This window comes from Somniosus microcephalus, chromosome 10, assembly GCF_052327205.1.
Source record: "Somniosus microcephalus isolate GS21.2 chromosome 10, FLI_Smic_1.0, whole genome shotgun sequence".
Taxonomy (NCBI): Eukaryota; Metazoa; Chordata; class Chondrichthyes; order Squaliformes; family Somniosidae; genus Somniosus; species Somniosus microcephalus.
In genome coordinates this window covers 84,430,385-84,574,563 of record NC_140996.1, presented here as the reverse complement: position 1 = coordinate 84,574,563, position 144,179 = coordinate 84,430,385, and positions in this window count along the sequence as shown.

The following is a 144,179-nucleotide window of genomic DNA, read 5'->3' as shown; positions in this document are numbered from 1 at the left end:
AAAGCTTTGATGCTGGGGATGTTGGCCTGAGCTAGAACACTGACATTGGTGCGCCTATCCTGCCAATGGATTTGCAGGATCTTGCGGAAGCAGCGTTGGTGGTACCTCTCCAGTGCTTTGAGGTGCCTGCTGTCTCTGAGGCATACATCAAGGTATCACTGCTGCTCTGTAGACTCAGTGCTGGATTTGAGGTCCTGATCTTCAAACACTCTCTTCCTCAGGTGACTGAAGGCTGCACTGGCACACTGAAGGCCGCGTTGGACTTCGTCATCGACGTCTGCCCTTGTTGATAGTAGGCTCCTGAGGTATGGAAAGTGGTCCACGTTGTCCAAGGCCTTGTCGTGGATTTTGATAATTGGGGGGCAGTACAGTGTGGCGGGGGCAGATTGGTAGAGGACCTTTGTCTTACGGATATTTAGTGTAAGGCCCATGCTCTCGTATGCTTCGGTGAAGGTGTTGAGTGACATGAGTGTCCTCAACTCCATCCCACAGCATGCTACCCGCCACCATCTCATTACAACCCCAGCCCGGCATGAGGTGGAAAAGGCCTTCCGACAACTGAAAAACAACAAGGCCTCAGGAGCAGATGGAATCCCTGCTGAGGCACTAAAGCATGGTGGAGAAGCATGACTGGCGCGAATTCATGAACTAATTTCTCTTACCTGGAAGGAGGAGAGCCTGCCAAGGCATCTCAGAGATGCCGTAATTGTGACCATCTTCAAGAAAGGTGACAAGTCCGATTGCGGTAATTACAGAGGAGTTTCCCTGCTGTCTGCCACAGGGAAAGTCATCACAAGAATCCTCCTCAATCGCCTTCTCCCAGTGGCCGAAGAGCTCTTCCCAGAGTCACAATGCGGATTCCGCCCACTAAGGGGCGCAATGGACATGATCTTCATCGCACGTCAATTACAAGAGAAATGCAGGGAACAGCACCAACCGCTGTACATGGCCTTCTTTGATCTCACAAAGGCCTTCGACACTGTCAACCATGAGGGATTATGGAGTGTCCTCCTCAAATTCGGCTGCCCTCAAAAGTTTGTCACCATTCCCCACCTGCTTCACAACAACATGCAAGCCGTGATCCTGACCAATGGTTCCACAGACACAATTCACGTACAGACCGGTGTCAAGCAAGGCTGTGTCATCGCACCAATGCTCTTCTCGATCTTCCTTGCTGCAATGCTCTATCTCACATTCAGCAAGCTCCCCGCTGGAGTGGAGCTAATCTACAGAACAAGTGGGAAACTGTTCAACCTCCGTCGCCTCCAGTCCAGATCAAACGTCATCCCATCCTCTGTTGACGAATTATAGTATGCAGACGATGCTTGCATCTGCGCTCACTCGGAGGTCGAACTCCAAACCATCGTCAACACCTTCACCGAAGTGTATATTTATATAGCGCATTTCATGACCTCAAGACCTCCCATAGCACTTCACAGCCAAAATTGTAATTGCAATTTTAAATTGTAGTCACTGTTGTAATGTAGGAAATGCCAAGCTGCACAAAGCAAAGTCTTACAAACAGCAATCAGCTAAATGACCAGCTGATCAGATTTTTAGTGGTGTTGATTGAGAGATCAGTGTTGGCCAGGACACTTGGAGAACTCCCCTGCTCTCTTTCAAATATGGTGTGGAGATGCCGGAGTTGGACTGGGGTGAACAAGTCCAACAAGTGTAAGAAGTCACACAACACCAGGTTATAGTCCAACAGTTTTATTTGAAATCACAAGCTTTCGGAGCACTGTTCCTTCATCAGGTACTCTTTCAAATAATACCATGGGATTTTTATGTCCATTTGAGAAGGCAGATGGGGCCTCAGTTTAACATTTCATTTGAAAGAATGCACCACCAACAGTGCTGCGCTCCCTCAGTATTGAACTGAAGTGTCAGCCTAGATTATCTGCTCAAGTCTCTGGATTGGGTCTAGAAACCACAACCTTCTGCCTCAAAGACATGAATGCTACTACTGAGCCAAGGTTGACACCTAGTAGTGCACATCTGTAAAAGATCTCGACTTTCAACTTTTTCTACATTTATGCAACAAAAAAGAAATGATTGCTATTTTCCGGATTCCCAGATTGCAATGTCAAGATTCACAAAGAATAGAAATACAATTAAAACATAATAAAACTAGCTACATGCTGCTCAATTTAAGTGCCTCAGGAACAATAGCCTCTGACTCTGGCCTAGAAATTCGGTGGAGCCCCAAATGGGGTGCCAAGCTCGCCTGGGCGCCGGAGTTACTGCTGCGAACGGAGCAGTTGCACCCGCCGGAAATTCAGTTGGAGCGACCCAAGAGGGACGCGGGGCGCTGCTCGAGGCGCCCCACGTCCCTCTTGGGGCACTGAAACTGAATATCGCAGCGCAATGTGCCGCAGTGCCACACGCTGTGGCACGGCACGCTGCGGTACTGCAGGCCTTCCTCCCCTTCTTAAGGGGGAGGGGCCTGCACCAGCGCAATGACCGATCGCGAGTGCCGGCAAAAGAGCCCGGCACCGAGGAGAAGTGCCGGGCTTTCGGGACACAGGGGGGGGGGGGATCAGGAGGCCGGGGATGGAGGTGCTGGCAGGCGGCCACCGAAAAAATGGCCGCCCCGCACCTCCACCTTAATTTGCGCCACTACCGCCACAGGTAGACCCCGTGAACTGGGCGCGATTTGCGATCGGCGTTACAGAGGCGGGCGCGAACAAATATCGCGATTGGAGCGGTAGCGGGGCGCTGCGCACACCGATGACGTCATCGGTGGCGGCGCAGCTCAACAGGCTAACGCCGCCATTAGCACCCTGCTAAATATCGCGGGAGGCGCGGCCAGCGGCGCTAAAGCCACTGAGTGCCCTCTTTAGGCGCTAACTGGTGGCACAGCCCACCGAATTTCTAGGCGTCTATCTCATAATCAGCCACAGAACACTTGTTGGGTAATAGCTGGAAGATACTGAGCTGATGGCACATCCTGCCCAATAGGTTGGCATAGCAGCTAGGCAGCTTTGGAACATATCAATGTGTAATGCTCGACTGCCCCTTTCTGTAATTAACTGAATGTCCTCAGATAAATTTCGACCAATGAAATTAAGGCCGCAATTTTATCAGCACTGAGAGGGCAGGTTTGGATGCGGTTCAAGGGTTAAAATCATTTTGATTGATGGTGGGTTGCGATCCCATCATCAACCCGCCTCCACGCCACTTTGCCAAATGCCGGCTCTGGGAGTCCCGATCGGTCCCACCACCAAGCGGTGGGAGAGGCCCTTAAGGCAGTTAACAACTTGTTAACTGCCTGGATAAGCCTATTTTAACAGCGGTTTTCAATTTCTGCACATTTTCTGCGTGTTCCATGCCGTTCTCAAACCACGGCAGCTGATTGTGCCGGGTTCACCAAGTGCCTGACTTCTTGACAGTTGCAGCTCCAGTATAAAAACGGAGCTCTAACAAGGCTCACTTACAGATGACAGAACTTTGTTTTTTCAGGTGTTGGACAACTTTTTGCAGGTCTACTGAGTTTGTAAGTGGTGAAGCTGAGATCCATCTCCACTGTGACCTCCTGGGAAAACCCTCTCCCTACATTGACTGAGTGCTTATAACTGACATATCTACCAGCAGCATGGGAACCATTTATACACTGTCATCCTGGTCCTCAGATTTGGAGGATGAGCAGCCGTGGCAGCAGCAGAGCCAGGAACAACAGCAGCAGCAACAACAGGAGCGCCAACCTCCTCCTCACCCACCTGATGCTGCACAGGGCAGAGGGCATCATTACAGGTGTGCATCACGCCGCAGGAGATACCTCCAACACAGGGTTTACAGGCCGAGCATGAGCTTCCTCAACAGACTGAGCAGCAGTGCCAAAGGAGGCTGAGACTTTCGTGAGAGGTAGTCGCTGAGATCTGCGCAATGCTGCACCAACACCTGGAGCCCAGAGGAGCGGGTGGAAACCCCTTATGAGTGGCTGTCAAAGTCACCACTGCCCTCAATATTTTTGCTTCAGGGTCCTTCCAGGGTTCATCAGCAGACATCAGCGGCATCTGACAGTCGTCCGCACACACTTGCATCACGCAGGTTACTGATGCCCTCTTTGCACAGGCGCACAATTACATCCACTTCTTCACGGATCAAGCAAGTGTAACCGTGCGTGCGGATGGCTTTGCAAAGCTGGCAGGCTTGCCAAGGGTGCAGGGCATTGTAGACTGCACACTTATGGCCATTAGGGCACTCCATCACAACCCAGCTGTATTTGTCAACCGCAAGGGCTTTCACTCCCTCAACGTGCAGCTGGTGTGTAACCACAGGAAGATCATTATGCATGTTTGCACAAAGTACCCTGGCAGTTGCCATGACTCGTTCATCCTGCAGCAGTCTAGTGTGCCTCAGCTCTTCAATCCACCAAGTGTAAGGGGTTTTCTCTCCGAGATCGCAGAGGTTTCTCTCGCCAGAGGCCTCTCTCTCTCTTTTGTACAGTAAAACCTTGAGTGGTTCGACCCACTCGCCCCTTAGGTTCTAGACACTGGACTTAGGTGCAGGAACTAAAATGCAGAGAAGACTCTTATAGACCAAGTTTAATGAATCGAAATGGAAATTTATTGCACGTTGAAAAACAAATCAAATGCAAGCAAATGAGAGGGTACATGGGAGGGAAAAACAGATCATAACAATACAGTACTAGCTAAAATAAATACAGGCATATTATACCTTACAAAAGTCATCATGAAATGGGGAAACACACGGAACATCAAAGGACAACAACTCATGTTAATTATACCCAAAATGACCACCCCCTTTTACCTATCTAGATCCGATTATGAAGGGCCAGAAACATGCTCACCAATCCAACTAGGAATTGTATGGTTTTGAAACAGGTCTGCGTTTTGATCCTTTCAAGCGTCCTGTCTCCTCGTGGTCAGTGCTGCGGGCTGCGAGCTGCGACACACCTTCTCTTCCTCGAGGTGAAGGTCACGGACAGGCTGGATCTCAGCGGGCCTGGATGTCGATGCGGGGGAAGAGATCATCTGCTTGACCACGGTTGGAAGACTCTAGCCGGCTTTCATATAGGTTTCTTCGGTAGTTTTGTCTCATCAAATGGCCCGGGGTTTGTCGACGCTCTCCCGATGGTTATCCCGGGGTGGGATGTCGACTCGAACCGTCTTCTTCTTCTTCAATCGCCACGATCACCACGATGGCGCTCTGTGATGGCTCTGATGGACCCCGATCACTACAATGGCCCCCGATCACTACGATGGCTCTCGATTGCTACGATGGCTCTCTGTGATGGCTCTGATGGCTCTCGATCGCTACGATGGCTCTCCAATTATACTTCTCAATCGAGGTCTTATCTCCCGCCTAATCAAGGTTGGTCTTTGTTTAGCTTTTGGTGGGCTTATAGCACAGCGGGGTAGTTATTATATTTAAACTGCTTTCGGGATGGCCTGTGATGGCCATCTCTGGTCTGGAATGACCTGGTAATGTTTTAATGTCTTCTTGATGTCTTAAACGGGTCCTTGATGCTTTCCTTATGAATATGAAACTGTTCCCCTTTGTCTGGGTAAACATTTAGATGGCCTTTATCTACAGGCAGATCTTGACTGGATCTGCATCCAATCTATATGTCTGGTTTCGTTCTCTCAGAAACGGCTTCCAGAACTTACTCTGGGTTGAATCCACAAAGGCTGTCTGGGGATTGCAGGAACCATTTTAAAGTGTCCCAATAAGTCGGTCACAGGGTCTGGCGGCCATTTTATGTGTCCCTTTTCACAGAATCACAGAATCACAGAAACCCCACAGTGCAGATAGAGGCCATTTCGGCCCATCGAGCCTGCACCGACACATATCCCACCCGATCCCCGTAACCCCTGCACCAACACATATCCCACTCTATCCACGTAACCCCATGTATTTAATCCCCCTAACACTAAGGGTCAATTTATCATAGCCAATCAACCTAACCCGCACATCTTTGGACTGTGGGAGGAAACCGGAGCACCCGGAGGAAACCCACGCAAACACGGGGAGAATGTGCAAACTCCACACAGACAGTCACCCGAGGCCGGATTCGAACCCGGGTCCCTGGCGCTGTGAGGCAACAGTGCTAACCACTATGCCACCGTGCTGCCAGTCTTTTGATGATACTATAACTTGCTTGAAGTATCATAATTCTGGGTGAGCAAAATTTTCTGACTTTCCACAATTAAACCATCCCCTGTAATTACCTATCTATGACCCCACACCACATGTATTTCCCATTTCAGAAAACCTACAGTTTCTGGGCTTCTTTTAAAACAGTCTTTTAAAAATCACGGCCTCTTCTGCCAGAGGACCCTTATAATACAATATTAATTTTGTGAACTCTACAGTCCCCCCTGATGATACTATAACTTGCTTGAAGTATCATAGTTCTGGGTGAGCAAAATTTTCTGACTTTCCATAATTAAACCATCCCCTGTAATTACCTATCTATGACCCCACGCCACATGTATTTCCCATTTCAGTAAACCTACAGTGTACATTGAGCATCTATAGATGGCAATACATTGGATTTAAAAATCTGACACACTCATTTCCAGGCATGGAGGGGGGCCTAATACCCCTACACCACCTGGTCCATACACATTATAATTTATTAACAACAACTCGCTTAACAAGTTTCAAAAATAAAAATAACATACACACACAAAAATTACACATGGCCAAACATTAAACAAAAAGGAGGGAGAGAATCTTTAACTTTATACACAGCAGCAAAAAAATCTAAATGGGTGTCTCTTCTTCTACCCGCACATAATGCTCTCTCCATTCTCCTCTTTTCTCGTACTTCTGCGAAAGTCTGACCCTTTTACAGTGTACAAACAGTAAATAAACCACAATAAAAACTTGACACACTACAAGGGTGTGAGAGGCTATCCTAATCCAGGAAGGGACTTCTATATTAGTGAACAGGTCCCACCATGGTGGGGTTACTATATCCAATATGTTTGCCCCTATCTCTAAAGTCTTCTGCTCCAGTGTGTAAAAATGTTTCTGTGAAACGACAACGGCTTTTAATATCTTGGTGATGTATTCAGGGAGAGGGGGAATGATATATCCAAAATGTGCAACGAATCGTTAGAGATCGGTGAAATTCTCTTTAACAGTGATGTGAACAGTGGAAGGTTCAGGAATGGGGGCAATTCGCTCTTGGGCCACTTGAACTTCTGCCTTGGGCTTGAAGCAGAAACTGCTGTCACTCACCGGACACCAGCTGTGCTGTCCATGTTGGTAGTGGGGCACTGCAGTGGTGACACAGTATATCCCACCTCCTATATATGCCACCTGTGGGGGCACATGGCCTTGTGCCATTGCCTCCATGGTGCAATTTATAGGCTTTGCGCCAGCAGTTCTGAGCCCGCACTGTGGTTTCGAATAGGCATTCAAGTGCTGGGGACACAGGATGATGTGTTCTCCCCGGCTCCGGCACTCCGAGAGGTCGGTACCCGTCATTGCATGCTCCCATCGAATGACGTACGGTGGGACCGCTGTATAGCGAATGTGTGCACCCCCCTGAATGACTCCAATTTTCTCCACCCTGTATACCGGGGCGGGTTTAGCTGTCTTTCCCATCACCAGCATTCTTACCACTATACCCATAATGGTGTGATTAGACCGTCCACAGTCCACTGGGACTGGGTAGGCTTCTGAAGCTAGCCTGAGCTGGCATGGACCCACTACCTTGTTCTCGTCAGTTAGTATCTTTCGTAACTGTGTTTTCAAACCATTAATCTGGGCCTGCAGCTCCACGTCATCCAGAGTGTTGATGACGGAAGTCCCTTTGTTAAAAGCTGTAAAAATATAATTTACTGAACCCCTTCTTTGTCTCCCTACCCTGTCCAAAACCTCATGTGGTGTGGTGTACAATCCGGCTCTGTCTATATCAGCAAAGTCGAATTCATAAAACTGCCTGAACATGTTTATTAACAGGACCTGGTACAATTGCTCTGTTTCCTTGGGGCACCACTCTGGCAATCGTACCTCGGTGATGTTTAAGATCACCGAGGCCACCGCATTGTGCACCCCTTGGTACAGCACCTGACCTGTGGGTACTAATACCAATCCGTTCCGGGTCCCTTTGTAGTGGTGGGGCACCCTTCCTTGCGGACTTTGGCTACCGGAATCGTGGGCAGGGGCTTGCGGGGGCGGGTGATGAGCTCAGTGGCGTTTACTGGGATCTGAGAGTAAGAGACTCCGCACGCCCGTGTGCTGACATCCCACCTCATTCCTTTCCCAGCATCCTGCCACTGCCTTTGGAAAAAGATGGAGATGCCTGTGGGGCAGGCGCGTTCTGAACCCCACATACAGATGTAGATCCCCTTATCTGGTTCCCACCATTTGTCCTAACAGGCACTCAACCTCCCCTGAGTCCCCGTAATAGTCCGATGGGTATTGTTACCCAGTCTCTCCCACTCGACCGTGGAGTTCTTCATGGTTTTGCTCAACTTGCGCAGCCACCACCATCGGTCCAAAGGAACATGTCCGTTACAAATCAAGCAAATCTTCTTCCGACGGTGACGCTGACTCTGGGTGCGATGACCCTCACTCGGGGGCACACCAAAGAAGTCTCTCGGTACGCAAACCCGGACTGGCTGGAGTATTCCGTAGAGTTCGAACCCAACCATCCTGGCCACCTCCCTTCGTGGAAATAGGTGGCTGTCTCCTCAACGCCCTGTGCGCCCGACCCATCGGTCGCGATGGGGGCTGTGTTCCCCGAGCACCCGTAGATCGTGGAGTCCTTGGTGCGGCCCCGATAGGCCCAGCTACACCCGATCACCGCGAACGCGACGAGAATTCCTCTCGTCATCTTTTTGGTTCCTGTAACAAAATTCAACGATACAGCCAGGCTCCCGAGAGATTCTGGCTTAGGTGAAGGCATGATCGGGTCTTTCGACCTCGATCCCAAACAACACACATACTGAAATAACAACAGAAAATGCTGGAAAAACTCAGCAGGTCAGGCAACATCCGTGGAGAGAAATTTGAGTTCGACCCGAAACGTCAACTCAAATTTCTCTCCACGGATGTTGCCTGACCTGCTGAGTTTTTCCAGCATTTTCTGTTGTTATTTCGGATTTCCAACATCTGCAGTATTTTGCTAACACACATACTGGGCAGATTCCAAAACTACTTATAACACTAATCACTTTAATATTTACACACCTTAAACTTAATTAAAATTAACTAACTTATGTACAGCGCTGCCCGTCCCTGGGCGGCTTACCTAATCCCTGATTGTACTGCAGCACGCCGCTCTTTGTGGCGGGGCTGCAATGACCTGTGGCTTGGGTTTCCCGCAGCCTTTTGCTGTCAATTGGGGGCTGCATTTTGCCAGGGATTTCCTAATTCGGCGTTTACTGAAATCGGGGGAATCGGGCCAAGGTTTTACCGGCTGAGGCATTCGAGCCGATCTGCGAAGAGGAACTTTGGGCGTGGCTCCCTTAGCGAGCGGACCTTCGGTTGGGACTTTAGCCCTCACAGCCCGTGGCACCTCCACGGCTGACGGCTTCGGCCCCCTTCCCTCAGGCCCCGCCCCTTTGGGATTTGGGTCTGTGGCAGATGACTCCTCCTCACCTGTCCCTACAAGTGAAGGATCTCCGCCCCCAATTTCTACTTCCCCTAAGCTTGAGTCGAGGGCGGGATCTCCGTCCTCTGACTCCACCTCCTCCAGAATCGTGTCGAGGGCGGGACCTTGCTGTTCGGGCTCCCCCTCATCCGCGTCCCAGGCCAGTGGGGAAACCTCCCAGGTGGGCGGGACAGCTTCTCCCTCTAGGCAGGCTGCGGTTCCAGCCTGTGTGGCCTGTGACTTATTGCATGCCTCAGGCTGAGGATTTTCACCCTCAGACCTGGCCTCAGTTTTTGGCTCTTTTGCACCTGGTTTAAACAGTTTGCACTGATTGATGTGAAACCATTTAGTGCGCCAGGGCAACTTCACTGCATAAACCATGGGGCTGGCTTTGTCTACAAGGCTGTAGGGCCCCATGTACAGTGGTTCTAAACTCCCTACTCTGGCATAGTTTCTCACCATGACCTGATCTCCAATTTCCCATTCCTGTGCCTTACGGGGTTCGAGCAGCAGTCGGTTGCCCTGATGCTGTTTTCCCATGTTCCCAGCTGCTTGCCCATAAACCTGTTTTAGGCGCTCCAAAAGGGTCCGGGCAAACTTGCCCCGATTCACCTCTCGGAGCTGACCCTCAGTGAGCACCGGGGCTAGTACATGGTTGGGGGTTCGCATGACTCTCCCAGTCATTCATTCGTGCGGGGAATACCCCGTACTTTTAGACTGGCTAGCCCGGATCCCCATAAGGACTAGAGGCAAGGCTTCCGCCCATTTCTGGGGCGAGCCCATTGTCTCTTTCCTCAGTTTTTCTTTGAGGGTGCTGTTCATGCGTTCCACAATCCCGGATGACTGAAGATTGTGGGCCACGTGCCACTTCCCTTCGATGCCTAGGAGCATGAGGGTGTTCTGCATCACTTCGCCGGTGAAATGACTCCCTCGGTCGGACTCCACGAATCATCGTAGTCCCCGCCGCGAGAACACCTCCCGGACCAGGATCCTGGCAGTACTAAGTGCCATGGCTGTTCTACATGGGAAGGCTTCTACCCACTTGGTGAACACATCTACCAGGACAAGGCAATAATTATAGCCTCCCTGGGCGGTGGGCAGGGGCCCGATGTAGTCGACCTGTATCGACTGCCATGGTCCCTCTACTCTCCTGATGTGCCCCATGGGCACCTTCCTTTTCTGGGGTCTGGGTTGTTTGCAGCGCACACAACACAATTAGCGCAGAACTCGCGGACATCGTCCCGAAGTCTCGGCCACCATCCCGCCTGTTCTACCCATTGCCAGGTGACCTCAGGCCCGGGGTGTCCTGCTCCTGGACCCTCATGGGCCAGTTGAAGGAATTCCCTCCGGTGCTGCTGCGGCACAACCCACTGTCCCCCTTGGAACAGCATGCCTTCCTTGATGGAGAGGGCTGCTGTACCGTACGGACCCTCTACTTCTTTGCCCTCAGTAATGGCACTGAGGACTGTTTTTAGGGCGGGATCTAGGGTTTGGACGGTCTTGAGGTCTGGGGGCAGTGTTACCCCTGTGGCCCCCTGAGTCCCATTCCTGCCCTGGATTACTGCCACAGGTTTGGACCCATAGGGATCCCAGAAAGTGCCGGTGCGGGCACCTTCTCTGGCTAGTACATCTGCTTGCTGGTTACCCTGGTTGCAGGGTTCCGTGGAGGAATGGGCCTTCAGCTTGTGGATAAAGACTCCCCCTTCCTCCCCCACTGCGGCCAGGATCTTTTCTAACACGGGCTTTACGGTTAAGGGTCGCCCGTCCGCAGTGGTATAACCGCGGTGGGACCAGATGGCTAGGTATTCTGTACATGAGTTGCACATGAACATGCTGTCCGAGCAAATTGTGTATGGGGTGGGGAAGATTTCGGGGTGTGTAACCACGTACACTACCGCGGACAGTTCAGCCTGCTGGGTGCTCATAGTGCTGAGCAGTTTAATCGCCAGGGCAATGTCTGCCATGGGGTCATAAACTCCACACCCCGTGAGTCGTTCGCCAGCGGATACCATGCTGGAACCGTCTACGTAGATCTCGCGGCCTGAGAGATGTATCCCGGCCCGTAATCCTACGTTCACTTCCCATACCCACTCTACAGAACACCGATGGGCTATTCCGGGATATACCATGTTGGCCATGAGCTTGGGCTCGCAGAGACCCTTTACCTTCAGCTCCATCTGTGAACGGAGGAGGGTCCAGCGCACAATGCATGCACTGCTTACTGTCCCATCCTTAATCCTTCCATCCAGAAGCACCCGAGTGGGTGTGTGATAGGTGAGGAGAGTGATGGGAGAGGTGCCTGTGAAGATCAGAGACCTTTTCACAGCCCAATGCGTGGCCAAGAGATGCCGCTCGCAATTGGAAAAGCTCCTTTCCACATCGGTGAGCACCCTGGAGGAATAAACCACCGGCCTCAGCTTGCCGTGTCGCTCTTGAAGCAGTACAGCGCTCAAGCTATCCCCGCTAGCCGCTACCTCCAGGAAGAACTCCTCCCCCCCATCTATGGCCCCCAGAGCTGGCGCGATCTGCAAGTCCCTCTTGAGTTTTTCGAATGCTGCCTGGCAATCCTCATCCCAGGGCCACTCCACTCCCTTGTGTAGGAGTCGGAGCAGCGGGGCTGCTGTGGCTGCATAGTCCTCAATAAAGTCCCTGCAGTACCCGGTCAGTCCCAGAAAGGACCTCACACCCGTTACGGTGGTGGGGATCGGTAGATCTTGTACCGATTCCCATCTGGCCTTATCTATGGCTCTTTCACCGGCACGGGTGGTCAGACCCAGGAACTTCACTTCCTGCTGGCCAATCCGTGCCTTCTTTGGGTTCACTTTGAAACCCTTTCTGCCTAACAGCTCCAATAACTCAGCCAATAGTGGGCCATGCTCCTCTCTGGAATCTGTGAACAGGAGCAAGTCGTCCACATACTGCACTAGCTGATTGGGCTGGCTGAACTCCTTTAAACTCCCTGCCATGCATTGATGGAAAATGCTGGGGCTGTTATGGAAACCCTGTGGCAAGCAGTTCCAGGTGTACTGTTGCCCTCTAAAGGTAAAGGCAAACTTGTACTGATCCTCCCTCCTTAAAGGGATGGACCAAAACCCATTGGAAATATCCAGCACCGTGAACGTGGGCGCGGAGGCTGGAATACTCCCTATCAGGTCGGCAACTGCTGCTACCGTCGGCGCGCAGGCTGGGATGTTGCTATTGAGGACTCTGTAGTCCACCGTGGCTCTCCAGGAATCGTCCAGCTTCCTCACCGGCCATAAAGGAGAGTTTACATGAGTGACTATCGGTCTCAACACGCCCTGCTGCAGCAATGAAGATATTGCTGCCTCCATGTCGGGCTCCGCTTCCCGGGGGAAGTTATACTGTTTTTGGGGTCGGGCCATGGGGTCTCCGTCTACTCTGACCTCAAACCCGGTGACCCTCCCGCAATCGTGTTTGTGAGTGGCAAACGTAGTCAGGTGGTCTGACACGAACGCCTGCAGATCTTGTGGGACGCCTGCGACCATGAGCTCGAGGTCATAGCCCTCTATTGGCTTCACGCTGCACAGGGTCCCTCTTTCTCCTTTCCATGGGATGACGATTACTTCGCCTGTTTACCCTTACCCGCTCCCCAAAGACAATGATTTCTTAGGTCCACGACAATCCCGTGTTCTGCCAAGAAATCAGACCCGAGGATCCCCTTTCCACCCTCCACCTCCCACTTCATCAGTATACACTTCCACTTGGTGCGGAGTGGGCCTAAATGAACGGAGAGGGGAATGGAAAATGCGCCAGCCTGTTCCTTGCCTGTGAAGCCCGATAGAATATATGGAACCCCGGTGGACAGAGGTGAGGTGGCAGGGTCATCTGTGTGGATCACGGTGCATGATGCCCCCGTATCCAGCAAATAGATCCCTTTTACCTCCTCCACCTCCATCTCCACGAGGGGTCGCCTCCATACATCATATCGCAGCGCACACAGGTTGACGGGCTGCGCCGGCTCTAGTCATTTGGGCACAGGAGTCGGGGTTTCGGGAGTGACAAGACCAGTGGTGACGGCTATCCCCTGCACGATCATAAGAGACCGCATTGTCTCTAAAATTGATTCTATCGCAGCGGGATCCATAGCCGCACCGGCTCCCTTTGCTGGGACAGGAGCTGCGGCTTGTGTTTGGGCTGGTGCTGGGGCGGTGGTTCGGGCTTGGGTTTGGGCTGCGGGAGATTTCCCTTTATTATCCTTCCACGGATTTTTACAGTCCTTGCGCCAATGTCCATCCTTCCCACACCCGCAGCAATTAAACTTGGCTTGGGCAGGGCGATTTCCTTCCTGACGCCACTCCTTCTTGCTTGGGGCTGCGGGTTTTGTCTCATGCATTTTCCCTTAGAGGGAGGTGTCTCCAGACCTCTACAATTCTTGTATGCCACGGTGAGCTGGTGGAGCACTGTTTCCTCTGTGACACCGGGACCTTGGGGGTCAAACCAAGATTTGGCTAGGGCCTGTATCTGTGGCAAGCTGTTGGCAACCAAGCAACGGAGCCAATGAACCCGCTGTTTGGCGTTCATTCCAACCCGTTCAGGCACACCCGGACAACTGCGTCGATACACTGGCCACAGCCTTTCTGCGAAAACCCGTGGGGGTTCTCCAGTTAGCTGCACAGTCCCTTCCACCCGTTGGAATGGATTACCATCGTCTACTCCCATAACTTCCAAGACCTCATCCCTGAGATCCGTATACCCTTTTCTTCCCCTCTTACTCTCGCCTGAGAGGCACTGAAGGATTGTGCTATCCAGGGAGAAGAGCAGCATCTTTGCCTGTTCAAGATCATCACAATCATTGATGGCGGCTGTCTCCTCTATCTCCCTGAAATGAACTGAGGGATCTCCCTTTACTGTGAGTCTTGGGAGGTGGCTCACCATGGATCTTAGTTGCTGGGCACCGTAGGGCACCACGAGCTGGTTCAGGTGGGGTCCGTCCATGCCATCGTCGGCGTTGGGACCGAACCTCTGGTGCTGAGTCGGAAACATTGGTGCCGGCTCCAGCTTTGCTACCAGGGGCTGTTCCTCCGCCTGTACCATCTCGGCTACCCTTTCTTCCACCACCTCCTTTTCGGGCCAAGCCTCACTATAGCTCGGCGGGGCTGAGGGTTCAGTGGCTGGTGCTGCAACTACTCCGCAAAGAATTGGATGTTTGGATTCCTGCAAAAAGTCAATTTGACTTGCTTTTGGGCTTACGAGGCATACCACGCTGCCTTGACTTCCACTACTCTCTCCTGCTGCGCTCTTAGCTGTTGTCCGAGGCAGGCGTTTTTCTCCCGTATTCTCGCTTCATTGTTCTTTGCCTCAGTAACCTGGCATTCCAGGTACTCTATTCTAGCCTGATGTTGGCTGGCTACAACTTGGCATTCCTGATTCAGCGCGTGAAGTGCTGTGATGAGTTTTTCCCCACCCATGGCCTTTTCCTCTATCTCTGCTGCCTGGGTTGTGATCTTGGCTGCCAGCGCTGCAACGACTCTGTCCAAAATCTGGACCAGTTTCTTGTAGCACATCAGCCACACTGCCTTTTCCACTGACTTCTTATGCTCTTTGCTCTCTGTCCACCTGATGGCTGCGTCCACCGGACGCCCACCCAGTAAGAGATCGGAAATCCACTGCTTAGTGAGATTTACCTTACCAAAGACATAATCTGCTATCCTCTCATCCATTGCATTTCGACCATTCATAAGAACATAAGAACATAAGAAATAGGAGCAGGAGTAGGCCAATCGGCCCCTCGAGCCTGCTCCGCCATTCAATAAGATCATGGCTGATCTGATCCTAACCGCCAATCCACTATCACAGAACCATCTCCTGAATCTAACAGAATTAGACACACGAAATAGGAGCAGGATCAGGCTACATGGCCCCTGGGCCCGCTCCGCTACCCACAGGGCCATGAGCGATCCGAACCTAGACTCATGTCCAAATTCCTGCCCGCTCCCCATAACCCTTAATTCCCTTTACTTCTAGGAAACTGTCTATTTCTGTTTTAAATTTATGTAATGATGTAGCTTCTACAGCTTTTTGGGGCAGCATATTCCATGGACCTACCACCCTCTGAGTGAAGTAGTTCCTCCTCATCTCAGTTTTGAAAGAGCAGCCCCTTATTCTAAGACTATGCCCCCTAGTTCTAGTTTCACCCATCATCAGGAACATCCTCCCCGCATCCACCCGATCCAACCCCTTCACAATCTTATATGTTTCAATAAGATCGCCTCTCATTCTTCTGAACTCCAATGAGTAGAGTCACAATCTACTCAACCTCTCCTCATATGTCCATCCCCTCATCCCCGGGAATAACCGAGTGAACCTTCTTTGTACTGACTCAAGAGCAAGTATGCCCTTTCTTAAGTATGGACAACAAAACTGTATGCAGTATTCCAGGTGCGGTCTCACCAATACCTTGTACAACTGAAGCAATACCTCCCTATTTTTATATTCTATCCCCCTTGCAATGAAAGCCAACATTCCATTGGCCTTCTCAATCACTTGCTGCACCTGCATACTAACCTTTTGAGTTTCGTGCACCAGGACCCCCAGATCCCTTTGTACTTCAGTACTTTCCAGTTTCTTGCCATTAAGATAATAACTTGCTCTACGATTTTTCCTGCCAAAGTGCATAACCTCACACTTTCCACTATTGTATTCCATCTGCCAAAGCTCTGCCCACTTACTTAGCCTGTCTATGTCCCCTTGCAGGTTTTTTATGTCCTCCTCACTCACTACTTTCCCTCCCATCTTAGTATCATCTGCAAACTTTGATATGTTACACTCGGTCCCCTCCTCCAAATCGTTAATGTAGATTGTAAAGAGTTGGGGACCCAGCACTGACCCCTGCGGAACACCACTAGTTACTGATTGCCAGTCTGAGAATGAAGCATTTGTCCCAACTCTCTGCCTTCTGTTAGATAGCCAATCCTCTATCCATGCCAGAATATTACCCCCAATCCCGTGATTTTTTATCTTAAGCAATAATCTTTTGTGTGGCACCTTGTCAAATGCCTTTTGGAAGTCTAAATACACTACGTCCACTGGTTCCCCTTTATCCACCCTATATGTTACTTCCCAGCAAATTTGTCAAACATGACTTCCCCTTCATAAATCCATGCTGACTTTGTCCTATTAAATTATGATTATCCAAATGTCCTGTTACTGTCTCCTTAATAATGGACACCAAAGTTTTACCTACCACAGATGTTAGGCTAACTGGTCTATAGTTTCCAGCCTTCTGTCCACTGCCCTTTTTAAATAAGGGTGTTACATTAGCAGCTTTCCAGTCTGCCGGGACCTTTGCCGAGTCCAGGGTGTTTTGGAAAATTATTACCAATGCATCCACAATTCCTACCGCCACTTCCCTCAAGACCCTAGGATGTAAGCCATCAGGTCCAGGTGATTTATCCGCCTTGAGTCCCATTATTTTACCGAGTACCACTTCCTTAGTGATTTTGATCGTGTTTAGCTCCTCCCCCCTTTAGCCCCCTGTTTGTCCCGTGTTGGGATATTCTTAATGTCTTCTACTGTAAAGACTGATATAAAATATTCATTCAGTGTTTTTGCCATCTCCATATTTCCCACCATGAATTTCCTGGTCTCATCCTCTAAGGGACCAAAATTTACTTTAGCCACCCTTTTTCTTTTTATATAACTATAAAAACTCTTACTATCTGTTTTTATACTTTTTGGTAATTTACTTTCATAATCTATCTTCCCTTTCTTAACCTGGGTCTAATACATTGCAATCCTGCTGCCAGTGTCCTGCCGTGGTCGCCATTTTCTGTAAGGGGTTTTCTCTCCGAGATAGCAGAGGTTTCTCTCGCCAGAGGCCTCTCTCCCTCTTTTGCACAGTAAAACCTTGAGTGGTTCGACCCACTCGCCCCTTAGGTTCTAGACACTGGACTTAGGTGCAGGACCTACAATACAGAGAAGACTCTTATAGGACAAGTTTAATGAATCGAAATGGAATTTTATTGCATATGGAAAAACAAATCAAATGCAAGCAAATGAGAGGGTACATGGGAGGAAAAACAGATCATAACAATACAGTACTAGCTAAAATAGATACAGGCACATTATACCTTCCAAAAGTCATCATGAAATGGGGAAACACACGGAACATCGAGGGTCAACAACTCATGTTAATTATACCCAAAATGACCACCCCCTTTTACCTATCTAGATCTGATTATGAAGGACCAGAAACATGCTCACCAATCTAACTAGGAATTGCAAGGTTTTGAAACAGGTCTGCGTTTTGATCCTTTCAAGCGTCCTGTCTCCTCGTGGTCCACGCTGCGGGCTGCGAGCTGCGACATGCCTTCTCTTCCTCGAGGTGAAGGTCATGGACAGGCTGGATCTCAGCAGGCCTGGATGTCGATGCAGGGGAAGAGACCATCTGCTTGACCACGGTTGGAAGCCTCTAGTCGGCTTTCATGTAGGTTTCTTTGGTAGTTTTGTCTCATCAAACAGCCTGGGGTTTGGCGACGCTCTCCCGATGGTTACCCCGGGGCGGGATGTTGACTCGAACCATCTTCGTCTTCTTCTAGCGCCACGATCACCACGATGGCGCTCTGTGATGGCTCTGATGGCCCCCGATCGCTACGATGGCCCCCGATCGCTACAATGGCTCTCGATCGCTACGATGGCTCTCGATCGCTACGATGGCTCTCTGTGATGGCTCTGATGGCTCTCGATCACTACGATGGCTCTCCAAATATACTTCTCAATTGAGACCTTATCTCCCGCCTAATCAAGGTTGGTCTTTGTTTAACTTTTGGTGGGCTCATAGCACAGCGGGGTAGTTATTATATTTAAACTGCTTTAGGGATGGCTGGTGATGGCCATCTCTGGTCTGGAATTACCTGGTAATGTTTTAATGTCTTCTTGATGTCTTAAACGGGTCCTTGATGCTTTCCTCATGAATATGAAACTGTTCCCCTTTGTCTGGGTAAGCATTTAGATGGCCTTTATCTACAGGCCGATCATGACTGGATCTGCATCCATAAGAACATAAGAACATAAGAAATAGGAGCAGGAGTAGGCCAATCGGCCCCTCGAGCCTGCTCCGCCATTCAATAAGATCATGGCTGATCTGATCCTAACAGCCAATCCACTAACACAGAACCATCTCCTGAATCTAACAGAATTAGACACATGAAATAGGAGCAGGAGCAGGCTACACGGCCCCTGGGCCCGCTCTGCTACCCACAGGGCCATGACCGATCCGAACCTAGACTCATGTCCAAATTCCTGCCCGCTCCCCATAACCCTTAATTCCCTTTACTTCTAGGAAACTGTCTATTTCTGTTTTAAATTTATGTAATGATGTAGCTTCTACAGCTTTTTGGGGCAGCATATTCCATGGACCTACCACCCTCTGAGTGAAGTAGTTCCTCCTCATCTCAGTTTTGAAAGAGCAGCCCCTTATTCTAAGACTATGCCCCCTAGTTCTAGTTTCACCCATCATCGGGAACATCTTCCCCGCATCCACCCGATCCGACCCCTTCACAATCTTATATGTTTCAATAAGATCGCCTCTCATTCTTCTGAATTCCAATGAGTAGAGTCCCAATCTACTCAACCTCTCCTCATATGTCCATCCCCTCATCCCCGGGATTAACCGAGTGAACCTTCTTTGTACTGACTCGAGAGCAAGTATGTCCTTTCTTAAGTATGGACACCAAAACTGTACGCTGTATTCCAGGTGCGGTCTCACCAATACCTTGTACAACTGAAGCAATACCTCTCTATTTTTATATTCTATCCCCCTCGCAATGAAAGCCAACATTCCATTGGCCGTCTTAATCACTTGCTGCACCTGCATACTAACCTTTTGAGTTTCGTGCACCAGGGCCCCCAGATCCCTTTGTACTACAGTACTTTCCAGTTTCTTGCCATTAAGATAATAACTTGCTCTACGATTTTTCCTGCCAAAGTGCATAACCTCACACTTTCCAGTATTGTATTCCATCTGCCAAATCTCTGCCCACTTACTTAGCCTGTCGGTGTCCCCTTGCAGGTTTTTTATGTCCTCCTCACTCACTATTTTCCCTCCCATCTTAGTATCATCTGCAAACTTTGATATGTTGCACTTGGTCCCCTCCTCCAAATCGTTAATATAGATTGTAAAGAGTTGGGGACCCAGCACTGACCCCTATGGAACACCACTAGTTACTGATTGCCAGTCTGAGAATGAACCATTTATCCCAACTCTCTGCCTTCTGTTAGATAGCCAATCCTCTATCCATGCCAGAATATTACCCCCAATCCCGTGATTTTTTATCTTAAGCAATAATCTTTTGTGTGGCACCTTGTCAAATGCCTTTTGGAAGTCTAAATACACTACGTCCATTGGTTCCCCTTTATCCACCCTATACGTTACTTCCTCAAAGAACTCCAGCAAATTTGTCAAACTGGACTTCCCCTTCATAAAACCATGCTGACTTTGTCCTATTAAATTATGATTATCCAAATGCCCTGTTACTGTCTCCTTATTAATGGACTCCAAAATTTTACCTACCACAGCTGTTAGGCTAACCGGTCTATAGTTTCCAGCCTTCTGTCTACTGCCCTTTTTAAATAAGGGTGTTACATTAGCAGTTTTCCAGTCTGACGGGACCTTTGCCGAGTCCAGGGAGTTTTGGAAAATTATTACCAATGCATCCACAATCCCTACCGCCACTTCCCTCAAGACCCTAGGATGTAAACCATCAGGTCCAGGTGATTTATCCGCCTTGAGTCCCATTATTTTACCGAGTACCACTTCCTTAGTGATTTTGATCATGTTTAGCTCCTCCCCCCCTTTAGCCCCCTGTTTGTCCAGTGTTGGGATATTCTTAGTGCCTTCTACTCCAATCTATATGTATGTGTATGTGTCTGGTTTCATTCTCTCAGAAACGGCTTCCAGAACTTACTGTGGGTTGAATCCACAAAGGCTGTCTGGGGACTGCAGGAACCATTTTAAAGTGTCCCAATAAGTCGGTCACGGGGTCTGGTGGCCATTTTATGTGTCCCTTTTCTTGGCTTCTTTTAAAACAGTCTTTTAAAAATCACGGCCTCTTCTGCCAGAGGACCCTTATAATACAACATTAATTTTGCGAATTCTACACAAGCCAACTTTCCGGATGGCTACTTGGAGACAAGCGCTCTCCCCTGAAGACGTGGCTAATGACGGCGTTGAGGAGGCCATCAAACAAAGCAGAGGAGCGCTACAATGCCAGCCACATTTCCACCAGAGCTATCATCGAGCAAACCATCGGCTTGCTCAAAATGCAACTCAGATTCCTTGACAGATCAGGTGGAACCTTACAGTACTCAGCAGCCAGGGTCTCCAGAATCATCGTGGTCTGCTGTGCCCTGCACAACATCGTACATTAGTGTGGCTTCCAGCTGCCTAAAGAACAAGTGGCTCAATGCATAGCCTCCTCAGATGAGGAGGCGGAGGAGGAAGACCGTGCGAAGGTGGATGCGCCAGCTCCAGCAGCACGTGATCACATTGCTGCCCGTGATGCAAGGGATGCACTAATCTTTGCCAGATTCGCTTAGGTAGATGAATCAAACACATATGGCTGGCACCTTCTTATCTCACCATACACAATGTACAAGAACCTGTGGGTTCCTATCACTATCACCACCATCATTACAAATGCAAGTCGCCCTGAGCCCTCAATGTGCAACTTCCATTTCCCAGAACACATAGGCCAGAACTTCAACTTTTTGCCATCACTTTTGTTTAATACATAAACAAAAGGATGACAATGGAAAATATTAAACAGAACAAAAGACAACAGAGCAGAACACCCAAGTGATTACCCTTGTGACTAATTATGCTTTATCTTTCACTTACTCGTGCTTCTACGTGGTGCTTCCCCTGTGGCTTCAGCAGATGTGCAGGCTCACTTTCATGCTGCTCCTGCTTCGACAACTTTGGCAGGCGTCCTCTAGCTTTGCGAGCCTGTGAGGGCTCAGCAACAGTCTGCTCCTCCTGCAGCTGTGCAGGGGCTGAGACGGCCATCTCAGTTGGGTGAGGACTCTGGTGGGGCTCTGACTGAGGGCTCTGCAGTGGCATGGGAGTGTGAGTGCTTGGAGAGGAGCCCACAACTCCTTGTTGCTTGCCATCAACATCCCTCTCATGGGTCAGCCACACTTCAGTGCTCGCAAGTGGCTGGACAGCACCTTGCTGCACATCAGGGGGGCCATGAGGACCCGTATCTGCACTGGCAGTCCTCCTCAAAAGGACTTCCATGAAGCTCTGGTTTCTCTGCTCAATAACTGCCCATTGCTCCTCCAGAGATGTCAATCTATTCTGGACATTCACCATGTTTTCCTGACTCTGGCAACTTATTTCCTCCATGAACGTAGCCATCCTTTCCACTGATGTAGCCATCCTTTCCACGGAGGTAGCCATCCTTTCCACGGAGGTAGCCATCCTTTCCACAAAGGTAGCCATCCTTTCCACGGTGGTTGCCATCCTATCCATGGTGGTGCGTTCATGCGCCATCGCCTCCACAAAGGCACTGCTCATGTTAGACATGGACTCCTCCATCCTCTCCACACTCGCAGTAACCCTGGATGCAAAACCTGCCAGAGACTCCTGCACCTGTTCCTGGAATTCCAGCACCGCTCTCTTTCTGGATGGCCCCAGAGGCACAGGGTCCACATGCAGCTGAGCAGAGCTGGGAGAGTCCAGTGCCCTCCGATGAGGACTCTCCACTGCTGTCCCTGTCTCCACCGTCTGCTAATGCTCACGTGTGAGATGTGATACACCAGCTGACAACACCAGTCAGTCGCGCGAAGGTCCAACCGAGGTGTGCGTATCTGCGCTGGTGCTGGTTGTGCTTAATTCTGCTGAGCTGCGCCCACAGAGGTTGCAGCTTCCTCTGAGGAGTCTTCAGGCTCTTCCTCCTGGACACCGGGGAGGGGGGCACTCGAAGATCCTGTGGGGGAGTAAAGGCATGAGTTAGACATGTGATATTAACATAGCATGCACATGGAGTAGTGCAGATGACCATAACTCAATTTGTATGAGCATCAGATGCCATATCAATCACTCATGCAATGTAAATGAGAGGGATGCAAATCTATTCTGTCACCAGCTTGACCTGACCGTCGCCCACTTCCAGATCCTCAGCACCTCCGATGATTTCGAGAGCAGCCTCCTCAGCGGTGGTCATATGGGAAATGGAAGGTGGCCCTCCTACTGTCCTGGCCCTCTCCCTCTTATTGTGGGCTCTCTTTTCCTGCAATGATGGACACAAGTGGAGTTTGGGCGAGAATGATGGAGTGAGTGTAAAGAATCCATAGCATAGATGCTTAGTAGGAGACAAAGATGGAGTGAGGTTCCAATACCTCCCTGCGCGTTGTTAGCTGTTGGCATTGCATAACAGTGATAGCGAGTGTGAGGGCTGCATAGTGGATTAGTGAAGTGATTCTGTACATAGAGAGAGAGGGTACAAGGGATGTAAGGGTAAACTGGGATGTACAGGAGTAGGCTGACAATGCAGAGTGCTGGTGATGAGAGGAGATGGGGAGCAGGTTGAAGATAAGTGTGATGTTGTACTCACTTTTCCTGAGCCTACCAGGTCATTGAACCTTTTCCTGCACTGGACCCAGGAGCGTGCACACAAAGATCTGGAGCTGACCTCCTGAGTAATTTGCAACTAGACTGCTTTGCTTTGCTGAGGAAGCTTCCTTTGTCCAGAGGATGGGAAGAGTACCTCCTTGCGCCCTCTCACTCCATCCACAAGAGCATGGAGGGAGTCATCATCAAAGCGGGGAGAGGTCTTGGCTCTTGCAGCAGTCATGGGTGCAACTGCCAAAACGTGAACCAGCAGAAAAGGATGAGAATGAAACAAAGCTGCATGGGTCCCTTAAATGCAGCTGGCTGTCAGACATCAGCAGAGGCGAGCAGCAGATCCAAAACCACTAATTGGGCCGGGTAGCACACACACAGGGATTCAATAGGGCAATTAAGTTAAAATTTAAATTTCTGACCGGCTGAAAGCGGAGGCGGGACCAGAACCCGCCGACCACCTGACCCACACCCAACCCGCCTCCAATGATAAAATCCTGGCCTAAGTGTTTTTGCAGGACCTCATCCAGACTTAATTCTGACCACCATAAAAGGAGCACTGAGCAGGATTGAGGCCAGATTGAGTCAATGTGATGCCACTGTTGGCATCCTATCTCAGATCCAAGCCATTCTAGTATCACTTAGGTGCCAAATTTATGATGAAAAACTCTACAGTAAATTATATACCACAACTTCAAAGCACAGACTTGTTACTAGGCATACTGTAGGAAGGAAGAGTTATAAAATCTACACAATGATGAATTTTGTTACAATTTAGCTGCTTCTTCTTCTTTCTGCAACTTCCATACACTATAGAAGTGCAGTCTAGCTTCATAGATTCTGGGGAAGTCATGCATATGAAATGTCATGATACAGCAGGGATGAGGGACTTCAGTTATGTTCAAAGACTAAAAAAGCTGGGATTGTTCACCTTAGAGCAAAGAAGGTTAAGGGGAGATTTAATAGAGGTCTTCAAAATAATAAAGGGTTTTGATAGAGTAAATAAGGAGAAAATGTTTCCACTGGCAGGGCGGCTAGTAACCAGAGGACACAGATGTAAGATAAATTAGCAAAAGAATCATAGCGGAGACGAGGAGAAATATTGTACGTAGTGAGTTGTAATGATTTGGAATGCACTGCCTGAAAGGTTAGAGGAAGCAGGTTCAATAGCAACTTTTAAATGGGAATTGGATATATACTTGAAAAGGCAAAATTTGTAAAGCTTTGGGGAAAGAGCAGGGGAGGGGAACTAATTGAATAGCTCTTCAAAGAAGTGGTACAGGCATGATGGGCCAAATGGCCTCCATCTGTGCTGTAAGAGTCTGTGATAATAGGATTTACTTCACAAAACTTTAGGCTAAGATGCCTCCTCATGGTTCAAAGGGACTGAAGATAATTCAGCAAGATGGCGGTCTTGTAGATGTAATAAGGGGAAACATAATTTCCATTTGAAAATTCTTAAAGGAAGAGGTATCCCTCTAATTTTTTTCAATTGCAATTTGATCTTGCCCATGTCATGTGGTGTCTAAGCTTCATTCAAGAAGAATGATGATGCACAAAAAAAGGTCATCTCATTCAAGTTGACCACATCCTACTTCAATTTATGCCCTTCTTGTAATCCAGGTTCTCACATAAAGAGCAGAATGTGTAGTTGGAGTGGGCCTGCACTTTATGTTGCGGCCCTCATTAGACTGGCTTCCTCTCTGTTGTATAAGTACAGCTGTTAGTTACTGTGTGTGTGCAGGACTACATGTTGTGTGCATGTATCAAAGAATGTGTGGATGTGTGCAAATGTAATTTCTGGGTTGATTTTCTTTGAGAAGCAGAACTGGATGGGAGGGAGAGAGAGATGCTGCAGTCAGGACATGGGACAGCAAATTAAGTTAATAGTGTCCCTGTAATCCCTATTATCTTCAGTGTGAATCAGCACTGGGAGTGGATTTATGCTACAGGTAAATTTTGTTTAGTCTTGCATCAATTCGGCACTGCAGCAGATTTGTACTGATATTATAGAGTTAAGGGTTTGACTTGACCTCAGAACATCTGTAAAAACCTGGAATAAAGTTATTTGTCTTATATCAGTATAAATACTTTGAGAGCTTTAATTTCTCTACGGAAATGAGAGGCAAATAGAAAAAGACATTTCTGCTTCAATGCACATGTGTCAAAGTAAACCCACAAAGACCTATTGCTTTTGAAACGATGGATTGGAATTCAGGGGCTTACTTAAGCTTATATTTCAGCAATGAAGCTTACAGAAGCTTCGCTGTTCAAAATAATTTAAAGTAAAGACTAAACATTGCGGTTTTAGTGAGCTCCATATTTCAAAGGAAGAACAAAGTTTGGATGGTCTGTAATTGTTATACCTGGAAACTAAATGCTATAGTTAATTTCTTTTTGCCATGATTACAATTCATTTATGACTCCAAAGTTTGGAATAATAATGTCAAAGACTTTCTGCAAATTTGTCTCTCTTTTCTTGGCGTTCCAGTGTGTGTAGACTACACATGTTGCATGAAACCCATGTTTTTCTAACAGGAAAATCTATAAACAACCTGACAACACCAGTGCATATTAAGGTTTGTCTGGGTGGGAGGAGGAAGCAATAATCAGTTTGCATCTCTTTTACCATGTGCTTTTGGAGAGGAGAGTGGAGTTCTTTGTGCTCTAATTTAGGGGGATAATTATAACCTAATCAGCTCGGTGAGAAACTGACAGGATCAGATCGGCTGCCGGTTTTATACCCTGCCCAATATTGTTCTCCACTAACTTCAATGGAGAGTAAAATCGGGCAAGGTGTAAAACTAACATTGCACCCGATCCCTTCAGTTCCTCGATGGGCGGGTTAGGTTAAAAGTGCCTCCAATTATTTCTCTCTGTCTCTGCCCTTTCCCATCCCTGATGTGTAATCAGGTAGATGTAAAAGATCCCATGTCACTATTCGAAAAAGAGCAGAGGAACTTTCCCTGTGTCCTGGCCAATAGTTATCCCTCAACCAACACCAACAAATACATTATCTAATCGTTTATCTCATTACTGTTTGTGGGACTTGCTATGTACACATTGGCTGCTGTGTTTCCCTACATGATAACAGTGAGACACTTCATTGACTGTGAGGTGCTTTGGGTTGTCCTGAGATTGTGAAAGAAACTATATAAATCCAAGTTTGTTCTTGCTATAGCCCTTGGTATGTTCAAAGAGATGCCTCAGAGTGTTTTAGCGAGTAGTTGATAGTGAGTGGACACTGAGCATAGGAGAGGCTGGGTAGGGAAAAAGAGGAAGCAGGTCAAGAGGGGACAAAAGAACAGCCAAACATTAGGTTCTTAAGGATATTTTTGAAGGTAAGGAAAGATGTGACAACAACAACAACAATATGTATTTATATAGCACCTTTAATGTAGTAAAACGTCCCAAGGCGCTGCACAGGAGTATTTTAAGGCAAAAAATTTGACACCGAACCACATTAAGGATATATTAGGGCAGGTGACCAAAAGCTTGGTCAAAGAGGTAGGTTTTAAGGAGCATCTTAAAGGAGGAAAGAGAGGTAGTGAGGCGGAGAGGTTTAGGCAGGAAATTCCAGAGCTTAGGGTCTAGGCAACAGAAGGCATGGTCACCAATGGTTGAGCGATTATAATCAGGGATGCTCAAGAGGGCAGAATTAGAGGAGCGCAGATATCTCGGGGGGATGTGGGGCTGAAGGAGATAACAGAGATAGGAAGGGGTGAGGCCATGGAGGGATTTGAAAACAAGGATGAGAATTTTAGAAATCGAGGTGCTGACAGGGGTGATGGGTGAACGGGACTTGGTGCGAGTTAGGACATGGGCAGCCGAGTTTTGGATGACCTGAAGTATATGTAGGGTGGAATGTGGCAGGCCAGCCAGGAGTGCATTAGAATAGTCAAGTCTCGAGGTAACAAAAGCATGGATGAAGGTTTCAGCAGCAGTTGAGCTGAGGCAAGGGTGGAGACGGGCGATGTTACGGAGGTGGAAGTAGGCGGTCAAGGGCAAAAGGTTGAGGGAGAGGGTACCAGCAAGCAGGGGCAAAGAGGCTGAAGGTGCGTCAACTAATAGTGTAGCACAGGGTGCGCAGAACATGAAGTAGCAAGCACAGACAGACACCACAAAGGAGCAACACACTGTCACAGTGTTATACGTAGAATTAATTTTACCAATAAGTTTACATAAGGAACTGTAAAATATTAGCTGCCCTAAGAGGGTATTGCCTCAGTACAATAACATAGCAGCGATACCAGTGATTACTTCCAAACTACCAAAATCTGGAGGATTGAAAATGTTTCACCATTGTTCGAAAAAGGGGAGAAGGATAAACCTGGCAATTACAGGTCAGTCAGTTTAAAGTTGGTGGCAGGGAAGGTTTTCAAAACAATAATCCAGAAGAGAAATAACAGCCACTTGGACAAGCATGGACTAATAAAGAAAAGCCAGCATGGATTTGCTAAGTGTAAATCATGTTTGACTAACTTGATTGAGTTGTTTGGTGAGGTAACAGAGAGGGTGGCTGAGGGTAGTACAGTTGAAGTTGTGTATATGGACTTTCAAAAGGCGTTTGATAAAGTACCACATATTAGGCTTGGTAACAAAATTGAAGTCCATGGGATAAAAGGGGCAGTAGCAGCATGGATACAAAATTGGCTAAGGGATAGAAAACAGAGAGTTGTGGTGAATGGTTGCTTTATGAACTGGAGGGAGGTATACAGTGGTGTTCCCCAGAGTTCAGCACTAGAACCACTGCTGTTTTTGATATACATAAATGACATAGACTTGGGGGTACAGGGCACAGTTTCAAAATTTGCAGATGACACAAAACTTCAAAGTATAGTAAACAGTGAGGAAGTTAGCAATAGACTTCAAGAAGACATAGACAGGCTGGTGGAATGATCAGACACATGGCAGATGAAATTCAACACAGTGAAGTGTGAGTTGTGGTGCTACATTTTGGTAGGAAGAATGAGGAGTGACCATATATGGTACTAAATGGTACAATTTTTGAAGAGGGTTGAAGAACAAAGAGACCTGAGGGTGCTTGTGCACAAACCTTCGAAGGTGGCAGGGCAGGTTAACAAAGCAGTTAATAAAGCATATGGGATCCTGGGTTTTATAAATAGAGACATAGGCCTACAAATTTGACAGGGACACAAAAGCTGCTGGTGCCACCGCAGCCGTGAGTTAACGGGTGCCGAAAATAGTGGCGCTGGTAGGACTGAAAAATTGGCACTGGGGGCTAATGATTATTCACCCAGCGCTAAACATACCATGTAACTCCCTCCTGGTGGCGTTCGTCCTGGCATCAGGCCCCAATGTGGCGTCTACAAGCAGCGTTGCAGACTTCTGAAAAAAAAATTACGTTAAAAAGAATTCCCAAATGAGAGTCTTCAGCTCTTAAAGATGAATTCCCTTCCACACCTAAAAAATGGGAAAAGTGCTTCAGCACTAACACACATGGCTCAGCAAGCCAGGGTAGGGACACCCAGGGTCTCACACGCAGCACTCCAGCTTTGTGCAGGGGGTCAACACTGCAAGACTGGCCCTCTACCCACAGGGGCCAGGAGGCCCTCCAGAAGGAATGTTATGGGACCACATTACTGAGGCCATCAATGCCAGCAGTGTCACCCACCACCTGGCTCCAGTGCCCAAAGAAGCTTCATGACCTCAGACCAGTGGTTAAGATCACAGAAATCACAGAAACCCCACAGTGCAGATAGAGGCCATTTCGGCCCATCGAGCCTGCACCAACACATATCCCAGTGAATGCATCTTCAAAAGTCATCTCCTACCAACTGCATCACAAGCCTCACACACTCTCAATGTACAACTTTGCCACCCCCGCAATCACACACCTACCAACAATCTCTACCAAACACAAGACACACCTCCCATTCCTAGCTTTACCTCACCCCCTTGGAGGAGACGGTGTAGGCCATTCTTGGCATAGGCATAGCTGAGCACTTGGTCAGCGGCGGAGCTGAAAGGATACAAGATGTTGGTATCCTCATATGTTATCCTCCTTCTGGCATGCATCTCTTGCTTTCCCGCACTCCCCTCACCACAACTCCACCCTTGTGCCTTCCTCATTTCACACACCCAAGAAATGCAGCCTGCCCGGCCAGTGGAGGAAGAAGAAGAAACAAACACACAGCCACTCAATCTGACACTCCCAACCACCAGCTCCTCAAGGTCAACCAGCAAGGATATTTGCAGTATCCCCCACAGAAAGTCAGCAGCCTTCCACCAGCCATGCTGCAGCCACTGGGGTAGCACCGCGTGACATCATTAGGATAGGCAAAGGCACACACAAGACAGTTAATAAGAGAATGCATAAGGATGATGAGTTGATTTCTTGATGTCATATTGGATGGATAGATGTATAAAGTTGGATTGGAAAGTTTACTTTGTGGTGGTTTTTATTTCAGCATTGTGGCCAAGAGGATGCTGTGATGTTCAGTAACAGCGGGAAGGTAAGGTGTGGGACAAATGTTGAAAGGGAAATTGGAGTTGTGGTCACTGGTACCGCAGGCGAATGATTCCATCCTGGATATCCCGGCCAGAAAGGGGCTGTCTGGATTGCATCCTTCCTTCTGCTTCCTCCTCTTCTGCTGATTGACGTCACCCTCTCCCCATTTACATTTCCAGGGCCAGCACTTTTATCGGCAGCACTATTGGCCCTAGCAAAATGCCACCAACTGTCGGAAGTGTGGCAGCAGCGGCGGCCATTTTTCACCATATTATGCCGGTAACGGGTGGTGTTTAACACCCAAATTTTTATCCGATAGAGTACAAAAGCCAGGCAGTTCTGCTAAACCTATATAAAACATTAGTTCGGTCCCAGCTGGAGTATTGTGTCCAATTCTGGGCACCACACTTTAGGAAGGACGTGAAGGCTTTGGAGAGGGTTCAGAAGAGATTTACAAGAATGGTTCCAGGGATGAGGGATTACAGTTACATAGGTAGAATGGAGAAGCTGAGGTTGTTTTCCTTGGAGCAGAGAAGGCTAAGAGGAGATTTGATAGAAGTGTTTTGTGGTAAACCACTGTTATACCTGTCTGTATGTGTATGTGTATTCCACTAGGTACAGGTCTGGACATGCCTCGGCTGACTCCTCCCACTATTCCAGGTATATAAGTGACTACCCCCCAGTCCCTTAGTATTCTGGACGGGTCGACCACTCGAGACTAGACCTTCATTCTTTAGTTAATAAAAGCCTGGTTGTTACTCGCTTAACCTCAGTCTTTTGAGTAATTGATGGCGCATCAATTTTATTAACTAAATTTTTTATAATGGAGAAGATCCTCACACCAGCATGCCTGGACCTGGACAGTCGGGAAGCGGACGCTTCCACCAAGTTTGCTCACTGGCTCATGTGCTTCGAGGCATTCCTGACTGTGGTGATTATTCCTTGATTAGTAAAAGTATTGTGATTCGTTGTTTGTTAACTGCCTTGGGATATGTGTTGTAATCTCATTGGTAGTTGATGATCACATGATGTGTTGTGGCTACCTTAAATTCAGTCCTTTTCTAGCTTAGTTGGGACTGGATGTGGAAAGATATGCTGCTGATTTTAAAGTTAATAAAGCCTAGCTTTGGAAGGCAAACCTATTCTTTATTTCAATTTATTAACTTTATGTTAGAATGGAGCGATATCTTCAACCAGAACGATTCAAGGCTGACCCCAATTCTGCTGGAGTGGATGATAAATGGAAACATTGGTATTGTACATTTAAAAACTTTTTGGGCGTGTTGGATCAAGAGGCTCTAAATAAGCTGAATATGCTGATCAACTACATTGACCCGGATGTATATAAATATATTTTGCACTGTAAAACTTATGAAGAGGCTATTTCTACATTGGAAAAGATTTTTGTTAAACCAAAGAATGAGGTATTTGCACGTCATCTTCTATCTGCCCGTAGGCAGCAGGTGGGAGAATCTTTGGATACTTATTTACAAGCACTTCGGTGCCTTAGTGTTGACTGTAATTATAAGGCTGTGACGGCTGAAGAATATAAGGACGAATCGGTACGGGATGCTTTTATTAATGGATTACTGTCTAGATCAATTCGTCAGCGGTTGTTAGAAAATAAGACTCTGGATCTTAAAAGTGCTTTTGAGCAAGCTTCTACATTGGATGTGGCTCAGAGAAGTTCGGATTCTTATGCTCTTTTTAATCGGCCTGCGACTATGGTTTCGGCAGTTTCGGATGAAAAGGAATTATGTGGACTTAATGGGAGTGGTTTACTAGATTTTGAAACAGTTTCTACTTCGGCGGCCGTTGCCTCTAGGATTCAGAAGTGTTATTTTTGTGGGAATATCCGGCACCCTCGTCTGAAGTGTCCTGCTCGGGAGGCTGTGTATAGTAAATGCGGCAAGAGAGGTCATTATGCATGTGTGTGCAAATCATCAGGTTCAATTACCTTCCCTTCTCCTGGTGTGGGAGGGTCTTCCTCCACTACCTCTTCTGTGACTATTCAGCCTTTAGATAGGGCGTTTATTGCATCAATTTCTGCTGCATTTGCTCATGGCCTAAACAAAGCTATAGATACGGCTCAAGTTAATGGGTTGGAAGTGAAGGCCCTTATAGATACGGGCAGTACTGAGAGTTTTATAAGTCTTCAGTTTGCGAAGGAGAAGCATTTGAAAATTTTGCCTGTCACGTATCAGGTGTGTATGGCTCAGACGACCCTTACTTCACAAATAGCTGGTTGTTGCTTTGTGAAAATGGTTCTTCTAGGTAATACGTATACTGATATACGCCTATCTGTTTTGCCTAATCTCTGTGCGGATATTTTGATTGGACATGATGTGCTTCAGTTACACGAGTCTCTTAGTCTTTCATTTGGAGGGACTAAGCCACCTTTATCTATTTGTGGATTAACCTCTTTATCTATTCCTCCATTATCACTTTTTTCCAATTTGATGTCGGATTGTAAGCCAATTGCTACCAAGTCAAGAAGATATAGTAGTCAGGATAGAGAATTTATTAATTCTGAAGTTCAACGTCTCTTATTGGAAGGAATCGTTGAACCTAGTTGTTCGCCTTGGCGAGCACAGGTAGTTGTCACGACTAACGAGAGACACAAGAAACGAATGGTGATAGACTATTCCCAAACTATTAATAGGTATACTCAATTAGACGCGTACCCTTTGCCTAAGATTGATGAGCTTATCAATAAAGTATCTCAGTATAAAGTTTTTAGCACTATTGATTTAAAGAGTGCTTATCATCAGATTCCTATTGTTAAGAAGGATCAACCATATACGGCCTTTGAGGCTGGTGGAAAGCTGTATCAGTTTTGCCGAATACCATTTGGTGTTACTAATGGTGTTGCTTGTTTTCAACGGGCAATGGATGCTTTTATAAGTGATAACACCCTCTCTGACACCTTTTCATACTTAGGTGACATCACAGTGTGTGGCAAATCAAGGGTGGAGCATGATTCTAAATTTAAAAGATTCCTTCAAGCTGCGGAAAAAGTTGGTTTAACTTTTAACAAAGAGAAATGTATCTTTTCGACTACTGAGGTAAATCTATTGGGGTATATTATTTCAGGAAATAAGATTAAACCAGATCCAGAACGTCTGCGACCATTGATCGATTTACCTTGTCCTACTAATTCAAAGGCTTTGCAACGAGTTGTTGGACTGTTTTCTTATTATTCTAATTGGATTGCAAATTTTTCACAGAAGATCCGGCCTCTTATTCGGGTTACGACATATCCTCTATCATGGGAGGCCAGGACATGTTTTGAGAATTTTAAAAAGGATATTTTAGGAGCAGTTGTGCATTCCATTGATGAGCAGGTTCCCTTTGTGATTGAGACGCATGCTTCGGATTTTGCAATTGGGGCTACTTTGAACCAAAATGGAAGACCTGTGGCCTTTTTCTCACGTACTTTGAATAATAGTGAAAAAAGACATTCCTCAATAGAAAAAGAGGCATACGCAATAGTAGAAGCATTGCGTAAATGGAGACATTATTTATCGGGGCGACATTTCACGTTGGTAACTGATCAAAAATCTGTGTCCTTTATGTTTGATGTTAAACATTTTGGAAAGATTAAAAATGATAAAATAATGAGATGGAGGATTGAGTTGGCATGTTACCATTTTGACATAGTTTATCGTCCGGGGAAGGATAATGTTGCTGCTGATGCACTGTCGAGGGCTTATTGTTCTGTGATTCACGGAGATACGCTTATTAATCTTCACAATGCCTTATGTCATCCTGGGGTTACGAGGATGATACACTTTGTATGCAGTAAGAACTTGCCTTTTTCAGTTGAAGACGTCAAGCGGATGACTTCCTCATGTTCTATCTGTGCTCAGTGTAAACCGAATTTCTTTAAGCCTCAACGAGCTCATCTTATAAAGGCTACTTCTCCTTTTGAACGTTTGAGTGTTGATTTTAAGGGACCTCTTCCTTCAACTACTCAAAACCGATATATATTTACTGTTGTGGACGAGTTTTCAAGGTTCCCTTTTGCTTTTCCTTGTGCAGATGTATCAGCTGCTACAGTTATTAAATGTTTGACTCAACTTTTTGTCATCTTTGGGATGCCTGCGTATATCCATTCGGATCAGGGAAGTTCTTTTATGTCTTCCCAGTTGAAGGAATACCTTCAGAGTCGGGGAATTTCTACTAGTAGAACTACCCCGTATAATCCCCAGGGTAATGGACAGTGTGAACGATACAATGGGTGTGATAAAAATAATAACTTCCGGGAAGTTATGTCATCACTTCCTGTGAACTGTGAACTGTGTACATACCTCACTTCCTGTCATATGTCACTTCCTGTTGGACTGGTATAAATACTGGTCTGTTCAGTATTGTAAGAGGCTTCTACCAGAGGCATGGTAAAGACCTCTCTTGTATATAGTGTGTTTATAAGTTACTTAAAGCTTACTTTAAAGTTACTTGATGGTAAGTCTCCTTTTTCTTACATCAATTTAAGTAACTTAGTATTTACACTGACAAATACTGGACCTTCAGACAAACTCGGAAGTTAAGGATCCAGGGAACCACCCATCATGGAGAAAATCCTTAGACCTATTCGTCTGGACTTGGACCCGAATACACCAGCAGCTGGCAGGGTTTGGAAGCATTGGTATCGTACTTTTGAGAATTTTCTGGATGAATGTAAAGCGGATGCTCCTGCTAAATTGAAGATACTTGTCAATTATGTGACCCCAAAAGTGTTCGAATATGTTGTTGAATGGGATAATTACGAAGAGGTGATTCGGGCACTTAAGAAACTGTATGCGAAGACCCCAAATGAGGTCTATGCTAGACATCTACTGGCCACAGCCCGACAAGGGCCAGGGGAATCAATTGACGAATTCCTGCAAGAACTTCACAGGCTCAGCGTAGATTGTAACTTTCAGGCAGCCTCAGCTGAGCTGTACCACCAAGAAATGATTCGTGATGCTTTCATCTGCGGGATTGCCTCTCCATTTATACGCCAGCGTCTACTAGAAAGTAAAACACTTGAGCTACAAAAGGCTTTTGACCTAGCTTGTTCACTGGATTTGGCAAAGAGAAATGCAGACCTCTATCAGCTGCCCAGATCTCGATCTGCTACTGTAGCTGCAACCAGACAATTCAAGCGGTCTCAGGTGAACCCTATCATGGGGGAATCTAATTCTGATAATTCTGATGAAGAAGAGGAGGACGACCCCACTTTAGCAGCCTCTTGGCAATCTAGGAAGGAATGCTTCTTTTGTGGAGATGCTTTTCACCCTAGGAAAACCTGCCCTGCTCGCAATGCAATCTGCAGTTATTGCGGGAAAAAAGGACACTTTGCTAAAGTTTGCCTATCAAGGGCCTCTACGAGGGCCAATCCAGCTAAGGCCTACCGAACTGCCCCAATTAGGGCCTATCAAGATGCTCCAGCTAGGACCTATCAAGCTTCCTCTCGAGCTCTCTCCCAAAGAAGCACACCGAGAGTTTTAGCCACTCTCTGTGCAACGACACCAATTACAGCTGCTTGCCCACAGAACCTGTCTCATGCAGCCACAAAAATTTCAATTAAAGGGCATACCTTAGATGCCTTAATTGACTCAGGAAGTACTGATAGTTTCATTAAGGAACAGATTGTTGCGAAATTGAAACTACATGTCTTCCCATCGGACCAGGCAATTGCGATGGCCCAGTCATCACTTAATACCAGAATCTCCGGCTTTTGTGTTGTTGATATGACACTTCATGGTCGTATGTATCCCTCCACCCGACTTTCGGTGCTCAAGGACTTATGTAGTGATCTCCTCTTAGGGCTGGACTTCCAAAAACAGCATAAGAAACTCACCATTGAGTTTGGTGGATCCAAACCCGGACTTACTATTTCTAATATACCGTCTAAATTACCATTTTGTGCATTATCAGCAGCTTCACTTGATGAACCCTCCTTATTTGCCAGTATTCCGCCTCAATGCAAACCGATAATAACGAAATCGCGGCGCTTTAATCAGGAAGACCAATCTTTTATTGCGGCTGAAATCTCTCGACTTCTAGCAGAGGATATCATTGAACCATGTTCGTCGCCCTGGCGGGCTCAAGTCGTCATTGTCAAGAACCCTCTAAAACCTCACAAACAGCGACTATGCATCGATTATTCGCAAACCATCAATCAATATACCGACTTGGACGCCTACCCATTGCCACGCATTGATGATATGGTTAATAAACTGGCCGAATACAAAGTGTTCTCAACTTACGATTTAAAAAGTGCCTATCATCAGTTACCCTTGAAGGTCTCAGATAAGCAGTACACAGCCTTTGAGGCTAATGGACGGCTGTACCAATTTCGTCGCCTCCCATTCGGGGTTACTAATGGAGTGGCTGTCTTTCAACGGGCAATGGATGGCCTGGTTAAGCAGGAAAACCTAAGGGACACTTTTCCCTATCTTGGTAACATTACCATTGCAGGTCACGATCAACAGGAACACGACTCCAACCTCCAAAAATTTCGGGATGCCCTCCATCGCCGTAATTTGACCCTGAATGAATCCAAATCTGTTGAGTCGCAACCGACCATCAACATCCTTGGCTACTGCGTAGGCAATGGTATCATTAAGCCAGACCCAGAAAGACTTCGCCCGCTCCAAGAGCTCCCATCACCTAAGAATCCGGCTTCTTTACGTCGGGCTCTCGGTCTGTTTGCATACTACGCTAAATGGATTCCTCATTTTTCGGACAAAATCCAACCCTTGCTGCATGCTAGATCATTTCCACTGGGAACAGCGGCTGTTGCAGCCTTTAAACTTCTCAAAAAAACAGTTGGAGAAAGCGGCTCTTCACTCCATTGATGAGAATCTCCCTTTCGTGGTTGAATGTGATGCCTCGGAGGTGGCGATCTCGGCTACTCTGAATCAGGAAGGTCGTCCTGTAGCATTTATGTCCAGGACCTTACAAGGTGCCGAGCTACATTATCCTCCGGTTGAGAAAGAAGCCACAGCCATCACAGAGGCAGTACGGAAGTGGAACCATTTTCTAGCTCGCCAGCACTTTACATTGATCACGGACCAACGATCAGTCGCCTTCATGCTCGATAATCGAAAACGAACCAAAATTAAGAATAATAAAATACAACTTTGGAGGATGGAACTGGCCTCTTTTGGTTATACCATTCTCTATCGGCCTGGCAAGGAGAATGTGGCCCCGGACACCCTCACACGGGCATTCTGCTCCACTATGTCATCCTCCACTCTCATGGATGTCCACAATGGTTTGTGTCATCCTGGCGTTACGCGCATGCTACATTTCGTACGATCACGGAATCTCCCTTTTTCCACTGGAGATGTAAAGAAAATATGCTCAGAATGCCGGCTTTGTGCGGAATTAAAACCTCAGTTCTTCCGCCCCTCAGATGGTATACTCATACATGCAACCCAACCGATGCAACGACTTAGCATCGATTTTAAGTGCCCTCTTCAACTCGGAACACATATTTGCTCACCATGATCGACGAATATTCACGTTTTCCGTTTGCCTTCCCCTGCTCCAATATGCTGGCGTCCACAGTAATCTGCTGCCTTGAGCAGGTATTTTCTCTCTGTGGCATGCCGGCTTATATTCACTCAGATCGGGGTCCATCCTTTATGTCAAGGGAACTCAAGGACTACCTCTCAGAACGGGGAATTGCTACAAGCAAAACAACACCATACCATCCCATCGGAAATGGGCAGGTAGAGAGGTATAACGGTATCATCTGGAATTCCGTACGTCTCGCTTTAAGATCTCGGGGCCTACCAGACCAGCAATGGGAAACAGTGCTTCCGGATGCATTGCACTCTATACGGTCCCTGCTTTCTACAGCCACAAATACTACACCTCATGAGCGGTTCTTTGGATTCCAGCGTCGCTCATCTCATGGGACATCACTCCCGTCATGGCTAACTACTCCTGGACCTGTATTACTCCGAAGATACGTTCGGACGTCTAAAAATGACCCTCTTGTAGACGAGGTCGAACTAACTGATGCCAACCCCACCTATGCAAACATACGATATTCCGACAGCTGAGAATCTACCGTATCATTACGGGATCTGGCTCCCTGCCCACCAGGACCTAGTGGGACATCGGGTGATGGCATTTCACCAGGAAACTCTTGGGACCTATCGGGTACCCCTCTCCAGGATCCTGATCGGACACCAACTAGCTTGGTGCCGGTAGAACCCCATGCTCAAGGTTGCGACCCTCCCAGTACCGCGCATGAAAGTACTGATCCGCCACAGACCAGCTCTGCACCTCCCTCTGAACAGAGGCAGTCCGACTTTGAACCTATTGGGGCACGTACTCGAAGCCATGATCTCCCCGACCCTTCACAGGGCAATCCAGGCCACACAGACTCTGACCAATGGCCAACCGCATGTAAGCGGACCAGCGACCCTCTACGACGGGAATCCAAACGGGTGCGACTCTTCCTTGTTCGGCGGCTGCGGACCAAAAGGTAGACCACAGCCTCCTAATCCTGCAGGAGGGAAGAATGTGATAAAAATAATAACTTCCGGGAAGTTATGTCATCACTTCCTGTGAACTGTGAACTGTGAACTATGAACTGTGTACATACCTCACTTCCTGTCATATGTCACTTCCTGTTGGACTGGAATAAATACTGGTCTGTTCAGTATTGTAAGAGGCTTCTACCAGAGGCATGGTAAAGACCCCTCTTGTATATAGTGTGTTTATAAGTTACTTAAAGCTTACTTTAAAGTTACTTGATGGTAAGGCTCCTTTTTCTTACATCAATGGGGTGATCTGGAAGGCAGTTATGTTGGCGTTGACATCCCGGAACCTTAAGAATACACAGTGGGAAATGGTGCTGCCTGATGCCCTGCATTCCATTAGATCATTGCTTTCAACGGCTACTAATGTGACCCCTCATGAAAGGCTCTTTAACTATCCGCGGAGATCTACTACGGGATATTCGGTACCTTCATGGCTTACTATGCAGGGACCTGTGTTGCTTCGACGTCATGTTAGATTGTCAAAATATGACCCCTTGGTGGAGGAGGTGGAGCTGTTGGAGGCAAATTCCCAATATGCTCATATTCGATTCCAAGATGGGAAAGAAAGTACTGTTTCAATTAAAGACTTGGCTCCTTGTGGGGGCCAGCCCTCTTCTGAGAATATTAATAATGGTTATGATTCGGATAATGTGGATGCTGTTACAGATACTACGAATATTTCCAATCCGATTGCAGATAATCATACTTCCATTAGTCAGCCTTTGATAGATGTTTATGACCATCCTAGTTCATCTTCTGATGGGATTTCTAATCCGGAAACCGTTGAGAATCGGGATATGGATAGCCTTCCTGTTGAAGATACTTCTGTGCCTTCTGGCGTGGGAGGGCAAGGAATTTCACCAAGGTTAAGAAGGTCGACACGAACAAGATATCCGGTCGACCGATTGAAAATGGACTTTTAAATTGATGGTAATGTTTTAAAAATTGTTGAAATATTATAGTATATTGTTTTAGTTGAGAGATACTTAATACTTATGCGTAATGTTATTATTTGTTGTTGTTCATTTAGTATTGTGTTATGTAAATAGTTTTATTCTCGTGCATAGTTTAGTTGTAAATAATTAATTGTAAATTGTAAAAGTTATTAGGTTGGAGTATATTTTAAAAGGAAGGGTGAATGTGGTGATTATTCCTTGATTAGTAAAAGTATTGTGATTCATTGTTTGTTAACTGCCTTGGGATATGTGTTGTAATCTCATTGGTAGTTGATGATCACATGATGTGTTGTGGCTACCTTAAATTCAGTCCTTTTCTAGCTTAGTTGGGACTGGATGTGGAAAGATATGCTGCTGATTTTAAAGTTAATGAAGCCTAGCTTTGGAAGGCAAATCTATTCTTTATTTCACTGACTGCCTCCACTGCGGTCGTAACGGATGTGAACAAATTGTCTGTCCTGATCTCCAAGGTGAACCACCGAGTGTACTCAGTCATCCGGGACTCGACCTCGTACACAGCCGCCCTCCAGCTCCTCAAGACCCAGTACACGCGCCCTATGAACGAAGTTTACGCCAGGCACCTCCTGGGTAGTCGCAAGCAACAACCTGGGGAATCGACTGAGGAATACCTCCAAGCACTGTCCGTGCTTGGCCGGGCCTGTGGGTGTAAGGCGGTAACGCCCACTAAGTACACGGAGGAACTGATCCGGGATGCCTTCGTAGCGGGCCACAGGTCCAACTACACCCGACAGCGACTGCTGGAGCAGAGTGACCTCACCCTTGACAAAGCCTCCGAAATCGCACTAACGCTGGACGCAGCCTACCGGGGCATGGATGCCTACTCCTCTGCACTGTGGACGCCACGGGGAACGACAACCTGGGACACGGTAGGACAGCCCCATAGCACCGTGCCACCCCAGCCACAGCCCAACAACGGCCCAACCACCGCAGCAGTGTCCCAAAGCCAGACAGCAGTATCCCAAGGCCAGAAATGCTACTTCTGTGGCCAGGCCAAACACCCCAGAGCGCGCTGCCCGGCGAAGAATGCGACCTGCTCGGGCTGCGGGAAAAAGGGACACGACGCTAGCATCTGCAATGCCAAAGCCACCCCGAACGCCAGCAGCGCCGCGTGTGGGCCGTGCGAGCCGCCATCTTGGGCCCCCAACAGCGCCGCGTGTGGGCCGTGCGGGCCGCCATCTTGGGCCTCCCCAGCCATGTGCGAACCACCGCAGCAGCAGCCATCTTGGACGACTCCAGCCACATGGGAATCATGGACGTCGCCATCTTGGACACCAGCCGGGACGCAGCAGGCCGCCAACCCCCCCCCCCATCTGATACCCGCAGCGACACACCGACCCCTATGCTGGCCTCTGTTACGCTGGACCAAACGAGACCGCACCAACTAGCTCAGTCCAAAATGGACGTTAAGGTAAACGGCCATGCAATAAACTGCCTTTTTGACTCTGGGAGCACAGAGAGCTTCATCCACCCCGACACGGTGCGGCGTTGCTCTCTCCCAGTCCTGCCTGCGCACCAGCGGATTTCTATGGCCGCCGAGTCCCAGTCAGCGGACATTGGCGGCTACTGCGTGGTGACACTAGTAGTAGACGGGACTGTGTTCAATAATTTTAAACTCCTGGTCCTGCCCCAACTTTGCGCTGCCGTTCTACTGGGGTTGGATTTCCAGTGCCACCTCAAAAGCGTTACGATGGCATACGGTGGCCCCCTCCCCCCACTCATAGTCCGCAGCCAGCAGCCTCCAAATTGCCCGCCACGCACCAGATGCAACCTCTCCACACTCAGAGTCCCACCCCCCCCACTGTTTGCTAACCTCACCCCCGACTGTAAGCCCATCGCCACAAAGAGCAGGTGATACAGTGCCGGGGACAGGGTTTTCATCAAAACCGAAGTGGAGCGGCTCCTGAAGGAGGGGATTATTGAGGGCAGCTCCAGCCCCTGGCGAGCCCAGGTTGTGGTCGTTAAGACTGGCGAGAAACAACGCCTGGTCATCGACTACAGCCAAACAATAAACCGCTACACCCTGCTGGACGCCTACCCACTCCCCCGCATAGCTGACATGGTCAACCAGATCGCGCAGTACCGAGTCTTTTTGACCATTGACCTGAAATCAGCGTACCACCAGCTCCCCATCCGCCCCGAAGACCGCCAGTATACTGCTTTTGAGGCAAACGGCCGCCTCTATCACTTCCTTAGGGTTCCCTTTGATGTTACCAACGGGTTCTCCGTCTTCCAAAGGGAGATGGACCGGATGGTTGATCAAAACGCGCTGCAGGCCACTTTCCCTTACCTAGACAATGTGACCATCTGCGGCCATGACTTGCAGGACCATGACGCAAACCTCGAGAAATTCCTCTGCACCGCCCAACTCCTGAACCTGACATACAACAAGGAGAAGTGCATATTCCGCACAGACCGCCTCGCCATCCTTGGCTGTGTTGTGGAACACGGGGTCATCGGTCCCGACCCGGACCGGATGCGTCCCCTTATGGAACTCCCACTGCCTAAAAGCTCTGAAGAGGTGCCTAGGGTTTTTTTCCTACTACGCCCAGTGGGTCCCCTACTATGCAGACAAAGCCCGTCCGCTGATCAAATCCACCTCTTTTCCCCTGATGGCAGAGGCCCGCTCGGCCTTCCACCGTATCCAGGAGGACATTGCCAAAGCCACCATGCACGCAGTGGACGAATCCATCCCCTTCCAGGTGGAAAGCGATGCGTCCGACTTCGCTCTGGCCGCCACCCTTAATCAGGCGGGGAGACCTGTGGCATTCTTCTCACGAGCCCTCCAGGGCCCGGAGACCAGACACTCCGCGGTCGAGAAGGAGGCCCAGGCTATTGTGGAGGCTGTGCGTCATTGGAGGCACTACCTGGCCGGAAAACGATTTACCCTGCTCACTGACCAGCGTTCAGTTGCTTTTATGTTCAACAACAAGCAGAGGGGCAAAATCAAAAATGACAAGATCTTGAGGTGGAGAATTGAACTTTCCACCTACAATAACGAGATCTTGTACCGGCCTGGGAAGCTCAATGAACCCCCAGATGCCCTATCGCATGGCACCTGCGCCAGCATGCAGATCGATAGGCTGAGGGCCCTCCACAATGACCTCTGCCACCCGGGGGTCACCAGGTTCTTCCACTTCATTAAGGCCCGCAACCTGCCTTACTCCATTGAGGAGGTCAGGACCATGACCAAGAACTGCCAAGTCTGCGCTGAGTGCAAACCGCACTTTTATAGACCAGACAGAGCCCACCTGATAAAAGCCACTCGGCATTTCGAACGCCTGTGCTTCGATTTTAAAGGGCCTCTCCCCTCCTCCGACCGCAATGTGTACTTCCTCAACATCATTGACGAGTACTCCCATTTCCAGTTCGCTATCCCTTGCCCGGACATGACCAGTGCCACGGTCATTAAATGTCTGAACAGCCTCTTCACCCTGTTCGGTTTCCCCAGCTATATCCATAGCGACCGGGGCTCATCGTTTATGAGCGACGAACTCCGCCAGTACCTGCTCGCTAGGGGTATAGCCACAAGCAGGACCACCAGTTACAACCCCCGGGGGAACGGACAGGTGGAAAGAGAGAATGCAACAGTTTGGAAGGCCACCCTACTAGCCTTAAAGTCTAGGGGCCTTCCGACCTCCCGCTGGCAGGAGGTGCTCCCCGATGCGCTCCACTCGATTCGGTCACTGCTCTGCACTGCCACCAATGCCACCCCTCATGAGAAAATGTTTGTCTTCCCAAGGAAGTCCACATCGGGGACAGCGTTACCGCCATGGCTGACGTCCCCAGGGCCGGTACTACTGAGAAGACACGTGAGGAACAATAAAACGGACCCCCTGGTCGAGAGGGTCGACCTCCTCCATGCCAACCCCCAGTACGCTTACATTGCGTACCCGGACGGGCGGGAGGACACAGTCTCCATACGAGACCTCGCACCCTCGGGGACCGCTGTAACCCACTACCCATTACCACCCCCCCCCACGACACCCTCGGGGACCGCTGTAACTCACTACCCATTACCACCCCCCCCCACGACCCGATATCCAACCCCAGCAGCCGGCTCGCCTTGGACCGTCACCCACGAGGACTACACTCCAGTGCCCCAGCCTACACGGGACGCGACGCCGGAAGCTCCACCACCCCTGCCGTCGCCACGTCGATCACAGCGGCAGACAAGACCTCCGGAGAGACTCCAATACACGAACTTTTAAATACACTTCACCCCGCCGGACTCATTTTTAAACAAGGGGTGAATGTGGTAAACCACTGTTATACCTGTCTGTATGTGTATGTGTATTCCACTAGGTACAGGTCTGGACATGCCTCGGCTGACTCCTCCCACTATTCCAAGTATATAAGTGACTACCCCCCAGTCCCTTAGTATTCTGGACGGGTCGACCACTCGAGACTAGACCTTCATTCTTTAGTTAATAAAAGCCTGGTTGTTACTCGCTTAACCTCAGTCTTTTGAGTAATTGATGGCGCATCATGTTTAAAATCATGAAGGGTTTAGATAGAGTAAATAAAGAGAACCTGTTTCCAGTGGCTGAAGGATCGCTAATGAGGGGGCACAGATTTAAGATGATTGGCAAAAGAACCAGAGGCGAAATGAGGAAAAACAGTTTTACACAATGATTGGTTAGAATTTGGAATGCACTTCCTGATAGTTTGGTCATTACAGATTCAATAGTAGCCTTCAAAATGGAATTGGATAAGTACTTGAAGGAGATAAAATTGCAGGGATATAGGGTGAGAGTGGGAGAGTGAGACTGACTGGATTACTCGTTGGAGGAGCCGGCGCAGACTCAATGGGCCAAATGGCCTCCTTCTGTGCTGTACTATTCCATGATTCTATCTGTTAAAAATTCAGGTGTTTAATGCCACCCGTTACCACCATAATCTGGCAAAAAAATGGTGACCGCCATTCTCCCGCCAGTGTTGGTGAGTCCCGCAGCGGCCGCCATTTTGCGTAGGCAGGCAGCGCTGCGATAATAGTGATCACTGAAGGGATTGAAATTAACCAGATTGTGACGCCAGTGAGTGTGCAATGCTCACTTGACACCCAATCTGCAGCATTGTACTTCAATGCTTCGTTTACCGGCATACCTTAACGACAGGCAGAGCAAGCATTCAAAAGGAGGAAAGCGGCTCAGGCAGCAATATTTAAACGGATCATTTGCAATCAGTTGCATCTGGCATGTTTCTGCGGTTTGAGTGGCTTTGTGCAACTTTCTGCAACTTCGCCAGCTTTATTACCTTCTTTCAAGGTTCTAAGGTAACAGAGAGTGTTGTTGCAAGTGCAGAACTCCTTCACTATTTTTTAAACGCTTCTGCTCACAACACTTGATCTCAGTCATGGGGGCTGTACTGGCAGTCAACCAGGATCCTCGGCAGAGGGAGCGGAGGCAGTGATGAAGACGGGAACAGCATATTAGGAAGTTATGCTTCACCAGTATGCCAGCAATCTTGCAACCACCACAGCAAACTTGAAGGTGGCTGCTCGGAGACAAGGGCTATCCGCTCTCCACCTGGCTCATGATTCCCATCTACAACCCCAACACTCATGCCCAACACTCATATAATCAGAGCCATGCTTCCACCAGCAACATCATCGAGCAGATCATTGGGCTACTGAAGCAACGGTTCCACTGTTTTGACCACTTGGGAGGAGCCCGCCAGTACTCGGCGGACCAGCTGTCCCATTTCGTGGTGGACTGCCGCATGCTGCACAACTTGGCTATCAGGAGGGTGAAGCCCTTGCCACCAGGGATTGCGTCACCACCTCAGGAGGTGGACGAGGGAGAGGAGAAGGAGAAGGTGGACGAGGACGAGGAGCAAGAGGAAATAGAGGGTGGGAGGAGGCAGGCAGCCAATCGTCCAGTGGCTGCATCATGGCTGGTGAAATGCTGCTGAGTTTCCATGCAGGAGATTTCAGATGGCCTTGCAGGATAGCCTCGAGCAGCTCTGGCCCTAGAAGGCCTGGCTGTAGACCTCGGAATGGGCGGCAGCGGTCTGGGCTGCCTGGCAGACAGGCAGCGGTAAGGGCAATGGCAGAGTGGCAGAAGTGGGAACAGGAATACTGTCATCTTGAGAGAGGACAACAGTGCTCTGATCCACTGACACACTGCCACTCCCCCGGGGCGGTGCCTCAGCATTCCTAGCAATCTCTCGGAGCACAGATTGCTGGGCTGCTGTGACACCCTGCAAGCCCCGGTCAACGGTGGTAAACCCACCCATGATGGCAGCAGTCAGAGCTTGGGTGGCTTTGTAGGGGGTGGTGCGGGGTGGCGCGTACGCCCAGTCAGACTGTTTGTGAGTGGTTCGAATTGCTCCCACGCCCCTGGGTTCTAGACACCGGACTTAGGTACAGGCGGCGATACAGAAAAGACTCGAGTAGACAGGTGGTTTGGATGTGAGAAAACCAAAATTAACACAAACTTATGAAAAGTTACTCGTATAAAATTACAGGCAAATACAAAATAACTATACTTATACAGGGAATGGGGAACACACGGCACATCGAGGGAAAACGATTATCTTAACAACCCCCTTATCCTTATCCCACCCCTTATACCTAACTAGATTAAGCTATGAGGGGCCAGGATTCATGCTCACCAATCAAAGATCTGCTGAATTCAAACAGCGGTGGGGCTTGGGTTCGCTCTTTGTGCTCTCTGGGGCCTGCCGTCATCACGTGGTCTTGGGGTGCTGCAAGGGCATCATCCAGGTACAAGTACTCCAAAGTTAAAGTCTCTGCTTGGGTACTTTACCTCGCAGGGATGATGGTTCCTCTTCCTTGGGCGGCAGTTGGAGTTTGCATGAAGATAGTCGAAGATCAGCTGGATTGAAGGCCCGATTATTCGAAGCATTTCTTCAATCGTCTTCCCAATACGTCTTCCTCACCACCTCACCTCGTCTCGTCCCACCTCGCCTGGCCTGGTTTGTCCGTGTCCGCCTGGTGCAATGCCGGGCGTTCCTGATGGGATGGGAAAGGCACGGGCGGTGGCCAGGCGGTAAGCACGGGATGGGGAAAGAGCAGCAGCCACGAGGGCGAGGGGCCGGAGCTGGAGCCAAGAGCAAGGGCAGAGAGCAGGGAGCGTCGGTGACTAGTGGGCCTACAATTATACTCCTTCGGATGGCCCTTATCAGGTTAGTTCATTGTCCCAATCTTGGCGGGCTAGTTTAAATAATTGTAGCCATGGTGCAGAGATGCCGGTGTTGGACTGGGGTGGACAAATGTAAGAAGTCACACAACACCAGGTTATAGTCCAACAGTTTTATTTGAAATCACAAGCTTTCGGAGCGCCTGGCGATTGTTGCACGGTGTCCGTTCATCCGTTGTCGCAGTGTCTGCATGGTCTTGCCGATGTACCATGCTCCGGGGCATCCTTTCCTGCAACGTATGAGGTAGACAATGTTGGCTGAGTCACATGAGTATGTACCATGTACCTGGTGGGTGGTGTCCTCACATGTGATGATGGTATCTGTGTTGATGATCTGGCATGTCTTGCAGAGGTTGCCGTGGCAGGGTTGTGTGGTGTCGTGGTCACTGTTCTCCTGAAAGCTGGGTAATTTGCTGCGAACGATGGTCTGTTTGAGGTTAGGCGGCTGTTTGAAGGTGAGTAGTGGAGGCGTGGGGATGGCCTTAGCAAGGTGTTCGTCATCATCGATGACATGTTGAAGGCTGCGAAGAACATGGCGTAAGTTTCTCCGCTCCGGGGAAGTACTGGACGATGAAGGGTACTCTGTTGGTTGTGTCCCGTGTTTGTCTTCTGAGGAGGTCTATGCGATTTTTTGCTGTGGCCCGTCGGAACTGTCGATCGACAAGTCAAGCGTCATATCCCGTTCTTACGAGGGCGTCTTTCAGCGTCTGTAGGTGTCCATCGCATTCCTCCTTGTCTGAGCAGATCCTGTGTATTCGCAGGGCTTGTCCATAGGGGATGGCTTCTTTAACGTGGTTAGGGTGGAAGCTGGAGAAGTGGAGCATCCTGAGGTTGTCCGTGGGCTTGCGGTAGAGTGAAGTGCTGAGGTGTCCATCTTTGATGGAGATTCGTGTGTCCAAGAATGAAACCGATTCTGTGGCGTAGTCCATGATGAGTTTGATGGTGGGATGGAACTTGTTGATGTTATCGTGTAGTCTTTTCAGTGATTCTTCGCCGTGGGTCCATAGGAAGAAAATGTCGTCGATGTATCTGGTGTATAGCGTTGGTTGGAGGTCCTGTGCAGCGAAGAAGTCTTGCTCGAATTTGTGCATGAAGGGGTTGGCGTATTGGGGTGCGAATTTGGTCCCCATGGCTGTTCCGTGTGTTTGGGTAAAGAACTGGTTGTCGAAGATGAAGACATTGTGGTCAAGGATGAAGCGGATGAGTTGTAGAATGGCGTCTGGAGATTGGCTGTTGTTGGTGTTGAGTACTGAGGCTGTCGCAGTGATGCTGTCATCGTGGGGGATACTGGTGTAGAGTGCCGAGACGTCCATCGTGGCTAGGAGTGTTCCTGGTTCAACTGGTCCATGGGTGCTGAGTTTCTGTAAGAAGACTGTAGTGTCGCGACAGAAGCTGGGGGTTCCCTGTACGATGGGTTTCAGGATGCCCTCGACGTATCCAGAGAGGTTCTCACACTGGGTTCCATTGCCTGATACGATAGGATATCCGGGTGTGTTGGCTTTGTGTATCTTTGGGAAGCAGTAGAAGTCTCCCACATGGGGATTACGTGGGATGAGAGCGCGTAGGATGCTTTGAAGGTCTGGATCGAAGGTCTTGATCAGTCTGTTGAGTTGGCGGGTGTGTTCTTTTGTCGGATCTGCGGGTAACTGTCTGTAGTGTTCCTGGATGTCCAGTTGTCGGTATGCTTCGTTGCAATAGTCCGTTCTGTTCTGTATGACGATGGCTCCTCCTTTGTCTGCTGGTTTGATGACGATGTTGGGATTGGTCTTGAGAGCGTGGATGGCATTGCGTTGTGCTTGGGTGACATTCTGGACTGTCTTGTGAGTGCGGCTGCTGAATCTGGCGTTGATGCATCTCCTGACAGCTTGAGCATACATGTTAAGCTTAGGGCAGCGACCCTCCAGAGGGGTCCAATTTGACTCTTTCTTCTTCGGTTGCTGCACTGCGGATCCCTCTGTCTGCTGTTCCAGATCATTGGTTGTCTCATTGGGTTTGCTGCTGACATCTTGGGATTTGTGGAAGAATTCCCGGAGCCTCATTCTCCTGATGAATTTGTCTATGTCTGCCGCGAGACCGATGGGGTCCATTTTGGTGGTGGGGCTGAAATTGAGCCCTTGGCTGAGAACTTCAATTTTGTCTGGTTGAAGGGTGTGGTCGGACAAGTTGACGATGGACTTCCCTGTGGTATCAACCATGGTACCGGGGAAGGCTTGGTTGCTGCTGGTGGTGAGGCCGAGTTTCTCAAGCTTCCTGTTCTTGGTGTGCATGTAGGCAGTGTAGTTCCGTTGCCTCATCTGTTTGGCGGTGTCTCGTAGCTGGTCTGCTGTGTCCTGAGCACAGGCTGCGAACATGGACTCTATCTCGGTTTCGAGGTTGCGGTGTCTGCTGTAGAGCTGGTGTACGAGATGGTTGAGGAGTGTGCGAGAGGTACGACAGCAGAGTCTCTCAGCGTAGTCTGTGTTGTAGGTCGACCTGAGTGGGTTCGTGATCTGTAGTCCTTTCGGGATCTTGTCTGCTTTCTTGCATCTCTGTAGAAACTTGATGTCTGTGTCGATATGCGCGATCTTCTTGGAGATCCTCTCCACTTTGAGCCGGCAGTTTGTGGTGTCGATAGTAGCCATGATGTAGAGATGCCGGTGTTGGACTGGGGTGGACAAATGTAAGAAGTCACACAACACCAGGTTATAGTCCAACAGCTTTATTTGAAATCACAAGCTTTCGGAGCGCTGCTCCTTCATCAGGTGAAGTGGTGAAATGCATAAAGACACAGCTTATATAGTCAGAGAATAATGCCAGATGATTACAGGTAATCTTTCTAACTGCCATTTATCACACCTCGGCAGAGAGATAATCACAGCAATCAAAGGGGTGAATGGTGTCCAAATAGGTTAGTCAGGAAAACATTACATCAAAGAACAATGAGGTGGGGTCACAAGGGGTCAAATGTTGCAGATGCTGGGGTCTGTATGAAAAACAAAAAACAGACAAAAAAACATTTTTTTTGCTGGAAATCACAGCAGGTCCGGCCGCATCTGTGTAGAGAGAACAAGCCAACGACGACTCAAGTCTGGATGACCCTATATCAGGTGGGGTTACATGTAACGTGACATGAACCCAAGATCCCAGCTGAGGCCGTCCTCATGAGTGCGGAACTTGGCTATCAGTTTCTGCTCTACAATTTTGCGTTGTCGTGTGTCTCGAAGGCCGCTTTGGAGAATGCTTACCCGAAGATCGGAGGCTGAATGTCCTTGACTGCTGAAGTGTTCCCCGACTGGGAGGGAACACTACTGCCTGGCGATTGTTGCGCGGTTTCCGTTCATCCGTTGTCGCAGTGTCTGCATGGTCTCGCCGATGTACCATGCTCCGGGGCATCCTTTCCTGCAACGTATGAGGTAGACAACGTTGGCCGAGTCGCATGAGTATGTACCATGTACTTGGTGGGTGGTGTCCTCACGTGTGATGATGGTATCTGTGTTGATGATCTGGCATGTCTTGCAGAGGTTGCCATGGCAGGGTTGTGTGGTGTCGTGGTCACTGTTCTCCTGAAAGCTGGGTAATTTGCTGCGAACGATGGTCTGTTTGAGGTTAGGCGGCTGTTTGAAGGTGAGTAGTGGAGGCGTGGGGATGGGTTTGGCAAGGTGTTCGTCGTCATCGATGACATGTTGAAGGCTGCGAAGAACATGGCGTAGTTTCTCCGCTCCGGGGAAGTACTGGGCGATGAAGGATACTCTGTTGGTTGTGTCCCGTGTTTGTCTTCTGAGGAGGTCTATGCGATTTTTTGCTGTGGCCCGTCGGAACTGTCGATCGACGAGTCGAGCGTCATATCCCGTTCTTATGAGGGTGTCTTTCAGCGTCTGTAGGTGTCCATCGCGTTCCTCCTCATCTGAGCAGATCTTGTGTATTCACCTACAGATGCTGAAAGACGCCCTCGTAAGAACGGGCTGGGTGAACAGGGCTGCTTCTTCATCCAATCTCCTGCAAAAACTTAAAAGGACATGCAGCCAGGTATCTGACTGACCTGCTGCCTTAGGTGGAGGCGTGGTCAGGTCCCTCGACCTCGGACCAAAAATACAAACATTTCGCACCTTATAAACTTAAACTTAAACTAAACTCAAAACTACCAGTGAATAAAAAAACTTAAAATACACCTTAAAGCAAGCTATATACACATGTAGCTATAATACAAATGCTGCCCATCTCCAGATGGCCAGGCTAATCTCTGGCACTGTCGCAGGTTACTGCTGCCTGAAGCGAAGCTGGACTGCCTCCTGCTTCTGGTCCCTTGCAGTTTATGGCTGCTGGTTGGGGACCTCTGTTCTTTGGCTTCTCCCTGGTTCGGGAGTCCGCCTTACTCCACTGTAAAGTGGGTGACCATCTTGTCTCGGGTTTGCGGACCCGCTGAGACCTTCTGAGGGGCGTCTCTGTGGGGGAAACTTTGGCTGGCGGACCCTGAGCCTGATTCACAGCCCTAGCTGGCTGGGAACCTTCTCCCCCTGATGCAAAGATAACTGGCAGCCTGCCAGTACTCCGGGATTGTCTCCTTTTCCCTACCCACTCCAGTACTGGGGCAGGTATTCCCTCACCACCCACTGCTGGTGGCTGGAAATTTTCCTCCTCATGTCCAAAACCTGTTACCAGCTCCCCTGCAAGAGGAATTGCTATCCCTGCCTCCCCAGGGTTCCACATCATGGGGGGGACCACTCTAGAAGCAGGCTGGGAAGCTGGTCCCTTTAAACAGGCGACTGCGCCTGCGCGAATCTCCTCCCCTGAGTCCCTCGGCAGAGGCTGTGAAGCCTCTGTCTTCAAGCAGACGATTGCGCCTGTGCAAACCTCCACCTCGGAGTCCCTCGGCAGAGGCTGTGAAGCCTCTGTCTTCAAGCAGGTGACTGCACTGCACAAGGAAACCAAAAAAGAGCCGCTGTGGTCCCACTGGCAACTGCGCCTGCGCGAACCTCCTCCTTGGAGTCCCGCGGCAGAGGCTGTGAAGCCTCTGGCTTCAAACAGGCGACTGCGCCTGCGCAAACAATCTCGCTGAAAAGGGTATGGAGAACCGTTGGGTCTTCCAAGCAGGCTACTGCACCTGCGCGTATGTATTGGGAAGCGGGGACCTTTAAATGGCCGACTGCGCCTGCACGCTCGGCCTCACAGTGAGCAAGAGCCGCTGGGGGTTCCAAGTTCGCGACTGCGCCTGCACGAACCTGGTGTTGGCAAACCTCTCCCCTCAGGCGCGCGACCGCGCCTGCACGGGAAAACTGAAGAAGATCCGCTGGGGGTACGGGCTGGGGAACCGCGCTTGCGTGAACCTAATCTTGGGAAACCTCTCCCCTCAGGCGCGTGACTGCGCCTGCGTGAACCTCTTGTTCAGAAGGCTGGGGAATTCCTGCCTCCAGACCAGCGACTGCGCATGCGCAGGCAGTCTTTTCAAAGTGCTGCTCCTCCCTGGAGCCCCCCAGGAGATTTTCTGTGAATGGATTGGCAGCAGCCTGCAGATTTCTAATCTCAGGTTGCTGTTTCTCTGGTTTTGAGCCACATAACTTGTTCAAATTTAAACTTTGGTTTGAATTTAAGCTTTGGCCAAAACTTAGGTTCCACTGGGGCAGGGAAGTGTCCCAATTTGTGGGCTGGACAACTTTTCCCTGGAAACAAGCCACAGCGCCTGTCTTTACAGGCTGTGAACTTGAACTTGTCTGGTCAGCAAACTCATGTTCTCTTACCCGGGTGGCTTTAAATGGGGAATTTTCGACTTGGACCTGCCTTTGGTCTGGGGCCAAAACTATCCCCTGTGTGCCTCCCTTGTCCCGGATTTCTGCTACCGGACCTGCTCTACAGGGGTCCCAGAACTCTCCTTCCCTGTTCCCCTGCTTAAGCAGCTTAGTCCTCCTTAACTCCATACCCAAACTCTCTATCTTTCTGTTACATGGGGTATGAACTGCTCCACTAAACCTTTGGTCGCAGGCCAGCTTATAGGCTGCCTTTACTTCCCTAACCTTCTCCTCCTGCTCTGTTACTTCTGAGGTGAGGCGGGCATTCTCTTCCCGCAGTCTCATCTCGTTCCTCTTTGAACTGTAAATTTGGCACTTTAGGAACGCTATCTTGTCCCTCGCGTGGCTTTTGCCCTCGCTAGCTTCTTGGGTGAGGTGTGCATTTTCCTCCTGGAGCCTCATCTCACTGTCCCTCGTGTCTGTGACTTCCTGCACAAGGCAATCTATAAAGGCCTGGCTTTTCATGACCTCTAGTGTGAGGTGTGCATTTTCTTCCCGCACCTTCATTCCACTAGCTCTGGCCTCATTCTCCTCTTCTTATGAGGTGTTCTACCTCCGCCTGGCATTTTTCAAGCTGGGACTTCCGAGTCTTGGCCTCTTTAACCTGCTCCTGCACCCTCATCTCACCTTCCTTAACCCAGCCACCTATACCATGATAGGTCAGCCTACACGCTGCCGCTAACTTTTGCAGGACTACCCACAGACTGAAAGCAAGAAAAGCAATAGCTGATGCTTTCTCAAGATCCAGACCACTCATCATATCAAGAACTGCCTCCAGTCCTGCCACGGTCGCCAATTTGCAGGGGGCATCTTTTCCGTACTTTACGGTAATTTACCTTGTCAGCAGCCTTTGACTGCACTCTGACCAATTCCAACCTTTTACCTGGTTTACGGTAATTCACCTGGTCAGGCAGCCTTTTGCTGCTACACTGTAAACCAATTTAAACAGCAGTTTCGAATCGCTACCCCACCTTCCAGTTCTCACTGGAGGACTTATAATTAATGATATATTAAAACGGACAACTGGTCTGGGTGTGAGAAAGTCAAACTTTATTATGAAACTATAATCAAATTTAAACTATACCACATGAACACAGTAATTACAGTAAATTGCTTAACAGGGGAAGGCAGACGGCAAAAACAAGGGATAAATGGCTACAATGTTAATTAAACAATCTTAGCAATTTCCCCTAAATTACCACCCCCTAACTCCTTACTAGGTTGCCTTGCTGAGGAGTCAGAAAACCTGCTCACCTGTGGTCCAGCAAAGTAAGAGAGCGAGATAGCTTCTCAGGAGCTATCTTTTATATCCTGCCAACTCCTGCTGTTTGGCACTGAAAAGTCTGTGTGCAAAATTCGCACCCAAAAGTCCGAATACACAAGAGAAAGGCTGTGATTGGCTGATTCAAAGTGGTTGGAGTGGTTTGGATGTGTCTACCTCTGGGGCCAAAGTGTACCCGCCCACATCCGGAGTTCACCTGGGCTAAAACAAAAGGGAATCCAACTGCCCTATTGTTCAATTAATGGGTGATTCAAAACCTCATTCATTCCTTAACTGTTACATATCAAAAGTCATTTCCATGGTTTTGGTGTATCCATTGTGTGTATAAGAGGCTTGAATGAGGCTGGATTTCTGTGTAAACAGAAGCCGATTGTTCTGCGGTTTCTGTTCAAGTGGGTTAATCCTTTAAGTCAATAAACAACTTCTGAGAAGGGAAGCTCCCTTTGATTGGCAGGTATGACTTACACTGCTTGATCCTCCCACTTACACAGACATCCACGAGCTGCGAGCTGCTTTTGTCCTTTGGCCATGCTTTCTGACGGCCATTTTAAAACCCCTTTTGATTCATCAAACTCCAGGGAACAATTTTATTAATAAAATGTACTGTCTTAAGGTGTGCAAATTTTTCCATGAAGTTCCTCGACTCTGGTGTTGTCCACGTGCTGCAATGCAGCCTTTTGCAGTTCTGGGCACATTTTAAAACACTGTCCAACCCAGAGGCAATTCAAATCACGTAATTCTTCGCCCACGATTTGGACCAATATTTTTTGATCTTCAGGGATTATGGGGATTTTACAAACCCCTACATCCCCCCTCGCTCTCTGCGATGCCATCGGGGGCAGGCTGCTCAGGTGCTTGTTGATTATCTGAAAACAGAAAGGCACAAGAGTCGGGTTATGATGAGGGAAGCGGAGTGGGGGGAAAGGTAGAAATGCATGCATACTGCATGAGTCGCTTGAAAGTGAGAAAAGATTGTGGGCTGAGGGGGAAGTGGGATGTGAGAAGAAGGATTAGGAATGAACATTCCATTATTGTCCCCAAGGGGTTCAATCTCGCCGGTTGCCACAGGCTCGACCACGTTCTGCCCATTACCTGGAGTACCCACTCCTCCAGCTGGCTGAAGTCCTGTGTGTCCACCTGGCCCCACCTGTCTGCTGCTGCTCTCTTCGATTATGTGCCAGCTTGGCCTCAAAGAGAAAGAGAAGTGCGTGAGTGAGTTTAGTGCACTGTGTTTGGGTGATGTCATAGTCATAGTCATAACGGCACAGAAGGAGGCCATTCGGCCCATCGAGTCCATGCCGGCTCTCGGCAGAGCAATCCAGTCAGTCCCACTCCCCCGCTCTATCCCCGTAGCCCTGCAAGTTTATTTCCCTCAAGTGCCTATCCAATCTCCCCTTGAAAACATTGGCCCAGAAATTCGGGTTGGGGGCTTCCTGCGGGTGCAAGCCCCCGATCTGCACTTACCTAGCGCGCCAGCCATTGAGCTGTGGGCCCCCTTGGAATTCCGATCCGGGGCCTGGTCCAGCTGCCGGCTCGCAGTGCTTGCGTATCCCAGGGGCGCAGTTAGTTCTAAGCGTCCCCTCGGATCACGTGGGCCATGGGGAGCCAATCGGAGCAGGGAATGCTCCATTCATAAGTCTGACAGGAAGTGCTGTCAAACTTAGAAATACTACGGACCCTTTCTTCTTACAAAACATCACTAAATCTTCAAATAAGTTTTTAAAAAACATCACATTTTTAAAATAAACTATAAATTAAATGAAATAACTATTTTAAACAATAATTTAAATTTTTGAAAAAAATAATTTTATTTTCTAACGGGCCTAGAAATAAACTTACCTTGCTTTAAAGTATTTAAAAATAATAAACCTGTGGAAAAAATGTTTTAATTTTAATTAATTCACCACTTACCTTGCCTTACGCCTGCTTTTTACATTTCTAAATTCTGCAGGCTTACCTTCCCGGGAAAACCTGTAAAGAAAAACGAAGTTCGATGCGCACGCACAGCCTCTCCCATGCACGCGTTCGACCTCTGAACCCCTTTGTTCAGGGGAACGGAAGTGTTGGTTTCCCGCGCATGCGAATTCCATGTCCTCACCACTCGCTGTGTAAAAAGGTTTTTCCTCACATCTCCCCTGTATCTCTTGCTCAAAACCTTAAATCTGTGTCCCCTAGCCCTTGTGCCATCAACTAGTGGGAAGAGCCTTTCCCTGTCTAGTCTATCCAAACCCATCATAATCTTGTACACCTCTATCAAATCACCCCTCAACCTCCTTTGCTCTAATGAAAACAAATCGAGCTTCTCCAACCTGTCCTTATAGCTAAGAGCCCCCATCGCTGGAACCATTCTGGTAAATCTCTGCATCCTCTCAGGGACCTTCACATCCTTCCTAAAGTGTGGTGGCCAGAACTGGACACAATACTCCAGTTGTGACCTAACCAGCACTTTATAAATATTCAGCATAACTTCTCTACTTTTGTACTCAACACCTCTATTTATGAAGCCCAAAATCCCATATGCTTTGTTAACCACTTTCTCAATATGTCCTGCCATCTTCAGGGCCCTATGTACATTAACTCCCAGGTCCCTCTGTCCCTGCACGTGCTTTAAAACTGTGCCATTAAGTGTCTATTGCCTCTCCCTGTTCCTTCTGCCAAAATACATCACCTCACACTTCTCTGTATTAAATTCCATCTGCCACTTGTCTGCCCATTCTGCTAGCCTTTCTATGTCCTGTTGCAGTCGATTGATATCATCATCACTGTTTGCCACTCTCCCAAGTTTGGTGTCATCGGCAACTTTTGAAATTCTACCCTGTATTCCAATATATATCAAAAAAGCAGTGGCCCCAGCACTGACCCTTGAGGAACACCACTGTCTACCACCCTCCTGTCTGAAAAATATCCATTTGCCACAACTTGCTGTTTTCAGTCCTTAAGCCAATTCCTTATCCAAGCTATTAGTGACCCACCTATTCCATGAGCCTCAATTTTGTTAACCAGCCTTCTATGTGGTACTTTGTCAAACGCCTTCCGAAAATCCATGTAGACAACATCCATTGCATTCCCTTCATCAATCCTCGCTGTTACTTCATCAAAAAATTAAATTAGATTAGTCAAACACGATCTTCCTTTTACAAACCCATGTTCGCTTTCCTTAATTAGCTTAAATCTCTCCAAATACCTGTTAAGTTTTTCCTTGATTATTGTTTGTAAAACTTTACCCACCACTGATCTTAAACTGACCGTCCTGTAGTTACTAGTATTGTCCTTACACCCTTTCTTGAACAATGGTGTCATATTTGCCACTTTCCAATCCTCAAGCGCCTCCCCCACATCTAGGGAAGATTGGAAAATTATGGCAAGCCCTTCTGCTATCTCCTCCCCCAATTCCCTTAGCAACCTGGGATGCAAACCACCTGGACCAGGCGACTTGTCCACTCTAAGCATACCCAGCCTTTCTAGTACATCCTGTCTATCAATTTTCACCCCTTCCATTCCTTCTACCTTTTCCACTTCTACCTATAGTTTGTCAGCATCCACCTCCTTAGTAAACACCACCTGCCATGCTTGAATAGCTGTCAGTGTGTGCAATGTGTGAGTTGTGAGTGTTGCAGAAGTGGTAAGGTTGTGAGGGTGAAGTGAAGCCATGATTGTGAGGTGTGAGTGGTGAAATGTAGAGATTGTTGCTTGGTGAGTGCTGGGGTTATGGTGCATTGAGCAGAGTGTGAGGCTTGTGGTGCAGATGGTCATATGTGGCATTTGCTGAAGTCTTCACTCACCTTGACCACCCATGTGAGGTCATTAAACTTCCTCCTGCACTGGGTGCCGGACCGTGGCACCACAGTGCCAGCTATCATATGGTCCGCTATCTCCTGCCAAATGGTGTGGGATGTATTAGGCGAGGGCTTCTTACAACTTTGCGGGTAGATGACAGCCCGCCTCCTCTCCACAGCCACTACGAATGCCTCCAGAGCTTCGTTGGAGAACCTGCTGGCTCTCTCCCTGGTGCGACAATCTGCCATTTGTAAGTATCTTGCTTGTGCTTGTACTTCGGCTTGAGCTGCTCCTTCTGGTTGTTGGGGCAACTGAAAATCCAACTGCCCTGACAATGAAGTGCTGTTGCATCAATGCACCTCCCCTTTAAGTAGTGGAACAAGCCTGTGGCAAACATAACTGTGAATTAGACTGTCCCCGATTTTGGTCCACCTGTTGAGCATTAAACCAGCAAGCAGCAGTTTTAGTGCTGAAATCATAATTATAATCATGTTAATGAAGAGTGAGAATGAATTTTCTGTGCTACTTAGACCATTTTGTGCTGGTGCAGCTTAACATCGTTTGGCCTTAACACTGCCCGTTTCATGGCTATATCCAATTTCTAGGCCTATGAATCTATAAAATCAAATTATGAGTGGGACATGCAGAAAAGCTCAGCAGTGTATTTTTGATACTTTCTTTAAGTAAATTCTATGTAGACTTGCAACCATTTGGAAAAGTGGTGAAAATAAGCTTTTCTATTTGTAAATGCTGAATTTCTTGAACAATTTTGAAGCCATTTTTCAAGCAGATATATCCTAGATCTGGAGACTTGGCACCCTGCAACACTCTAAGGTTGAAAAGTAAATAAGCTTCAGAGAGAAGTGTATAATCTCATGTCATAGTTTTTTTAGTATTCTCTGAGTAAATTAAAATCTGTAGCTTTTCAATATTTAACTTTTACTGAAAAATGCTGTCTAGTATAAGGGACCAACACCAACAAAACCCTTTTATGCATGTGATGTAATGTAAATAAATATTAGCATTTCAGACAGCAGCTTTTCTTCTCATTTTATAGATACATAGAAAAAAAATACTATGACCCAAATGACACGGTCGTCAAGGAAACAGATAAAATGATTCGCATATAGCAGGCCTGTGTTTCAGACAGACCACCTGTTCCTTTTGCAAGAATGTTTTGATTGTTTTCTCAATAATTAAAATGGGGAGGAGTTAAGTAGGCCATAATAAGTATTATATCAAATAAACATGCAATTTAATATTAGTAGTGCTCGTTAAAAATCCATTACTTTTTATGATCCATGGGTGATTGCCCTTCACACATGGTTCAGGTTAAATGATTCATTTCTGAAAACAGCATCGATGCCTCAGTTTTGAAAATTCAAACAACTCCAAAAATGCTCTCACTTCGAGCAAACGTTTGGCTGTGCAGCATGGAGGTGAAAACATTACCCTAAGGAACTCCTCACTCATTAGCACTCAACACTCTGGTTGGATAAGGGTGTTGTTACACCAACATATGTCAGATTGGTACTGGTATAGAACAATGCAGGGTGCAGGTAAGAGTTATAATGGCAGCTCCGTGCTATCCTTTGTGCAGTGAATATGTGCTTGTGCACGTGCATGTATGTGTATTGCTCACCATAGAATCATAGACATTCACGGCACAGAAGGAGACCATTCAGCCCATCATGTCTGTGCCGGACGAAAAAGAGCTATCCAGCCTAATCCCAAACATCTTCACCAACATCTGAATACCAATGCAGATAGTGCTGATATTAAAAAGATTCAAAGTTATGTTTGAAAAGTTACTTGGTGGTTGCTAGATGGTTTCTCACTGCGTCCCTCAACATAACAGTAACTTGCATTTACTAGTGCTCCTCATGTAAAATAAGATCTTAGAGCCCCAAGGAGGTCACTGAACAAGCATTTGAGGCATTTGGTGGGGTGACGAGAGGGAGGAGAATGGTGAGGCATGGATTTTGAAGAGACTTTTGAATGCAGGGAGGGCATTAGCAAGGGAAAGCAGTTTGTGGAGGGAATTGCAGAGGGTAGGGATTGAATAATCAACCTTTCATAGGGGGAGAAAACAACCAGTAATCCAGAATCAAAGGAGCTGAGGATACAGGCAAGGAGTTATGTCTGGAGAGATTGCTCAGTAGGGTCAGAAATACCAATGAGGCATTTGAGGACAAGAACGAGGACTTTGAAATCAATTTTCTGGGGCATATGAAACCAATGGAGCTTATTAATGATGGGAACAAAAAAGGAAGACTTTGGAAACTCCCAGCAGGTTATTCAGCAGCCATGGCATGAATGGACAAGGTGTTTTGAGTGTGGACTCTTTCTCGTGGCCTTTTTGAATGCTGTTTATCTGTAATATTTTACAATTTTGAGCAAGGTACCCAAAACATCTTGTCTGTTCTATCCACTGTTGCTCCTTGACCCGTTGAGTGTTTCCAGCATCTTCTGAACTTTTTCCCTCAGATTTCCAGCATTGGAGTATTTTTACTTATTAAGGATGGTATTTGGTGCAGAAAAGGACAAGCATTGCGGAGTTCTGGATTAACTGAAGTGTCTAAACAGTGGAGGCAGTGATGCAGATTGTTGCAGAAGTCAATCTTGGAGGTGATGAAAGCATTGTTAGATTGTCAACAGCACTGGGAAAGAGAAAGTGGACAATAATCTGTAAGTGGAAAAAAAAGCAGCCTTTGGATGGACTAGATGTTATATAAGAAGCTCAGTTTAGGTTTAAAAAGAATGCCAAGGCTATGTATCCCTGAGTTTGATCTGAGAGAGCAGCTACAGAGGTTGGTAGAATCAAGTCAGAAGCCAAGGAGAATGTCTTTAGTTTTGTTTATATGGTGCTGAAGGAGATTTTGACTCATCCAAGACTTGATGATGGACAAACAGTTCAAAGGGCTAGTAACAGCCTTGGAGTTGAGTTGAATGTCATAGGTTCACATGAGGAGATGTGGTGACTGTGTTGGGACAGATAGGAATGGAATGAGGAAAGAGCATTGCCACAGAGATAATCTGTGGTTAAGAGGTGGTAGAGAAGAATGGTGTGTCAACAGTGTACAGAGGTCAAGAAAAATGAGTAGAGACAGTCAAGCAACTGAACAACCGAGCATAACTGAGCCAAAACACAGATATAAGTAACTGTTTAAGTACCCAGTATCTTGAAGTATTCCTGTCCACACAATCTCTACTGCCAGCTGATCTGTTGGTTTACAGTAACTAATTGTTTTGAACTCATAATTAAAGAAACAACATAATCCTAACAGCAGCCACACCAGAGCTTCAATTAATACAAAAAACATACTAAATGTCCAACCATCGATCTATCCCAATACTCCACTGGCCCCTTTTGCTGCCATCACTCACTGACTACTGACTACTGACCACGTCTACTACAGCCATTCCAACTCAGCAATGAAGGATATCCAGCTACAACCACAGGCTAAACTTCATTCATTAATAAAACACCCCAACAAAGTAAAACTGGAACACAGCCTACTTAAATATTTTACTCTGATATCAATGAAAACTCCACCTGAAAATGAATATAAAGCCTATTCCACAATTCCATTTCAGTGCCATTGATTATCTAAGACTCTAAAACACAAAATAAACAACAAACACTATTACAGCCAAATCCAAAAACATATACACCAGCTTAGAAAACCTAGCAGAAACTGACCAACAGCTTCCAAAAAGCTGGCAGAGCCCATAAAAAGCTTACAACTCACAAACAGCCCTGAATATATGCCTACAGAAATGTGTAAACAAGTAATTACACTGAAATTGCAGTGGGTCATGGACTTTTAACTTAAGCTGCAGCTACACCCAATATTGCTTCACTCATATTGGAGGGGAATCAATAGAACATGGAAGCTTGAATGAAGTAATGAAGGCACAAGATTTATTTCTACATTTGGTTCATCTTCTAGTATTTTGAAATCTACAATGAACAGAGGCAATGCATTTTTTCAGAAAGGAATAGCCATTTGCTTAATTTTATTGAAAACTATCTTCTGCCATTAAGGAAGAATTATTTTTCTTTACATTTTAAATGCCTATCTCCCAGTAACAGCAAACAACTTACGACAGGTGGAAAAGAATTGCTCAAAAGCCAGCCAGCAACCATCTCATCACCAACACAATAATGTTACAATAAACAGTTGCCAACAACCACTTCTAAAGTTCCACTTGCATCACATCCAGCATGGGCTTTAATTTCACAGCTAGACATCCAAACATTAATCTAAAATCTTATCTACTCATGGAAAATGAATATCAACTCCTATCCAGACACACACATCTATCACCCTTCCCCAGGTCACGCTTAAGAGTATCATATGTTTTAGAAATACATAGCCATGTTAAAAAAGTCACTTATTTAATATTCATCATTGACTACCTTAAACTTCCAACCATCTTTCACTCTCCAAATATCCCTCACCTAACAGTAGCTTCAATCTTTGATTAACAATTATATATTTCTCCCATAAATAGACATAATTGCACCTTACCAGCATGATAATACATTCTACATTACAGATTACAACACTCCTCTCATTATAAAACATCCATCAACTCACTGTGAACATTGTCATGGTAGATCTCCTAGTCATAATTAAGAATTGTAACTACTGCCATACTTCCCAAGGCCAGCAGGAGGCATGGGTCAGTCCAATAATGTCAGCAATTTTCACTCCATCCACCACACGAGATAAAACACCTTGGGGTAGATTTTGACTTTGTGCGATAATGTAAAATGGATCATAGCGAAATGGCAGCCTGAACTGAAGTCTTGAAGTCAAACAGAAATAAAAATCGACAGATGTAAAACGGGCTGCCGATTCGCTATGGCCCATTCTACACTATCGCACAATTGAATTCTACCCCCTTACTTCCTGAAGAGGCTGCTTCTAGCACCTGAGCTGAGAACTTACTAGATTCACTCAAGTGAGGCTCGCAAATTCAAATGGCACATAGACCTGGGACTCAAACTCATAATCTGGTTGGATGTCAATTTTAATTATTGTAGGATGCTTTGGAACGGCTTTATTTTTGAGTTTGCTGACACCACTGACTGATTTTCCAACTTCACTTGGAAAGTGAATTTATACATGCTTCAGTTTAAAGTTGGTAATGTTAAACATTTGCTGCTTAATAAACCTTCTAATAGTATAAAGTAATTCTTCTCTGCAAGTCACCCAGAGTTAATTTTCTATGCTAGTTATAAAGGATTGATTGATTCATAATCTTCTTTTCCTGTTCTTAATGACCCCTTCACTCCGGTAATAAATGAAGTGTAGAAGTATTTGAAGTTTTAGTTCTACTCAAGGAACTATGAAGATAGATTAATTAGTCAATAAGAGATTAATGTCCTGATTCATCAAATAATATAGCGGCAAATGTACCATCCCTAGCATTTAAATCGGAACTAGATTACTTACTTTGTGTGAATGGGCTGTACCAAAGAGTGAAATGAAGTAGGGATTGGGGTCAGGTGGGAGGTTAAAGTGTTAAAAAACTGAATCCCGACCCCAAACTGCCTACTTCCGGTTTAAATGGAGGCGGGACGGGGGTCGGGAAGCAAAGCCGCTGCCAGGAGGCGGGTCGACCATTAAAATATTATGAGGCTGGCGTGCCTCAGATTTAACCACCATTACAACTTTAGCTCTGGCTGGTCGGGTTTCTTAGACCTCAGGGAACCCACCAGCCAATGTTCCCCGTAATTTTCTTTGGGCTGCGTGGCCCCTTTAATGGACTGCGCGGCCCGTTCAAATGTCCGCTCTTGTGCGGTTTCGTCAATTTAACAGCCGGCTCACCGGCTGCGCTGGACCCTGAAACAGCTTGAAGGGAACATTGCCGGCAGATAAAGTAAGGCGAAGACTACTGGATCCAGGAGGTAACTGCCATTCCACTCACCTCCTGGATCCAACGACCCTGCCTCACCCATTCCCCGCAATCAGAGACACCCTCGAGGCCTCCGATCCCCCCACGAGGCCTCCTGTTACGTCCGTGTATAAGAAGACACAGACTGCGGAGAACGGTAAAATAGATGTTTACTCAACGTGGCTCACACTGCAACTGAACTGTACAGATTACTACTCAGGGCTATATACAGGTGTGGTCACTGCCGGTACTACAGTATACATGAGCTGTAAAAAGTAGATCCCCCCTTAAAGGTACATACATTACAGTTCCTCCCCTTTTAGATTAACAGTACTATAACACTCATTTAACAATTAAATATCAAACTAATTACAATTAATACTTTTAACATGCAACATTAGCTGAAAATAGTCTATTTATAAATTCAGTCTTTGGGGAGGCTTCCTGATCCTTTCCGGATAGCGCCTTTCCCGAGTGTCTTGCTCTTGGTGCGGAGGCGATTCTGGCCCCCTGTCGTCGGTTGGTTCATCAGCTTCCGATGCTACTGTTTCTGGGGTAGATGCGACCTGTACGTCGGATTCATCACCAGGTACGTATGGGCGAGGCATGGGGTTGACTTGTTCCTGTGACTCTAGGATCTGGTCAGCATGGCGTCTCACGATGCTCTCCCCAACGTCCACTGTGTACATTAGTGGGCCCTGCCGTGTGCATATCGTTCCTGGCTGCCATTTTTCTGTTCGCTAGTCGCGGGCCAAGACTGGTTGCCCTACATTGAAGCTCCTTGTTGGCTTCTCATGGATGTGCTGGAATTGCTTACTCTCAACATCTCTTCGTACATTTGGTCTGAGCAAATCCAGGTGAGATCTTAACCTTCGGTTAAAGAACATCATGGCTGGGGCTTGGATGGTGACTGCATGTGTCGCGAACAGGAAATTGTCCACCTTGTACTACAGTGGAATGTTGTCATTGTACATAGCCTTTATTGCCTTCTTAAAGGTTTGTAAGAACCTCTCAGCCAATCCATTTGTGGCTGGATGATACGGGGCGGATGTGTAATGCCTTACCCCATTCTTTTTCAAGAACCTCCGGAACTCTTGGGACACAAACTGTGATCCGTTGTCGGAGCAAAGCTGTTCTGGCAAGCCATTCCTGGCAAAAATGATCCGTAGGACTGCAATAGTTTTCTCCGTGGTGGTGGAGGACATTTTGATGACCTCAGGCCATTTCGAGTGTGCATCCACGGCTATTAAAAACATTGAGTCCATGAATGGACCAGCAAAATCAATATGCACCCGTTGCCATGGAGATCAGGGCCACTCCCATGGGTGTAGAGGCGCCTGTGGTGGTGCATTTTGGACTTTCTGGCTTCCTGAGCAGCTCTTGGTCAGGTCCTCGATTTGTTTATCAATTCCTGGCCACCACACATAAGCCCTGGCTAGGCTTTTCATTTTTACCCCTCCCAGATGACCCTCATGAAGCTCATTGAGCACTCTATCCCTTAACTTGGGTGGAATTACCAATCGGGATCCACACATCAAGGTTCCCCGGCACACTGACAGCTGTTCTTTCCTTGTCGAGAATGCTGGCAACAGTGAGTCGCCATGTGCTGGCCATCCCTTCACCATCAAATCATATACCCGAGACAGTGTCGGGTCATTTCGGGTTTCCTTTTCGATACAAGCGTTAGTTACCGGTAGGTATTCAACTATAGTCGAATGGAATATTTCGACAGGATCCACTGCTGGTGCTTCCTCCGCAGTAGGCAGAGGCAGGCGTGATAGCCCATCAGCATTTCCATGCTGTTTCGTGCCCTTATATTCAATCTCATAGTGGTGCGCCCCTAGAAAATGTGACCATCTTTGTAGTCGTTGCGCAGTCATCACCGGAACGCCCTTCTTCGGATTAAAAATGGAGACAAGTGGCTGGTGATCAGTCAGCAAGGTGAATTTCTGCCCGTGCAGATAGTGATTGAACTTTTTCACTCCCCACACTAGGCTGAGGGCCTCCCTGTCAATCTGTGCGTAGTTACGCTCGGCTGAGGTTAGGGATCGTGACGCAAAGGTTATTGGCCTCTCTGAGCCGTCCGAGAATTTGTGCGACAGCACCGCTCCAATGGCGTAGGGTGACGCATCACATAAGAACATAAGAACATAAGAAATAGGAGCAGGAGTAGGCCAATCGGCCCCTCGAGCCTGCTCCGCCATTCAATAAGATCATGGCTGATCTGATCTTAACCGCCAATCCACTATCCCAGAACCATCTCCTGAATCTAACAGAATTAGACACACGAAATAGGAGCAGGATCAGGCTACACGGCCCCTGGGCCCGCTCCGCTACACACAGGGCTATGACCGATCCGAACCTAGACTCATGTCCAATTTCCTGCCCGCTCCCCGTAACCTTTAATTCCCTTTACTTCTAGGAAACTGTCTATTTCTGTTCTAAATTTATGTCATGTCAACCGAATTGGTAATGCTGGGTTGTAATGGGCCAATACCTCTTTCGATGTGATTAGTGTTTTGCTCTTCTGGAAAGCTCATCTACATTCGTCACTCCACTTCCATGGCACCCAAGTTTGCAGTAGGGTGTTCAGTGGGTGTAGTATTGTAGACAAATTTGGCAAGAACTTATGGTAGTAGTTTACCAGCCCGAGGAACGACCTCAGTTGTGACACATTTTCCGGTGCTGGAGCCTTGACTACAGCCTCAATCTTCTCTGGGGACTTATGTAACCCCTCTTTATCGATAACGTGGCCACAATACGAGATCTGTTTTCTAAAAAACTCGCATTTGGAGCGGTTAGCTCGGAGCCCATATTCCTGCAATCTAGTGAGCACCTGCTCCAGGTTGGCAAGGTGATCACTGTCATTTTCGCCCGTGACCAGGATGTCGTCCAAATAACACTGGGTCTATGGGACCCCTTGCAGGACTTGTTCCATTGGCCTCTGCCAAATAGCCGGAGCTGATGCTACCCCGAATACCAGCCGGTTGTATTGGAAGAAACCTTTCTGGATGTTGATTGTGAGGTATTTCTTTGATGCTTCTTCTACCTCCATTTGCAGATACGCCTGGGCCAGATCAATCTTAGTGAAGCATTTCCCTCCAGAGAGCGAGGCAAAAATATCTTCAATCCGCAGAAGTGGATATTGTACGGTGTGAAGGACTGGGTTCACTGTTACCTTAAAGTCCCCACTGATGCGAACCTTCTTTGGTTCCCCAGGCATGCTGCTCAATGACTTTTTCATCACAGGGATGATGGGTGTAGCCCACTCGCTCCAGTCTACCTTGGACAGTACACCTGAACGTTCCAGACTCTCCAGCTCTGCTTCGACGGCTGGGCGGATCGCATAAGGTACCGGTCTGGCCTTAAAACATTTTGGGCTTGCGTTTCCTTCAATTTTAATCTTCGCTGTCATGCCTTTTAGTGTTCCAAGTCCTTGCTGGAACACTTCTTTCGCATCAGTTAGGATCTTTGACAGTCGCCCAGGTGTGACGTCATCATCCTTTTTGTCAGCCACAGTCAGTGCCTGTATGGAATGCCAATCCAGTTGTATTTTCCGGATCCATTCACATCCCAGTAATGGTGGTCCTCCATCTTGCAATACATACAGGTCTAGTTTTGGTGTTTCCTTACCATTATATATAACGGTCATCCTTATTTTTCCTTTGGGGTAGACTTTTTGCCCCGTGTACGTCTTCAAAATAATTTTTGTGTCTCTCAAGGGTATGTATGAGAATAGCCGTTCATAGTCCCATCGGTTTATGACTGTTAGGGCTGATCCGGTGTCCAATTCCATCTTTACCTGGACTCCTGTTATCTTGAGAGTGACCAAAATGGTTCGGTGATCCTCCGTTGTGATCACATTATGTAGTTTCAGACAACTCAGTTCCCTGCTTTCGGAGTTGTTATCACTCTTTTGTTTGTCTGAACTATTCTCCGTCATCTTATGTACCTTCTGGTACTTTCCTTTGGTAGGTTTCTTATTGCTGGTTTTCTTTACCGACCTGCAGACTCGTGCTATGTGTCCTACTTTTCCACATTGTCTGCACACTTTGTCTTTGAACCAGCAATCATTCTTGTCGTGTGTTGTTCTGCCGCAGCGATAGCACTTCTCTGTTCCATATGATATTTCGTTTGTGCCATATTCTTGCGGTCTCTGCTGTATCTCTGCAGCGCCCCGTGCTGCTGCTTCATATGATACCGCAATGATGAAAGCCTTTTCCAGCGTAAGGTCTGTGGTGTATGTGCCTTTAAGAGCCCCCTGTGTACTGTAATGGCGGTAATGGCCACTCGGGCTATATAAGCCTGTATAGTATCTTGTATCTGTTAGTTCACCTCCAGACTTTGTTCAGTAAACACCTGTGAAACCAACTCCTGCATTCTGTGTCTCCATTAACACACGGATACAACAGTGGCGATGAATTGGAAACGGACTTACCTGCAATTCGGCAGCACCTCAAGGAGATCGATTCCTCAGACGAAAGTCGACGAAAAACAAGAAAGAAAAAAAAAAAACCTGTGGTTTCACCAGCTAGCCGAGCTGGTGGCAGGTACTGCAATAGTCCTTCCTGGGCGGCAGGCTGGGGCTCCATCGGCTGGCTCTGCAGCGGGGCCGAGCAGCGAAGGCTTAGGCAAACAGAGACAGAGGGTGGAGCACTCGGGAGACAGCCGGCGCTGCAAAGCAGGTCGGCGTTCGGACCAAGCAGAGGGAGGGAAAAGTCCCAGAGAGTCCAGCGGGAACGAATCTCCACCTAATAAAAATACCTAGGTAAATAAAAACCGCGGAGAACAGCGTTGTCAGCAGCAGCGGCGGGAAAGCGCGGGAGGCGCCATTTTTTTCTGCGGGGAAGAAAGGAAAGCGCGGGAGGCGCCATTTTTTTTTCAGGATGCCTAAGACTGGCAATATTACTGCTTTCGATAGTGATATAGAGGATTGGACCACATATGTGGAAAGAGTGGAGGTATATTGCACGGCAAATGAAATAGAGGATGATAAAAAGGCATCATTACTTCTAAATCTAATGGGCGCAAGGACATACGGGCTGTTACGAAACTTAATCACTCCAGCCAAACCGAAGGACAAGAATTTTAAGGAGATTGTTGATACCCTACAGGAGCACTTAAACCCAACACCGCTGCTGATAGCGGAACAATTCAAATTCTTCAGGAGGAATCAGCACAAGAATGAAAGTAACGCTGATTACCTCACCGAATTAAGGAAGCTGTCAAAGCACTGCCAATTCGGGGCAGGACTGGCAGATTCTCTTCGAGACAAATTCGTCTGCGGTCTCCTAAGTGAAGGAACACAGAAAAGGCTACTTTCTGAGAAAGATTTGACACTGGACAAGGCTTGCAGTGTGGCTGTATCATACGAAGCAGCCGCAAGAGGAGCTGCCGAGATACAGCAAAAGCCACAGGACTTCGGCACCCATGAAATGACACAGGGTTTCGAGAGATGTTATCGCTGCGGCAGATCCGCCCATGACCAGAGGGACTGCTGGTTCAAGGACAAAGCATGCAGGCAATGTGGAAAGATTGGACAGATTGCACGTGTATGCCGATCTGGAAACAAAAAATCCACGGACAGGAAAAAAATCAATAAGGAAAAGTACAGAAAGGTACAAATGATGACGGACATTAACTCCGAAGACCAGAAGAGCGATAGCGACTCCGGAAACAAGAGACTAAGCTGTCTCAAATTATATAATGTAATTGCCAAAGAAGATTACCAGACCATTTGGGTTACCCTCATGATAGCGGGGTCCTCAGTTAAAATGGAGCTAGATACAGGATCAGCTCTGACCGTCATAAGTCAATGGGATTACGAGCGGCTATTTCCGCATATACCTTTGAAAGACACATCCATTATCTTGAAAACATATACGGGGCAGAAAGTATACCCCAAAGGGAAAATAAGGGTGCCTGTTGTATACAACGGCAAGGAAATACAGAAGTTGTATTTATACGTTCTGCAAGATGGTGGTCCACCGCTGTTGGGACGTGAATGGATCAGGAAGATACGTTTAGACTGGCACTCCATTCAGACACTGACGGTGACCAGTAAGAAAAAAATGATGATGACTTCATACCTGAACGATTAAAAGACATCTTGGCCAATGCCAAGGAAGTGTTTCAACAGGAACTAGGAAACTTGAAAGGCGTCACCACCTCAATAAAAGTGGAAGATGCGGCAATTCCCAAGTTTTTTAAGGCAAGGCCGGTGCCATACGCAATTCATCCAGCAGTCGAGGCAGAGCTGGAGAATTTGGAAAAGGCAGGCGTATTATCCAAGATAGATTGGAGCGAGTGGGCAACACCCATCGTCCCGGTCATGAAGAAAACGTTGAATAATGATAAATTTGAAGAACAGAGAAAAATTTGCATCTGTGGGGACTTCAAGGCGACTGTAAACCCGATCCTTCACATGGTACAGTATCCTCTTCCGAGGATAGAAGATATTTTCGCCTCACTATCCGGAGGGAAACGTTTCACCAAAATTGACTTGGCACAGGCATATCTACAGATGGAGGTTGAAGAGGCCTCTAAAAAGTATCTCACGATAAATACACACAAAGTCCTGTACCAGTACAATCGACTGGTTTTCGGAGTAGCATCAGCTCCAGCTATCTGGCAAAGAGCTATGGAGCAAGTCCTCCAAGGGATTCCGGGGACTCAATGCTACCTAGATGACATCCTTGTAACAGGAGAAAACGACAACGAGCACCTTGCCAATTTGGAGCAGGTGCTCAATAGGCTGAGAGAATGGGGCCTATGAGCAAATCGCCCCAAGTGCGAATTTTTCCAGAAAAAAATATCATATTGTGGCCACATAATTAACGAGGAAGGGTTGCATAAGTCACCTGAAAATATTGAAGCGGTCATGAAAGCCCCAGCAGCTGAAAATGTCTCACAATTAAGGTCGTTCCTGGGATTGATAAATTACTATCATAAATTTTTACCGAACTTGTCAACTCTTCTGCACCCTCTTAATGAACTGCTACAAACGGGAGTAATTTGGAAATGGAGCAAAGACTGTAAACGTGCCTTCCATAAATGCAAAGGCTTGATCACGTCCAAGGAAGTTTTGGCTCATTACAACCCATCACTGCCAATCAGAATGGCGTGCGATGCACCCCCTTATGGCGTAGGAGCGGTATTATCGCATAGATTCCCTGATGGCTCGGAGCGGACGATAGCTTTTGCGTCACGCTCATTGAACTCAGCTGAGCGTAACTATGCCCAGATTGACAGGGAAGCACTCAGCCTGGTATGGGGAGTGAAGAAATTCAACCATTACCTACACGGACAAAAATTTACCTTGTTGACTGACCATCAACTCCTCGTCTCCATATTCAACCCTAAAAAGGGTGTTCCCATTATGACAGCGCAAAGGCTACAGAGGTGGTCCCTTTTCCTAGGGGCACACCAATATGACATAGAATACAAAGGATCAAAACAGCATGGGAATGCTGACGGTTTATCGCGCCTACCATTGCCAACGGTAGAAGAGGCACCTACAGTGGACCCAGTGGAGATGTTCCACTCAACAATAGTGGAATGTCTACCAGTAACAAATTCTGCCATTGAAAAGGAAACGAGAAATGACCCGACTCTCTCACGAGTCTACGATTTAACGGTGAAGGGATGGCCAGCACATGGCGAACCACTGTTGCCAACATTCTCGCAAAGAAGAGAACAGCTGTCAGTGTGCCGAGGAACCTTGATGTGTGGATCCAGAGTGGTGATTCCACCCAAACTCCAGCATAAAGTGCTAAAGGAGCTTCACGAGGGGCATCTGGGTGGAGTGAAAATGAAGAACCTAGCCAGAGCGTTTGTGTGGTGGCCAGGTATCGATGGAGACATCGGAGAAATGATCAAGAGCTGCCTAGGATGCCAGAAGGTCCAAAACGCCCCACCACAAGCCCCTCTACATCCATGGGAGTGGCCCTCATCTCCATGGCAAAGGGTACATATCGACTTTGCTGGTCCATTTATGGACTCAATGTTCTTAATCGCGGTTGATGCACACTCCAAGTGGCTGGAGGTAATAAAGATGCCCCCCACCACCACGGAAAAAACCATCACAGTATTAAGGACCATATTTGCCAGGAATGGGCTGCCTGAACAGATCTGTTCTGATAATGGACTGCAATTTGTGTCGGAAGAATTCAGGAAGTTCTTAAAAAACAATGGGGTTAAGCACTACACGTCCGCGCCATACCATCCCGCCACCAATGGATTGGCTGAAAGGTTTGTCCAGACCTTCAAGAAGACCATAAAGGCCATGGGTAATGAAGACATAAATCTACAGCATAAGGTAGATAACTTCTTGTTTGCATACAGGAATGCAACACATGTGGTTAGAAACCAAACTCCCACCATGATGTTCTTCAATAGAAGCCTAAGATGCCAGCTGGATTTGATCAAGCCAAACATCAGAAGGGACGTGGAGAACCGGCAATTTCAAGGCATGAATGAAAGGCCAACTAGAACCTTCCAGATAGGTCAACAAGTTTTGGCCCGGGACTACCGTACCGAGAAATGGCAGCCTGGAACTATTTGCACACGACTAGGACCGCTGATGTATACCGTGGACATTGGAGAAAGCATAATAAGGCGCCATGCTGACCAGATCATAGAGTCATCCAAAAAGAGACAACCTACACCACAACTCTATACGCCTAATGATGAAGCAGAGATACCCATAGTATCTACCTCCGATCCGATGATACTGGAACGAGATGAACCCGACACTGGCATTCAAGCCGAATCGACCTTGCCAAAAGAACCTACTACACCACCAAAAACTACTACACCACCGAGGCGTTATCCGGACCGAGTCAGGAAGCCTCCAGAGAGACTGACTTATAATTGATTAACTGTAGCAAATGTGTAGATTATTGTTCTTGTAACATGTTAATTAATGATTACTTAAAATGTTATGTACTGGTTGTCTAAAAGGGGAGGAATTGTGGTGTATGTGCCTTTAAGAGCCCCCTGTGCACTGTAATGCCGGTAATGGCCACTCGGGCTATATAAGCCTGTATAGTGTCTTGTATCTGTTAGTTCACCTCCAGACTTTGTTGAGTAAACACCTGTGAAACCAACTCCTGCATTCCGTGTCTCCATTAACACACGGATACAACAAGGTCCTTTTCAGATAAAAGCCGTTTCTGGGGTCCTTCACTTTGAAGCCCACACACAAACTTGTCCCTTAAGGTATCTGCCAGTCCCGCTCCAAACTGGCAGTGTTTCGATAGTTTGCGCAGTTCTGTTAAATAATCAGCATTGCTTTCATCCTTATGCTGGTTCCTTTTGTGAAACTTGAATCTTTCTGCTATCAGCAGCGGTGTGGGGTTTAAATGTTCCTTTAGTACCGTTACTATGTCTTCAAAACTCTTTTCCATTGGCATCGTTGGGGTTACTAGATTTCGTAATAAACCATACGTCTTTGCACCCATTAAATTTAACAATACCGACGCTTTCTTGTCATCTGACACCTCATTTGCCTTGCAGTACACCTCTATTTGTTTGACATATGTAGTCCAATCTTCGACTTCATTGTCAAATGCGGTGATGCAGCCACTCTTTGGCATTTTGGGTGTAGTTTAAAATGGCGTCTCCCAATGGCTTAAAATGGCATCTCCCGTGCTTTCCTTCCTCCCCCGCTGCTGCCGACGCCGCTCTCGGCGGTTCTCGTGGCAATGGCGGCGCCTGGTGGGTTTCTGCACATCTCTCTCTCCCTCTGTCCGACGCTGCTCGGCCCCTGAACACCGGCTGCGCCCTGTGCGCTCTGCCCTCTCTCTCTCTCTCCCATCGACGCTGCTCGGCCCTTTGCTGTGCCGCTCGGTCGGGCTCTAGCCCGCCGCTGTCCGGGAAGGGTCTGCGCACTACCTGTTGCCAGCCCGTTTCGCTGGACCACCTCGACTGGAAAGCCATGCCTGGCTCTCGACAGCCTCCCCCACAATTCTCGAGTCTCTGCTGGATGACTGGGCGGTTGCCCGTGGTCGACGCCCGAGTCTCTGGCCTTGACCTCCAATCCACTGACCTCCAGGAACGAATCCCCGGGAGGTGATGCAGAGTTGCAGGTAGGTTCGAACCTGCCTCGTCGCCAATGTTACGTCCATGTATAAGAAGACACAGACTGCGGAGAATGGTAAAATAGGTATTTATTCAACGTGGCTCACACTGCAACTGAACTGTACAGATTACTACTCAGGGCTATATACAGGTGTGGTCACTGCCGGTACTACAGTATACATGAGCTGTAAAAAGTAGTTCCCCCTGTTCGATCCGTGGTTCAGTGGGTAAAGAATTACACGGATGCTGTATATAAACAAATAACAGATCTTTACTGGAGGAGGGTAATCTCTAGACTGGAGTACAGAGGCATGCGCACAGCTTATATACCGGTGTGGTCACTGCCGGTACTACAGTATACAGGAGCTGTAAAAAGTAGTTCTGACTTAAAGCACATACACTGCAATTCCTCCCTTTTTAGATTAATAATACCCCCTTAATATTGAAATAACAATTACATTTTTACATGTACATTCAATAACAAAAAGTCCATTTATAGATTCAGTCTTTGGGGCGGCTTCCTGACCCTTTCGGGATAGCGCCTTTCCGGAGGTTCTTGTTCTTGGTGCAGAGGCGATTCTGACCCTTTTTCATCGGGTAGTTCATCGGGTTCCACTGCTACTGGGTCTGAAGTAGATGCTACCGGTATGTCGGGTTCATCCCCAGGTACTCGAGACATGTGGTTGATGCCTTCCTGTGATGCTAAGATCTGATCGACGCGGCGTCTCACAATGTTCTCCCCGACATCCACTGTGTACATTAATGGCCCATGCCTTGTACATATCGTTCCGGGTTGCCACTTCTCTGTTCGATAGTCCCGGGCCAAGACTGGTTGCCCTACTTTGAAGCTCCTTGTCGGCTTCTCGTTGATGTGCTGGAATTGTTTGTCCTCAACATTTCTTTGCACATTTGGTCTGAGCAAGTCCAGACGAGATCTCAACCTTCGGTTAAAGAACATCATGGCCGGGGTCTGGTTGGTAACTGCATGTGTCGCGTTTCGGTAGGCTAATAAGAAATTGTCCATCTTATGCTGTAGTGGAATTTCCTCGTCGCACATGGCCTTTATCGCCTTCTTAAAGGTTTGTACGAACCTCTCAGCCAATCCATTGGTGGCTGGATGATACGGGGCGGATGTGTAATGCCTTACCCCATTTTTTCATGAATTTTTGGAACTCGTCGGACACAAACTGTGGTCCATTATCAGAGCAGATCTGCTCTGGCAACCCGTTTCTGGCAAATATGGTCCGTAGGACTGCAATCGTTTTCTCTGTAGTGATTGAAGACATCTTTATCACCTCAGGCCACTTTGAATGAGCATCTACTGCTATTAAGAACATTGAGTCCATGAATGGACCAGCGAAATCAATGTGCACCCATTGCCATGGAGAGGAGGGCCACTCCCATGGATGTAGAGGGGCATGTGGTGGTGCATTTTGGACCTTCTGGCATCCTAAGCAGCTTAGTTAGGTCTTCGATTTGTTGATCGATTCCCGGCCACCACACATAAGCCCTAGCAAGGCTTTTCATTTTCACTCCCCCCAGATGACCTTCATGTAGCTCCTTTAGCACTCTCTCCCTTAACTTGGGTGGAATCACCACTCTGGATCCACACATCACTGTCCCCTGGCATACTGACAGCTGTTCTCTTCTGGATGAGAATGCTGGCAACAGTGAGTCGCCATGTGTTGGCCATCCCCTCACCATCAATTCATATACCCGTGACAGCGTCGGATCATTGCGGGTCTCCTTCTCTATATCCGCGTTTGTTACTGGCATTCGTTCAATTATCGACGAATAAAATATCTCGATCGGGTCCACTGCTGGTTCTTCCTCCACCATAGGCAGTGGCAGGCGCGATAGCCCATCAGCGTTCCCATGCTGTTTCGCGCCTTTATATTCTATTTCATATTGATTCGCCCCTAGAAACAGGGACCATCTTTGTAACCGCTGTGCAGTCATTACTGGCATGCCCTTCTTAGGATTAAAGATGGAGACAAGTGGTTGGTGGTCAGTCAGCAAGGTGAACTTCTGCCCATGCAGATAATGGTTGAATTTTTTTACTCCCCATACTAGTCTGAGGGCCTCCCTGTCAATCTGGGTGTAGTTGCGCTCGGCTGAGGTTAGTGACTGAGATGCAAAGGCTACTGGCCTCTCCAACCCATCTGGGAATTTGTGCGACAGCACCACTCCAATCCCGTAGGGTGATGCATCACACGCCAAATGAATTGGTAGTGCTGGATTGAAATGGGCCAACACCACTTTTGATGTGATCAATTCTTTACACTTCTGGAAAGCTCATCTACATTCGTCATCCCACTCCCATGGTACCCCTGTTTGCAGTAGGGTGTTCAGCGGGTGTAGTACTGTAGACAAATTTGGTAAGAACTTGTGGTAATAGTTTACCAGCCCGAGGAACGACCTCAGTTGTGACACATTTTCCGGTGCTGGAGCCTTGACTACTGCCTCAATCTTGTCAGGGGACTTATGTAACCCCTCTTCATCGATGACGTGGCCGCAATGCGAGATCTGTTTCTGGAAAAACTCGCACTTGTGGCGATTAGCTCGTAGCCCATATTCCTTTAATCTGGCGAGCACCTTCTCCAAGTTAGCGATGTGATCACCGTCATTTTCGCCCGTGACTAGATGTCGTCCAAATAACACTGGGTCCCTGGAATCCCTTGCAGGACCTAATCCATCGCCCTTTGCCAGATAGCCGGAGTCGAGGCTACTCCAAACACCAGCCGGTTGTATTGATAGAGACCTTTATGGGTGTTGGTCATAAGGTAATGTTTCAAAGCTTCTTCTACCTCCATTTGCAAGTACGCCTGGGCCAGATCAATTTTGGTGAAGCGTTTACCACCAGATAGCGAGGCGAAAATATCTTCAATTCGTGGAAGCGGATATTGCACCGTGTGAAGGATTGGGTTCACTGTCACCTTAAAATCCCCACAGATGCGGATCTTCTTTGGTTCCCCAGGCGTATTACTCAACGACCTCTTCATTACAGGGATGATGGGTGTAGCCCACTCGCTCCAGTCCACTTTGGACAGTACTCCTGAACGTTCCAACCCTTCCAGCTCTGCTTCAACCGCTGGCCTGATCGCATAAGGCACTGGTCTGGCCTTCAGAAACTTTGGGCTTGCATTATCCTCTATTTTAATTGTTGCTGTTATTCCTTTTAGTGTTCCTACTCCCTCCTGGAACACTTCTTTTGCATCAGTTAGCATTTTTGACAGTCGTCCAGGTGTGACGTCGTCATCCTTTTTGGCCTCCACCTTGAGTGCCTGTATGGAATGCCAATCTAAATGTATCTTCCGGATCCACTCATGTCCTAGCAGTGGTGGTCCTCCATTTGGCAATACATATATATCCATTTTAGGTATTTCCTGACCTTTATATGTCACTTTCACCCTTATTTTTCCTTTGGGGTAGACTTTTTGCCCCATATACGTCTTCAAGACAATCTCTGTAGCTTTCAAGGGTATGTGTGAAAATAGCTGCTTGTAGTCTCTTTGATTTATGACTGTTAGAGCTGACCCTGTGTCCAATTCCATTTCCACTTGGACACCGTCTATCTTGAGTGTAACCCAGATAGTCTGGTGATCCTCTATTTCGGTTACATTATGTAGTTTCAGACAGTCCTGCTCCTTGCTTCCGGAGTCTGTGTCACTTTTATGTTCGTCTGAACCACTGTCCATCACCTGGTGTACCTTTTTGTACTTCTCCTGTGGAGATTTCTTACTGTTGGTTTTCTTCCCAGACCTGCAGACTCTTGCTATGTGTCCTGCTTTCCCACACTGTCTGCACACTTGGTCCTTGAACCAACAATCTTTCTGGTCATGTGTTGTTCTGCCGCAGCGATAGCACTTCCCTGTTCCATAGGTCATTTCATTGGTGCCGTCTTGCGGTCTCCGCTGTATCTCTGCAGCGCCCCTTGCAGCTGCTTCGTGTGATACTGCCATATTGAAAGCTTTGTCCAGCATAAGGTCCTTTTCTGATAGAAGCCGTTTCTGGGTTCCTTCACTTTGTAGCCCACACACAAACTTGTCCCTTAACGTGTCTGCTAGTCCCGCTCCAAACTGGCAGTATTTCGATAGCTTGCGCAGTTCCGTTAGGTACTCAGCATTGCTTTCTTCTTTGTGTTGGTTCCTTTATGGAACTTAAATCGTTCTGCTATCAGCAGCGGTGTAGGGCTTAAGTGGTCCTGTAGGATTTCTACTATGCTTCCAAAGTCCTTGTTTACCGGCTTCTCTGGGGTTATTAGATTTTGCAGTAACCCATAAGTTTTTGCACCCATGGAATTTAACAGAACCAGTGCTTTATTAGCATCTGGCGCTTCATTCGCCCTGCAGTACACCTCAATACGTTCCACATATGTCGCCCAATCTTCGACTTCATTGTTGAACTTAGAGATACTGCCACTCTTCAGCATCCTTGGTTGTGCGTTAACTATCCCCAATGGCGCCTCCCGCGCTTCCCCTTCTTCTCCGCTGGCACAAAATGGCGTCTCCCGCGCTTTCCTTCCTTCCCGCGCTCGCCCGTCTTCTCCGCTGCGGCTTCGCAAAATGGCGTCTCCCGCGCTCTTCCTTCTTCTCCGCGGCTCAATGGCGCCTCCCGCGCTCTCCCTGTTTCTCCGCGGCTCAATGGCAACCCCCCTTGCTTTGCCCCGCGGACCCTGATCAGCCCGTACTCCCTGGCTGTGCTCTGCGCGTTCTTCTCTTGATATTTGTCGACGCCGCTCTGTCTAGAACCCGGCTGTTTCTTACCCTCTCTCTCTCCGGTTTGCAGTTTTTTTTTTTTCTCGACGCCGCTCGGTGATCAATCCCCGGCTGCGCCCTGCTCTCTTCACCCTCTTTCTTACCCCGTCAACGCTGCCCGGCTCTCTCTCTCTGCCGTTGGTTGGCTCCAGCCGCCGCTGCTCGGGAAGGGTCTGCTCTGGACCTGTTGTCGGTCTCTTACTGCTCGTTGTGGCTGGGGAACCAAGCCCGGCTCTCCACAGCCTCCCCAGCGAAGTTGGATCTCTGCCTGACTGCTGGGCGGTTGCTCGCGGTCGACGCCCGTGTTCCTGGACTCGACTATTTTTTTTTTTTAATTTATGTTGCAGGTAGATTCGCATCAACACTCGTCGCCACTGTTAGATCCGTGGTTCAGTGGATAAATAATTACACGGATGCTGTATATAAACAAACAACAGGTCTTTACTGGAGGAGGGTCATCTCTAGACTGGAGTACAGAGGCATGCGCACAGCTTATATACCGGTGTGGTTACTGCCGGTACTACAGTATACAGGAGCTGTAAAAAGTAGTTCTGACTTAAAGCACATACACTACACCCCCCTTAAATGTACATACATTACACCTCCGATCGCCCCACGAGGCCTCCGATCCCCCCTCGAGGCCTCCGATCCCACCACGAGGCCTCCGATCGCCCCACGAGGCCTCCAATCCCCCCACGAGGCCTCCGATCATCCCATGAGACCTCCGATCCCCCCACGAGGCCTCCAATCCCCCCACGAGGCCTCCGATTCCCCCACGAGGACTCCGATCCCCCCACGAGGCCTCTGATCCCACCACGAGGCCTCCGATCACCCCACGAGGCCTCCGATCCCCCCACAATGCCTCCGATCGCCCCACGAGGCCTCCGATCACCCCACGAGGCCTCCGATCCCCCCTCGAGGTCTCCGTTCACCTCACGAGGCCTCCGATCCCCCCATGAGGCCTCCGATCTCCCCCACGAGGCCTCCAATCACCCCTTGAGGCCTCCGATCCCCACTTGAGGCCTCCAATCCCCCCATGAGGCCTCCGATCCCCCCACAAGGCCTCCGAGCCCCCACGAGGCCTCCGATCCCCCCACGAGGCCTCCAATCTTCCCCACATGCCTCCGATCCCCCCACAGGGTCTCCGATCCCCCACGAGGCCTCCGATCCCCCCACGAGGCCTCCGATCTCCCCCACGAGGCCTCCGATCCCCCGAGTCCTCCGATCCCACCACTAGGCCTCCGATCACCCCACAAGGTCTCTGATCCCCCCACGGGGCCTCCGATCCCCCCACAAGGCCTCCAATCCCCCCACGGGGCCTCTGATTGCCTTCTCGAACTCCCCCCTCCAGCCCCGATGCGCCTCTGGCCCCGATCCTCTCCTACCCACAATGCACCGACCCTGCCCCCTCACATGCTCCAGCTCCAATCCTTCACCACCACCCTTCCGATGCTTCCCCCTGACGCTCTTCCCGCCCCTATCCTTTCCGCACCACCCCCACCCGATCTTTCTCCAGTCAGCCCTGATCCTCTTTTTTCCCCCCCCACCTGCCCCCAATCTTTGTCCGTTCGGCCCTGATCCTCTATTCCTCCCCGCCCCCCCCCCGATTCTCTCTCCCCTCCCCAATCCTCCTCTGGTCCCTGACCACCCCCCGGCCCCCACCTGATCCCTACCTCCCTCCTCTCTGCAGGTTCTTCCGGGTTTACCGACCGCTTTCTAGCCCCCCTGCTAACGACCCATCTCCAGATTAAAATTCAGGGGGGGAGAAATTGGGTTGAGGCGCCAAAGTGGCGCCAAGTTCGCCTGGGCGCTGATTTTTGTGCAGCGTTCGGAGCATTAACGAACATCAGAAATTCAGTTTCAGTGCCCCTAGAGGGAGACGGGGTGAGGCTCAAGGCGCTCCGTGTCCCTCTTAGGGCGTTGAAACTGAATATCGCAGCGCAACGTGCCGCAGCGCCACACAGTGCAGCACGACACGCTGTGGTACTGCAGGCCTTCCTCCCATTGTTAAGAGGGAGGGGCCTGCAACAGCGCGATCCCCGATCATGAGTGCTGGCAAAAGAGCCCGGCACCGAGGAGAAGTGCCGGGCTCTCGGGGGCCAGCTGGCAATGCCGCGGGGGACCGTCAGGAGGCCGGGGACGGAGGTGTTGGCAGGCGGCCGCCGAAAAAGGCAGCTGCCCCGCACCTCCACCTTAACTTGCGCCACTGCCGGCACAGCAAGGCCCCGTGAACCGGGCGCGGGTAGCGAACGGCACTACAGCGGCGTTCGCTGCCAAATATCGCAATCGGGGTGCTAATGGGACACTGCGCACACCGATGACGTCATCGGTGGCGGCGCAGTGCAACAGGCTAATGCCACCATTAGCACCCCCGCTGAATAACGCAGGAGGCACGGCCAGTGGCGCTACAGCCACTGACTGCCCTCTTTAGGAGCTAATAGGTGGCGCTACATACCCAATTTCTCCCCCAGGCTCTTTTATTTAATAAATTACTACTTAGTGCACAGTAAGGACATTTTTTTTTGAAGAAAGCATAAACCAAACAAAAATGTGTGTGTAAATTGGGCAAAAATTAAGTCAAACTTAAGTAGAAAAAGGCATGCATTTTTGAGCAAATACAATGTAGAAAAGCCTTGGTCTGTTTTGAGTACAACAGTGCCTGTGTCTAATGGAGTCCCGCCACTATCACCTGAACAATGATTCAGCATGACGACTTGTCCCTAATGCTCTGCTTAAAGTTCTCTGCCGTGGTAAGTGTAATATAGTACTTCCTTTCCTACTGTTCCATTCAAAATCCTAAAGATGAAGATGGAATTTGAAAGCAACAGGAAGGACAATGCAATGAGAAAGCTGGTGTGAGTGGGACCAATCCTATTCAGAGTACTTAAGCAGCGTCTTCAAAAAATAAAAATATGGAATAATTATTTTTGAAAGGCAAAAGCCATTAGCAAGAAAAATCAAAGCTGGTGCATTTAAAGTATCTGCAAATGCAGAGTGAGGGGTTTTAGCCGGAGAATCTTTAATCTTGGACTTAGTGAAGTGGCAGTGTGATTAAATGCATGTTACTAAATGCACTTTCAATCCTTTTAACCCATTACATCTACTTTGATTCCTATAATTCAGTTGTCATTAAATTTAAGATGGTTTCTCAGAGCTGCTGCTTTTAAGAAGCATTCAAGGAAGAGACATGTTGCAAGATCCTTGCAACTGATGATTACAGTCAAGAGCAAGCATTAACTTGTGCTTCAGGTTTGTGACAGCAAGTGCAGTAAAATAACAGAGCAGGTACCAAAGCCATGAAGTCACTCATTAGATTCAACACTGGAGTGAAATCTATTGATTACTTTGCTGGACTCTGAGGAACATGCAAAGGGAGTGTCATCCACATTATAGAGGCCCCAATTCTGAGAGGCTAGAATGGAGAGAGTTTAAATACACTCATCTTAAATACTACCTTTACCGTTCCAAATGAGATCGGTAAAAACAATTCCCTTTCATTAGAGTGGATGCTAACACCATGTATGTATAAAGAAATGTGGCTATACATTATTAAAGTTAGGCTTATTGCAAATATGTACTGTAATGGGATAGCAAAATACTGCGGATGCTGGAAATCCTAAATAACAACAGAAAACACTGGAAAAACTCAGCAGGCCAGGCAACATCCGTGGAGAGAGAAACAGAGTTAACGGGCAGGATTTTCATTGGGCCGTGGAGGCAGGATTGGAGGCGTGAGGGGGGTTAAAATCTCAAAATCGGGGGGCATGAACCCTTCCCGCCCCCAACCCGCCTCCATGCCAGTTTCAAAGGAGGCAGATACCCGACCTGTGCTGGGACCCGCCTCCCGAAGGCAGGAAGGGGATTAGTGCCAATTAACTGCCTGTTAACAGGTAATTAACAGGCAGTTTTTAGCCCAATCCCTATTTTTATTGCTGAAGTGTGGGATTCCCGATGGCTCCAAACCACACCAAGTTAGCGAGGCGGACCGTCGGGCTCAAGGGCTTGGAAGGTTCAAGATGACAAAAGGCCCCAGAGGCTCAGGTAGGCCTCAGTGCGGCATCGGCAGCGGCGGCAGGTGGAGCAGAGCGGCAGAGCGACTACAAAAGACCCCAGAGACTCAGGTAGGCCTCAGTGCGGCATCGGCAGCGGCGGCAGGCGAAGCAGAGCGGCAGAGCGACTACAAAAGGCCCCAGAGGCTCAGGTAGGCCTCAGTGCGGCATCGGCAGTGGCTAGAGGCGGAGCAGAGCGGCAGAGCGACTACAAAAGGCCCCAAAGGCTCAGGTAGGCCTCAGTGCGGCATCGGCAGCGGCTGGAGGTGGAGCAGAGCGGCAGAGAGACTACAAAAGGCCCCAGAGGCTCAGGTAGGCCTCAGTGCGGCATCGGCAGTGGCTGGAGGTGGAGCAGAGCGGCAGAGCGACTACAAAAGGCCCCAGAGGCTCAGGTAGGCCTCAGTGCGGCATCGGCAGCGGCTGGAGGCGGAGCAGAGCGGCAGAGCAACTACAAAAGGCCCCAGAGGCTCAGGTAGGCCTCAGTGCGGCATCGGCAGCGGCTGGAGGCGGAGCAGAGCGGCAGAGCGACTACAAAAGGCCCCAGATGCTCAGGTAGGCCTCAGTGCGGCATCGGCAGCGGCTGGAGGCGGAGCAGAGCGGCAGAGCGACTACAAAAGGCCCCAGATGCTCAGGTAGGCCTCAGTGCGGCATCGGCAGCGGCTGGAGGTGGAGCAGAGCGGCAGAGCGACTACAAAAGACCCCAGAGGCTCAGGTAGGCCTCAGTGCGGCATCGGCAGCGGCTGGAGGTGGAGCAGAGCGGCAGAGCGACTACAAAAGGCCCCAGAGGCTCAGGTAGGCCTCAGTGCGGCATCGGCAGCGGCTGGAGGTGGAGCATAGTGGCAGAACAACTACAAAAGGCCCCAGAGGCTCAGGTAGGCATATCAATCTCCAATCTCAGGCAAGGAGAGAGGTAAAAATATTCAAGGTGTGATGTCACCACAAAACAGGTAGGTGATTGGTTGGAGTATTTCTCTCGTTTTAAAACTTTAAGTCTGTGGTTTATAGTTTTTAATGTTGCTGTGGTGTAGCACGGACAGTTTGTAAACCAGGGCCCTTAAATATATCATTTAACTGTAGTGAAATTGGTGGGATACATTTAATTTTAATTAATTAGTTAAAGGGTAAGTCATGGCAGGACATCCCAGCCCCGTAGTGTGCTCCTCCTGCTCTATGTGGGAAATCAGGGATGCTTCCTATATCCCTGACGACCATGTGTGCGGGAAGTGTGTCCAGCTGCAGCTACTGACAGACCGCATTGTGGCACTGGAGCTGCGGATGGATTCATTTTGGAGCATTCGCAATGCTGAGGTCACCGTGAATATCACATATAGCGAGTTGGTCACACCGCAGGTAAAGGGTGTACAGGCAGGAAGGGAATGGGTGATCAGCAGGCAGAGTAAGAGGCGCAGGCAGGTAGTGCAGGAATCCCCTGTGGCCACCCCCCTCTCCAACAGATATACCACTTTAAAAAATAGGACCTCAAAGGTAGTAATCTCAGGATTGCTACCAGTGCCACGTGCTAGTCAGAGTACAAATAGGAGGATATTTCAAATGAATACGTGGCTAGAGGAATGGTGCAAGGAGGAGGGATTCAAATTCCTTGGACATTGGAACCGGTACTGGGAGAGGTGGGACCAGTACAAATGGGACGGTTTGCACCTGGGCAGGGCCGGGACCGATGTCCTAGGGGGAGTGTTTGCTAGTGCTGTTCGGGGGGGTTTAAACTAAAATGGCAGGGGGTTGGGAACCTGAACATGGAGACAGAGGAAAGGAAAACAGGGATAAAAGCAAAAGATAGGAAGGAGAAAAACAAAAGTGGCAGTCAGAGAAATCAACGGTTTAAATCAAACGTGGCCACATTAAATAATAATTCATATAGGTCTAAGAGCGTTAAAAAAACAAGCCTGAAGGCTTTGTGTCTTAATGCGAGGAGCATTTGTAAAAAGGTGGATGAATTCGCTGCGCAAATAGAGGTAAACGGATATGATTTGGTTGGGATTACGGAAACGTGGCTCAAGGATGGCCAAGACTGGGAACTCAACATCCAGGGGTATTCGATATTCAGGAAAGATAGGCAAAAAGGAAAGGGAGGTGAGGTAGCATTACTGGTTAAAGAAGGGATTAATACAATTATAATGAAGGATATTAGCTCTGATGACTTGGAATCTGTATGGGTAGAATTGAGAAATACTAAGGGGAAAAAAACATTAGTGGGAGTGGTATATAGACCTCCAAACAGTAAGGCGGAGGTTGGGGATTGCTTTCAAAGGGAAATTAAAGAAGCGTGCAATAAGGGCACAGTAGTCATCATGGGTGACTTTAATCTACATATAGATTGGGCCAACCAAATTAGTAACAATACTGTGGAGGAAGAATTCCTGGAGTGTTTACGGGATGGTTTCCTGGACCAATATGTCGAGGAACCAACCAGAGATCAGGCCATCTTAGACTGGGTATTATGTAATGAGAAAGGATTAATTAGCAATCTTGTTGTACGAGGCCCCTTGGGTCGGAGCGATCATAATATGATCGAATTCTTCGTTAATATGGAGAATGAAGTAGTTGACTCAGAGACAAGGGTCCTCAATTTAAATAAAGGAAACTACGATGGTCTGAGGAGCGAGTTGGGTAGGATTGATTGGGGAATGGCACTCAAAGGGTTGACAGTGGATAGGCAATGGCTAACATTCAAAGACCGAATGGATGAGCTACAGAATTTGTTCATCCCAGTTTGGCATAAAAATAAAACAAAAAAGGTGACTCAACCGTGGCTAACAAGGGAAATTAGGGATAGCATAAGATCCAAGGAGAGGACATATAAATTGGCTAGAAAAAACAATAATCCTGAGGATTGGGAGCAGCTTAGAAATCAACAAAAGAGGACAAAGGGATTAATTAAGAAAGGGAAAATAGAATATGAGAGTAAGCTAGCCGGGAACATAAAAACGGACTGTAAAAGCTTTTATAGATATGTGAAGAGAAAAAGATTGGTGAAGTCAAGCGTAGGTCCCTTACAGTCAGAATCAGGGGAATTTATAATGGGAAACAAGGAAATGGCAGTCCAGCTAAATACATACTTTGTTCTGTCTTCACAAAGGAGGACACAAATCACCTCCCAGAGATGTCGGGGAACATAGGGTCTGATGAAAGGGAGGAACTGAAAGAAATCAGTATTTGTAGGGAAATGGTGTTCGGAAAATTGATGGGACTGAAGGTTGATAAATCCCCAGGGCCTGATGGTCTACATCCCAGGGTATTAAGGAAGTGGCCCTAGAGATAGTAGATGCATTGCTGGTCATCTTCCAGAACTCGATAGACTCTGGAACGGTACCCATGGATTGGAGGGTAGCTAATGTTACCCCACTATTCAAAAAAGGTGGTAGAGAAAAAGCAGGGAATTATAGACCGGTAAGCCTGACATCGGTAGTGGGGAAAATGCTGGAGTCTATTATAAAAGATGTAATAGCAGAGCACTTGGAAAGCAGTGACAGGATCGGACAAAGTCAACATGGATTTACAAAAGGTAAATCATGCTTGACTAATCTACTGGAATTTTTTGAGGATGTAACTGGTAAAATAGATAAGGGACAACCAGAGGATGTGGTGTATTTGGACTTTCAGAAGGCTTTCGATAAGGTCCCACTTAAGAGATTAGCGTGCAAAATTAAGGCACATGGGATTGGGGGCAGGTATTGACTTGGATAGAGAACTGGTTGGCGGACAGAAAGCAAAGAGTTGGAATAAACGGGTCATTTTCCGAGTGGCAGGCAGTGACTAGTGGGGTACCACAAGGATCGGTCCTAGGACCCCAGCTGTTCACAATATATATTAATGATCTGGATGAGGGAATTGGATGTAATATCTCCAAATTTGCAGACGACACAAAGCTTGGTGGGAGGGTAAGCTGTGAGGAGGATGTCGTGAAACTCCAATACGATTTGGACAGGTTGGGTGATTGGGCAGAAACATGGCAAATGCACTATAATGTGGATAAATGTGAGGTTATCCACTTTGGTGGCAAAAACAGGAAGGCAGATTATTATTTGAATGGCAATAGATTGGGAGAAGGGGAAGTGCAAAGAGACCTGGGTGTTATTGTGCACCAGTCGCTGAAGGTAAGCATGCAGGTGCAGCAGGCAGTTAAGAAGGCAAATGGTATGCTGGCCTTCATAGCAAGAGGGTTCGAGTAAAGGAACAATGATGTCTTGCTACAGTTGTACAGGGTCTTGGTGAGACCGCACCTTGAGTATTGTGTGCAGTTTTGGTCACCTTACCTGAGGAAGGACGTTCTTGCCATGGAGGGAGTGCAGCGAAGATTCACCAGGCTGATACCTGGGATGGCAGGAATGACGTATGAGGAGAGATTGTGTCTATTGGGCTTATACTCACTGGAGTTTAGAAGATTGAGAGGGGATCTCATCGAAACCTATAACATTCTGTCAGGTCTGGACAGACTAGATGCAGGAAGGATGTTTCGGATGGCCGGGGAGTCCAGAACCAGGGGTCATAGTCTAAGGATAAGGGGTAAGCCATTTAGGACTGAAATGAGGAGGAACTTCTTCACCCAGAGAGTGGTGAACCTGTGGAATTCTCTGCCACAGAGGGCGGTGGAGGCCAGTTCATTAAATATATTCAAGAAAGAGTTGGATATATTTCTTGAGGCTAAAGGGATCAAGGGACATGGGGAGAAGGCAGGGACAGGGTACTGAATTTGGATGATCAGCCATGATCACATTGAATGGCGGAGCAGGCTCGAAGGGCCGAATGGCCTACTCCTGCTCCTATCTTCTATGTTTCTATGTTTCAATGTCCGGTGTTCAGGAGAGTGATGGGTGCATGAGTTCAGAGGTAAGTGTGTTTGGTGTGTGTAAAGTGTTTAAAGAAGCTTTACTTACATGTACTTACCTTTACAGCCTTCCTTCCTTCAGGTCTCGGGAGTCCCTCATCTCACCGGTACAAAAAGCAGAATGGCTGCGAGCTGTCAGAAGTTGCAGCATTCAGCTTTCTGTTCTGGAGAGATCTCTAAATCAGCCTGAGAGGAAGGAATTAACTTGGAGTACAGATTGTCAGTGTTTGACAGCTTCAAACAGCTGTCAAACGCTGATATTTCATCTGTCTAAAGCTTTTGACAGATGAAATGTCAATCTGTGATGTTACCTGTTGCCGGGTGGCCCTTAGTTGGCCTGCTGAGCCCGCTGGGTGGACTCAACAAGGTCAGTCAAGTGAAAATCACATGGGTTGGACACAACTTGATAGAGGCGGGATTACAACCCCAAAAGTTGTAGTCCCGCCTCCTACACACCTCAATCAAAATCCAGCCCAACGTTTCAGATCGAAACCCTTCTTCAGAACTGAGAAAAAAGCAGGAAATGAAACAGATTAAAAGGCCAGTTTGGGGGCTGGGAAATGGGGGAGTGGATGAAAGAACAAAATGTACATACTGTAATGGATTACTTTCGAATATGTTCCAAAAAGTGAATTTTGTCTTGCATACAGCAACCACATATCGAATATCTTTTGTGCATTTTTTTCTTTGATCGGCATTAATTGCACGTGAGCCTTTGCCTGCAGTGTAAGGTTTCACATAATCTGGGTCTATGTGTATTTTAAAATGAGACACCATGAATGCACACTGCTAGATCTCCTCAATTTACAGAATGAAATGTCTAGTTTAGTAATGTCATCTCTGAGTAGAGGAAAGTCAAAGGCACTTTATGTGTCAAGCCAGTTGATGTCCAGGCCAATACTGAGAATTGTTTCTGATATGCGCTTTACCTGGCCTAGGATTACAAATACAATTTCCTAGTGCAAATTCTATTGACAATTGCACATGAAAGAAAGAACTTGTATCTACATAGCACATTTGATGACCTCAGGCCATCCCAAAACACTTGACGGCCAATTAAGCACTTTTGAAGTGTAGTCACTGTACATCAGCCAAATCCCGCACAGCAAAATTCCACAAACAGCAATAATATAAATGACCAGCTAATCTACTGTGCATGTTGATTGAGGGATAAATGTTGCCCAGGATACTAGGAGAACGCCCCTGCTCTTCTTCAAAATAGAGCCGTTGAATCTTTTACATCTAACTGAGAGAGCAGATAGGGCCTTTGTTTAACATCTCATTTGAAAGACAGCACCTCTGACAGTGCAGTACTCCCTCAGTCCAATAACAACAAAAACAATTTGTATTTATATAGCGCCTTTAGCATAGTAAAACATCCCAAGGCACTTCACAGGAGTATTAAAAGACAAAAAACAAATTTGACACCGAGGCACATAAGGAGAAATTAGGGCAGGTGACTAAAAGCTTTGTCAAAGAGGTAGGTTTTAAGGAGTGTATTAAAGGAGAAAAGAGAGGTAGCGAGACGAAGCGGTTTCGGCAGGAAATTCCAGAGACAACAGAAGGCACGGCCACCAATGGTTGAGCGATTATAATCAGGGATGCTCAAGAGGACAGAATTATAGGAGCGCCAATATCTCGGGGGGTTGAGGGGCTGGAGAAGATTACAGAGATAGGGAGGGGTGAGGCCATGGAGGGATTTGAAAACAAGGATGAAAATTTTGAAATTGAGGCGCTGCTTAACCGGGAGCCAATGTAGGTCAGCGAGCACAGGGGAGATGAGTGAACAGGACTTGGTCCGAGTTAGGACACAGGCAGCTGAGTTTTGGATGACCTCAAGTTTAAGAACATAAGAACATAAGAAATAGGAGCAGGAGTAGGCCAATCGGCCCCTCGAGTCTGCTCCGCCATTCAGTAAGATCATGGCTGTTCTGATCCTAACCGCCAATCTACTATCACAGAACCATCTCCTGAATCTAACAGAATTAGACACACGAAATAGGAGCAGGATCAGGCTACACGGCCCCTGGGCCCGCTACACTACCCACAGGGCCATGACCGATCCGAACCTAGACTCATGTCCAAATTCCTGCCCGCTCCCCATAACCCTTTATTCCCTTTACTTCTAGGAAACTGTCTATTTCTGTTTTAAATTTATGTAATCACAGAATCACAGAAACCCCACAGTGCAGATAGAGGCCATTTCGGCCCATCGAGCCTGCACCGACACATATCCCACCCGATCCCTGTAACCCCTACACCAACACATATCCCACCCTATCCCCGTAACCCCACGTATTTAATCCCCCTAACACTAAGGGTCAATTTATCATAGCCAATCAACCTAACCCGCACATCTTTGGACTGTGGGAGGAAACCGGAGCACCCGGAGGAAACCCACGCAAACACGGGGAGAATGTGCAAACTCTACAGCTTTTTGGGGCAGCATATTCCATGGACCTACCACCCTCTGAGTGAAGTAGTTCCTCCTCATCTCAGTTTTGAAAGAGCAGCCCCTTATTCTAAGACTTTGCCCCCTAGTTCTAGTTTCACCCATCATCGGGAACATCCTCCCCGCATCCACCCGATTCAACCCCTTCACAATCTTATATGTTTCAATAAGATCGCCTCTCATTCTTCTGAACTCCAATGAGTAGAGTCCCAATCTACTCAACCTCTCCTCATATGTCCATCCCCTCATCCCCGGGATTAACCGAGTGAACCTTCTTTGTACTGACTCGAGAGCAAGTATGTATTTTCTTAAGTATGGACACCAAAACTGTATGCAATATTTCAGGTGCGTACATAGGGTAGAATGTGGGAGGCCAGCCAGGAGTGCATTGGAATAGTCAAGTCTAGAAGTAACAAAGGCATGGGTGAGGGTTTCAGTAACAGATGAGCTGAGGCAAGGGCGGAGATGGGCGTTGTTATAGAGGTGGAAATAGGCGGTCTAAGTTATGCTGCGGGTATGTGGTCAGAAGCTCATTTCAGGGTCAAATACAATACCAAGATTGTGAGCAGTGTGGTTCAGCGTCAGACAGATATTAGGGAGAGGGATGTAATCAATGGCTAGGGACCAGAGTTTGTGGCAGGGGCTGAAAACAATGGCTTCAGTCTTCCTAATATTTAATTGGAGAAAATTTCTGCTCATCCAGAACTGGATGTCAGACAAGCAGTCTGATAATTTAGAGCCCATGGAGGGGTTGAGAGAAGTGGTAGTGAGGTAGAGCAGGGTCTCATCAGCGTACATGTGGAAACTATATTCTTGCTCTATTGCATCCACCTCTATGGTCTAAGTTCAATGTCCATTAATATTTCTTAACTCACTGCGTATCTCCCCCATTAGCCACCCATGTGCATTGCCTGAGAGAAGTCTGCTGAGTTCGAGTCGACAGAAGCACATCCACCTCTGAGGCCTTGTGGTTGAAGGGAATTCAAGTGGATGAAAGTAATGGAACTTTTATTAAATTAGATTGTTATTTTTCCCAAATCTCTCTGTTGACAGGCCCCACAAACCCCAGAAAAAGGGTTTTCTCACAGTTTGTCTAATTGAAGCATTCCTTTGTTATTCCTGTGTGTTTCTGGACTACTAGATCTGTAACCCCATAGCCCTTCTGATAACCAGACTTTCTGAGACTTACTCTCATGAAAGAGACACTTGAGGGATGAAATTCAACTTCGATGGGTGCGCAAAACAGAAAGGAGTAGATTGGCCACCCATTATATACCTCGTACCATTTTCCTTTCCACTTACTTCAATGGAATGGAAAAACAGGTGGGTTGTATAACGGGCAGCCCATCATCGGCCGCCCATTTCGTGCCCCACTGAATGTGGGGTTCAGTCCTTAAGTCTGCTTCTATCCTTATCAGCTTTCAGTATCAGCAGCTTTAGAGATGACTTAGTTTGGTCTGCTCTATTTAATACTTTACTGTAACTGAATTTATCAATTGATAACTAATTTACCGATGCAGGCCTTTTGACAGCACTCTATTTAGACCTTGTGGTTTTCCTGGCAAGTAACGCATCGACATTTTATGCATATTTTATTAAAACATAATATTTAGTCTTGCACCATTCCTTCAGTTATTATTTTCTGCTTCTTAACATGAGAATGCTATTAGACATAGGAGCAATCAATAGGCAGAAAATCAACGACTGCACACCCATAATTTCCCAAGGTGCACTTTCTGCCGGAAGTGCCAGATCGTGGGATCATCCCTTATATGGCCATGCAAAGGTTACATGGCTCATTTCCAACTTTTCAGAAGGGTAAACTTGAAGGACAGCTGCAGACTGCATGACTCAACTACCTATCACTTTGTACCTGAGCTCTCGGAAGGCCTTTCGAGTGAAGGCACCACCTACTGTTTCACTGAGTTGTACAGACCAGTTTCTGTGCTCTAAGTAAGCTGACCTCAAGTGAGCAGAAGTTTCTGGAAAGCGCATGTGCATGAATGTCCGATGAGACAAGGTCAGGGTCTGCTGTGGTCACCTTCACGGTCAAAAAGCTGATGAAACTTAAAGGGGGAGAAATTCGGTATCACCCCGTTTGGGGCGCTATTTTTGGCAAAGATTAGCGCCCAGCGCTAATTATTGACTCCAACTGCAAACTTGGCCTCTATCGCCCCTGGAGGTGATTTGAGCGCTTAATCAGGCACTACACATCTGTCTTAAGGCGCTAAAGTCGAGGCGCGAGGCGTTACCTCAGAGCGCTGCTGAAGCTCAGGTGATGTCAGTTAGCAATGGAACACAGACAGACTGGCGCCGGCCAGTTCTTAAAGGGGAGGGTCGATGTTGCTGTCCAGCCACACCCTGCTCATTGCAGCCTTGAATCTCGGCCTGGAGAGACCTGTATATCAATTATGCTGTAACCACCGATGGAGAGGCCGAGGGAACGAGCTCAGCGCTTCAGTGACCGGGCGATGGTGGCTCTGGTTGGTGCTGTGGAGCAGCGACTGGCAGTGCTCTACCCACAGAGTGGCAGGACGCCATTGCCCCACGAATACAGAAGAGTCTGGAGGGAGTTGGCTCAGCACGTCTCCTCCAGGAGCCTGGTGCCGAGGACTCGCATCCAATGTCGAAAGAAGTTCAACGATTTCACTCGGGGTGGTCAGGGTGAGTGGCTGCTTTTCAAAATCTCTACATCCCTCCGTCTCAACTTCACTCTGTGCCCAGAGGGTTTAAAAACGCCAAATGCCCAACACTCATCCAAGACCTATGGTCATCTCATAAAGCACACACACACATTCCACACCTTGCATACATTAAGGGCTATTCAACTTAGGGAGGCACATCAGGCAAGCACATGGCTGCATACATTAAGGGCTATTCAACTTAGGGAGGCACATCAGGCAAGCACATGGCTGCATACATTAAGGGCTATTCAACTTAGGGAGGCACATCAGGCAAGCACATGGCTGCATACATTAAGGGCTATTCAACTATGGGAGGCACATCAGGCAAGCACATAGCTGCACATTCACTCAGACGCCATCCTTTTTCTTGCAGGCCAAGCTCGCTCATAACAGGCACCAGCAGCAATGCACGGGAGGAGGACCGGCTGACCGACACACCCTCAGAAATTTGGAGGCGTGTGTGCACAGGATCGTTGCCAGCCAGGTGATAGGTGCCGTGGCTGCTGGAGAGGTCAACCCCCTTGAGGACAGCAATGGTAAGTTCATCAGCTTTCTCTCCTCTCTCATTCTACTTGCCCCTCACAACACCAGCCTCTAACACTTTCAATCCAACTTACTAAATGTCTCCAGTCCGTGCTCCCTTACTACCCCCCTGTCCTGATGCTAAAGCCACTCTTGTACCTCCCTGCTTTCAGATAGTGAACCACCAGCTGACCAGCCTGTCCCTCAACCTACCAATGGCAGTGATGCCTCAGGCGAGGAGGAAGAGGAAGCCGGAGCCTCACCACCTGCGTCTCCCGAGGGAGCACATGCCGACACTGGGACCACGCATCCCCTGGAGGGGAGCAGGTGGGTAGGGTCTGATGAGGATGACGCTCCGGGAGCCAGCAGGTTGTAGCAACGCCATGGGGTAGGGAAGATCGGGGGCCATCTCCCTGTACGGCGAGTAGGTAAGCAAGTCCTGCTGCACAGGACTCAGAGGAGGAGCGCGTCATCGCGGAAATGAATAGCTAGGCCTTGAGCATGCACACTGAGCTCCTGGGTGCAATGGCAAAGGTGCCCGAAAGCATGGATGGACTGGCTAGGAGTGTGGAGCAGTCCACTGCAGCACAGGCCGATGCAACGCAATGGCGTAGTGCTGCAATTCGGTCATTGGCTGGTGCCATCCAGTCTCAGATTGCTTTCATGCAGTCTCAGACTGATGTGATGCAAGCACTGACTGCTGCCATCCTCACTGGGTCGATCACATTGCCCTGGGGCTCTCACGGTGCCACAGCAGGCCACAATCTGTGCTCGAGCAGATTGCTCCGGATGCTGAGGTACTGCCCTTTGGGAGTGGCAATCTGTCGGTCGAGCAGGACGGTGCTGTCCTCTCGCAGGATGACAACATTCCTGCTGCCACCACTGCCACTTCCCCATTGCCCTTGCCACCGCCAGTAGCCCAGACTGCTGCCACCCATGCAGAGTTGGTGCAGTCTGCAGCTGAGGCCTCCAGACCCAGAGCTAGTCGAGGGTCTCCTTCAAGGGCATCTGTAGTCTCAGCATCTGACATTCAGCAGCCTTCCACCAGCCTTGTGGCAGCCACTGGAGCCCCATTACAGAGGAGCAGTAGGGTGGGAAGGGGGGAAGTGTGCAGGGGATGGAGATCACCCTCAAAGGGCAAACAGTAGGAGATCTAAATAAATGTTGGGAAAGTTTGTAGTAAAGGTCGAGGTTCGTGTGATTACATTTGTTTACTGTTTTGCCAATTACCTCCATCTTGTGAGAATCAGTTCTGTTAGTTCATGATTTGTTGTGTTTGTTTCTAATTGTTTGTCCTGAATATATGACACACGCAGTTTGTTAAAGAAAAAGTTGTTGTATTCAAAATGTACAATTTTGGCCTTTGCAATCATTCTAGCTTTGGCCGGCAATAGGGGGTGCATGTTGCTTTCCATGACGCTGTTCTCCATGCCAGAAGCCATCTTCTCAGTAAGGGCCTAGAAGTGGCTTCTTATCAGCCGTTCATGGACGGCCCTTGCACTGGCAACATTGTGCGCCTCCCTCCCACATTGGTGCTGCTGCTGATCCTCCTCCTCCTCCTCTTCCTCCTCCTCCTCCTCAGGTGATGCACCAATCCCTGGTGGCATTGGCTGGGTCCTCAGGATTGTCAGGTCATGAAGCATGCAGCACACAACTATGAAGAGGGAGACTCGCTCAGGCGAGTACTGCAGGGCTCCTCCTGAATGGTCCAGACAGTGGAACCGTTGCTTCAGCATGCCAATCGTCTGCTCAATTATGTTCCTGGTGGTGAGATGTCTCTCATTGTACTGCAGCTCAGCAGGGGTGTTGGGGTTACGGAGCGGTGTCATCAGCCAGGTGCAGAGTGGATAAACCTTGTCCCCGAGGAGCCATCCACTTGGGTGATGCGGTGCCTGGAAAAGGTCTGGCACACCAGTCTGGCGCAGGATGAAAGCATCGTGGCTGCTGTTAGGATAGCGGGCATTGACGGCGAGCATGAGCTGTGTGTGGTCACAGACCAACTGCATATTTAAGGAGTGGGAGCCCTTGCAGTTTCGGAATACCTCTGCATTTTCATGCGGTGCCCGCAATGCCACATGCATGCAGTCAATGGTAACCTGCAGCATGGGGAAGCCCACTCTCCTCGCAAAGCCACATGCACATTCATGCTGTTTGGCCCGGGTCATGGGGAAAGAGATGTACTGGTGTCTCCTTTTATAGAGGGCATTTGTCACCTCCCGGATACAACAATGGACAGCGAACTGGGAGGTATTGGCGATGTCCCCAGTAGATGCTTGAAAGTAGCTGCTGGCATAAGAATTCAGAGCCACTGTCACCTTCACTGCCACCGACAGAGTCGTCCTGGTCCTCAGTTGAGGCTGCAGATCTGGTTGCAGCAGGTGACAGAGCTCAGTGACCACCTCCTTGCTGAAGTGCAGCCTGCGCAAACACTGCTCCTCAGACAAATGAAGGTATGAGAACTGCTCCCTGAATACCCTCGGAGGGTAAGGTCTCCTGTGCAGAGGCCTGTTGGCCCTCCTCCCTTTGGCCATGTTTGACACTCTCTCTCTGCGTCTCTGCTGCCTCTGATTCTGCAGGTGCAGGACGACGCCTCGAATCAGTGCAGCCCCCATAGTCTCTTCTAAATTGCTGCAATGAAGGTCAAATCAAAATGAACCTGCAAAGTGCTGCTCAGTACCCAAAACTCCTTCACACAGCGTTGAATCTCTCCAGAAGTCTCTCTCTCTCAGAATGTGTGGTGCAAAAATGTCGCCGACAAAAAAAGGCAGGAAGCGGCCACCTTTAAATAGCGCTCCCCCAGCCCCTTCCCGACTGCAAAACGATCCCCTCTACCTGTTGTTGCTAGCGGAAGGTGGAAAGGCAGGGGACACGACGCAATATCCAGTCCGGGGCGCTACCGGGCCGTTGCAAGCTCGACTGACGTCATGATCTGCGGGCGCAGATCGTGGCGGTAGTGTTTAGCACCGCCGCAAAATGTCTGGTCAATTTCGTGATCGGCGCAAACTTCGCCACGCCCGGGCACTATTTGCTTTGTGCCCCGTCAGTGCCCTCTTAGGGTGCAAATGGGAGGCGCTAATCAACTGAATTTTTCCCTCTTACTGTCAAGGTTGATATTCAACCACGTTGATGAAGCACTTGTAGGTTGCTAACCCCCATGGAACTATATCCAAGCAACAGTCAACACTTTGGAAGAGGAGAGAGAAAAGGAATCCCATTTTTCAGTGCCATTTTTAAACAAAGTTTTATAGCATGTTCTTCATTTAAGCAAAGTTCTTTTGTATTAATTTGTATCTAACAGATTAATGAATCACTACCGTATAAAATAATTCCCAACAATAAAGTCATAAAGATTCTAGTGTGCTTTATCTTGTAATGGGCCAGAGGTGACAAAGTATGAGGTACAGCTGAGTGCTTCAATCAGTCCAAGATATTGCATTCATACAAGACATTCATTAGTAGTGAATAGTCATTTTAGAATTGCAGGCTCTCACCATACTTTAAGCCCATTGCCTCAGCTAATGGGACTGTTTGATTAATTTAATTCACTAATAGTATTGTAAACACTCATGTGGTCCAGTAACTGTGGAAATAAAAATTATGGCCTAGAAATTCAGTCGCGTTTGCGCCCACTTATTGGCTATAAAGTGGTTTGCGCCGGAAGTTTTTTAGCGCCCGAAATTGAGTTGGTCCCTAACATTGGCATTAGCCAGTAGCGCTGCACCGGCACAGGTGACGTCATCGGTGTGCGCAGCGCCCCGGTTCCAATGGTAATCCGTCCCGATGGCCAAATTCAGTTGCGGCCGCCTCGCCCGTCGCGGCCGCAAACAGCGTTTGCAAAACGGTGCCTTACAGCTCCGAAAGGCCGGCGCATAAAGGTGGAGGGGCGGCCGGCCGCTTTCCCGGTGGCCGCCTGGCCGCACCTCCCTCCCCGGACTCCTGCACCACCCCCCCGCGGCATTGGTGTGTGACTCCCGCAAGCCCGGCACTTCTCCGTGGTGCCGGGCTCATTTGACGGGGGAATCCAGCGGCGATCTCACGGCTGCAGGCAGCTCCTCCTTAAGAGAAGGAGGAGGCCTGCAGTACCCCAGCCTGCCGCACCGCATCGGTTGCCGCAGCGGCAGCTGGGCGCCGGAAACTGACATTCTTCGCCCCAAACGAGGCGGCCAAACCCTCCAATAGCGCCCGCCTCCGTCTTGGGGCGGCGCTACTGAATTTCAGGCGGGCGCTAGGGGAATCCGGCCCAGCGCTAAATTTCGGGCACTAAAGACCTGGCGCGGCGATACCGAATTTTTAGCCCTATATCTTCACAGTCAGCATGTTGTTAGCCACAATCTTGCCCAGTTTCCACATTAGACAGCCTGTTCAGTAATTAAGGATGTGTATGGCTGCTCTTATACCATATTTGGATGGCTTAGGGCAGGGATACTTCATTTGGAATGCACTGTATGGAACTGAAGGGACAAAGGAAAGTCTCATGCAAATTTGGAGAAAATATTTCTTTGTGTTTGTGTCTGTATGCATGCTCAACTCGACTCATGGAATTAAAACAAAATCCACAGCACTTCAAGAGGAACAGATGAATTTCCTTGGAGCTTCTTCCACTCCATCGCTGTTAGTGAAAGGGAGAAGCCCTGAGGAAATTCACCCTATGGTTTGAATTTTAGGTTTGCAGGTAGGCAATGAATTCGACACACTGTGGTGGATTTTAACAGTGGACTTACCGTCCCATTCCCATTCGTTTCCTACCTGTATCCAGAGTTTATATGGACAGCCAATGTGCCAACATGAATGAAGCAGAAGCCTCATTAATTTATGCAAATTAGGGTCATATCACATATATAGATTTCTGATACAATTTTAATGGTATACTGATCTGAGCACTGTGGATGCTTCGCTCAGTATGATCTGGTGGTCAAAAGGAAGAGGCAAATAAAGGTAAGTGTTATAATTATTTTTGTATTCTATATGTACTTTTCCATTATAAATTCCAATGTCACACGTTTATAATGGAAACTGCCTATGTAAACTTGTCATGCTATAATTAGACCCTTCTCTTTTACAATTTTATTAGGCTGTTGGGTTCCAAAATCACATGAAGTAGATCGTCACATGACGTGCACACAGAGGAACCCTCGCTGACAGCTGCATGAGTATCATCTTGGAAACTTTCTCCTCTATCTAACTCAGTCCACCTTTGGCATCACAGCTTTATCTCTTTCTCTCCCACTTGCAAGTAAAGAAACATCCTCTCAATCAACTATCCATCCGACCAAATAACGCATCAGCCCTCTTTGCCCCTACATGACTGTGCCAGTAATCTGAGTGAATGAGTCAGCACCAAATGAGTGCTCTCTTTCCTGTGGGACTGCAGCCTCCATGGATTCCAAAACAATAATTGCAAAGTGCAAACTATCACCCTACTCTTTCCTGACACTGTGCTTCCCCTGGCTGCCTATATGTGCCTTTCTATCAACTATTGTAATTGTTCTGCCTTATAATTGCAGTAGTTTTGTTTTGTTGCTGCCAGTAGGTGGCAGTAAATGGAAATGGCCAATAGGGTCACTCAACAGGAAGTAGTATAGTGATAGCAAACAAAGAGGTCACATCAGCATGGAGCGTGCTGCAAGTTAATCCGCTGTAATCTTACATTTTTACGCCTTCGAAAGCATTGCCTGTGAGTTGAATGGTTTCATTACATATTCATGTTTAGATGTTAGTTATATCTCATGTATGTAACAAGGTGCATTTCTTTCTTTTTTCTTTCTCAGTTTTACTCCAACCCAATGCAACTGATTTGTATTGTTTCATTGACCTCATGCAAGTGTGGCATTATTAAACACCGGAGCTTGGACGCTACATCCTGACTCCCATGTCATTATTGAAAGGAGTTTGGCTGGCTGTCTAACTGTGGAGAGACACATACACGTAGGGAGGACAGTACAGTAAAAAGGCAAGCCATCAGCTGGCGCAACAAGCAACATTCGCAGTGCAGGACGGTGCAACCATGGACGGCAAGGGCTTCCAAGATGAGCAGAGATCTGTGACCAGCTCAAGAAGTACACACTCACCTAGATCATCAACAGCCAGTGTAGCAGCAGCTAGAGCCTGGGCTAAAGCTAAAGCGGCACAGGCTCGCGTGACCTTTGCTAAACAGGAACTGGCTGTGAAGAAAGAGAAGGTCCGACTACCATCAGAGGCTGCTACATTGGAGAAAGAGAAGGTCCGACTACAAGCAGAGGCTGCTACATTGGAGAAAGAGAAGGTCCGACTACAAGCAGAGGCTGCTACATTGGACGCCATGCTGGAGGCACTATACATTGAGAAAGAAGCAGCTGCCGCTACTGCTGAGGCAGAGATATGGAAAGCGGCACTAGAAGCAGAGGTTGGAGAGCACCGCAGCATTGCTCGTCCTGCATCACCTCAAAGCACTGAGAGGCGGACAAGCGACTATGTCCAGGAGCAGGCTAGGATACGCACAGACATCTCCTCCTTCCCAAACTTTGAACCATTGCACAAGAACACAGAATCGCCATCACCAGCCCAACATGAGGTCACTCAGGTGGATCATTCACGTTACACTGATGACGACCCCTTCCTTGTTATTGACGACTGGTCACACAAAGGAGAGTTTGCAGCGCTCCCGAAGAAACCTGTGCCTCAATCCGCCGCTCCCAACCACTTGGAAGGTACTCATGCCAAAATTCCACACATCAAAAAAGAACCCTTTTTAAAGGCTAGAACAGGTCATGCGGCATGGCAGTCTCCCATCCAATTGCAGCCCTTCTGATGCGATCATACTCTGACAACCCATGCACAGACTCCTAGTATGACAGGCATTGCCCAATATTTGGCACATAGAGAACTTGTAAGGACAGGTCTCACAAAATTTGATGACAAGCCAGAGAGTTTTAGAGCATGGCAGTCATCCTTCCTTAATGCCACTGGCGGCTTGAGCCTGAGTGCTAGTGAGGAGTTGGATTTATTGTCATCATGGCTGGGCAAAGAATCATCAGAACATGCCCGTAGGATCCGGTTTGTGTACACAAATGACCCAAGCACAGCCCTTAGAATGGTCTGGGCAAGACTCAGGGAGTGTTACTGTGCTCCTGAGGTGATAGAGAAGGCCCTCTTCAGTAAGCTGGAAAACTTTCCTAAAATAGGTAACAGAGACTACCTTAAGCTTAGAGAACTCGGAGACCTTTTAATGGAGTTACTGGCAGCCAAAACAGACGGATACTTACCTGGGCTCTCCTATTTAGATACTGCTCGTGGCATCAACCCAATAGTGGAGAAGTTGCCCCACCCTCTCCAAGAAAAATGGATCAACGTAGGCTCAAAATTCAAAGAAGACAACCACATGTGGTTTCCCCCATTTTCCTTCTTTGTGAACTTTATCTGCAGAGAGGCCAGAATTAGAAATGATCCAAGCTTTGCCCTGTCCAGCTACTGTAGTGGACCCTCAAAGTATGCGAAGCCCATGTCAAAGTACGTAGGCACAAGAATGCCTATATCTGTGCATAAGACGGATGTCACTGCAAAGACCGACATCAGCATAGATGCAGCAAAGAATGAAGACGATCCCGGGAAACACTGCCCCATCCATCATAAGCCTCATCCGCTCGCAAAATGTAGAGGCTTCAGAAACAAGACCATAGATGAACGCAGAGCCTACCTCAAAGATAATAATGGGATATGTTTTAGGTGTTGCGCCTCCATTTCCCACACTGCAAGAGACTGTAGGATAGCGTTGAGATGCAGGGAGTGTGAGAGTGACCGCCACAGCACAGCTATGCACCCAGGTCCTACCCCCACAACGGAAAAGCCAACCATCAAAGACTCTGAGCCCGGAGGTGAGAGAAAGGGAACCCTTACCACTGCACCAACGGTGAGCTCCATATGCACTGAGGTGTGTGGCCAAGGCCTCATGGGACGATCATGTTCCAAAATATGCCTTGTAAGAGTCTACCCACAAGGACAGCGCGACCGCTCAGTTAACATGTACGCAATACTCGATGACCAAAGTAACCGGTCACTCGCACGGTCAGACTTTTTTGACATATTTGGCGTTGAGAGTAGCCCAGTCCCTTACTCACTGAGAACCTGTGCCGGACTCTTGGAGATGGCAGGAAGGAAAGCAGATGGGTTCTGTGCCAAGGCAGTGAGTGAAGGGGTGAGCATAGACTTACCACCACTGATAGAGTGCAGTGAAATCCCGAACAACCAATCGGAGATACCAACGCCTGAGACAGCACTTCACCATGCCCACCTAAAGCCCATAGCATCACGCATCCCAGCATTGGATCCAAAGGCCCAGATTCTCCTCCTGCTCGGGAGAGATGTGGTGAGGGTGCATAAGGTGAGAGAGCAAGTTAACGGACCACACGATGCCCCCTTTGCCCAAAGTCTCGACTTAGGCTGGGTGCTCGTGGGAGAAGTGTGCCTAGGCCAAGCTCACAAGCCCAACGTAAGCACCTTTAAGACCAGCGTGCTAGAAAGCGGACGACCCTCTTGCCTCACTCCTTGCCCAAGTCACATCCACCTGAAAGAGAGAGCGAGCTACGGCGGGGAGCAACAAGGTGATTTCACTCACACAGCATGGGGGTGCTCGGCTGACACCAGAGCTGTCGACAAACTGGGGCACACCGTGTTTGAAAAGACAAAAGATGACAACAAAGGTGCTCTCTCCTTCGAAGACGAAGCTTTCATGAATATTATGGAGAAAGAATTTCATAAAGATGAGGCGAACAGCTGGGTTGCACCTCTCCCCTTCAAGGTACCCCGGCTTCTTCTGCCTAACAATCGCGATCAGGCACTGTCATGCCTCGCATCACTGCGGCGCACATTAGATAGAAAGCCGAAATGAAGGAACAGTTCATTGCCTTCATGGAAAAGGTTTTCGAGAGTAACCATGCTAAATTAGCACCTCCACTCAAAGAAGGAGAAGAGTGCTGGTATCTCCCGATTTTTGGAGTTTATCACCCCCAGAAACCTAGTCAAATAAGAGTAGTTTTCGACTCCAGCACTCAGCACTGTGGCATCTCACTCAACAACGTTCTGCTCATGGGTCCAGACCTAAACAACACCCTCCTCGGCGTGCTGATTCACTTTAGGAAAGAACTCATAGCAGTAACCGCAGACATCCAACAGATGTTCTATTGCTTTGTGGTGAGAGAGGACCATAGAAACTATCTGAGGTTCTTCTGGTATCGCGAAAACAACATGTCAAAGGACATCACTGAATACAGGATGCGGGTCCACGTTTTTGCTAACAGCCCCTCCCCTGCAGTCTCCATCTATGGGCTCAGAAGTGCAGCCAAAGAGGGAGAACACGAGCATGGAAAAGACACAAGACAGTTTGTGGAGAGACATTTTTATGTTGATGACGGCCTCATATCCTTACCTTCAGAAGCAGAAGCCATCAACCTGCTGAAGCGTACTCAAGCTTCATTAGCACAGTCCAACCTGAGGCTGCACAAAATTGCCTCAAACAGTATAGCAGTGATGAAGGCCTTTCCAGCTGAGGATCTCGCCAAGGGCATTAAAGACTTAGACCTCAGCGACGAAAACATGCCAGCCCAGCTAAGCCTTGGTTTACATTGGGAAATTGAATCTGACACCGTCACTTTTGCAGTGTCTGTAGGTGACAAGCCATTTACACGCCGTGGAGTGCTGTCAACGGTCAACTCGCTCTTTGACCCTCTCGGCATGGTGGCGCCCGTGACTATTCAGGGAAGAGCCCTACTACGAGAACTCTGCACAGACACGAGCGACTGGAACACTCCACTCCCCGAAGGCAGGTTAACAGAATGGGAGACATGGAGAAAGTCTCTCAAAAATCTAAAAAATCTTCATATCCCACGCACCTACTCACCAGACACACTCTCCAAATCCAAACGCACCGAGTTGTGTGTATTCTCAGATGCGTCCGAGAAAGCTATTGGCGTGGTAGCCTACCTGAGATCCCTGGATGATGAGGGCCAAAGCAACGTGGGATTTGTCCTGGGAAAGGCGAAGTTGACACCCCAGCCAGAGCCCACCATACCACGCCTGGAGTTATGCGCTGCAATATTAGCGGTGGAGATGGCGGATCTCATCCTGGATGAGATAGATTTCAAGCTTGATGCAGTGAAATTCTACTGTGACAGCAAAGTTGTGCTCGGTTACATCTCCAATGAGTCAAAGAGATTCTTCATATATGTACACACAGATTTCAGCGAATAAGACAGTCAACATGCCCCGACCAGTGGCACTATGTGCCCACAGAGCTGAATCCAGCTGACCTCGCCACCAGGTCAGTGCCTGCCTCCCAGCTCTCCAATACAATGTGGTTTACCGGGCCAGTTTTCTTGCACAAACCTGACCAAGCTGACCATACGGCACAAGAATCATTCAAGCTCGTCAGCCCAGGTCTAGATGTGGAGGTCCGTCCTCATGTGATCAGCTTAATGACTCACACCCAAGAGAGCCTACTTACCTGTGAGCGCTTTGAACGCTTTTCAACCTGGCGATCGCTCGTTAGAGCCATAGCTTTCTTAATCCATGTGGCTCGCTCTCACAAGTCCGATCCTGGCAGCTCGTCAAACAAATGCAGAGGTTGGCACTGGTGCAGGAAGCCCCATTCCCCAGACGAGTTGGCTGCAGCTGAGAACATTATCATCAGGTCAGTTCAAGTTCAGGCGTACTCTGAGGAGTACAGAGTACTTGCTGAAAAAAGAACCATTACCAAGTCCAGTTCACTGTGGAAACCGAATCCAGTTTTGAATGACGGCCTCATCAGAATTGGAGAACGGCTGACGCATGCAGAACTGAGCTTGCAAGAAAGGAGTCCTGTTGTCCTGCTACATCAAAGCCACATCACAACATTGCTCACAAGGCACCACCATGAACTGATAGAACACCAGGGCCGCCAGTTCACTGAGGGAGCCATTCGAGCAGCCGGCTTGTGGATTGTCAGCGGCAAACGGTTGATTGGATCTGTCTTACACCAATGCGTCACATGCAGAAAGCTCAGATAGAGAACGGAGGAGCAGAAGATGGCTGATCTGCCTCCGGAACGACTTAGTTCATCGCCACCATTTTCATACGTCGGCCTGGATGTTTTTGGCCCTTGGACTATCACTACTCGCCGCACCAGAGGAGGCGCCGCTCATAGCAAATGCTGGGCTATGCTATTCACTTGTATGACCTCAAGAGCTGTGCATATAGAAGTGACCGAGTCCATGGACACGTCCAGCTGCATTAATGCATTACGAAGATTCTTCGCCATCCGCGGGCCAGCAAAGCAGTTAAGATCCGACTGTGGAACAAATTTCATTGGAGCCTGTCGAGAGCTAGAGTTAGGGAATGAACACAACCAAAGGCCAAGCATCCTGACATACCTAAGCCAGCAAGGTTGCACATGGGAATTTAATCCTCCACATGCTTCACACATAGATGGTGCGTGGGAGCGCATGATTGGAGTGTCGCGGCGCATTCTGGGCTCAATGTTGCGACAGAACAGACCACCTCAGCTGACGCATGAAGTGCTGTGCACCTTCATGGCTGAAGTGTCAGCAATCATTAATGCGAGGCCCCTTGTTCCTGTTTCTTCCGATCCAGATTCACCATTCCTTTTGACTCCAAACATGTTACTCACACAGAAGGGCTGTGTACCCACTCCTTCTGGAGACTTCACTGGCAAAGACCTCCTGAAGAGCCAGTGGAGAACAGTACAAGCCTTGGCCAGTAAGTTCTGGAGCCGCTGGCGCACCGAGTACCTTCCCACTTTGCAAAGCCGGCAGAAGTGGAACGAGGCTCGTCGGAGTCTCCGAGAAGGTGACATCGTCTTACTGAAAGAAAGCCAAGTATCCCGCAATGAGTGGCCTATGGGTCGTGTCACCTCTGTCTTCCCCAGCAAAGACGACAGGGTGCGAAAGATAGAGGTGAAGGCGCATGTTCAAGGGACGGTCAAAAAGTTCTTCAGACCCATCTCAGAGGTCGTACTCCTCTTACCTAAGGAGGACTGAGTGTTATTGATTCCACAGTTCTGTATGTTTTATAAGTAGTGGCATCTAATAGACGCCAGGTGGGGAGTGTTCTGCCTTATAATTGCAGGAGTTTCGTTTTGTTGCCGCCAGTGGGTGGCAGTAAATGGAAATGGCCAGTAGGGTCACTCAACAGGAAGTAGTATAGTGATAGCAAACAAAAAGGTCACATCAGCATGGAGCGTGCTGCTAGTTAATCCGCTGTAATCTTACATTGTTACGCCTTCGAAAGCATTGCCTGTGAGTTGAATGGTTTCATTACATATTCATGTTTAGATGTTAGTTATATCTCATGTATGTAACAAGGTGCATTTCTTTCTTTTTTCTTTCTCAGTTTTATTCCAACCCAATGCAACTGATTTGTATTGTTTCGTTGACCTCATGCAAGTGTGGCATTATTAAACACCGGAGCTTGGACGCTACATCCTGACTCCCATGTCGTTATTGAAAGGAGTTTGGCTGGCTGTCTAACTGCGTACAGACACATACACGTAGGGAGGACAGCGCAGTAATGTTCCTACCAAGTGCCATCTGAGGGTCTGGATCACAGGAGGTTGTGGGCTCCTCATGCTGCACAGAAAGTTTATGGGACTGAGATAACCCTTGTCTCATGGCTGCTGGCTTCTGGTATGGAAATGCTGCAGGCTGCATCTCTAGACAGTTCTCCTGGGCGTCTTGTCTCACCTCCCATATTCCACTGGCATAATGCTCTGAGGGGTAAGGTCAAAGCCCCGGCATGTGCTGCTGTCCTGACAGATGGCAGGTAGACACCAGCTATTGCCAGCCCACTGGGCACTGGCACCATGGCCCAGTGATCATCAGGGTGGTCAGATTCTGAAAGCCCTGATACACAGCAGTCGTCACAGTCTGGAAGCCGTGATCCATGTTCTGATCCAATCTGTCCCCAAATGCCTCTCCAGCTGCAGTCTGTGCTTCCATGGGGGTAGAGGCACTTGGTCACTTCTTAGCTGGGCTTCTGCTGCAGATTGCAATGGAGCTGGCACACAACCATTGGGGACTGGAAGGAAGAGAAAGCACCTGAGATGTTGCTACAAAGGAGATTGACCTCAGAGCCTGCATGTAGGTATGATGTTCCTCAATCATCTTTCTTTCAGACCAGTACCCATGAGTTTTGGGTCCCATGATTTTGAGCCCTGGGAGCCTTCTTCTCAGCCTCCTCTCGGAAGGTGGTACAACCTCACCCACTATATTTTCACTACCATGATCTTCTTCCCCTGGATGAAAATCTATGAGTTGGTATCTGGTAGAGATGGTGAGTTGGAGAGGGATGGGGCAGAACTGATGGGTGGCCTGGTCCTCATCCACATCATCAAATCAAATCAAATCAAATCAAATCAAATCAACTTTTATTGTCATTGTTAGTGCACAAGTGCAGTACAACGAAATGTAGGCTTGCGGCTCCCGAGAGTGTACAATTTGGATTAGGACACTTAAACATTTCAACATACATTTGTACATATATATTAGCATAAATATGACCATAATAAAGTGCATCAGCAGATGTGCAGGCTTTAGTGTTTATTTGTGGAGTTCAGTAGGATGACAGCCCTGGGAAAGAAGCTGTTCCTAAATCTGGTCGTACGGGTGCGAATGCATCTGTAGCGTCTTCCAGATGGTAGGAGGGTGAACAGACTGTGGCTGGGGTGGGTAGGGTCTTTGATGATGGACCGTGCCCTCCGTAGGCAGCGTTTCTGATATATATGTTCTATGGTCGGTAGCCGGGTGCCGGTAATGCGTTGGGCAGTTTTGGCTACCCGCTGCAGGGCTTTCCGGTCATGGGAGCTACAGCTGCCGTACCATACCGTGATACAGTTTGTCAGGATGCTCTCTATAGTGCAGCGGTAGAAGTTAGAGAGGATCGGGGGTGACAGATTACATCCCTTCAGCCTCCTCAAGAAATATAGGCGCTGCTGGGCCTTCTTCACCAGAGAGGAGGTGTTGAGGGACCAGGAGAGGTCTTCCGTGATGTGGACTCCGAGGAACTTAAAGCTGGCCACCCTTTCCACCTCCGCCCCATTGATGTGGATGGGGGTGTGACTTCCGCCTTCGGACTTCCTGAAGTCCACGATTATTTCCTTTGTTTTCTTGGTGTTAAGGGCCAGGTTGTTGTCAGCGCACCACTTCACGAGATGCCGGACCTCCTCCCTGTAGGCTGACTCATCGTTGTTGGTGATCTGACCTACTACCGTGGTGTCATCTGCGAACTTGATGATGGTGTTGGAACCATTAACAGCCACACAGTCGTGGGTGAAGAGGGAGTAGAGGAGGGGGCTCAGCACACATCCTTGTGGGGCCCCCGTGTTCAGGGTCAGGGGGGGGGGAGGTGTGGTTACCTAATTTGACAGACTGGGGTCTGTTTGTTAGGAAGTCCAGGGTCCAGTTGCAGAGGGAAGTGTTCAGGCCAAGAGTTTGGAGTTTGGTGGCCAGCTTGTTGGGGACGATAGTGTTGAATGCTGAGCTGTAGTCTATAAACAACATTCTGATGTAGGTCTCCTTACCATCCAGGTGATTCAGTGCCGAGTGTAGAGCAGTTGTGATTGCATCCTCCGTTGATCTGTTTGCCCGATAGGCAAACTGGTGTTGGTCAAGGGAGGCAGGAACACTGGCTTTGATGTGGGCTAAGACCAGTCTCTCGAAACACTTCATTATGATGGGTGTGAGTGCGACAGGTCGATAGTCGTTCAGACACGTCACAGCCGCTTGTTTAGGCACAGGAATGATGGTGGCGGTCTTGAAGCATGTAGGGACTACTGCCTGGGCCAATGACAGGTTGAAGATGGCGGTGAAGACATCAGCCAGCTGATCAGCACATTCCTTGAGTGCCCGTCCAGGGATGCTATCCGGTCCAGTAGCCTTTCGTGTGTTCACTCTGCGTAGAGCGCCCCTTACGTCGGAGGTCGACAGAGTGAGCACCTGGTCTTCCGGGGGTGGCAAGGCTTTGGTAGCCGGCTCCTTGTTGTCCCTGTCGAAGTGAGCGTAGAAGTTGTTAAGCTCCTCCGGAAGGGAGGCGTCGCTGACCGGGGGACTGGTGTTTTTGCCCTTGTAGTCAGTGATGGACTGGATGCCTTGCCATATGCGCCGGGGGTCCAAGTTGTTGCGGAAGTGATCCTCTATCCGCAGTGTCTGTTTCCATTTGGCAGTCCTGATACCCTTTTTTAGGTTGGTCCTAGTTGCACTGTAAGCCGCCAAGTCGCCAGATTTAAATGCTGCGTCGCGTGCGTGCGTCATCTATGCAACACAGAAGAGAAAGCTCCCAGATCCTCCTCCTCAGGATCATCTTTCGCCATCTGTGCCTCCCTGTTGCTTTTCTGTATCTGTAGGAAAGAAGGGTAGAACAGAGGAACATTGCCCCCTCATGATTAAGGAGACTGCGAAAGAGGGTGGTAGATTCCGTATGTGCAGTGCTTCACAGGGATGCCAGGGCGGCAGTGAAGGTGCTCAGTCACCCCCGGAGACTGTGAAAGAGGGTGGTAGATTCCATATGTGCAGTGCTTCACAGGGATGCCAGGGCGGCAGTGAAGGTGCTCAGTCACCCCCAGAGACTGTGAAAGAGGGTGGTAGATTCCACCAGTGCAGGTGCTCAATCACCCCCGGAGACTGCGAAAGAGGGTGGTAGATTCCGTATGTGCAGTGCTTCACAGGGATGCCAGGGTGGCAGTGTACGTGCGCAGTCACCCCCGGAGACTGTGAAAGAGGGTGGTAGATTCCACCAGTGTAGGTGCTCAGTCACCCCCAGAGACTGCGAAAGAGGGTGGTAGATTCCACCAGTGTAGGTGCTCAGTCACCCCCAGTTTTTTTCAGGCTCTCAGCATCTTTTGCATTGGCTGACTGCTTTGGGCTATGCTCCCAATTGATGCACTTCAGCGTCCACCATTGCACTGTCAGCCACTAGACCTTATTATTTAAAATAAAACACTCATATTTCACTTCCCTATGGCGTGCCCTTGCCCTCAAAAGGGGCGAGGGAATTAAAGGTGGGGATGTCCACTCTGGTGGCTTGCCTTTGGCAGGCATTGTGTGCTAATTTGTCCAGCAGGAAGGTAGAGTGAATGAGGGTAAGGCTAGCAGCTGAGTAGTGTGTGTCAAGTGGCATGACAGAAGTGAAGGAAGAAATGTAGCGGTATGAGGCTGTTAAAGGGATTTCAGGGTAGTGCAGGTAAGTAATTGCTGTGAGGAAATGTGGTTAGCCATCGAGCAAGGTGCGGAGTTGGAGTCCCCCTGAACCAGAATTAACTGTGAATGGTTTGATGCAGAAGTGTTGCTTTAAGGGGGTGGAAGACGGTGCTGGTGCATAGCATGGGCAAGGAAGAAAAAGACAGAATACCAATGTGTTACTTTGTTAGCCCTGGTGAGGTTGTTACACTTTTTGGGGCACTCCTCTGTAGTCCTGGGAGTGAGGGGCACTCAGTGCCAATGCAACCTCTGCCCAGACGGCACCAGTTATATTCCTGGGAGGCATGGGGATAGCCACACCCAAGGGAATGCAAATGAGCAGACCCAGGAAACCCTCATGTAACTCCCTCTGCCGGCCACTGACAGTGGCAAGTTATATTTTTAAAGGTGTAACAGCAATGTAACCCACTTCGAGGAAATTCTAGGCCTGTGTGTCTAACATTGCTTGGAAATTTCCTTGGGTTGCTCCCACTCCGCCACTGTAAATTTGCCGGAAGCGTGGGAGGAAACTCCGGTTATGCGCCACATTTCAGGCAATGTTACAGCGGCAGGGCGGAAGCAGGTCCGAGGAATTCCCACCCGTTGTGTTTACGACTGTTGCATGTGATGTGCAGTATTCTTGGATCAACTGTCACGTGATCTATAGATTTTTTTAAATTGCAAATATAGCAGAAGATCGTGGTCAACAGTTTAAAGCTATTCCGGAATTACAAATCACAAGCTCCAGCATGCTCCAGCCTGGCCTCTTATATAAGTACCAATAGGTAACAATGAGTGAGATGAAAATAATTCAGAGTGATATTTTAAAGTTTTAGAAAAGAAGAACAAGTGAGTGTTGAAGGCCCAGCTTTGTGAGATGATTAATTATAACTTATCTTAAAAAGTCAATTATTCTATTCATACTATAAGTGGTTGTGGAGGATATTTAATTTGAAAATGGAAAAAATTGCTGCTTATTGTTCATCAGCTTGGTTTCTCCTGGTGATAGACTGATTGTTCGCAGAGATTTTTGGCTGCAGCTGTGGTGCATTGTGGATTTTGTGGTGCAACTTTGTTGCTCATCAAAGTTAGAAAGGTTGACTCTGGTCAATGGGACATTGTTCTACATTTGGCACTTCATATCAGGATTGAGCACTCCTTGTTTAGTACGTTCCGAATTAAGCTTTCTATGTGCTGTCCGACGGTATAACTTAAATCCAACCTCAGGCATACACCCTTTACTGCACTAGTCAGCCCTTTGGCCTCTCCAAGCTAGAATTCGGTGAAAGTTAAATTTACCTATTGTGTGCTGGTGGCGTGGAGCCTCTTCCACCAGGAATGCATGGTGAGAAAGCGCATGCACGCAGCCCACCATTTATTGTCTGGGCATAAAATCATGGGCTACCCACATGTGATTTCTTGATGAGCAAGTCCCTGCATTGGGAAGACACAATTGGAAATTTTTCCTTTAATGCCAAATTATAGGAAGTATTTTGCTTATAGGTGTTCAACTGAGACTCTTCAAACTCATTTCCTATAGGTCCTATACAACAAAGACCTTCTTCCACCTCTGTGTGCTGAATTTGAAGTCAGATCCCAGAGATGAAAGCAAGCAAAACTCATCAGTGCGGTGTTCACCAAATGTAAAAGAACTTGCATTTACATAGCACCTTTCATATACTTAAGATGGCCAATGAAGTACCTTTGAAGTGTAATCAATATTGTAGCCTAGGGAAATGTGGTAGCCAATTTACACACAGCAAGATCCCACAAATAGCCAGATAAATTACAAGATAGTCTGTTTGAATGGTGTTGGTTGAGGGATAAATGTTGTCCAGGACAACAGGAGAACTCCCCTGTGTTAAATCTCAAGAGTTTAATAACCTTGCTTGTATAACAATTCAAAGAGTAGTTTAATAACCTTACTTGTATAACAATTAAAAGAGTACGCAGGAGACAGAGTTCAGTTAACAGCCATCTTTCCAAAGAATCTTCTCAATTAAATGCACTCTATTTCCCATAGTGCATTGCACATCACAACTACGGTAAGCTATGTGGGACAATTCAAATATAACATTCAAAATACACAACATCTCCTCCCCTCTTACATTAGATGTCCCAATAGAACCACAACATTTTTAAAAAACAATAACCTGGGAGTGAGGTAGACTTCCTCCAACCATGGCTATACCCATGGGGATTATTCTGCCCCAGATAAAGGGTAAGCCTCTGAACTATAAGTTCAAATGTATAGGGGCCCGCCGCTCTCTGGTAGGATACCGGCGGTCAACCTGGCTCTCCAGTTCATTGTCTCTCACAGGTGACGTCAACACAGGTGTAGGCGGCTGAGGTGCCTGTATATAGGTCTCCCTTGCTGATGAGATAGGGGCTGAAGCGGCTGCTTCCTCAGACGGTGAGCCTCTCGGTGTAGAAGGCGGATGACCCACAGCGTCACCCAATGGCAGATAAACTGCTGTTGGTGGTTCAGTGGGTGTTGCAGCACTTCGTAGAAGCTGATCGGTGTGTCTCTTCCAGACAATGTCCTCGGGTTTCTGTACAGTGTAGGATACTGGACCAGTCTGTGCAACAACAGTAGCAGGAACCCACTTAGGTCCACCACTGTAGTTCCGTACCAACACATGTTCACCTGGACTGAAGACTCTGTCTTTAGAGCGTTGTTCACGTCGCTTGATCTGCTTGTCCTGCTGATACTGTACCACGTCTTTCACCTTTGGCGGTTTCAGCAGGTCAAAGTTGGTTTGTAGCTCTCTTTTGAGCAGTAGAGTGGCAGGTGATGCTTTTGTGGTCGCATGTGGTGTGTTCCTGTAACTCAACAGGAAACTATTCAGGCGCTGATGAAGCGTTCACTGGCCTTGCGATGCCTTTAGAGAGTGTTTCATGGTCTGAACAAACCTCTCAGCTAGACCATTGGTTGCAGGGTGGTATGGTGCAGCCCTGATATGTTGTACGCCATTCACCTGCAGAAATGTAACCATTTCTTGTGACACCCACTGTGGACCGTTGTCTGAGACAAGTTGCATCGGAGATCCAAATCGGCTGAACACCTCACCTAACTTCTCGATGGTCTTCTCAGCGGTGGTGGACCTCATTATAACAACCTCTGGCCACTTACTGTGCGCATCAACAGCCACCAGGAACATTCTCTCCTCGAATGGACCTGCAAAGTCTACATGAATGCGGTGCCATGCTTCCTCCGGAAAGTCCCAGGGGTGAAGAGGTGCCAGCTGTGGCACATTACGAACTCTCTGACATGAGGAATAGGTTTTAGCTTTGTCCTCAATCTGTCCATCCATACCCAGCCACCAGAAGTAGCTCCTCGCTATTTCTCTCATACGAACCATTCCGCAGTGTCTGGAGTGTAGTTGCTGTAACACTGGTTTCCGTAGCAATGGTGGAATAATCACTCTCCTCCCCCACAGCAAACATCCAGACTGCACCGACAGTTCGTTTCTCCTTAAGAAATATGGTTTCAGGTTTGGATCATTGCTGTCAAGCTTGCCCCTGATGATAATGTCCAGCACTGCAGACAACACTGGGTCGTTTCTGGTGTTTCGTCGGACCTGTGTCGAAGTAACAGGCGCGTTCTCCACCTGCCTAAAATAGCAGATGTCCATACTATGTTTCATAGGCTTGGTGACAGGCAGCGGCAACCTGGAAAGACCGTCGGCGTTGCCGTGCAGGTCAGACTTACGATATCTAATGTCAAATGTGTGTGCAGACAACAGCAGCGCCCACCTTTGCATTCTGCTCGCAGCAAGTGACGGAATCCCTGTATGTGGCCCGAAGATAGTAGTGAGAGGGCGGTGATCTGTTAGTAGGGTGAACTGTCTCCTGTACAAATATTGGTGAAACTTGCGAACGCCAAAAATGATGCTCAGTGCTTCTATTTGGGCATAGTTAGTTTCAGCTCTGTTCAAAGTCCTAGATGCGAATGCTATCGGCTTCTCTTCTCCGTTTGGCATGATATGAGAAACGACCGCTCCCACACCATATGATGATGCATCGCAAGCTAACTGTATTGGTAATGAAGGGTTAAAATGCATCAAAGCCTCTGACTTCAGGAGCGTGTCCTTTGCTGTCATGAACGCCTCCTGGCACTTGTTAGTCCATTCCCAATTCTTGTCTTTACATAGCAACGAATGCAGCGGCCGCAGCATCGAGGCTAGGTTCGGTATGAACCATTCATTGTAGTTCAGTAACCCTAGAAAAGTCACAGCTGGCTGATATTTTCAGGTGCTGGGGCATCCACGATTGCCTTGGTCTTGGACGGTGCCTTGTGAAGGCCTGTGGCATTGATCACATGACTGAGGTACTCAACTGATGCCTGAAAAAAATCGCATTTATCCCTGCGAACTCTGAGTCCGTAATCCCTCAGTCTCTGTAGCGTTGCGTCCCAGTTACGCAGATGGTCTTGGTCATCACACCCAGTAACTAAGATATCATCTAAGTAGCACTGGACTCCAGGCAACCCACTAAGGATCTGGTCCATAGCAGGTTGGAAAAGCGCTGGAGCTGATGTAATTCCGAAAGGAAGTCGACGATACCTAAATAGGCCCTTGTGCATCACAATAGTCAACATTTCTTGTGACTGTTCATCCACATGCATTTGCAGGTAGGCTTGACAGAGGTCGATTTTGCTAAACTTCTGGCCCCCAGCAAGTTCCGCAAACAAATCATCAATATGGGGGAGCGGATATTGCTCCACTGACAATACAGGGTTAACAGTTACTTTAAAATCTCCACATATCCTAACTCCACCCCCTTTCTTGAGCACTGGTACGATGGGCGTTGCCCATTCACTCACGCTGACTGGTTCTAGTACTCCACTTTCAACTAGGGCTTCTAAGTCAGCCTCGACTTTTGGTCTGATGGCATAAGGTACGGCTCGTGACTTCATGAACTTGGGATTGCTATCCTGCTTAATATGAAGCTTTACAGTAATATCTTTCATGCTACCCAGTTCTCCATTAAAGACTTCTGCATGTTTCTTAAGATGGCGGGTAAGTCTGGATCATTGTGTGACATCATGTAGACTGATGACCAGTCTAATTTTATTCTCTCCATCCACGAACGTCCCAGTAGGGGAGGGGTAGTCTCTTTTAACTACGTAGAGTGGTAACTTCCTAGTTTGTCCATTCAACTGAACTGTGACCTCACTGATACCTCTCACAGTTACTCTTTCACCGGTATAATGTCTTTAACGCTATGTTAGCTGGCTGAAGTGGAAGGTGCTTTAATGTCTTTTTCGTAGACTGTCTCTGACATAAGAGATACTGCTGCCTCGGTATCGATCTGCATTCGCACAGGCTGCCCCTCTAGCAAGGGTGAGACCCAGTAGCCATGCAAATCCCCAGCTACAGTCAGCACCTTCAGTGATAGTTCCTCCTCTGAAGTGTCACACTTGCCTCTGTTTTGTCCTGTTCTACAGAGCGGACATGCTTTTTTATCTTTTGTCTGAATGTTTTTTTTCTTCCTTCGCGTCTTTGACATTTTCTCTGTGTCCTTTTTATTTCTGAATGCGTGCTGAATATGTCCCTTTTTACCACAGCTGTGGCAATCCATGTCCACCACACCAGCATGCAGACGCATAGATGCCCCGTTTTGCCACAACGGAAGCATGGGCCCTTGGCTCTCTGTTCTTACTTTGTGCACTTTTTCTGTTGCACCCAACTGTTGAGCTTCCTTAGCTGCCAATTCCATGGAGATACTGATTTCAATGGCCTTTTGTAGAGTCAGATTACTCTCCGTTAATAATCTCTTCTGTATGGCTTCAGTTCTCATAGCACACACTAGCCTGTCTCTTGTAGTATCATTTAGCACGTCATTAAACTCATGGTGCTCTGATAGTCTTTTTAGTGCAGCTACAAACATGGTCACTGTTTCTCCTTCTTCCTGGTTACGCCTGTGGAACCTAACCCTCTCAGCTATTGACTAGGGGTTTGGGTGAAAAATGCCCTTTTAGTATCTCCACAATTTCGCTATATTTGTTTAGTCCCTGGTTTATCTGGGTGCACTAAAGTACGCAAAAGATTGAAAGTCTTTGGTCCCATCACACTTAACAATGTAGGTACTACTTTGTCCAATGTCATTTGCTTGTATGAAGTATTCAAATCGTTCTGTGTATGAGCCTCCATTGTTCGAGACATTCTCATCAAACGGTCCAATGTTACTGATAATTCCAGCCATTTTCCTTCTCTCAGGCTCCTAATTATCATTCACTAAGGATCCTTCCAATGTTGAACTCAACTAAAATCACTATCAGTTATTTAGTGCTTCAATTCACAGATCGTTTCACAGTTGAATAAAATGTCCTTCCCGATTTACTCACTGCTTTTCCTCCCCTTCCTCAAGTCGTTAGTACCCTTATATGCCGTCTCGTCTTCCTGCCATTGCAAGCTCCTTTATCCTCGAGCCAGCCTCACTTTAATTAACTGTCCACGGTGCAAAAAAATAGTTTTAAATACGTAAAACCCGACTATCTTCTGCACAGCAGAGCCACGTAAGTTCAGACGTCCTCGTCGCCAACTTTTGTTAAATCTCACGAGTTTAATAACCTTGCTTGTATAACAAACAAAAGAGTACGCAGGAGACAGAGTTCAGTTAACAGCCATCTTTCCAAAGAATCTTCTCAACTAAATGCACTCTATTTCCCATAGTGCATTGCACATCACTATAAGCTATGTGGGGACAATTCAAATATAACATTCAAAATACATAACACCCTGCTCTTCTCCAAAACGTGCCATGAGATTTTTTTTAAGTCCACTTGAGGGGGCAGATGGGATCTCAGTTTAACATCTCATCCAAAAGGCAGCACCTCTGGCAGCACAGTATTCCCTCGGTGCTGCACTGAAGTGTCAGCCTAGATCGTGTCCTCAAGTCTCTGGAGCTGGGCTTGAACCCACAACCTTATGACTCAGAGTGCTGCCACTGAGCCAAGGCTGATACTTGAAATGCAAAGTCTTACTAATAAGTAAGCACCATGGAAGTTTAAGCAATTTTATAAACACAAAGTACATGAAAATGTAATGATATCTTACAAGAGTCAAAAAAAAACCTTTGGGCTGCAGGAAGCTTCCTGTCAAAGTCAATACAAGTTGAACTCTGCAAACCTGTTTGCCAAGGCCCAAAGAACCAGGATGAAACTCAGAAGAGAGGTGAATGTTTCACACAGAGGTGGTGAATGCTTAGAATGGAGTACCCAGAGAGGTAATTGAGTAATTTTAAGAGGGACTTGGGCAGTGCATGTGGCAAGAAAATTAATTGAGGGATATTGATAGTGAACTGTGCATTCTGCTTTTGTAACTCTGGGGCTGGCCTAGGATGGATCAAAGTATTCTTTTCCAATCATGAATATTCATCTTTCTAAAACTGCTGTCATGTCAGCAAGTTCAACTAACTGCATTCCATGTTAAAAGTGTCTCATTCCATTTGCTAATTGAACACTAATCTTCAAATTTGGCGCTAGTCTACTCCTCTTAATGCAAAGTTGCTTAATTCAAAGTACACCTATCTGTTAATTCAATTTTTATCATGAGTAACAAAATATGACTGAATTAAAAGATGTAGATGTCCATTTGACAGTCTCATTCAGAAGGTTGTCGTCACATCAGGGGTATGCTGGGAACATATATCGGAAAATTGGGTGCTTGCTTCCAAGTTCTGATTATGCAATCCCAGTGAGCAAAGCTGTGCACCAGGAGTACAAGTTTGTAAAAGTTCGCCTGTCATGCAAATATGGGATCACTGTGCTCTTCAACAGCTGGAGGGGGTTTAAAATGTGATATGATCTCTTTCACACGACTTTTGGCCACCTCTTATCTTGACTGCCAAAAATATATGGAAATTTCTGGGAGTCTGCCTTTACACAACTGATTAGTTCAATGATATATGGCTATTAGACAAGATTAATCAATGGTAAAATCGATTGCTTAACTCCCAACCTCAGTCGTACTCCTCATGTATAATTATTAATTAGTGATGTTTCCTGGGCAAAATAATTGACTTTAAACATCAGCGAGATCTGATTCTTGAAGTGACGTGATTTCTCTCACAGAAACTTGTCAGTTATCTAATTTGTCCCATTTAATTGGTCTTTCTATTGCATCGTCTCACTAAAAATACCCTTTACATGTGTCACAATGAATCACAGAGGTTTTCTCGGAAATAGCATTTTCATTGAATTAAATCAATTTAATCTAGCTTTTCAGATGATATATCGAAGAAAAACAGAAGCAGAGGTCAGCTATATACATAAACTAGCTGAAGTGCCCGGCGGTGCCGAGGGTCTCTTGAGGACATGTTGTTGTTGGAAGAGAGAGAGAGAGCGACTGGGGGGAAGAGAGAGAGCGACTGGGGGGAAGAGAGAGAGCGACTGGGGGGAAGAGAGAGAGCGACTGGGGGGAAGAGAGAGAGCGACTGGGGGGAAGAGACAGAGCGACTGGGGGGAAGAGAGAGAGCGACTGGGGGGAAGAGAGAGAGCGACTGGAGGGAAGAGAGAGAGCGACTGGGGGGAAGAGAGAGAGCGACTGGGGGGCAGAGCGAGATGGACTGGGGGGAAGAGAGAGAGCGACTGGGGGGAAGAGAGAGAGCGAGAGACTGGGGGGAAGAGAGAGAGCGACTGGGGGGAAGAGAGAAAGCGACTGGGGGAAGAGAGAGAGTGACTGGGGGAAGAGAGAGAGCGACTGGGGGGAAGGGGGGAAGGGGGAGGCGGGGAGGAAAGGGGGAGGGGAGGGGGGAGGAAAGGGGGAGGGAAGGGGGAGGGGAAGAGGGGAGGAAATGGGGAGGGGGAGGAAATGGGGAGGGGGAAGAAATGGGGAGGGGGAGGAAAGGGTGAGGGGGGAGGAAAGGGGGAGGGGGAGGAAAGGGGGAGGGGGGAGGAAAGGGGGAGGGGGAGGAAAGGCGGAGGGGCGAGAGGAAAGGGGGAGGGGGGGAAGGAAAGGGGGAGGGGGGAGGAAAGGGGGAGGGGGGGAGGAAAGGGCGAGGAAAGGTGGAGGGGGAGGAAAGGGGAGGAAAGGGGGAGGGGGGAAGAAGTGGGAGGGGGAAGAAGGGGGGAAGAAGGGGGAGAGGGGAGGGGTGGGAAAGGGGGAGGGGGGAAGAAGGGGGAGGGGGAGGGGGAAGAAGGGGGAGGGGGAGGGGGAAGAATGGGAGGGGGGAGGGTGGATGAAGGGGAGGGCGAGGGGGAAAGAAGGGGAGGGGGGAAGAAGGGGGAGGGGGAGGGGGGAAGAAGGGGGAGGGGGAAGAAGGGGGAGGGGGGAAGAAGGTTAGGAGGGGAGGGGGGAAGAAGGGGGAGGAGGGGAGGGGGAAGAAGGGGGAGGGGGGAAGAAGGGTAGGAGGGGAGGGGGAAGAAGGGGGAGGAGGGGAGGGGGAAGAAGGGGGAGGAGGGGGGAAGAAGGGAGGGGGGGAAGAAGGAGGAGGGGGGAAGAAGGGGGAGGGGGTAGAGGGGGAAGGGGGAAGAAGGGGGAGGGGGAAGAAGGGGGGAGGGGAAAGAAGGGGGAGGGGTGGAAGAAGGGGGAGGAGGGAAGAAGGGGAAGGGGGGAGGGTGGTGAAGGGGGAGGGGGGAGGGGGGTGAAGGGGGAGGGGGGAGAAGGGGGAGGGGGAAGAAGGGGGAGGGGGGAAGAAGGGCAAGGGGGAAGAAGGGGGAGGGGGGAAGAAGGGGGAGGGGGGAAGAAGGGAAGAAGGGGGAGGGGGGAAGAAGGGGAGGGGGAGAGGGGAAGAAGGGGAGGGAGGATGAGGGGCGAGGGGGGAAGAATGGAGAGGGGGAGGGGGGAAGAAGGGGGAGGGGGGAAGAAGGGGGAGGGGTGAGGGGGAAGAAGGGGGAGGGGGAAGAAGGGGGAGGGGGGAAGAAGCGGGAGGGGGAGGGGGGAAGAAGGGGGAAGGGGAGGGGGAAGAAGGGGGAGGGGGGAGGGGGAAGAAGGGGGAGGGGGGAAGAAGGGGAGGGGGGAAGAAGGGGGAGGGGGAGAACGGGGAGGGGGTGAAGAGGGGGGATGGGGAGAATAAGGGGGAGGGGGAGGGGGTGAAGAAGGGGGAGGGTGGAGGGGGGAAGAAGGGGGAGGGGGAGGGGGGGGAAGAGGGGGGAGGGGGGAAGAAGTGGGAGGGGGAGTGGGGAAGAAGGGGGAGGGGGAGGAGGGAAGAAGGGGGAGGGGGGGAAGAAGGGGAGGGGGGAAGAAAGGGGAGGGGGAAGAAGGGGGAGGGGGATGGGGGAAGAAGGGGGAGGTGGGAGGGGGGAAGCAGGGGGAGGGGGAGGGGGGAAGAAGGGGCAGGGGGGAGGGGGAAGAAGGGGGAGGGAAGGGGAAGAAGGGGGAGGGGGGAAGAAGGGGGAGGGGGGAAGAAGGGGGAGGGGGAAGAAGGGGGCGGAGGGGCAAAGAAGGGGGAGGAGGGGGCGAAGAAGGGGGAGGAGGGGGGGAACAAGAGGAGGGGAGGAGGGGGGAAGAAGGGGAGGGGAGGAGGGGGGAAGAAGCGGGATGGGGGAGGAGGGGGGAGGGGGGAGGAGGGGGGAGGGGGAAGAAGGGGGAGGGGGAGGGGGAAGAAGGGGGAAGGAGGAAGGGGGAAGAAGGGGGAATGAGGTTGAGAGGGGGTTAGGGGGTGGGAGGGAGTCCGCGAGCCCCGCTCCCCGATGTCCCAAGCCCCGCCCCAGCCTTCCCGAGGCCTGATCTCACGAGGCCCAATCTCCCGAGCCCCGCCCCCCGATCTCCCGAGCGCCGATCTCCTGAGGCCCGATCTCCGACCTCCCGAGCCCCACCCACCCCCCCCGCTCTCCCGAGGCTCTCCCCCCCCCGAATCTCCCGAGGCTCGCCCCCCCCCGATCTCCCGAGGCCCAATCTCCCGAGCCCCGTCCCCCCCCGAGCCCCGATCTGCCGAATCCCAATCTCCCTAGCCCCACCCCCCACCCGAGCCGGCTTCAAGAGCAGAGAGAGAGACGCCGCCGCACATCCTACCACGTGAGGCCCGACCGGACTCAAGTCGCGCGCGCTGACTCCTGCCCCACCCGCCTTTACTAAGATGGCGGCGGTGGCAACGCTCGGCTCAGGCCCGCCCCCTCCAGCCTTCACAAAGATGGCGGCGATCTCGAGCCGCTTGTTCAGCGCGACAGGAGGTGCCTAGCTCGGGCATGGCTGGGCAACAGAGGCCCAGGCTTACAGGCCTGGAAAAACGGTGAAAGGTAGGAAAATTCTAGATGTTAGAGAAAAGATTTACAAATTAATTAACTTTTTTTTTAAACAATTTGTGTTTTTAAAGCAACTTTTTTTTTGCTGGATATGTAGATTTGAAAAGAAACACGCAGAAAGTGGGAAAAAGAAATTAACAGTTTGTAATCAAGATGGCGGCCACTCACCTCGGTTCAGAATGATAAGTCCCGCCCACACATGCACCGATTGGTCAACCATCAGGTCACTGAACTGTAGGATTGGTCAATCATCACGTCACCCAACTGTAGGATGGCCCGCCCGCACACATAATGAACCCGCCCCCACTCGATGCAAATGAGCGGATAATGAGAGGAATTTTGAACGTTTTTTGGATACCGTCAGTACAATTTTTGTCCGACCGTCAGCACAATTTTTGTCCGAGCTAAAAGTAAATATGCCTACAAGAGTCCCCAAATGATGAGCTTTCTTTTGATATAACATATGTGTAGGTACGCTCTATGACTTTTGATTGTATAGCCGGCCAGAGAGACAGACAGAGACAGACAGAGAGACATACAGAGAGACAGACAGACAGACAGACAGACAGACATATCCTTGAGAATGAATGAATGGGCATCCTGGGCTCTAACTGAAACAAACTAATTCTCTTGCCTACAAATGCAAAATACCGTGGATGCTGGAAATCTGAAATAAAAACAGAAAATGCTGGAAATACTCAGCAGGTCAGGCAGCATCTGTGGAGAGAGAAACAGAGTTAACATTCCAGGTCACTAGCCTTTCGGCAGAACTGGAAAAGGTTAGAGATGCAACAGGTTTTAAGCAAGTGCAGGGGCAGGGAAAGGGGGAAAGGGAGGAAAGAACAAAAGGGAAGGTCTGTGATCGGGTGGAAGGCAGGAGAGATTAAGTGACAAAAGGGATAATGGTGCAAGGCAAAAGGAGATGGTAATGGGAAAAGTAAAGAAACAAGACATGGGTCTAGAGGAGGTGTAAATGGGGATAACAGATTCTTCAACAGCTGCCATCTGAAAAATTGGGGGAAGAGGTCAACGTCAACTCAAATTTCTCTCCACGGATGTTGCCTGACCTGCTGAGTTTTTCCAGCATTTTCTGTTGTTATTTCGGATTTCCAACATCTGCAGTATTTTGCTATCATACATGTATGTTCTCTTGTCTGACAGCTGTGTCCTAGGTTGTTGTCTTGCATTCTGAAATGGCTGAGGTCCAGCTCTTCTCTTCATCCTGTGGAGGTAGTTTGTTGCCAAGTTTTTATTTTGATTCATTCTCAGAATATGGGTGTTGCTGGCAAGGCTGGCATTTATTGCCCATCCCTAGTTGCCCTTGAATAGGTGGTTGCTGGGCCTTCTTGAACTGCTACTGTAGGGGGTTTCTCTTGCTCGTTCTGGTCTCCTGCCAGGCTTCGTGCAATAATTACCCTTGAGTGGTTCGACCCACTCCCCCTACGGTTCTAGACCTTGGACTTAGGTGCAGAGAGCAGTAGTGCAGAGAAAGATTCAATAGACCAGGTTGAATAGCACGAAATGGATGCTTTTATTTTTAAACAGTTTGAAGCATTGCAAAATACATGTCATAGGCACAGATTAAAGTTACTACAATCATGCACAAATTTATGAACTTGACTCTATGGAAATGGGGAACACACGGCACATCGTAAAAGGGGAAACACATTACGATTACCCTTAACTCCCTCCCCTATACCTAAACGAAGTTTCGACCTGGGGAGCTTGGGATCATGCTCACCACTCTCGAAATCGCGAAAAAGGGGGTTCGCAGTCTTTTGGCACCGCTTTCCGTCGTCACGTGGATTTGGAAACTTCTGGCGCAGTCGATATTCTCTCTCCCTCGAGGCGGTGGGGTAGACACAGCCTCGATGAGCGCTCGTCAAGGTTGAGATCCACTATTGTGGATTTGGGTTCATGGAGCAGACCTTCAGCTGCAGGCTGTTGAAGAAGTGCCTGCACATGGGAGAATCTTTCCGGCCTGGATCGTCGGTTCTCCAGAGGGTTTCTTCTCCGTCGGCCTGGGTCGTCGATGATCTCCCGACCCCAGTACCCGGGCCACCCTCGTCGTCTTCTCGTCATGGCCGAGCCTTGTTTGGCTGAACACCGACCACGTTGTCTTTTCACCGAAATCGTCCGTCTTTAAAAAGACGAAACGTCTTCATCGATTCCGCATCTACCGAAGTGGAAGAGGCGCCGATCCGGGCACCATCCGTCCTTCGTTCGTTCCTTGTAGAAGAAGTTCTTGAAGAAGTAGAAGTCTGAAGTCGCCCAGCAAGAAGCAGCAGTGAAGTGAAGTTCGAAGTAACTTAGATGGACTTTCAATCCATAGTTATACTCTTTTGGGACAGTCTTATCTCCTGCCAAATCATAGTCCTGTCTTTGTATTAATTTTGGCGGGCAGAAATCTCTGCAGGGGCGCTTTGTCTTGTAACGGGAGCCGGTGATAACTTAACTGGCCTTCCTGGCCGATAATGTCTTTTAATGTCTTTTACATTGTCATCGCGACTTGGTTTGCATATTGATCGGTCCGGAGATTTTCCTTGATGGCTGTTAAACGGTTTCTCCTTTGTACAATAAATGGGTATAAGTGTTTTTGCATTGTCCGCCCATATCTTGATGGGCCCCATCCTGTACATAGAATCCATTGAATATTTATGCTGTTTTCCTGAGTTTCGGTTCCCAGATACTGGCTTTCGCGGGCTTACTGTCTTCAATCCAGTAGCCTGTCTGGCTTGCAGTAACAGAAATAAAATGGTTCAGAAACTGATCACGGGGCCCGGCGGCCATTTTGTATGCCCTTTTATCAAAGGTTTTTCTGTGCAAGCTTACTTTGGTCAATAAACAGTCTTATTTTATCCGGTTTTCTTGCGTGATTTTTGCTGAAAATTTCGAATCTTACACTATAGCCTGCGTGGTGAAGGAGCGCCCACAATGCTGTTAGGTAGGGAGTTCAAGGATGTTGACCCAGCAATGATGAAATGGATTATATCCCCAAGAGGATCACTGAATCAGGTCTGTGCACGCCAGCCTAACCTCCTATCCTATTGTAGCTCACAAGACAGTCCCACAATTCAGTGGGAGTCCATTAAGAGAATTGGTTCTCGATCAGTGATGTGAAACTTCTGGCCTGGCCATTCAAAACTGGAAACAACAGAGAGAAGCTCAGGTTAGTGCCTGCACAACCTTTGTGTTTTAAAGGGCAGTGCTGTAGATAGCCTAATCTCCTCTAACCTGCCATTTTATATTAGCATAATCCAATGAACCATAAGGCCCAAGGCAATTGTACATAGGTGTAGAGGTCAGGACATTTGAACACAAGAAGGTTCGGACAGATTGGGGAAAAGTGCCATGGGGAAGAAAGAGATTAAGGAAAAGCAGCAGGTTGAGTTGACCTTTTTTTATATTTAGCTATATTTGCTGTGCAATCAATCTGTTCACATGGATCACCAAAAGTCAGAAGACATGACACAGCACTAAAGCATTAAGGGCTAGAAATTAATCTACTTACCGCCACTTCGTAGCACCATGAAACGGCGAAAAAATGGCAGCCGCCGCTATTTTGCCAGCTGGTGACGGGTCCCGCGGCGGCTATCATTTTCCTTCCTCCCTTTGCGGTGCCGGAAACTGGCAGCGCCCTGGAAAAAAATGGCAGCGTGGTGACATCAATCGGCATGCAACAGCGACTTAACGTCGTCACTCCGAACTTTGACCCTAGCAGCGCTAGATCCAAAGCATGCCAGGTAAACCTGCAATACAAGTAGGCTGACAGTGGCAATGTCAACACCTCTTAAAGGGACACACACATTTATCAGGTAAGTTTGGGTTTAAACTTTTGGATTTTTTTTATGTTATTGAAATAGTACCTTGCTGCAATAGATGTTAAAAGATTTTTAAGTGTGTAGGGAGTGTTGCTGGATGCTTTCAAGGCCTCGGATGGTAAAGCAAGGCCTCTGAGAAGAGAGAAAATTCTGCAGATACTCATCAGGTCAGGCAACATCTGTGGATAGAGAAACAGAGCACATGTCTCAGGTCAAGATGCTGCCTGACAAGCTGAGTATTTCCAGCATTTTATGCTGTCATTTCAGATTTACAGCATCCACTCACAGAAGGAAGAGGAAGAACCAAAAGAGGAAGAAGCCAAAAAGGAGGAAGCGGAAGGAGGATGAAACATAGACAGCTCCTTTCTGGCTGGGATCTCCGGGAAGGAATCATCTGCCTATGTTACCCATGACCATAACCTCAATTCCCCTTTCCACGTTTGTCCCACACCTTACCTTCCCTCTGTTACTGACCATCACAGCATCCTCTTGAACCACAATGCTACCACAAAGCAAACTTGCCAATCCAAATGTATACATCTATCCATCCAATATGACATTGAGAAATCAGCTCATCACCCTTGTGCATTCTCTTAGTGACTGTCTTGTGTGTGCCTTTGCCTATCCTAGTGATGTCACGCAGTGCTAGCCCAGTGGCTGCAGCATGGCAGGTGGAAGGCTGCTGACTTTTAGAGGGGAACACTGCAAATGGCCTTGAGGAGCTGGTGGCTGGGAGTGTGAAATCGAGTGATGATGTTTCTTCTTCTTCTTCACTCTCCTCTCCCTCTTCTTGGTCAAACACTGGTTGGGCAGACTGAATTTCTTGGGTGTATGAAATGATAAGGCACAAGGGTGCAGTTGTGGTGAGGGGAGGGCCAGAAAGCAAGAGGTGCATGCCAGAAGGAGGATAACGTGCGAGGATACCAGCATTTTGTATCCTTTCTGCCCCGCCGCTGGCCAAGGGCACAGCCATGCCCCGGCCAAGAATGGCCTGCACTATCTCCTCCAAGGGGGTGAGGTGAGGCTAGGAATAGGAGCTGTGCCTCGTGATTGGTGCAGATTGTTGGTAGGTGAGTGATTGGGAGGGGGGTGGGGGGAGTTGTACATTAAGCAGTGTGAGCGGCTAGAGATGCAATTGGTAGGGGGTGGCTTTTGAAGATTCATTCACTGACCTTCACCACTGGTCTGAGGTCATGAAGCTTCTTTGGGCACTGGAGCCAGGTAGTGGGGGTGACATTGCTGGCAGAGATGGCCTCGGTGACATAGTCCAACATCGTTCCTTCTGGAGGGCCTCTTGGCCCCTGTAGGTAGAGGACCTCACTTGCAGCATTGACCCCCCCGCTGGAGTGCTGTGTGCGAGACCCTAGATGCCCTTCCCTAGCTTGGTGGGCCATTTGTATTAATATTGAAGCATTTTACCATTTTTTTTAGGTGTGGAGGACAATTCAGCTTTAAGAGTTGAAGACTCCCATTTGGGAATTATTTTTAATGTTTATGTTATTTTTGAAAGGCAGTAAGGGCTGAAAAATGCATTTTTTCACTTGATTTAAATTTTGATTAGTTTTGAATGCATTGCCCCTTTAATTCATAGCCCATTTAATTGCCAACAATGCCTTGCAAACTCTACAGCCTTGCTCCCAGAGGCTGTAGGAAGCAGCAACGCTGACTGTGGACGGGAACTTCGGGTTAAAGGCCTCCATTAATGCCACCAGGAGGGTATTGCATGGTAAGTTAGTGCTGCGCTCCACATCGCCAGCCTCTAGAGCCAATTTTTCAATGGTAGCTCTGCAGCCATTTTCAGCGGCCGTTAACTCGAGTTGCCGGTGACACCGGCAATTCTGTTGGCAAGCACGAGTTTTTCCCCCCTAAATATTTATATGTGGGATGTTCTTACAATAGGTATTTGATGACCCTTGGTGACATCATCCGAAAACATGGGGGGCGATTTTGCCAGCCCTGGGGAGTCTGGTATGGAGGCGGGACTGCCGGGAAAATGGCAGAAACTGGGGGCGGGTACCCATCCTGCCCCCAACCCGCCTCCATGCCATCTTCCCAGGAGGCGGGTACCCAACCCGCGCCGGGAAGGGGATTACAGCTACTTAACTGCCTGTTAACAGGTAGTTAACAAGCATTTAAGAGGAATATCCCCATTTTTCCAACAGAGGTGCAGGCTTCCCGATGTCAGGAAACCCCGCCAGGGTCAGCAAGGTGAGCAGTGGGTCTGTGGGGTCGGAGGGGTCCAAAAGTGCGCTGTGGAGTGAGTAATGGGTGTAAGTGTGGAGAGGTAAGTATGTAAGGTGAGTGAAAAATGTTAGAAAAAGTTTACTTACCTTTGTTTCTTCCTGCAAGCTTCAATCATTGGGGATCCGGCGGCTCCGGCATCTCCACGGCAGAGATGACAGAATGGCTGCTGCATTCTCCGATGCAACAGCCATCTGCTTTCTGCTCAGGAAATAGCTTTGGTGAGCCTTGAGTACAAGAACTCAAAGCTGTCAAACGATGACAATTCATCTGTCAAAAATTTTTGACAGATGAAACATCATACGCTGACGTTCTCTGTCACCGGCTTTCCCTTAACTGGCCTGCTAAGCCCACTGGGTGGGCTTAACATGGTCAATCAAGGGAAAATAATGTGGATTGGCCACAAGTCGATGGAGGCAGAACTAAAACCCGAGAAGCACTAGTCCCACCTCCAAAGCGCCCCCATTGGCAAAATCACTCCCATGGTGTCAGTTTCCACATGTGTGCTGACGACACCCAACTCTACCTCGCCACCACCTCTCTCGACCCTTCCACGGTTTCTAAATTGTCAGACTGCTTGTCCAACATTCAGTGCTGGATAGCAGAAATTTTCTCCATTTAAATATTGGGAAGACCAAAGCCATTGCCTTCGGTCCCCACCCCAAACTCTGTCCCATAGCCACCCTCTCCCTAGCATCTGTTTGAGGCTCAACCAAAAATAACAACAGAAAACACTGGGAGCAGTCAGCAGGCCAGGCAGCATCCGTGGAGAGAGAAACAGAGTTAACGTTTCAGGTCTGGGACCCTTCATCAGAACTGGAAAAAGCTGGAGATGTAACAGATATTAAGCAGATGCAGCGACAGGGGGCGGGGGGCATGGGGGTGGGAGGGGAGGAAGAAATTGAAGGAACTTACTGCGCTTTTGTAAGAGGCAGGAAAGATATTGGCCCAGAAATTCGGGTCTCCACGGGTGAGTATGCACGGGGTACTCACCCGTAGGCCCGATGGAAGTGCCGGTTTCCTGCATGCACTGCACATGCGCGGGAAACAGGCACTTCCGTTCCTCTGAACGAAGGGGTTCAGAGGTCGAATGCGTGCGCAGGAGGGGCTGCGCGTGCGCATCGAACTTCGGTTTTACAGGTTTTCCCGGGAACGTAAGCCTGCAGAATTTAGAAATGTAAAAAGCAGGCATAAGGCCTGCTTTTTACAAGGTAAGTGGTGAAGTAATTAAAATTAAAACATTTTTTCCACAGGTTTATTGTTTTTAAATATTTAAAGCAAGGTAAGTTTACTTTTAGCCCCGTTAGAAAATGAAATTATTTTTTTCAAAAATTTAAATTATTGTTTAAAACAGTTATTTCATGTAATTTATAGTTTATTTAAAAAATGTGATGTTTTTTAAAAAATTATTTGAAGATTTAGTGCTATTTTGGGGCCGTAGTAGTTATAAGTCTTGACAGCACTTCCTGTCAGATTTATGAAAGGAGCATTCCCTGCTCCGATTGGCTCCCCATGGCCCACGTGATCCCAGGGGATGCATCGAACTAACTGCGCCCCTGGGATACGCAAGCACTGCGTGCCGGCAGCTGGACCAGGCCCGGGATCAGAATTCCACGGGGGCTCACAGCTCAACGGCCGGCGTGCAAGGTAAGTGCAGGTCGGGGGCTTGCACACGTGGGAAGCCCCCGACCCGAATTTCTGGGCCAAAATGTTGCAAATGGGAATGGCAAAATCATACAGCATAAAAAATGGGGGCAGGGGTTATATTTTGAAATTATTGAACTCAATGTTGAGCCCAGAAGGCTATAAAGTACCTAATCGAAAGATGAGGTGCTGTTCCTCGAGCTGACATTGAGCTACATTGGAACAATGTAATAGGCCAAGGACAGAGAGATCAGAGCAGGAGTGAAGTGATGAATTAAAGTGACAGGCGACCGGAAGCTCAGGGTCACCCTTACGGACTGAATGGAGGTGTTCCGCAAAGCGGTCGCCCAATCTACGTTTGGTCTCCCCAATGTAGAGGAAACCGCATCGTGAGCAGCGAATACAGTATACTAAATTGCAAGAAGTACAAGTAAATCGCTCTATCACCTGGAAGGGGTGTTTGGGGCCCTGGACAGTGGGAAGGGAGGAGGTAAAAGGGCATGTGTTGCATCTCCTGCGCTTGCACGGGAAGGTGCCAGGCAAAGGGGAAGGGCTGTTAGGGGTGACTGAGGAGTGGACCAGGGTGTCGCGGAGGGGGCAGTCCCTTCAGAATGATGAAATGGGAGGTGAGGGGAAGATGCGTTTGGTGGTGGGATCACGTTGGAAATGGCGGAGGATGATCCGTTGAATGTGGAGGCTGGTGGGGTGAAAGATGAGGACAAGGGGAACCCTATCATGGTTCTGGGAGTGAGGGGAAGGGGTGAGAGCAGAAGTGTGGGAAATGGAACAGACACGGTCAAGGGCTGAGCCAGACTGTTCGCAACTTTGGTATTGTGGCGGAGCCACCAGGGGGACTCTGATCTAATGTACATAATTATCTTTAACAAATGATTAGCTACAGAATGAATCTGTATCTTTGTTCATATCATTGCATGTACATAGCGCGGTCCCTTTAAGATTGAGACCAAACGCGATGATGTCATCACGTTGATCACGTGATCCTCCAGCGGCGGGAAAACGTGATGACGTCAGGCTGGGGAGCCACCCTAGCCAGTCCTCGTGGAGCCAGCAAAGAGTACAGACCTGTAATGTAGTTCTCCTGTGTTTTTGTTTCAAACTCTGTTGATTGGTATTAAACATCATTTGTTTGATAGACTGACTCGACCTCAGTCCTTTAGTTAGGAATCTAACCATTCCTACAGTGGTGACCCTGAATTTTCGTGAACAATTTTCGCAGAAGAAGCGAAGCGCGACGAAACATGGAAGCGAACTCCGTGGCTTTGAAGCTCCCACAGTTTAGGGAACAACAGGCGGCCTCCTGGTTCGTCCAAGCAGAAGCACAATTCAATCTCCGAAACATCGTTGCGGATCAGACCCGTACCTTTACGTGGTCTCCGCACTCGACGGATCCGGCCTCACGGATCATCAGCCTGCTCGAAAAAACCCCAGTTGACAGCAAGCATAATACTCTTAAAGCGCGGTTAATACAGGTCTTCGGGCTCATGAAGGCGGCGCGTGCCCGCCGGCTACTCGCTTTGCCCGGGCTTGGCGATTCCAAGCCATCTGAGTTAATGAGCCAGATGCTCACGCTCCTTGGCTCAGAACCACAATATTTCCTCTTTCGGGAGTTATTCCTGAGTCAACTACCCGAGCAGGTTCAGGCTGCCCTCACCAGATCGGAAGCCACAGATTGCGCAGCACTTGCTGCAGAAGCAGATACAATTTATGCGGTCATGCAGCAATCCTGCGCCGCCACGAGGCACCCCTCCCCCACGAATGCCGCCCCGACGCCTCCATCCTCTGGCTTGTGCTTTTACCACGCCCGTTTCAGCACGAAAGCCAGAGGCTGCCACCCTCCCTGCAGTTTCGCGCCTAAAAGAAAACCGACATCAACACCAGCAGCAACTCCAGAAAAGGAGGACTGAGTCTGAGGGACGATCCGCGGCTGTGATGGCGATTGGAAATTCCGGGAAGCTCCTCTACATTACAGATTCCCTCTCAGGCCGGCGCTTTTTATGCGACACCGGGGCACAGTGTAGCATCCTTCCTGCCTCAGCACTCGATATTCAGTCTGGGAGGCACGGCCTCTCCCTCGAGGCAGCTAATGGCGGGGCCATTCGTACCTTTGGCAAACGGCGGGTCCAGGTGTGCTTCGGCGGGCAATGGTTTCAGTGGGAATTTATTACAGCCAAGGTTTCGCAAGCCATCCTCGGCATGGATTTCTTATGCGCCAACAGCTTCTTGGTGGATGTAAGAAATCGTCGATTGGTCAACGCGGCCATCTTCCACTCCATCCCTTGCTTCCGCAGTTCCGCAACGTCGCACACTGTCTCCTGCGCGTTGTCCTCGCCGGACGAGTTCACTCGCCTATTAGGTGAATTCCCGGAGCTGACCAAGCCCACTTTCTCCTCCTCGGCCACTAAGCATGGTGTCGCACACCACATTACTACGACTGGCGCTCCGGTTTACGTGCGAGCTCGGCGCCTGGAACCCGGCAAGCTCGCGGCTGCGAAGGCAGAATTTGCCATGATGGAACGGCTGGGGACTATTCGCCAGTGAAATAGTCCCTGGTCCTCGCCTCTCCACATCGTCCCGAAGCCCGGCGGTGGATGGCGGCCATGCGGGGACGACCGACGCCTTAATGACGCCACTACTCCCGATCGGTACCCGATCCCGCATATTCAGGATTTCTCCGCCCATTTGGCGGGAAACTCAATCTTCTCCAAGGTCGACTTCGTCCGTGGCTACCACCAAGTTCCCGTACACCCTCAGGATGTCCAGAAAACGGCTGTCATCACTCCCTTTGGACTGTTCGAGTTTCTACGGATGCCATTTGGGCTCAAGAACACCACACAGGCTTTTCAATGACTAATGGACTCGGTCCTGCGGGATCTTCCCTTTTTATTTGTCTACCTTGACGACATCCTGATAGCCAGCTCTACCAAAGAGGAACACGTCTGCCATCTCCGCACCCTCTTTCAGCGCCTCAGCCAACATGGCCTCATAATCAACCCGGCCAAGTGTCAGTTCGGCCTACAACAGATTGAATTCTTGGGCCACCGCATTACTTCAGAGGGCGCAATTCCGCTGCAGTCAAAGGTCGAAGCAATTACGGCATTCCCAAGGCCGCAGTCCACCAAGGCTCTTCAAGAATTCCTGGGCATGGTGAATTTTTACCACCGCTTTGTGCCCAAGGCAGCACGACTCATGCAGCCCCTCTACGAGGCCCTCAAAGGCAAGGCCGGAGAGGATACAATAGCCTGGACGGTCGAAATGGACAACGCTTTCGACAACGCAAAAACCGCTCTAGCCAATGCAACTATGTTGGCGCATCCTCTGCCAGGTGCCACCATCGCCCTTACCGCTGACGCTTCCGACTATGCCATAGGCGCTGTGCAGGAACAGTGGGTCAACGGGACATGGCAACCGCTGGCAATTTTCAGCCGCCAACTCCGGCGCAACGAACGCAAATACAGCACTTTCGACCGGGAGTTGCTGGCACTGTTCCTGGCTATCCGCCATTTCCGTTTTTTGTTAGAAGGACGTCCCTTCACTGTGTTTGTAGATCACAAACCACTGACCTTCACCATGGCCAAGACCGCCGAGCCGTGGTCGGCTCGACAGCAGCGACAGCTAACTTTCATTTCAGAATTCACGACAGACGTCCAACACATAGCTGGCAAGGACAACTTGGTAGCTGAATGCCTTTCTCGCGTGACCGTACGGGCGGTCCAGCTGGGCATCGATTATGCCCTCATGGCTACCGATCAGGCATCCGACCCTGAAACACAGGCGTATCGCACCAACACCTCTAGCTTCCAACCGACTGATGTGCAATTCCACGCTGCAGGCACCTCGTTACTCTGCGATGTCTCCATGGGAGATCCCCGCCCGATCGTTCCAGTCGCCTGGCGCCGCAAAGATTTCGACGCCGTACATGGGCTTTCGCATCCTGGCGTGAAGGCATCTCAAAAATTAATGTCGGCTAAGTTCGTCTGGAGAGGAATACATAAGGATATCCGTGACTAGGCTAACACCTGCGTCATCTGTCAAACGTCGAAGGTGCAACATCACGTTAAGGCCCCATTGGCCACGTTCGCTGTACCAGAATGTTGATTCGACCATGTCAATGTGGACCTCGTCGGGCCGCTTCCACCGTCGCAGGGGTTCACACACATCCTCACCATGGTCGATCGTACTACTAGATGGCCAGAGGCAGTTCCTCTGGCGTCTACTACGTCCGGTGATGTCGCCAGAGCAATGCTCTCCTCGTGGGTCGCATGTTTCGGCGTTCTGGCGGACATTTCTTTAGATTCTCAGTTCTCTTCCGAGCTCTGGAACACTGTGGCCCAGGGTTTCGGCACCAAGCTTCACCACACCACAGCCTATCACCCGCAAGCAAACAGTTTCTGCGAACGTTTCCACAGATCATTAAAGGCATTGCTGAGGGCCAGCCTCCAAGGCGCCGGATGGGTGGATAAGCTTCCGTGGTTCATGTTGGGTCTCCGCACGGCACCCAAAGAGGACCTGCAATCGTCAGCCGCGGAGTTCGTGTACGGCCAGCCACTCCGCGTACCGGGAGATTTCCTGCCGCTTCCAACTGAGCCGTGGTCCGCAGCCGACCAACTCAGCAGCCACCGGGAAACAGACAGGGCTTTTGCGCCTATCCCAACTTCGCATCACGGCCTTCCATCTTCACACATACCAGCGGAGCTAAAGAATGCTGAATTTGTATTCATTCGTCATGATGCCCATAGGGATCCGCTCAAGGACCCTAACACAGGCCCTTTTCGCGTACTGGAGACAGGCGACAAGAGTTTCTCTGTTGACATCGGTGGTAAACCCGACCACATATCCATTGACCATCTCAAACCGGCACACCTGGACATTGACCAGCCAGTAGAGACCGCACAGTCACCATGACGTGGTCAACCTCCCGCTGCATTCACCCCAGACCGAAGGCTTCCATCCACCAGCCCGCCCGCTGTTCAGCAACGTCCACTCCAAGAATACAGGAGTCGCTCTGACAGGCTTGTCAGACCTCCTAGTCAATTGACTTTTACTGTTAAAGACAATTCTGGGGGGGGCGCATGTGGCGGAGCCACCAGGGGGACTCTGATCTAATGTACATAATTATCTTTAACAAATTATTAGGTACAGAATGAATCTGTATCTTTGTTCATATCATTGCATGTACATAGCATGGTCCCTTTAAGAATGAGACCAAATGCGATGACGTCATCACGTTGATCACGTGATCCTCCAGCGGCGGGAAAACGTGATGACGTCATGACGTCAGGCTGGGGAGCCGCCCTAGCCAGTCCTCGTGGAGCCAGCAAAGAGTACAGACCTGTAATGTAGTTCTCCTGTGTTTTCGTTTTAACTCTGTTGATTATTATTAAACATCGTTTGTTTAATAGACTGACTCGACCTCAGTCCTTTAGTTAGGAATCTAGCCATTCCTACAGTATCATATTTGACTCTGAAATTAGCTTCCGACCACATATCCACGGCATAACTAAGACTGCCTATTTCCACCTCCGTAACATTGCTCGTCTCTGCCCCTGCCTCAGTTCATCCGCTGTTGAAACCCTCATCCATGCCTTTGTTACCTCTAGAATTGACTATTCCAAAGCACTCCTGGCCAGCCTCCCACATTCCACCCTACGTAAACTTGAGGTCATCCAAAACTTGGCTGCCCGTGTCCTAACTCGCACCAAGTCCCATTCACCCATCACCCCTGTGCTTGCTGACATCCATTGGCTCCCGGTTAAGCAACGCCTCGATTTCAAAATTCTCATCCTTGCTTTCAAATCACTCCATGGCCTCACCCCTCCCTATCGCTGTAATCTCCTTCAGCCCCACAACCCCCGAGATATTTGCGCTCCTCAAACTCTGCCCTTTTGAGCATCTCTGATTATAATCGCTCAACCATTGGTTGTCGAGCCTTCAATCGTATAGGCCCTAAGCTCTGGAACTCCCTCCCTAAACATCTCCGCCTCTCTACCTCTCTTTCCTCCTTTAAGACTCTCCTTAAAACCTTCCTTTGACAAGCTTTTGGTCATCTGCCCTAATTTCTTCTAATGTGGATCGGTGTCAAATTTTTGTCTTATAACACTCCTGTGAAGCGCCTTGGGATGTTTTACTGCATTAAAGGCGCAATATAAATACAAGTTGTTTTTGTTGTATGCATTTCTGTATATGTACATATATGGGGTCCAATGCCAATTAAAATTGAAAGAAAACAAAGTAACAATTCTATTTATTAGCACCTTTCACGACCTCAGAACATACCAAAGCACTTCACAATGTTTTTGAAGTGAATTTTGATGTGTAGTCACAGTTCTAATGGAGGAAATATGGCAGAAAAATTGCGCACAGCAAGCTCCCACAAACTGCAATGAAATAAATGATCAGACCATCTATTTTAGGTGTTGTTTGAGGGATAAATGTTTGTCAGGACACTGGGAGAACTCCCCTGCTCTTCTTCGAAATAGTACCATGGAGTCTTTTACATCCACTTGAGAGGGCAGACAGGGCCTCGGTTTGATGTCTCATCTGAAAGACGCACTTTAACATTAACTTGGGGTCATGATTGCCACAGAATCCATCACCGATAAATGATCATGGTGTTAAGAACCAATAAGGAATCCTTCTTGTGATTGATACCTCTGACTTTACTACCATTTGCCTCCATCACTAATACAGCCTCATAGCCCCACCCAATAGGTTGTACTGCTTGAAGGTCCCTTCATTACAAGTGCTTGTCATTTTCAGACATTTACATTACACAATAAAATTTTTAACAAATTATTGCATATTTTGCAAATTCTAACCTTTGAGTCATTTATCACATAAGAATTTGTTCATTATTTTGACTAAATATAAAAACAAAATCTTCAATAACCAAAGCGCTTTTTAAGTAACAGTTGGGGGAGATTTTAACTCTGCCTGCCTGGGGAAAACGCGTGGGGGCGGGTTAAATGGAGCTTGTGAATTACCCGTTTTGCCCCAGTCCAATCCGATTTAAAAATGCCTGATTTTTCAGGTCTATGAGGTGCCCATCTAGGCAATTGGGCGTCTCATACATTTATGCAAATCAGAATCTGATTGCGTCAATAGGATCCCAACGCCACGTTAACCATGATTGCAAGAATTTGGTCACACCGCCGAAGAGGCCTTGTAAGGTATAAGTTTAAAACTTTCCTTTGCGGGTCCAGGAGGAACTGGCTCGTTCTTATCTTTAGGCCCCACAAGGGAAGTGTGGGATCTTCTGTGCCTGACTCTCCCCTTCTTCCTGAACTGTTGAGCAACTTCCCTATCCGCCCCCACCCCCCCGCCACCCCCAACCCCCCACCCTCCCCGCATTTACCTTAGGCCCGTTGAGCTGCCTCTAGGGCATCTGACTTTCCATCACTTCCTGCTGACTTGTTTCCTGGCTGTTTAGGTCAGGAAGTTGGCCGATGGCATGTTAACTAGGCTCGGCCATTAAAATGGGCTGTGTCTCCCGTTGCTGCTACCGGATGGGTTGGCCACTCACGTGGCTGCTTTCCCGCCCATGAGTTAAAATTTACACCTTGTTTCCCAGCAGCTCCCTGTAAATGGAATGTACGAGCCCGCAGTAAATAGTTTAAGGGGACACGCACACTGCCACCAGGAATTTCCTCGTGGGTCCTCCAGATCGGCTGCTGTAACTTCAGCAGAAAACCCAGGCACACCGCGGAAATGGGGTTTCCTCCATTTTTTCTGCTGATTTGGAGACCCCACCCCACTGAGGAAATTTCTGCCATACAAGCTTGGCGTTGGCGTGATGTGGTTTCACCTTCTCACTGTGCTATACTCCTGCGGGGGTGGGATGGGGGCGTTTTGACTTTGTGCAATGGTGTAAAATGGGCACTAGCGATGCAGCTGACCTTATACATCGCTCCCAATCTTCATTTTCACTGACTTCAATGGAAATTAAAATCAGGAGTGATGTATAATGGGCGGCTGATCCGATATTGCCCGTTTTATATTATCAAAGTCAAAATTACCCCCTGTAGTGTAAGGACAAAATCAAGTGTACAGTGAAGCCGAGAGCTCTCAGTCCACTTTGTTCCAGTGTCAGGTCAGACGCTGACTCTTGATTCATGCTGCATTTACACTGTAACTGCAGTCTCACTGTAAACCATGTGAACTGGTCATCTTATTAGGTCGATACGCATTCTTTTTTCAATAAATAGTGTACTCTATGAATTCTGCTCATACTCATTTGAATCACAAAATGTGTTTTCTTTCAGCGTTGACTACATGCCTCTCTTCCAATTAATATAACTGATAAATGATCTTATATGGCACCAGTCTTGGGGTACATACTGAAGTTTGAATTATGTCAGTTCGCTGCAAAATTAAAAAAAATACATTTATGGTGGCCTCAAATGTTTAAATTTGTTTAAGAACGTCAGTGTTAATGTCAGTTTATTTTATATAGCTTCGGTGGAAATCTAATATATCTGCCAAACAGCCTTGAAACATATCCTGTTCTGAAGCTCAGAACAACAGTCTTGAGATACAGGGGTCTCCTATTTAAAACAAAAGCATGCAGGTTTGAGGGTGAGGAATAAAAGGTGAAGTACATTCTATCATCCATCATGGAGAGATCAGACAAAAGGTCCCCCTTATTTATTTTAAGCTTTCGCATTTCAGAAGAGCGCTTTTTATTTATACTTCTACTGAACTCTGCCTATTTGACGTTGTTTACATGAGAAGTCTCTGGACAATGCAGCTGTCCATTTCGATAATTTTCCACTTTTTATTTTTATAAAGACCTTGAGAAAAAGTAGCCTGGCTGTGAGGAAGGGTCAAATGACAATGTTACTGCAAGTAATCTAGTCTGGAGGGAAAAAACAAACTTCAATAAAGAGTAGCTCCAAACACTTGCTTAAATGCCTTTGGCCTCCATCGTTTGGGCTTTTATGTTTGAAAACCTTCACCTTTTGACAGACTTTCGGCAAATTATGGGGGGTAAGAAGGAATTTCTACCCGTGGTAAATCTTTTTGCACTAATCTTACTACACTGGTTAAAACACTTACATTAGATATTTGTGTATCTGTGTGTAATAGTTTAACAAAGTCAGGATTTTAAATTCATTCTCAGGATGTGGGTGCCGCTGGCAAGGTCGACATATAATGTCTGTTCCTAGTTCCCTGAGAAGATTGTTTGATAGGCCACTTCAGAGAGCTGTTGCGAATCAACCACATTGCTGTGAGGCTGGAGTCCTCATCTAGGCCAGACCAGGTAAGGCCGGCAGCTGTCTTTCCCTAAAGAACATTAGTGAACTAGTTATCTCTTTATAGCAATCCTATTCATGATCACTTTTACTGATAGAAACATAGAAGATAGGAGCAGGAGTAGGCCATTCGGCCCTTCGAGCCTGCTCCGCCATTCAATGAGATCATGGCTGATCATCCAAACTCAGTACCCTGTCCCTGCCTTCTCTCCATATCCCTTGATCCCTTTAGCCTCAAGAAATATATCCAACTCTTTCTTGAATATATTTAATGAACTGGCCTCCACCGCCCTCTGTGGCAGAGAATTCCACAGGTTCACCACTCTCTGGGTGAAGAAATTCCTCCTCATTTCAGTCCTAAATGGCTTACCCCTTATCCTTAGACTATGACCCCTGGTTCTGGACTCACCGGCCATCAGAAACATCCTTCCTGCATCTAGTCTGTCCAGACCTGACAGAATTTTATAGGTTTCGATCTCAATCTTCTAAACTCCAGTGAGTATAAGCCCAATCGACACAATCTCTCCTCATACATCATTCCTGCCATCCCAGGTATCAGCCTGGTGAATCTTGGCTGCACTCCATCTATGGCAAGAACGTCCTTCCTCAGGTAAGGTGACCAAAACTGCACACAATACTCAAGGTGTGGTCTCACCAAGGCCCTGTACAACTGTAGCAAGGCATCCTTATTCCTGTACTCGAACCCTCTTGCTACGAAGGCCAACATACCATTTGCCTTCTTAACCGCCTGCTGCACCTGCATGCTTACCTTCAGCGACTGGTGCACAAGGACACCCAGGTCTCTTTGCCCTTCCCCTTCTCCCAATCTATTGCCATTCAAATCATAATCTGCCTTCCTGTTTTTGCCACCAATGTGGATAACCTCACATTTATCCACATTATAGTGCATTTGCCATGTTTCTGCCCAATCACCCAATCTGTCCAAATCTACTGGAGTTTCACGACATCCTCCTCACAGCTTACCCTCCCACCCAGCTTTGTGTCGTCTGCAAATTTGTAGATATTACATCCAATTCCCTCGTCCAGATCATTAATATATATTGTGAACAGCTGGGATCCTAGGACCGATCCTTGCGGTACCCCACTAGTCACTGCCTGCCACTCGGAAAACGACCCGTTTATTCCAACTCTTTGCTTTCTGTCCGCCAACCAGTTCTCTATCCAAGTCAATACATTGCCCCCAATCCCATGTGCCTTAATTTTGCATGCTAATCTCTTGTGTGGGGCCTTATCGAAATCCTTCTGAAAGTCCAAATACATCACATCCACTGGTTCTCCCTTATCTAAAGCCAGGTTTATAAATGCCAGATTTTTAAAAAACTGAATTCAAATTCTCAATTGGCCATGGTGGGATTTTGCCAGCACCCGAGGGTGGGTTTGGAGGCGGGTCCGCTATCAAAATCAAAAAGATCGACAGCGGGCGGGTATCCCGCTCTTAACCCATTTCCCAAGTGTCGGTTCTTCCTGCGCTTTGCAGACACGGTTCTAAGCAGCGGGTCATTCATTTGTGCTAGTTAGGAGGGTGTTTAAAGTGATTAAATCCCCATTTTCCCAGCTGCAAAGCATTTTGCCACGTTTCCCATGAGGTTCTCGTCGCTCGGGAATCACGCTAGGTAAGTATTGTAAGATTCGCAAAATTCCCACATTTTCCCCAAGGTTATTAATAAAGGGACCCTATGGACAATTTAAAGAAGGGTACCCAAATGATGGCGTCCGTACCTCGTGACCAAAAGCCTGTAAGATTTTAAAAGCTTGGACTCTGTAGCACAGAACAAGCTGTTTTGGGAAATCGAAACTTAAAATGCATTTCTGTGAAAAAGGACTTTTGTGTTTGAAAACCTAGACAGTTAAGCAAACACTGAATATGCATTTTTGTCAGATTGGAACAGATCACCCCAGTTAGGCCTAAACACAAGGCCATTAGTTTGTCCGCATAAATAATCGGAAACAGCTTAGGGAAGCGACCAAGGCTGCACAGGCCGATTAAAATGCATTAATGACAATACAGCTCGGACATCAGGCCATTAGGTGCGATAAACAGCCATCTAAAAGTAGTTAGTTTAGATTGCTATAATCATTTAAAACAGCCCGCCAAAAGTGAAACAATGAACTGACCTGATTTGGCGCGCAGATAAGGGCCATCGAAAGGAGTATTACTGTAGGCCCTCAGTAGCAATCGCCCCTTGACTCTTGCCCAGTAACCAACGCTCCTTGCCTTCGCAGCTCCTGCTCTTTTTCCCTCCCGTGCTTGCCGCCTGGCCTCTGCCTGTGTCTTTCCCGACTCCATCAGGGATGCCCGGCATTGCACCAGGCGAACACGGGCAAACCAGGCCAGACGAGGCGGGATGAGATGAGAAGAGGCGAAGTGAGATGAGACGAGACGAGGCAAGGCGAGATGAGACGAGACGAGGCGAGGTGAGATGAGATGAGATGAGACGAGATGAATTGGGAGAAGATTGAAGAACGCTTCGAATAATCGGGCCTTCAATTCAGCCGACCTGCGACTATCTTCATGCAAACTCCAACTGCCGCCCGAGGAAGAGGAACCATCATCTCTGTGAGGTAAAGTACCCAAGCAAAGACTTTAACCTCGGGGTACTTTACCTGGACGACGCACTTGCAGCGCCCTGAGACCACATGACGACGGCAGGCCTCAGAGAGCACAAAGAGCGAACCCCAAACCCCACAGCTGTTTGAACTCAGCAGATTTTGACTCGGTGAGCATGAATTCCTGGCCCCTCATAGCTTAATCTAGTTAGGTATAGGGGTGGGATAAGGATAAGGGGATTGTTAATGTAATTTGTTTTCCCTCGATGTGCCATGTGTTCCCCATTCCCTGTGTAAGTATAGTTATTTTGTTTATGCCTGTAATTGTTTACCAGTAATTTCTCATAAGACTGTGTTTTATCTCTGTTCAATAAAATCATGGTTTTCTTACACCAAACCACTTGTCTACTCAAGTTTTCTGTATTGTCGCCTGCACCTAAGTCCAGTGTCTAGAACCCAGGGGCGTGGGAGCGATTCGAACCGCTCACCAACAGTCAGAGGCATAACTGACTGGGCGCACGCGACGCGCCACCCGCCACTCCCTACAGTATGTCAGGTTCTGAATAACTCTCCATTTCTTTCAATAGCTGACAGCTGCAAAAGTGGTTTAAAACCTGCCATTTTACAGCTGGTCAGTTTCCATAGAATCATAGAAAGTTACAGCACGGAAGGAGGCCATTTTGGCCCATCGTGTCTGCGCCGGCCAACAAAGTGCTATCCAGCCTAATCCCACTTCCCAGCTCTTGGTCCGTAGCCCTGCAGGTTACAGCATCCCAAGTACACATCCAAGTACTTTTTAAATGTGGTTAGGGTTCCTGCCTCTACCACCCTTTCAGGCAATAAGTTCCAGACCCCCACAACCCTCTGGGTGAAGAAATTTCTCCTCAAATCCCCTCTAAACCTTCCACCAATTACTTTAAATCTGTGCCCCCTGGTTTTTGGCCCCTCTGCTAAGGGCAATAGGTCTTCTGTATCCACTTTATCTATGCCCCTCATAATTTTATACACTTCAATAAGCTCTCCCCTCAGCCTCCCCTGTTCCAAGGAAAACAGACCCAGCCAATCCAGTCTCTCCTCATAGCTAAGATTCTCCACTCCCGGCAACATCCTTGTAAATCTCCTCTGTACCGTCTCTAGTGCAATCACATTTTTCCTGTAATGTGGTGACCAGAACTGCACGCAGTACTCCAGCTGAGGCCTAACTAGTGTTTTATACAGTTGAAGCATAACCCCCCTGCTCTTGTATTCAATGCCACGGCTAATAAAGGCAAGCATTCCGTTTGCCGTCTTAACCACCTTATTTACTTGGCCTGCTACCTTCAGGGATCTGTGGACATGTACTCCAAGGTCCCTTTGTTCCTCTACACTACTCAGTGTCCTACCATTTAATGTGTATTCCCTTTCCTTGTTAGCCCTCCCCAAATGCATTGCCTCACACTTCTCCGGATTGAATTCCATTTGCCACTGTTCTGCCCACCTGACCAATTTATTGATATCTTCCTGCAGTCTACAGCTTCCTTCTTCAGTATCAACCACACAGCCGATTTTAGTATCATCTGCAAACTTCTTAATCATACCCCCTATATTCAAGTCAAGATCGTTGATATATACCACAAAAAGCAAGGGATCTAGTACTGAGCCCTGCAGAACCACACTGGAAACAGCCTTCCAGTCACAAAAACACCCATCAACCATTATGCTCTGCTTCCTGTCTCCGAGCCAGTTTTGAATCCAACTTGACACTTTGCCCTGGATCCCATGGGCTTTTAACTTTGTGGCCAATCTGCCATGTGGAACCTTATCAAAAGCCTTGCTAAAATCCATATACACTACATCAAATGCACTACCCTCATCTACCCTCATTGTTACCTCCTCAAAAAATTCAATCAAGTATCTTTCTAAATGAAGATTTATCCTGTCCTTCAGAATTCTTTCCACTACTTTTCCCACCACCAAGGTTAGGCTGACTGGCCTGTAATTATTCGGTCTATCCTTTTCACCCTTTTTAAACAAGGGTACCACATTAGCAGTCCTCCAGTCCTCCGGCACCACACCTGAAGGCAGAGAGGATTGAAAAATGATGGTCAGGGCCTCTGCTATTTCCTCTTTTGCTTCGCTTAACAGCCTGGGATATATTGCATCCAGGCCTGGGGATTTTTCCACTTTTAAAGCTGCTAACCCCTTTAATACTTCCTCTCTCACTATGTTTATTTCATCTAATATTTCACACACATCCCCCCCGATAGCAATGTCTGCTGCGCCCCTCTCTTTTGTGAAAACAGACGCAAAGTATTCATTAAGAACCCTACCGACGTCTCCCGCCTCCACACACAGATTACCCTCATGATCTCTAATAGGCCCTATCCTTTCTTTAGTTATCCTCTTACTCATAATATATTTTTAAAACACCTTTGGGTTTTCCTTGATTTTACTTCCAAGAATTTTTCATGCTCTCTCTTTGCTTTCCTAATATCCTTTTTAATTGCACCCCTGCACTTTCTGTACTCCTCTAAAGATTCTGCAGTATTTAGCCCTCGGTATCTGCCATACGCCTCCCTTTTTTTCTTTATTCTACCCTGCTGTAGGATTCGCAAAATTGGACTTTATATTAATAAGGGTCAAATGGCAGAAGAGGCCATGATTTTAAAGACTGTTTTAAAAGAAGCCCAGAAAAAGGGGCATACAATGGCCGCCATACCATGTGACCAGCTTATTGGTACACTTTAAAATGGTTCTTGCGCAACCTCAGACAGATTTGTGGATTCAACCCACAGTAAGTTCTGGAAGGCGTTTCTGAGAAAACGAAACCAGACCCACATGTATGCATATGAATTAGATGCAGATCTAGTCAAGATCGGCCTGGAGAAAGAGGCCATCAAAATGTTGCCCCAGACAAAAGGGGACAATTTCATATTCATGAGAACAGCACCCAGGACTACATAACGAGATCAGCAGGCCATTAAAAACAATGAAGGTAATTCCAGACCAGAGATGGGCCTGTACCAGCCGTTTAAGACATTTTAAAATATAATGACTACCACTGTGCTCCCAGGCCGCCAAAATAAAACAAAGACTAACCTGATTTTGGGCGGGAAGTGAAGCCTCTGGAAGAAAGGTATATCTGGAGAGACTTTTTGGCAGTTGGGGCAAGCGAGTTGGAATGCAGACAGTTGCAAGCCCGCAGCTTGAGCTCAGACACACAGCTTGAATCCGGACACCCAGAAGAAGAAGCAGGCAATCGCAGGAGGAAGAAGAAAGCCAACATCGAGAAGGCCATCTCGAAACCGGCGTTCCGCCCTGGGGAAGCACATCGGTAGATCATCGACCATCCCCGGGCCGTTGCCGGAACGAGAGGCCATCGACCCAACTTGGGAGAAGAGACAAAAAAGTAAAGATCCCAAGAGGAGAAACCTTCCAGCCACCCCAGCTCGGGAGAAGAGAAAAGAAACTGAAGAAGCGATGGGAGCCAGCCCAAGGCTCCTCTAACCAGGGTCGAGCCGACAATCCTCGACCCCGCCGACATCCAGGCCCGCCGGTGTCCAGCCGCCCCCGACCCCCACCTCAGGAGAGAGGTGTGGCGCAGCTCGCAGGGGCTCCACGATCCACGTGGAGATGAAACACCTGAAAGGACCAAACACAGACTCGATTTCAAAACCTTGCACTTCCTAGTGGGATTGGTGAGCATGTTTCTAGCCCTTCACAATCAGATCTAGATAGGTTTAGTAAGGGGGTGGATTTTAAGGGTACAATTAACATGAGTTGTTGTCCCTCGATGTTCCGTGTGTTTCCTTATTTCATGATAATCTTTGTAGAGTATAAGATGCCTGTATTTGCTTTAGTTAGTACTGTGTCGTTATGATTTGTTTGTGTGTTTTTCCTTCTCATGTACTCCCTTATCTGCTTGCATTTGATTTAATAATTTTCCTTATGCAATAAAGTTTCATTTTGTTTCATCAAACTTGGTGTACAAGAGTTTTCTCTACATTGTAGTTCCTGCGCCTAAGTCCAGAGTATAGAATCTAAGGGGCGAGTGGGTCGAACCACTCAAGGTTTTACTGTGCAAGAGAGAGAGTCTTCTAGAGAGAGAAACCTCAGGGAAACCTCTCGAGGGAAACCCCTTACACTGCATGTCTCTAGACATCCAGGGGGCTATAGAATTGTTAGTCACATCTTTTTTCTTTAAGGGCACATATTTGGTCTGAATCCTCCAGATCTCCTCCTTGAATGCCTGCCACTGCTTTGACACTGATTTACCTTCAAGTAGCTGTTTCCAGTCTACTATGGCTGAACCCAAAATTTGCTTTTCCCCAATTTAGAATTTTTATTCCTGTTCTATCCTTGTCCTTTTCCATAACTACCTTAAATCTAACAGAAATATGGTCACTAGCACCAAAATGCTCCCCCGCTGATACACCTTCTACCTGCCTAGCTTCATTCTCTAAAACTAAGTCCAGAACCTTGTTGGGCTTGCTACGTACTGGCTAAAAAAGTTCTCCTGGATGCATTTTAGGAATTCCGCACCTTCTATACCCTTCACGCTAATTTTATCCCAGTTAATATTGGGGTAGTTGAAATCCCCTACTATTATTGCCCTATAGTTTTTGCACTTTTCAGAAATTTGTCTACATATTTGTCCTTCTATCTCCCTCTCACTGTTTGGGGGTCTGTAGTATACTCCCAGCAGTGTGATTGCTCCTTTTTTGTTTTTCAATTCTACCCATATGGCCTCGTTTGATGATCCCTCCAACATATCATCCCTCCTCACAGCTGTAATAGTTTCTTTAATCAATACCATGACCCCCCCCTCACTTTTTACCTCCCTC